Source organism: Xiphophorus couchianus, chromosome 23, assembly GCF_001444195.1.
Source record: "Xiphophorus couchianus chromosome 23, X_couchianus-1.0, whole genome shotgun sequence".
Classification (NCBI taxonomy): domain Eukaryota; kingdom Metazoa; phylum Chordata; class Actinopteri; order Cyprinodontiformes; family Poeciliidae; genus Xiphophorus; species Xiphophorus couchianus.
The window spans coordinates 5,116,555-5,260,733 of record NC_040250.1 but is presented as its reverse complement, the minus strand read 5'-3'; the positions used below and the strand labels follow the sequence as shown (position 1 = coordinate 5,260,733).

The 144,179-nt window shown below is 36.4% G+C and overlaps 4 protein-coding genes and 1 long non-coding RNA gene across 11 annotated transcripts; 2 read left to right on the top strand and 3 right to left on the bottom strand.

Moving 5' to 3' along the window:
* The first annotated feature begins 16,633 nt into the window (after positions 1-16,633).
* LOC114138669 (uncharacterized) lies at positions 16,634-21,109 on the top strand. Its single transcript, XR_003594267.1, has 3 exons — positions 16,634-18,229; positions 19,046-19,094; positions 20,585-21,109. It is a non-coding gene; the product is annotated as an uncharacterized LOC114138669 (long non-coding RNA).
* Positions 21,110-46,218: 25,109 nt separating this feature from the next.
* arhgef37 (Rho guanine nucleotide exchange factor (GEF) 37) lies at positions 46,219-76,464 on the bottom strand. Of its 5 annotated transcripts, XM_028009009.1 has the most exons (18): positions 76,349-76,453; positions 72,559-72,760; positions 72,160-72,253; positions 71,118-71,169; positions 69,326-69,816; positions 65,723-65,852; positions 65,056-65,203; positions 64,771-64,970; positions 64,064-64,194; positions 59,307-59,411; positions 58,230-58,343; positions 57,891-58,060; positions 56,458-56,605; positions 56,239-56,367; positions 54,776-54,971; positions 53,794-53,963; positions 48,409-49,331; positions 46,219-48,354 (listed from the first exon to the last, which is right to left on the bottom strand). In XM_028009009.1, exons 5-17 carry the CDS (start codon positions 69,803-69,805, stop codon positions 49,122-49,124), a joined length of 2,331 nt encoding a protein of 776 aa, XP_027864810.1. In that variant the 5' UTR covers positions 69,806-69,816; positions 71,118-71,169; positions 72,160-72,253; positions 72,559-72,760; positions 76,349-76,453; the 3' UTR covers positions 46,219-48,354; positions 48,409-49,121. The 5 variants fall into 5 exon arrangements, with proteins under 5 accessions (XP_027864810.1, XP_027864811.1, XP_027864809.1 ...); XM_028009010.1 differs by lacking the exon at positions 71,118-71,169 and having other exon boundaries at positions 72,559-72,642; positions 76,349-76,464; XM_028009008.1 differs by lacking the exon at positions 71,118-71,169.
* Positions 76,465-77,143: 679 nt separating this feature from the next.
* On the top strand, positions 77,144-93,134 carry elp1 (elongator acetyltransferase complex subunit 1). Its single transcript, XM_028009525.1, has 36 exons — positions 77,144-77,267; positions 78,158-78,323; positions 78,413-78,565; positions 78,667-78,748; positions 79,166-79,246; positions 79,456-79,541; positions 79,637-79,827; positions 79,943-80,066; positions 80,161-80,254; positions 80,868-81,098; positions 81,177-81,347; positions 81,798-81,876; positions 81,975-82,130; positions 82,233-82,339; positions 82,558-82,661; positions 83,255-83,308; positions 83,397-83,502; positions 83,590-83,705; positions 83,834-83,907; positions 84,159-84,237; positions 84,581-84,660; positions 84,747-84,884; positions 85,163-85,248; positions 85,355-85,503; positions 86,213-86,336; positions 86,434-86,531; positions 86,639-86,840; positions 88,696-88,757; positions 89,565-89,627; positions 89,717-89,777; positions 89,881-89,994; positions 90,090-90,189; positions 90,282-90,409; positions 91,124-91,275; positions 92,318-92,402; positions 92,963-93,134. Exons 2-36 carry the CDS (start codon positions 78,174-78,176, stop codon positions 93,028-93,030), a joined length of 3,948 nt encoding a protein of 1,315 aa, XP_027865326.1. The 5' UTR covers positions 77,144-77,267; positions 78,158-78,173; the 3' UTR covers positions 93,031-93,134.
* Positions 93,135-93,256: 122 nt separating this feature from the next.
* Positions 93,257-106,216, bottom strand: LOC114139537 (probable carboxypeptidase X1). 2 transcript variants are annotated; one of them, XM_028009527.1, is made up of 15 exons: positions 105,822-106,216; positions 104,823-104,981; positions 101,234-101,343; positions 101,025-101,164; positions 100,236-100,320; positions 99,982-100,141; positions 99,081-99,172; positions 98,097-98,220; positions 97,078-97,274; positions 96,813-96,992; positions 96,009-96,206; positions 95,836-95,932; positions 95,534-95,673; positions 94,324-94,426; positions 93,257-93,656 (listed from the first exon to the last, which is right to left on the bottom strand). In XM_028009527.1, exons 1-15 carry the CDS (start codon positions 106,135-106,137, stop codon positions 93,349-93,351), a joined length of 2,409 nt encoding a protein of 802 aa, XP_027865328.1. In that variant the 5' UTR covers positions 106,138-106,216; the 3' UTR covers positions 93,257-93,348. The 2 variants fall into 2 exon arrangements, with proteins under 2 accessions (XP_027865328.1, XP_027865327.1); XM_028009526.1 differs by lacking the exon at positions 104,823-104,981 and having other exon boundaries at positions 105,822-106,215.
* Positions 106,217-107,353: 1,137 nt separating this feature from the next.
* smu1a (SMU1 DNA replication regulator and spliceosomal factor a) lies at positions 107,354-113,578 on the bottom strand. Of its 2 annotated transcripts, XM_028009586.1 has the most exons (12): positions 113,467-113,578; positions 112,437-112,647; positions 112,086-112,238; positions 111,633-111,743; positions 111,423-111,551; positions 111,192-111,311; positions 110,771-110,887; positions 110,448-110,575; positions 110,179-110,305; positions 109,486-109,653; positions 109,250-109,402; positions 107,354-108,005 (listed from the first exon to the last, which is right to left on the bottom strand). In XM_028009586.1, the coding sequence occupies exons 1-12, from the start codon at positions 113,490-113,492 to the stop codon at positions 107,907-107,909; spliced, it is 1,542 nt and encodes a 513-aa protein (XP_027865387.1). In that variant the 5' UTR covers positions 113,493-113,578; the 3' UTR covers positions 107,354-107,906. The 2 variants fall into 2 exon arrangements, with proteins under 2 accessions (XP_027865387.1, XP_027865386.1); XM_028009585.1 differs by having other exon boundaries at positions 111,423-111,743.
* Positions 113,579-144,179: the final 30,601 nt, after the last annotated feature.

Here is a 144,179-nt window from a genome sequence, read left to right as displayed (position 1 = left end):
GCCGGAACGGACGGTGGGACCGAAGTTGGAGCGGTTTTATTGCCGTTCGGTTAAAACTGGTAATCCATGGTGGGGTGAGTAACCCAGTCCTCGTGGTTGTTCTGGGAGCCGCCATCATTGGAACTGCTATTCCGAGGACAAATGCTAACAGAGTCTCCTCAGGCCTGCAACGTTTGAAAAGCCAACGGACTGCTTTAATAACTCAAGAAACTGAATAGTGTGGTTGGTGCCAACAGTATTTGTATTTCCTACATTCAGCTTTATTGTTTTTGTTTATTGAATACCACTTGTTTAAAGGGGTTGTTTTGACAGTTCTAGTTCTGAGACAGCACAGTTGCACTAAGTGTGCTTAAAATCTGATTACTAATCTGTTGGGGTTGTAATATTGAGTGTAGCACTTCCTGCGATTAATATCTAATTAATGGGTGGGATACCTTCGGTGCTATTGTTCAATGGTACTGAAAGTTATCTGTGCTCTGTTAATGTGCATTGCCCTTGGTTTATTACTGACCAGTACGGTTTATTAAACTGGTACATATTCAACTTTACCATTTTCCTTCCTTATTTTAGTATAAGGTCACAGTCGCACTGCATTTAGATTTTACTTGTAGTTATCTTAGTCGTGCTCTTGTGCTCAGTTACGCACTCTATTCACTACATATATTGTTGCCAATTAACACATTATTTTCTCATTGTGAGGTAGTTGATAGAGTGTAGGTCAGAGAATCTGGGCGCTGTTCATAGGGGAAAACTAGAACAGTGGTTACACCTTCTTATATATCTTTCTGAAAGGTGACGGTAAGCATAGATTGTGTCCTATGTACAATAGTTAAGTGCATCTAAACACAAAAATTGCATTGTGAAGACATGCAAGGCTTAGGAAAAATGCTCTGTGAAAACAAGAGGAAAGCAACATTTTAGTGACTGTAGTTTCTGGAATAAGAGTAAGAAAATCATTAAGACAGGAAATCATTAAGATGTGAGCTCCATAAGAAACCAATGAATCACTGGAGTAAATAAAGAAAGAAAAAAATTAATGAAAGAAAATTACAGGGTGAGAAAAACAGGTTTTATGTCACACTAATCACTTATGGCATGAGAGTAATGCTCTTTGTAAAAAATGAAAGCAGAAAAATCATTATTTAGGGAAACAAATATCATAAATTTTAAATACTTTTAATGAAACAGAAGCGCAAGCTCGTATATTTTATAAATACAGGTGGTTGTTGATTATTAGAAGGTATGTTTGTCCATGAAAATATGACACTGTGCCGAGACAGACAGAGAACATCATGGACCCAGAGCTCTCAGTATACAGACCAGGTAAAAATATAATCACTTTGGGTTTTTATAAAAAGTAAGCATTGCTAAAGGTTATGCTCTAAACACAATGTTGTTTACATTATTAGTGATGGGTATTTTAAATGATAATTTGTTGCCTTTGCATGTTTGGCTAGCTGACACTCTTGTCCAATCAGACTGCCCCAGTAACGCAGCTAGTCATGTGAAGACACTGGTACATTTTCTACATGAAAATTGCTGCACAACACAGAAATAGAACATGACTCAAGAGAGAGAGCACAGGACATAGACACATACAGTTAGTAAAAATATCCACACATAATAATGTAAACATGCCCACAGAAACACAAGCAGGCCTCCTAAAATCACATATGCAGAATTTGCATCTATCTCTAATTTTTAAAAAATGATTGTGATAGTTCTTTTGATTTGTAAATGCAGGAATAAACATCCTGTTTTCACGTCAGCAGTAGATTCCCGCCCTTTAAGGACATTATGACATAATGAAGCTGAGACTACTGAGAAGTGTGTGGAGGTCAATTACCGGCTGATTTAACCAACCCAAGGCAGTGAAGGAAACTATTAGGCCGGTGGGTGGAGATGAGTATCTGTTTGACATAGAAAAAACTTGTACGTCGAACTGTGTAACCTACAGTATCAGCAACTGGCTCAATTGGACATTAGCTTGCCAAGGCTGGAAACTTGCCCAACAAAGCTGGCAGAAAATAGTACAGGGCTGAAAAGTCAGTTAATTATCAATTCTAATCTTCAGATAAACTCAGTGAAAATTTAACTGCTTATAAATCCAGTATTTTTGTGGACAAAGTGTCACAAATTGAGATTAGATTTCTTGACAATACATTTCCACTATTTAGTGAATGTTTAGTCTTACTTTCTAACTTGGAGCAATGGCAGATTAGTTAGAGGACAGGGAAAAATATGGAAAATTTGCTAAATCTAATGCATGCTTGTTTTTGTTTTTCTCTACTTGATAGATTAAAAAATGTAGGTTACAGTCTTCCTGTGTCAATACCAAACATTAAAACACTTCCAAGCTATTTATGAGTCATAATTACTCCTCATTATAAAGAACCCAAAATCAGAAATGTATGTTTAATCAAATTATTTGTTTGCATAAAAAGTGCTATTTCAGCTATCTACAGACTAGATAGAGAGCTTATGGACTCTTTTAGTGTAATCTGTAATATTTTTGCAAGCATTATTTTCTCTGCAATGCTAAAGGTAAAATGCAGGCTCATACACAATCACCCCCACCATGTGAATTTTATTTATTTTGGCTTAGCAATTCCTTCCCTGGATGGTACGGCACCACAGTTCTCTGTTCCCTTCGAGGTCCTGGGCTCAATCCCGCCCTCTGGTTTTATGCATGGAGCTTGTATGTTCTCTCAGTGCATCTGTGGGTTCTCCCCAGGTACTCCAACTTTCCCCTTCTTTCCAAAAATATAGATACTGGGAGGAATCTGTCCTATGGAGAGGTATCTCCATTAGGAGTTAGTGTGTGTGTGTGCACAAGGTTGTGTGTACTGTATGTTTATTTCTTTTTGTGCCCCCTCCCAACTGCCCACCGCATTTGTGACCCTGCAAGTGACACAAATGCGGATATGAACAAATGATGGATGGTTGGATCCTTTTCATTAGATTTCCTCAGTTGTTTCATTGGATGCACGTCATTCCTAGCTCCCCATCTGTCATCCATTGGTAATCAGCAAACACTCATGTAGTAATCACACTCCCCTGTACTTTTACTCCCCAATTTTCTCCAATCAGTGTCAGATCTTCCTTTTTTTACTACATGGTGCTATTTATTACTTTACTTCATATCCTTTACTGATCTTCTAACTGTTAGTACAGCATTTATGCAGATCATCTGAAGTAAATTAAATTTAAACCAATGTAAACCTGTTTCTGTCAGATTATCTATTAAATCTAAAAGCTGAGAGATACTAGTAAGGGAAAAACACAAACACAGATTAAGGCAGCTCATGATACCATCCTGTGAGCATGCAAATGAGTGTACAGTAGGAAAAGCACTACATGTGCAGCATGTAAATAGTCCTAGAGTATGTAAGTACAGATACAAACACAGCAGCCCTCCTCTCAGAGAGAAGCAGTGAGTGTGTGAGTCATGTAATGCAGAGTGACTGCAGGGAACTTGCTGTGCGGCGTGATGTTACACACTGTGATGCTGCTGCTGCATCAAGAAGATTTCACACATACTGCTGTTTACAGAAGCTCAAAATTTTCACCTCACTGTCATGTCCTGCAGTTTCTGAATGTGGGTGCTTTCCTCTTAAATATTGTTAGGATAGACAAATATTTTTTGTCCTCATCAATCATTTCTGCAAGTGGTGAGACCTTCTTCTATTGCCCCACAATCAATTTCACACCGGACTATCTCAAATCGAGATAGTCCGATTTGTTACATTTTCAGCTGGTGCAGTTTGCTTTCACACTGCATTGTGTCAAATGATCCAAAACATCAGTAAAACTGTTCCCTCCATCACTTGTGACGGTGCTGCACCAAGACCCCCTGAAGGAAATGACACAAAAACCTCAGAAGAAGACATGAGCGCAACTTTCTTCTTCACAAAATGAAAACAAAATTGGAGTAGTGTCAGATTTTAGCGGTTGGCGGATTTCTCTTCTGTCATTGATAAAAGACTACAACCCATTTCTCCCACTAGCGCTAGACTCTCAAGTTTGCTTTGTTTGTACTTTCCCAGAATGCACATACTATAGTCCACTTCTTGCTTTTGGAGAGGTCTCCAGTCTGCTTTGTATTCACATATCCAAATTAATCACACCGGAGTTCACTTCAACCAAACACAGACCCAGGTTTCTAGACGGACCAGATTTCGCTTTTTTGTTCCGCATCAGAGTCCAAAGGAACCAGACTTTAAAGGGAAACGAACTAGAGTTTAATTAAAGTGGACGAAATAGGGCAGGTGTGAATGTACCCTTGACTTGCATGAGACAATGTAAACTCTGTGGTGACATAAAATACTGTATAATCCTGTGTCAAGCAGTAAATAATGTGAGAATGAACACATATAAACTAGAAATGGTAAAGATTTTTAAGTTTGAGGTCAGAGAGATGCAAGCAGGAAAGAGAAAATGTCAAATGTGGAGGAGGAAATTCATGAAAAAAAACAACAACTGAGAACACAAAAAAACCCATAAACATCGGAGAATCTAGTGAAGAATGACAGAAAACTAAATGCTTAAATAGAGAGGAGTAATTACTGTAATTCTTCACAGGTGAGGTAATTGTCAGCTGTGTGGGGAACAGAACTGAAAGGCTGGCAGAAACTGGCAAACAAGGCAGAGCAATGAAAACAATTCAAGAAGTGACAGAGGAATAATTAAGCACAACAAAACACAGAAAAAAACAGGTAAATAAATGAGTAATCTGGATGCAGAACTCACAATCCCAAAATCCACGGGTTCATAACAAGGTTGGGTCCAGTAGTACCTCAAGAAATCAAAAAAAAACTTCTGATTTGATTTAAGATTTTGAACCTTTTTTTTTTTGCAGTTTTTATTTGTCCTAGTATCTGTTTTACTTGCTACCTTGCAGGCTCATATCATTCTTTCTGTTTTTTTTTGTGAAGGTTCACACTCTGACTAATACTGCAGCTCTTTGCCGTTCTTTTATTTCACTCTGTTTTTGCTTTACTCGCTCTCCTCCTCTTCTCTTTCAGCTTCTCTCACTCTCTCAGCTTTATTCTAGAGGAGAGAAATAATCCCTGAGTCACGTGTGGCTGATGGAGAGCATTTCTGAAATATATCACTGGATTCATGAGGTCCACACACATGCACACACATGCAACTCTGAGTCTCAGTTAGAGGCAGAGTGTGTATAAATTCTGCAGTGGTTACCGAGAAATCATGCATCTGAAGCCTGTTTGATCTGAAAGGAGATGGTGTGTCAGTGGATGAACAAATGAGAATCTGATTTGTAGAGTTAATGATCACACAGATACACATACACACACTCGCATACAAAACCTTTGCCAACCAACATAAACAGCTGTTGTTGGACAGTCACCAAAACATCCGCTTAGTCTGGCAGAGGACGAGGAAAGATAGATGGGAAAGAGGGAGAAGGAGGTAAAGAGGTGGAGGGAAGAGCAGAGAGCAAAAATGAGGGGCATACAAGAAAGGAGTTAAAGGATGAGAGTGAAGATACAAACAGAAAGAGTAGGGGGGTGGAAAACAGAGAGAGGGATGAGTCATCATTGAAAGGGACGAGTCCTGGGAAAATAAAGAATAAAGACAGCGTGCAAGAAGTTTAAATAAATTGGAATTAATCTGTTATAACAGCAAACCTCCCTTTTTGTATATTTTGTTTTATATGTCTGTTTTTTCAAACATAAATATGTGTTTTGGACTGTAGCTCTTTTGTTGCATAAAAAAGTCAACGTTTCACTGTAAAATTATATGTCATTCCTCTATTACATTTTCATTGCACATGCAACACACTTTGCCTTTTCACAACACATTTTAAGGTTTAACATGATACTTTGCAAAGTGCCTTGAGATTAGATTTGTTGTGAATTGCCATTATCTAAATAAATTGAATTAAATGTAATCAACCTAATCCCTAAGCCAATGTGCAAAAAAACACAAACTTTACTGTTTGTGTTTTTGATTCTAGTGAGAACATTAATTACAGAAACAACCAAAAAGCTTATGGTAACTTTTCAGGAGCCAGAAAGATAAACAGACAAACTGAACAACAATGAACAGTCATTTGTTGTGAGTTGTTGTACCAGACAATCATATTGGTGGCACAAACCAACATGTGGTTTGTTCAACCGTGCACGGTAGAACAATACGTACATACAATATGGTATGTACAGTGCTTAACACATGCATAGTACAGTGTTATGCATCGTACTAGATAAAAAAAAAACGTATTATATAGCAAGGAAGATGACATAAAATAGATTTAGTATTAACAGTCTAGTTTATGCATTTATGACAATTGACCCTTAGATTTTAGATTACGTGCATTTGTTCAGGAAATATTAACAAACTGATATGCTCTGACAGGAGCACTGTGTCAAACAAAACAAAGGGAGAAATAGAGTAGCAAAAAATAAAAGGTGAGTTGAGGAAAGAGGAGATAAAGTGAAAGAAACAAATGAGATGAGAGAGACTATTCCTTAGGCTCCTGCTTCTTATTCGCTCCATTGAGGAAGAAATCTCTGTGATTAGTTCAGTGCCCCACAAGACCACACACACATGCATGCAAACACACACAGAAAGGGTATTAAAATCCTCCAATAATCTGAGTAAATTCTTCCAAACATGCTGCAAAATCCCAGCTGCTCTGCCATTCAAGTACTTGCACTCACACATGTAAACACGTGGGAACCCGAAGAAAATGTTGAAGGCATAAAAAACAACATCTGAATTTAACGGGAGAAAGAACAAGCAAGATCAAGACAAGAAGAGAATCAGATCAGATGAGTAAGGAATAAATAAAATTCATATAAAATAAAGTATAAATAAAATAAAAAGATACATAATTTTGGTGTGTGCACATGATAAAAACTAAAAATTACGAGAAGACTGATTTGGAAATAAATCTTAAAAGATTGAATAGTAGAGAAACATTGCACTAGATTTGCTCCAGTCAGTAAAGTTGAGGTTAATTCAAAATATCTCCACTATATACTCAGAAAATCAATGCAATATAATAAATTCTAATCAATCTCAGAGTGTCACTTCATGCAGAACAGAAACACAGCAGAGAAAAGAAAGAAAAGAGACCAAGTTAAACACAGAAAACATGGCCACTCATCTATGGTAAGAAGACATTTTAGGTGACTGATAGCAATAGTTCTTCCAAAGGACTTCTTCAGGAAGACGGCACAGCTAAACAAAGAAAGACCAGGTCAGCTCCAGCTCACTAAAGAGGAGAAAACAGAGAAAGAAGGAATAACATTAATGGACACTATAACTGTTGATAATGCATAAATGCAGAGGAGAAAGCAGCAGAATGAGAAAAGTTGTCAATATTTCAACCAGAAGCATAAGCTTAAAAGTTTAGGGTATCTTTAGACTCTTTAAGCAAAACCATTATCAAAAAAGGAATGTTTTAGCCTCGTCTTGAAAGTAGGCCATGTGTCTTTCTCAAGGAGAAAATTAGGCTCAATTGTAATATAACTGCATTTAAAGCTGAATCCATATTTCTTTCAAATTTCAATGTCAGAATTGAAATTTATTATCCAAATCAAACATCATTTAGATTGTTTACATTTAGATTTGTCAAAACATAACTTTACATCACACCAGATAAAAGACATTCTGATTTAGTTTTTTTTTCTCCTTAATTATCAGCTTCCTCTCTTTTCAATGATACAGATTGTTCCAATGGCACAAATATGAATAAATGAATTAATTAATCCATAAATGAAACTGCTATTATCAGGCATGGTTTGTATAGACATTAATGGTATGGACTCCATATTATTTAATGGGGGTCAGTTTCAGTTCAGCTTCTGTGGATTTAATTTTCCTAGCCTGTGTTTTTCACTGAAATACCTGCAAACCAATTGATCAGAAAATAGATGGGCGTTATTAAATGATAATATATATATATATATATATATATATTCCTCCAAGTGTATTTTTGTTTTTTACCTTGCATTTACTGGTAGGTACCACATTTAAACTAGTGAATGACAAACACACACATGTGCAAAGAGGAAATTGTGTGCAATCCATGTGAAGAGAAAACGTTCTAAAGATTTCCAGAGAAGAAGACAGTGATCAATTTTTACAGTTAGACTATTAATCCAAACACTTAATTTAACAAAACCTGCATCACTAACATTAGAAACACAAGAATGTTGCACTGTAGAGTAACACCACATTGACATTTAGGGAGAACGTGTAGCCTGCAGTGTTCCTAACCTTCAACTTGTGAGTATTTTTGGAATAGATGTGTGGAAGCAGAAGCTCTGTCTGCTGCAGACTGAAGACAATAAGGAAGTGACTGTAAAGGTAAAATATGATGTGTATTGAATAAAGTTGGCTGCTGTTTCACAATTTCAGCTCCAGTTATTCTTGTCCTGGCTCATTTATCAGCTGCCTTGTCCCTTTGTACCGGAGACTTTAAAAGCAAAAGTCACTGAGTACAACTGGAGTACAAAAGAGATAACGTGTGTTTATGAGGAGCAGAGATAAGAAGAAAACACAAACCTTGATATCTCTTTGAAAGTTTAAAAATTCAAAGTGCTGTGAAAAAGTATTTGACCCTTTTCTTCTGTTTTTGATTTTCATCACATTCATTTTTCAGATGATCACAGTTTCATATGTGTATGTAAAACATCCCACGAGTATTCAGTTTCCAAGTTACAGTGGTGACTAATTACTCCCAGGCCTGTAGAATCAAGAAAAGACTTGATCTGAACCTATCTCACAACCTGAAGTAGGCAATTTCCCACATTTAAATAAATACAGTAACAAACTTGCTAGCATCTACAGTATCATGATGTGATAGGCTTCACTATGAAAATTCATTTGAGAATCTTCATTTGAAAATTGCATTTTGCATTTTAAACATTGATATCAAAATCTGATAGTCTAAAACATTTAAATTTAAATAATCTGATCTTTACTCAGCATTCTGTAGAGAACAGTCTGCCTTATTACATCGATTTCAACACACAGGAAAGCAACGACAGCTGGGAAATCCTGTAAAGCTGCACTTTTGTTTCCCACAATAGGGAAATAAAGTGGTTTGCTGCCTCTTTCAGCAAGACACAGCAGGTTTCATTATATATTTTACAGGATGACTTCCCAAAAGCTGTGAAGTTAAAATGCTAGACAAAAGGGATTTTTCTTTTCAGGTGATAGACACGAGAAGAAGCAGTTAAGATTTGTTGGTCCCAACAGAAGGTCAGATCATGGCAAACTCTTTTATATGCGGCGGAAAAAGAAAATATAAGATATCCAAGCTTTTGATGAAACACCATTTCTGATTTAATCTCCAATTATTTAACTGACAGGAATGAAGGGAGGGTTTCTTTTGAGTAGCAGATTACATTATTTTACAAACACAATATTTCACATATAATAGGGATTTTTAATGCATCATACACGATGTATTAAAACAAATAAAAATGCAAACGTTATCATGAAGAGAAAGGTATGTCATCATATATGATCTACATTTTTTTCGTGCCTTTGCTTTCAACACCTTTACTCTGTAACTCAAATTAAATCCAGTACAGTTAAGCTATTTAAATCAGTTTTGTTGGAGCACCTTAAATATACAGGACGCCCGCCCATGAAGACTGAATTTGGACAAGTCTTGAATATTAACACAGATATTTTTTCATTAATCTGAGTTTTACTTATTTTGTAAAAGAAAAATGAGAAATATTTCAGTCTCTTGATGTGCAAGACACGCACACACTCTGAGATACTGGAGCTGTAATTAAAGGAAGTCTGGTTCTACAAATCATTGGCTATGTGGAACTGATTATAAATGCAAGCCACGCTATCCAGATTATTTGTTACAAAATTAATAAATAAAAAATCACAATTATTATGCATTACATTGTGTTGGCTTAACAAATGAAAACCAATCTACAGTAAAGTTTGTGTTTTTAATGAGACAACATGTACAAAGGAGTTAGAGGAATTTGGAAGATATTGTATCAACGATTTGTAGAATCTGCAGAGGAAATTCATCAAGTAAGCTGGAAATTGAGACTGAAATCTATACACCGTTACTCTCTATCTTCAGAAAAAGGTGTAGCCCCAAGTAAAGAGATTAACTTTAAAACAATAATTAAAGCAATGTTCATGCACTGTAGCTTATTTAAAAAACCTATTTGGCCTCAAAAGATTCAATTAAGTTTGAAATGAACAGAAACAAGTTGGAAGCAAACAGCAGTTCTCAGCTGATGTGCACCAGCCCTTAGGCTTCCTGCTGTTTTTAGCAATAAAACATGTACAAGCATGTAGAGTAGTTTGAATACCACAGGGCAGTAAAATATGAAATCTGCAGTGACGTGCGGTGAGGTTCATAGCTGGTGAGGCACTGACGTCATCAGAATCAGATTTGCAAATAGATGCATAGATTGACAGCAGTTTACAGGTTATGTTTCACTTCTGCATCCTTACACATACAAACCTTTCAGCTCCGGCGTTGGTCTTCCTTTGGTTATTATCTCCTGCTTCGATTGAAAGTCCACTTGAGAAAACTTTTTTAGTGTTGTAATGTAGTCATCCATGTCGAAAGTCGGGATAAGCGAGAGGAAAAAAATCACTATCTCTATTATAATCTATCGCTGCACTTGACTTGCTTCCCGAATCGTTTAGCCTAGCTCGCTGTCACTTACTCGGCAGTTGAGGAGTGAACAAGACGAACGTCTGGGATCTTGAGCGCCCCCTGCCATGAGGCAAGAGAACTGCCTGCCTCACCTCGAACCTGTTCTCTGCCGTTTATAATCGCTCATTACACGAAACACGTTACACAAACACAGTTGGTGACAAAAAGCACTGTACATTATATACATAAGCTAAATTATTGGAAATAAGTTCACATATTAAATTTGTTTAAACCATTTTATTGACGCCGTACAGCAACATGCTCTCTCCGCTTAGCAGCCAGCGCAGAGCCAGGGGTTGCGCAATCCAAGGTGAGGCAGAGCTCGCTGCTGCCTCACCGGCATCGCTTCCAAGCATTTCAATGGGAAAATAAGAAAATTCAGCGATTTTGAACAAATAAAAATCGAAATTGGTGAAGCTACATGAAAAATAAATATTTTTTAGTACAAACCACCGGATGAATATAACAATTTAAATTACTTTATGATTATATATTTTCTTTCTTTCCATGATGGCTGGTGAGGCACTGCCTCACCTGCCTCCCCTGACCGCACGTCACTGGAAATCTGCAAAAAAAAAAAAAAGGGGCTACACTGTGTGTTTTGTTATGGTGCAGAGGCTCTGTAAATCACTATCAGATAAGTTGTGGATAAAACAAACATGTCAGTGTTTTATGTTTTTTTTTGCGTGCTGCCTGCAGCAGCAAACCCAAACGATTCAGCATGATGATGCAGTTTTCATACGTCTGATCATAAAACAGCATTATTATGAAGTCAGCTGACAATAAAGAAGATGCCTCAAAGTGATTTCTAACAGTCTGTTAGTTTAACAGTTTTTACATCAATCAACCTTTTTCTTTTATTCTGTACAGTAGAGTAAAAATACCATAAAGAGTATTTACGATATTTTACATTAATACTAGATAATATTTAATTGTACCTTATTAAAAAACATCTTTATTTTGTATGTGATATGTTAAATTGCAAAAACACCTGAGAAAGACCTTTGAGCTCAAAGACTGTTGCTGAAGACATAACTGCATTCAAAAAACAAAATTATTAAATCACTTATTTTTAAATCACTTTAAAAAAGTGGCACTCTTTTGAGGACACAATGGAATATGTCATACCAGTGAAACCAATCAGAGCCAAGAGGAGGGTTTTATCACTGTCTATCAGGCCAGTATGTGGACCGCCTACCAGCCTCCCCTCCTACATGTTCTCCCCGTCAACAGAGCTTGTATTGAATGCTAATGCTAGTTAGCATGGCCATCAATGATGGCAGATGAGCGGTTTTCCTGTAACAGTGACTTGTTTTTCTGCCATTAGCACATTTAGCAGCACAATCATATGGAGGATTGGCAGCACTAAGACATACCTCCTGGCTCTGGTTGGTTGTTTTTGGTCTGGAGTGATGCATTTCTTCAGATGGTAATAGCCGTTTTTTTGTTTTTATGATGTAAAGAACTTCGAACTGCATTGTTGTTGAAATGTGCCTGTGGCAATTCCTCCATCTTTTCCCCAGTGTAAGTATTTATTTAAATGTTTTTACATAATATATTTAGAATTTTTCAGACAATATATTTATAATTTCATTTTTTTGTGGTGGTTATGGCTTTAGGTTGTGTACTATTATGGGTGCACACATTTAGTAAACACCTTATGCTTATTTGACTTATTAACTATTTTGTTTTGCTGAGTTTGAAGGACTGGCTGAGGGAGAGGACTGGTTGAAAGGCAAACCAGGAAGTGGAACAAACCTTCAGGGTGATGGAAGCAGGGGACTTGATGTTGAAGATACTGACTCTCTCTCTAATAATAGCACAACTGCTAAAATATTTTTGGTGTTAGATTGTTTTGTTTTTACAGTTGTGTTGTAGTCGAAATGTTTTGGTTTGAATTGCTTATTTATGTTTATGCATTGTTTGTCTTTGTCTCCTTTTCCACCCCTCCTCGTTTGTGTAGGCTAGCCTTTGTGTATAAATTCCCCTGTGTGTTCATTGTGTGAGGTCAGTTCTGGTTAGTTATCTTGAGTTAGATATGTCTTAGTTGATTTCTTTTGGGCCCATTTTGCTATATTTTTGAGATTTGTTGTTTGAAACTTTTTGTGAAGAATTTTTGGAAAAATAAATAGAAAATATTTTTTTATATATGCCTTTGTCCTTGTGCTTTACTGGTCGGACCGTAACAGTGCCATACAAATAAACTTGATCTACTTATTGAATCATTACTGCACCCCAACAGCAGTTTCTTTGTTACCTGTAAGATTTTACCAAGTCAAAGATGCATACCAGAAAATATATAAAAACACATGTATTTGTTTGTTAGCAAATGTTCGAAAATCCAAAGCTTTTTTTTGCTTTTTGAAATTTGATCACACTGAATGGAAGATGACATATAGATTGTTTGAGGATGATCACATTTCCTTGGTTTCAGGTGAACGCCCTTTTGACATGAACTGGTGCAAAATAACATCACAGAAGTGACCAGAATCTGAATATCTGCACTTCATAAGAGTAAAAATACAGAGACCTGTGCTGCTGCTGTGAATGGGTGATTCAATATTGAAGGTAGGAGAATAAACAACCAAGAAAGCTGTATTGATTTTCTATCTTTCTGCGACTTTATAACAAGCTATTAAAGTGATATAAAACCACTGTGATGGTAACTAAAACTCAAAGCACAGAAGACTTAGACATTTAAAATCTGTACAAATCAACACAAGCAAAATCTCTCTCAAGCACAGCCTATTCATTCAGTTAAAATCTATACTGTTGTCAATGGCTGATTACTCAGATTATCTTGGATCAGCAAGTTTAGCTTAATCTGTTTGTTTCAATCTTGTACAAAATGTTTTATTTGACGGCTCTTATGAGCAACAAGGGAAATGAGGAGAAACTTATGCAGCTGCAGCTTTGTGCCTCCAAGCTAGAATAAAGAAAAGGAAGAGATCAATTAAAATGTGTGGAAATTAAAAAGTTGCGTTATTATGTTGAATCAGCAGCATGAAATTGTGTAAAGAAGGAGAAAGGAATTTAAAATCAGAGTGAGGTGGAAGGTGGTGGGAGAAGAATTTGAAGATGTATAAACTATAAAGATGTTCAGGGAAAAGAGGCAAAATAGATCAAATGAGAAAGAGCTGGAAAGAGGTTAGGGAAGAAAACATCCCTTTTGTTATTTAAATCTTTACTGAATTGCTTGATCAAACCTCAAGACAATCAGGAGTCAGAAACAGTGCAAAAATGATTTCTCAACAGATCCTCCTATATAGTTAGAGAAAAACATTTGGACTCTGCAATATTCTGTTCTTTATAGAGGACTGGTCACATATCATCTAATTATTTGATCTCAGGAGAAGAAAATGATTTAATTGCAGTTTATTGTATATCACATTTAATTAAACACCAAAGAACAAACAAACATTTTACTCAGCGAAGAGAATAAACAGTGTCTGCCAACTGAGGAGAAAGTATGAACACTCTAATCCCCATTAGTTAGTCTTGACGAGAAGTGAAAAGAGACCTGGTTCAAGACATTATAGAACATTTTTATATTTATGTATCTCAAAGTTTAGTTTTCTAACATAATCTATCATTGTTTTTATTCAGTGGGCTTTCTCTCACAACTTTGTAAGGTTTGATATCAGTTTTTGACAACAGATTAAGGTTGGCAAGAACTGATCAATCACTGTTATTACAAAAAAGAGTAAAATTTCTGCTACTTGAAAAAGTGTAAACATTGTGTTTTTCAGTTTGTAGTCTTTAAGCTATATTCATGTGCGAAAAATGGTGTTGCAGTAACATTTGACCTATACAGTCTATATGTCATACCAGTGAAACAGTCTTAAAGATTTTAGTCTAGTGCTGCAGTCGTTGTCTGAACAGGTGTGCAGGATTAAAACGCTCAGCAGGTTAGCTTTTACATCTACATGTAATGTAATTTTTAACTTCTCTCCAATCTGTTTCATGGGACTCAAGGACACGTATCAGTTGAAGGTCAAATGGTTCCACATGAGTGACCGGTGTTATACTGGAGCCCTCAGCTGTGGGTGTGTGTGTGTGTGTGTGTGTGTGTAGGTGTGTGTGGGTGTGTGTGTGTGTGTGTGTGCCTGAGTCAGGACCAGTTGACCTCCAGGCTACATTTACATTTTACAGCCCAAGCTGAAGGTCTTTTAGTCAGTAAATGTGTGTGTGCATATCATATTAAAAAGTGTGAATTTATATGTGTTCGCTTTGATCCTGTGGCTTGTCATGAGTTCCCATTAGATCAGATATTGATCAATGTTGTGTTTTTAGATGTCTGTCAGGGAGGATCTCTCCCTACCTTAGTCTATTCTTGTGCACTTGTGCAAATGTAGCCGCCCGCCAAGTTTTTACCATTTGTATGCATGCTGGACATGTGGTGTGTGTGTATGTGCAGTGGTTGGAGGGGGTTAAGATAATAAGCCTCCATCTAATTCTGCTGGTACCAAGGGCATCTCAAAGGCACATCAGCTTCCTCTGGAGTGTTTCCTGGTGGATCGATGCTCTCGCAGAAATCTGTGGTCACAGAAAGAGCTCAAATTATCTTAGCTAAGTTTACTGCAGCCGGGCGATGTGCGTGGTAATTGAGTGTTTGGAAAATTGCTTTCTCACATTCTTTAATTTTCAACCCATTTACCAATCCTTTCCAAATCTGCTGTATTCAGCAGGTATTCCTCAGCTTTTAACAGCAAGCAGGTTATTTTTATTCATGTCTGTGAAAAAGCAGAAAACAGTTAGAAATTGTTTTCTAACGATTTTCTGCTTTAGAAAACAGTGTACTGATATTACACTGCAAAAATGCATGCTATGCTGAATTAACCAAATAAAATAGTCATTTGAGTGAATTTGTTTCAAAGAAACTGAAAGTTTGATATTATTGGAACTGCTTTGAATTAACATGAGCCGACAGTATATATTTTACCACAACCTGATTAGTTCACAATTGATTTTATTTAATAAAGAAAAGCAACATTTCTTACAACTCCTGCTAAATCACATAACCTAATCTAATAATCTATAACATGGCTGCTTTACTGACTGTCTCTGCTGGCTGCCATGACTCTGCAGGATTATTATGACAAAAAAATATTATCAGTAACTTTTTTTGACCCTTTGTACCTAAACTCCAAAAGGCTTGAAGTATTGTGGAAAAAAAGGTCAAATAAATGGAAGATTTAATCACAAATAAGCTAAATGTGTGAAATTGTATTTAGCTGAAATAAAGAGAAGGAGGGACAGAGTTACTCTGACAGAAAAAAAGCTGAAAAGAAACTAAACTGACAGACCATTTCTGTTTGTGATTTACTAAATTGTCCTATCAGACTCATAATTGGACATCTAGTTATTTGACATTCATCTCATTTCAAGAAAAAAAAGAACTATACAAAACCGCCAAACCAAAATTGACCATTTTGTCATCAGTAATTAGGATGACATCAACATATCCTGTAACTCATAGTAGCTCAAACTATGACAAACAACAATTGAATACAGAAATAAAATTTAACCAGGCAACACTGTCACAAAGAGAAAATATTTCTACAAAAGAGGAAAACAGCTTTAACCCAATATTTTGATGTTAGAATTTAAAATCGGAGCCTCACTAGACTAGCTGGATGATCCAGTCTCTCGATATTTTAGCCTGTGCAGTTTTGGGGGCTTGATGTTCTTTTTTCAAAGGATGATTTTTACCATTTCTACAACATAATAAAAGTATTACTAGTTACATATATTCAAACAAACAGAACTTGAATACAGAGCAGTACAAGGACAAATCCCAATGGTAATATTTAAGTTAAAATGACAAGTCATCATCATCATTATTATTATTACCAAGTAAGAAACATCAATTTGTATAGTTTCTTTCCTTTGTGCATCCGACAGCACAATGGATTCCCCACAAACTGTTGATTCGCATTTTGACTTCTCTTTGACCTTTTGCTTGCAGAGGTGCATCACATGTAATTGGGTTGATATGAGGTTTTGGTTTTTATCGTATCATGCTTAACAGGGGTCACTGTGAGGCCAACATTCCCCTCAGAGGTTTCATATTATGAGTCAGTGTGCATGCCCACAACCAGCAGGGAATTTAATGATAGGGAATATAATTGCAAGAAAATTACACGAGTAATTGCAGTGAGGATAAAATGTGCAAAAAAATACATTTCTGCTGCATAACATTTTGGGAAACAGGTAAAAATCACTGTTATCCACACAGACAAGCTGTTTCAGCTTGAGGAGTCATTCATCTTTGCAACAAAAGTTTTGGGGGAAAGTGTGTAAAGATTTAAATTTAAGGTATGTCCCTTTATTAGCACTAAAATATGGAGCAAAACCCATGTTAAATGGGTTTTATTGTGTATTTTCCAGGCACATAGTGCCATTTTATAGCACAATCAAATAACTGTTACCATCAATTGTAAAAATGCTCTATTAAACATAACTTAAAAGAAAATTGACTTCACTATCCAACACCTGTAAATTTGCCTGTGTCTCTTTAAGAAGCTCCTGGTCTTTTGACATCTTTCAATACGTCATCACAACAATGTTCGTCTATTATAACATTTATAGCCATTCTTAGGAGTGTTGCACTGAAAATTTGTTTGTCCGATGAGCTCAGCTGAGTTCAGTTCCACCAGGTTTTCACTTATTACTGCTACCACCAGTCTGGAGGAGCTGTGTGGGGAAAGCACAGCTGGGGACTGCAGCTCCGAGGAAATTCAGAGATTCAACAATTTCTCAAATATGCACGAAAGAATCAACGCAACACTCCGGGTATTTTTGATGAGGCAATAAGATTATAACATAATATAAAGCTCAAAAAAGTCGATTTCACATAATATCACCCTGCTTCAAAATAGATAAAGCTAATCAGGAGAATATTATTTGCTCGGAAGGGATAGGTTTGGGCAGTGAAGGGCTAAAATGTAAGGAAGATACATTTTATTCAAAATGTTATTCAAGTGTTGCAGAGTGCACATAATTTTTCTTCAGGTTTGTGGGGTAGAAATCCCAAAATTCAATGACAAAGAAAAATGGCTGTATTGTTGTGATAGTTTTCCTCCCCTCACTTCTCAAACTTCTTCTATACAACTCTATTATGACAGTTGGCTTGAAGGAATTCAAAACAAGAGCGCCTCCAGTCTTCCCCATGGGCAGCCAACCTTCATAACACACACTCAAATTTGTGCCTGCATAAGCTCTTATATATACAGATGCACACACACACAGACATGCTATCGTCACATAGACCTGCAAAATAACAGGCACAAGCATAGCTTAGCCCCCACCTCTTGTGTTTTCATAACAGGGTATAAAGGTTAGGTTTGATTCCGCTTGTTTAAAGTGCACACATGCTCACGGACACTGCTGCCGAAGTGGAGAAAAATAAAAAAAGTTCTAATGCTTCCCTTAACTGCTGGCAGGTGCAAGAGGGTAGATGCTTGGATTCAGGGGCTGATTGGCTAGAAAACCCCCAGGCAAGGGCCAAACATCACCATGAAGATCAAATGGAGCTTGCTACTCAAAAAGAAAGTAAGATCAACCTAAAACTATTATTTTCTTCTGATGTTTTCATGTAATTGCATGTTCACAACTAAGAAAACTAAGATATTCACAGCAATACAATTAAAAGGGGCAGAGTTTGGCAGTAACTAGTTACATTTACTCAATTACTTTTATCTGTGTAACAAAGAAAAAAAAAACCTTTTTAATAATATTTTCACTACACCATATTTTTTTACTTTTGCTTTTATTATGAAGTCTCACTACTCTTACTTGAGTAAAATTTCTGGATACTCTTCCCACTGTGAGCAACTTTATTGAATGAAAAACAATTTTGTTTTCACACAAAGTTCACAAGATACAGACACATCTGCAGTTTCTGTTGAATTTTTATACAGAAAAAAATTGATTTGGAATAATGTCTATTTTTGCCTGATTTTGTAATTATGTTGTTTGAATTGTTTTCATTTTGATCTTTAAAATGCCAACATTTCCACATAATTTGAATACTAAATGACTGATGTTTTGATCAGTTGCTCAGTACTTGAGTAAACATTTTAACAAATAATTTTTACTCTTACTTGAGTAATATCTTTTTACTTAAGTAAAAATATGTTGAAGTAGTGCTACTATTTTCTTCAATACACTATTTGGGTCTCTACCCACCTCTGAAAAAGGATAATAATCTTATTTGTTCTTAAAATATATATTTTTTGGAATAGGGTATCCCTTCTTTTAGTATTTTCCTCATGACATGTTCGCCTATTTATATCTCATTCCCTTGTTTAATAGATGTGACATTTTCCTGGGTCTCTTGTGCCTTTTCTCCTTTTCTGTCTCTCACAGCATGTGGAGATGCCAGCCAGGTCTGATTCAGCCTGAAGCTAGCTCCCAGGTTGTACAACACACAAAAACCATACATACACACACTACATGCAGCATGGAGACAGAAAAAACTGTTTCAGCAATTAAACTCACATTAGTATTGGGTTTTATTCACTACTTTTCACTAAAAAGTTTAGAAATTACATCCAGAATATAGTGTCTTAGAATATCACTCACCATTTGCACATTTTGTTACATTGCAACCACAAATGCTGGCATATTTGTTTGGGATTTAATGCTTCAAAAAGTATTGAAACTCTGTATCAATAGGAACTTTTAAAGTTATTCTAAATACATAATATATTTCAGTGAAATTTGTGATCATACCATGGGAAAATGTGCAACAGTTCAAGAGGTGGGCATAGTTTTCCAAGGCGCTGCAGTTACAAAAATGAGATGAATGGATACAGTACAGGAAGCAGTTTGACATTGAATTACTGCAGCAGAGGTCAGGAGAACAGATGGGCAGAGAGATTTACCTCCCAGTTTTCCACCAGCACAGCTTTAACATAAAACTGCAGTGCTGCTGACTAAATATAAACAAATCCACCATTTGTCATGACATATCTTTACATTTAGAGTTAGAGCCGAGTTATCCATGTATAAATAAAACTGGTATCAAACTGATTTGAGTAAATTTTGATAAACGTCTTCCTGCCTAAAAAGAGAAATGTTAGGAATAATTTTTAAAAAGATGAGCAGAGTAGACTGGTGTGGGAGTGGTGAGTCCCACAGGACAAGACGCTGTTATGCATGCTGGTGGCATTTGTATACGGTTCAAACAATTTATGTGTGGACAAATGGGGGAGTGCTCTGAATACCTGCGTTTGTAACTGGAGCATGTAGTGTGTGTTTGACTGCATAAGTGTCTGCAAATTTCAGTGTCAGCATCTGTGTGTGTTCAACAGGGGAACTGTGTGTAAGCACGTGTGTGAAGGTCACTGTGCATGTGTGTGTGTGTATGTGTTTGCCATTGTGCTCATGTGATACACTCTGTAAATAGCAATGGACCGCAAAAGAGAGCGGACACCGCGGCTGTTCCCTGTGGTATGATAGTAATACAACACATGCACCCAATCACCTAGAGTAATATTGGAACAAACAGACAAAAGAAGGAGAACAAATACAAGATTGTGTTGGAACTATCTAGAGGATGAGAGAAACAAAAATAAAATATAAAAGAATGAATAAGAACCACAGCTTAGAATATATAAAGACAATAAAAGTGAAGACTTAGATTGATCAAGAGAAAGTGGAAGCCAAGAATAGATTTGCTCCCTGAATCATTTATCACCTTTATTAACTGCCAAACACAGGAAGAGAGCCAACAGCGTCTAAAGCCAAAGATGTCAACAGACATTTCACAATTTCACCAACAACATGGAACATGGAGAGTGTGTGTCTCCAAATATGATTCTGATGGTGAAAGCCACTGGCAGCTTCTAATGTTTGCTGTAACAGAAATTTATACAGTAAGTGACTGTGACCTTTCTTATCCAGCGGCCGAAGCGCTTCGTCAGCTTTGTACCGTGGGGATGCAGTGGCTTCAGCAGATGCACAAAGCACCAAGCTTATGTATTCAGTAAGTTCAGTCATATACATAACAGCCAGTTTTGAATTATACCTGTTGTTTAATTCTTCCAGATGCTGAAGGTGCAGCACTCAATATAAACGGCAAAAAAATGTCTGTAAATTATATGAAAGGTTTCTGCCACAGATCAAGGACTTTTGGTGTGAATTATGTGTACCAATCCCAAAATAAAGGCAAAAAATTCTGAGAAAGTGCTAGCTGAAGTTGGTAGGAGAGTGATTATCCACATGGGTTAAAAAAAGCAACATAAAAGAGAAAGAGGGTTTGGGCATGACAACAATTGTGACATTGAGAGGGAAAAGATGAAAACATGATGGCCTGGGAACACCATAACAGTTCTGAAGGGTGGCAGCATCCTGTTTGGTGGGTTATTTGCTGCAGGAGGGAGGAGCCATCTCAAATCACTGATTTCAACAGTGATTTTCAAACTGCAAACATGAAGCCTAGGCGCAAATTCAAACTGGAAGACTCTTTAGCCCCACCGGCATCATCCAATCGGCGCGTCCCGCTCATCACCGCCGACCTATCAACGCTGGACCAAGCCACGTCACGTCCAATCACCGACCAAGGCTCAGTTGATAAGGACCTCCATCCATGGCATCTTCCGCTTTCCAGCTGCGCCCAACCCTCCTCCACCCCTTCTCCACCTCCACTCTTCAGGCTCACATCCTTCACCGACCTCCACCACCAGTGTCGGGTCCCGGGGGATGACATTCCTAACCTACATCGGGAATGCTCATCCGAGCTTATCGCAATTCACAGCTCAATGTCCTCAGCCGGGGCCCGAGCGCCAAAGAACTTTAAATTCATGCATGTCAATAAACCTTTTTAATCGCTGTTTTTTTCCGTCTGAGTCTCTCCAGATTGAAATGACAGTTGCACTAATTCTGTCAGGAGGAATGGACAAAATTCCAGCAAACCAGCATTTTGTTGAGGGCTGCCCACAAATACCATGAAAATGTATAAAAACTTACAACTTTGAAGGAAATAAAACTTGTCTTATGTTTTGGTCTGGTACTTAGAGTATAAAATAATTTTGGTCACCCTAACTGACCTCAAACAGGAAAATGTCCAACAGTAAGAAATACAAAATAGTACCTTAATCAGGTCATTTTCTACTAGTAATAAATGAAGATCCTGGCCATGTTCTGTCAGATATAAGACTATTGTTCAGAGTTTTTTGCTTGACTGGAGGTTTAGTTTCCCTACGACAGACTAGCAGCCTGTCCAGAGTGAACCCCGCCTCTCGGCCGAAACGTTCGCTGCAGATAGCCACCAGCACCACTCCTGACCCTACTAGGGACAAGAGTGGACAGAAAATGGATGGATGGATGGATGAAGGTTTAGTTAATGCGACATCTGCAAACTAATGACTGCTGCACCTACATATTTTCTTAGTTTATATTGATGACATTATTTTTTCTTTTATTTATTTGACATAGTGTATATGATGTTTTTATTTAATAAAGTAAAAAAGATAAAGAAAAATAAAAAGGGATGTAGTATAAACATTTTCTTGCATATTTTCAGCTCCTTTCCAAACCACAAGTGGTTTGGTTGGCTCAAATAAGTTTACAACTAGGATAAAGAACTTAATTCAATTCATTTTCAGTTTGTTTCTATAGTGCCAATTAAGAGCAAATGTTATCCCAAGGAACATTACAAAAAAAGTCAATGCAGTCCAATCATATCACAACCAGATTCTAAGTCAATTTCAATTTGACTCTAGTTATCAAACAATTCAGTTAAGTTAATTTTGGTTTAAAAATACTCTCTGTCTGAGCTGAAAAACTGTGTCTGTATAGGCCCACCCTTTCCAGGCCATCCGCATTTTTCTGCTTTTAAGCTCAGTAAAAACATTCTTCACTGCAGTAATGTAGGTCTGTAGAAGGTTTGAATGTTTACTGCAGGGTTGTAGTTGTGACACTCCGTTTTTGGTAGTCTTTGGAAGAAAATGCTCTAATACTAATTAGTCCAGCTTCAGTCTGCATCACATGCAATCTTATGTTAAAGCATGTGCAGTGCATGTGTACAGAAACTAAACAGTAAAACCTTGAAAGATGTCTACAGAAAAAAAATACTTAAGGAGATTTTGACCCTGTTTAACTCCCTGCCACAGTTGTTGTGTTCTTGTAAATCTGCCTTAATTGGAAAACAAATAGGAATCCACACTCACAGCAAAGTTAGCCACATTTTGATTTGACATTTTCTATTTCTACTTCCCTAAAACATTTTACTGTGCACAGACCTTTTTTTTACCCCTCCAGGGGGTCTTTTTTGTGGGCTCTAGTGTCCCTTAAATGATAGTGGGCCGACAGAAAACAGGGAAGGAGAGGGGGGAAGACATGCGGCAAATATCGTCGGGTCCGGGAGTCGAACCCACGACGGCCGCGTCGAGGACTCAAGGCCTCCAAATACGGGTCGCGCTACGCCCTACGCCACCACGGCACGCCCTTTTTTTTTTTACAGACATGCCTGGTCGCACTAAAGTTAGCTGACCAGTTATTCCTGACTCTCCATTGAGCCTGAGCCAGATGTATCCAGATTTCTGGAATAGTTTGGGAGTAGATCAATCAGGAATAGCATAGCCACTAAAGTGAACTATGCTTTGTTTAAAAACATTTCACACACTCCTCCCACTTAGTGAACAAACTATGTCCTGTTTCTCACCTTATGCTCTTTGTGTGACCTTAGCTTTGACTGGCTGCTGAAAGCAAACCAACCTGTTTACCTAATGGAGGAGCACTATGTTTTGAAAGATGTGCAATTTCTATTTTTTGAGAAGAAATCAACACCTAAATGCTAAGTTTAATGTCAACTCTGACATTTGAGTGTTTCTTGAGTTGTTAGCTAATTTCTAATGATAATGTTGGGATTTTGATTCACTATCTTCTTATGCAAGTGACTGGAAACACTTTGTTTGTTCCTTATAAACTCTGTGTGAACTCTCCTTATTGTAGCACTCTTTGTGTTTTGCTGCAGTACCATGAGAATGCAGTACAGATACAGAAGCTGCTCTTCTGTTTTTCTGTTCTCCCTTGAGTTCATGTTTCAGAGACAAAAGCTTCAAGATTCCCAACTTGACCAGTTCAGTGAAACACACATAGAAGGACGGTAACTTCATCTGTTCTTGTAAAAAAAAATCTTTTGAAATGTTTGGCCTTACATTTCTGCTTTCAAATTCATTCTTTTTCATTAAAAATACATTTGTTTATTTATTTTTCCAGGTAAGTAATCCTTGGTTGAAAGTTGGAGGTAACTCTAGTATTAAAAGAGCCAGTGACCTGCATGTTTTAGATATTTCCCTGGTGCCACAAACCTGAATCAAATTAATGATTTATTAGTCAGCTCCTCCAGAACCTGATGACATGCTGAGGAAGTAATTTAGTCATTTGAATCACCTATGTTGAAGAAGACACATCTAAATCATGCAGGACAGTGGTTTTTGAGAACTGGAGATGAAAGCCCCCATTTTAATACTTTTTTTTTTCAAATTAATTAATGAAAACGTATTAAAATGCAACCCTCTCTCTGCAGCAGCAACTTACTATTAATGGAAAACTGCATGTTGCCTTGGGGTGGAAGACTGTTCAGGCATCTCCATGGCAGCATGAAGTTTTCACTGTGTGTGTACAGGTATATATAATGTGTTTGGGCATACATGTTTTGATCTATGCAGTTGGATGTTGTTTGCTGTAAAGTCAATCCTATACTCTGTGGTTTGGAGTGTGCTGTTATAATGTACAGGATAGAAAGCACTGGTACAGTTTAATATATTGGATTTAAGTGGTGATAAAGATGAACTCATGCAAAAAAAAATGAGAATTAGAGAATTAGGCAATAAATGATAGAAATTGTGACTTTTCTACCCTCTTATTTAAATGAAGGAGGCTGGCTTCATTCTGTAAATGGTTTCATTAAATTATGAGCTAATAAGTCAGACTATGTGCAATGTAAATTCATTCATGACCTGTTGAGTAATTTTATGATCTGAACTTTATTTTACATTTATGTTCATTGAATAGTAAAGATCAACATGAAACTGTGATGAAACATTCATATCAGTGATGATACAAGGGCAACATTAAGACAGGAAACACTCTTCTAAAGCACAAAGAGTTCCCTTATTATGCTATTGTCATTTAAAATGATACATAACAATCTGTTGAAGCTGTTGAAAATTCCTCATTCAAAAAATACATTTTCCAATAGGAATTAAACCCCAAAAGCTTAGAAAAAAAATCTATACACTTCTTTGAATGATTTTTAGTTCATCTAAACAAATCTACATCACTACAGACATATTTTTCATAACTGATATTGTAAAATGAAAGATGCAGTTTAAGTGAAAAATCTCTAAATTTGGTTAGCTGATAACTTATTATGAATCATAACTGCAGATAGAAACAATCATTGAGATACAACAGAATTTCACATTTAAGTTACTATACAATATTCAAAGAATTTTAATTTTTATGTTTTTAAAATCTTCAATACCTGTGCAGCATTTGTTGTATTGATGTTGACTTTTTTTCTTTAAAAACAAGATGGCAATGTTCATATGACAATATTTTTTATTGATTTTATTAAAGGAAATATTTTTGTTCTTATATACTTTTTTTATCTGCCTAAGTTTGTTCACAGAGTTACTGCATGACTCATATTATGGAGAACAGTTTGGGGATCACAACAAACGGCTGCAAGAAATTAGATTCATTTCCTGAGCTGAAAAGCATTTTTCTCTGAGAGGTGCTTCACTGTTTTCAGCCACCATGTCTAGGAAAATAAGGTGAAAAAAGGAAAGCATGTTGTTTGGTTAAATAACCACAAATTATAATGTGTTGCATGCAAATTACGAACAACCGCAGTGACATTCACACGTCCTTGAAATAAAAAATGGTTCCCCTCTCCAGGAGTCCAACAGTACTGCCTTGGCAGCTGAAGATATAATTTTTCCAGTAGGGTGCCCCAGGGTGTCCTCCCAGCTTGATGTGACTGCAATAAAGTAGCTCCTCAGAGATATCTCTAGAAGACAGACAGAGTCAATGCACAATATGCTTCACCCAATTCCTCTGTTTATCTACAGTGTCTGGCAAAAACATGAATACCGCTTGAATTTGAGGTAATAACAGAATAAGCAGAGATGTTCTGCGAAGGTGTCAGATGTTTGTTATTTATTCAGTATCATAAAGATCAAATACACATAAGACTGGTCAGAGATGATGATAGTCAAATAATACTTATGTCACTTTAACCCTGGCAAGTTCTATATGTTCAATGACTATTCTCTGTCATGCCAGATTTTTACCCATAACTTCATTTGTTGCTTTCATTTTTTTTTTCTATGTCTGAGTTCCTAGAGTTGTTATTGAAATCTGTTTTATGTCAGTCCTGTTGCAAACATTTAAACTCAAAGACATTGGCATGTTTTAAAAATCAACAGTAACAATAAGTAGCTTGATTGAGTTGGGTTTTGTAGTTCTCTCTTGGAATCTACTATCTGAGTCTTATGCGTGTATTGATCCACATCTCTCATTTTCTATTTACTACTCATCTTCCCTAATTTTCCTGGGATTCTCCCTCAATTGTTCTGCAACACTTTGTCTAGACTCACCTGGTTTCCATAATACTTCGTCATTATTTAAGCTCCACGCTTTTGTTAGTTTGCTGGATTCTCAAGTTACTGTCACTCTCGTTTCATGGCCTGTATTCTCTGTGCCTTGTCTGTAACCTCCCTCTTTCGATTTATTAAATAATCTCAGGCGTTTGCTGCTTTAACATTTGCATTTGGGTCCACAGTAACAGCACAGCATGACTATTATTTCTGCAGAATCAAACACTTAGCTGGTTAAATAACTGTTTGGCACTCAAACATCATCAACTACAGCAAATCAGAGTTCTTACTTTCAATCAGAGCACCATGTTTATCTGTATTCCCTTTTCTCCTGCTCATAATGACTTTGCTGTTTCCATAAACCGTTTTGTCCATGATGACTTCACTTTATTTTTTCATCTTTTCAGCTCCACCTAATCTCCTTACACATTAAGGTCCTGACAAATCCACCCTCTCCTGTGTCTCCTCTGTTATTCTGCACCCCTTGTAGAGAGAAAAACATGTAGATTCTTTATAGCAGTGGTAAATTCCCTCTGCATCTCTGTCATGCTGCAGATCCTGCAAAACTCGCAGGCAAACAGACATACAGAGACTCAAAGTAATTCTAGCTCACAAATGTGTTTCTAAAAGAGCTATATGTCAGTCATTTTCCCTGCTCTTGCGCGTTCATACAGACATGGGTTAACTTGGGCACTCATGCTCAGTTTTCCCTCATAGGAGCAGTACAATCTATAATTGAGTAGATGGCTGTTATTTTAAGGCCTCAAGGTCACGAGCATCAATAACTCTGCTGGACCACCACACATAATTCACACATACTCACATGCATCTGATCCAATGATGGAAATTCTGTTTGCTACCCCCCATCTAACTGAAACACAAAAATCAAATCTGTAGCATCAACCGGATTAATTTGGAGGAATTCGATTTTTCTTATAAATAAAAATTTAAAAGTGCATTTGTTTTCACCCATGTTCATTATTTATTCCAGCTAGATGTTATATGATCCACCCTGGAAAGAGAACCTTACAGAGCCCAGGAGTGTATGCAAACTGGTTGACTTTACAATGTCTTAGGAAGAATTTACAACTAAAAAAGGTGATTTGGTGCAAACCATGTAAGATACAGAATCTCTTTTAACTCCTTCTGTGTTACTACTTTCTGAAGCAGGAATCGGGTCAATTGGAGCTTCTTATAGTAAAGCATTTAATCTTCTATCAAAGCTGTTCATTTCTCTCTCTCTCTTTGTTTGTTGGGAATTTAGCAAGATGTAACATGGTTATTGGGAAACCACAGTGTCATACAGTGGTGATGGTGTTGCTGTTAATGGTTTGCCTTTGAGGAAGCAGAGGGGTGCAGTAAACATATCAGCAGCAGGATGGGCGAGAGATGCCACGGCAAAGGGCAAACAGGAGAGCTTTTACAGAGGTCAGTGGTGAGATGGACAGAGCCGGAGTTATTGGCTGATTTTACTCATCTGTCAAAACCAAACATCAATAAAAGAACATAAAATAATTCTTATTTCTTTTTTAGCAGGAATATTTGTATAGCTAGCTTCAGTTTCATTAACCATAAAATTGCACAACTTGAAATTGCAAAAAAAAATTTGTTTAATGGAAACATGCCAATTAAAAAAAAAAAAGACTTTTTGATAAAACGTTTTTGCGCTAGGACGAGGTGGTTTTTCAGCCAAATACATGTATTTCACAAAACTGCGATGGAAACACTTTTTTGCATCACATGGTTCATGTGATTGACAGCCGGATGTTACTACTGGAGAAAACCACAAAGAAGACAACAAAAATCTGAAGAGAGAACAATGACTGAGATCTCCTGCCTTTACTCCTCACCTCACAGGAGACTGATAGAAATCTCATATAGCTATACACAATTGAGTTTTTAAAGTAAAATGAATAAAGGCTGAAGGAGGAGAAAGAGCTAAACTTAATGTAATAATAGTATGTCAAGGGCCACAAGGATTATAAAATGAACTACTATGTGCATGTGCAGAAGAGTGTGTATTTGGACATCTACAATTGAGAGGTTGAGTAAGTAATGTGAATGAGAGAGAGAAGGAGAGAGATTACATTTGTCTTCATGTAGCTATTTTTTTAAACAAGCATCCAAAACGTTGTGTAGCTTTGTTGTGTGCTAGAGTAAAAAGACAAGAAATGCCAAATGTGAACAGAATTGTCCAAAAAGAGATATGTTCATAAATGCGTGCATGTGTGAGGGCAGGGCTGGGATTAAACTGTCATTATCCGGCTATAAAGGTCAGAAGGTTCAACATCAGACAGCTGCAGATTAACTGACTGACAGACTGTCTCCTTTGTTTGAATTTACTACAACCACCATTAATTTACCTCAGCTCAGTTTTATGTCTGCCTGCTGATCTGCTTCAGATTATTGTCTCTCTACACAACCCAACTATGCATAAGCTTAACGTCATGGACTGTTCATTGACCTCGTCAAAGGTTAGTGAGGTCTGAAATGCTTGAACTGTTTTTTTCCTGGTACTTCTTCGACCTCCTGGATAAGTCATTAATGTGTTTTTGGTGTATTTTTGGCAGAACAGCCATTTCTTGGAAGGTTCAACACTATTCCATGTTTTAAGGAATCACATGGTGTCTGTAAAGATTGCTCCTGTTATCATTCACTCACTTTCTATTTTGGTTCCGCTTACTATTTGTTTAGGTTGTGACAAGAAAGCCACTCAATTGAGTTTAGGAAAACGGAATGCTCTTATTGTAGCTTATTGTAAAATAAAAATGTTGGTTTTTGTTATGTTAGCCCTATAATTTGAAAAGCATCTGCAGAATTTAAAAATATTCTGTATGCCTGTTTCCCAGCTTCAGTGTAGTTTTTTGTTGCTCACCACTGTCATCGTTTTACTGTAAAAAGACAAATTTTTAGTATTTAATGGAACAAAAACAACTTTGTAGAAGTATTTTTGTTTCTACTTGAAGGAGGACTTGCCTAGAAATTACTGTCCCTTTTGCCAGAAATATGGTCTCCTGTCAAAAAATATTAGTTTAATAATCCTCTTGACTCATTGCTTTTGGCTTCGGGCTCTTTGCCCTCATGACTCTCATCTCACTTTCTCTATATCGGTGCTGCTTCAGTGACAGCTCAGTGGTATTCTTCCCCATATTATTTAAAACATAAGATAGATAGTTTGTCTTGAGGAAAAACTTGTTAGACATAATTTAATAGGACTCTTTTGATGAAGGCTATTGCATGGAGTAAGGATGGACTTCCCATGTATATCAGAAGTTTTGATCCAATTTACCTGGTTCTACCTGCAAATACACAAGTTTTACAAACTAATATGTTATCCGGCAATCTTGGATGAGCTGAGGGTAATGTGGAAATTTTGTTCTCTCAACATGTGATGCCGTGATATAGAAAATATGAGATACATACATTGAGCTTCAATTAGGATCTAACAGGAAAGTTTATTCTTCTTCTGTGTAATGAACATACTCCATATACAATACTTCACATGCAATACTTTATATCAAATACTTTATATCAAATATTTCAGGTATCACTTAGGAACTGCAAAATCTAGCCTTTAGATTCAGTAAATCACAAATGGTTATCAAACCCCTTTAAACGGAAAGAGAATTATTTTAACACGCTCCATTTAACATTATGAATTTTATCAAATGACAACTATTAAAGTAAAACTATGTTAATTAGCTTATAACTATCTTAATAGCTTTTACAACTTTTATTCTGCACATATAGAATATACTTTAATATTTAAGCATCTTAGCTTTTAACTGTATCCATTGTGTTAACAGAATAACAGTATTTTATCTCTTACACAAAAACTCAGCTCTACAAAACTGAAAAAAGATGTAATGCTCCTTTAATGCTGTGTCTCTTTACTGAGTTTCACACATAGGCTACCATTATTTACTCACTAAATGTCATAATAATATGGTTTCTCTGGTTTTATCAACAACGCATAAAGAAATGTCCATTTTACAAATAAAGATACCAAAGTATTGTCTTTTGTGTGAGAACCGTTTCAAAAAGTGCAAAATACAATAAGTTCAAAGTGGATTCAGTGGTCCTTCAGTTGTTTCTCAGCTAGCTCAAGACACATGTACAAAGTCCACTGATGCAAGGGCATTCAACAGGAGCTGTAGATTTCCATGGTTAAAAAAACATGAATATTTGGTTAATTGTTCATTCTATGTGCTTTATCTCTGTACTCTCTCTGAACTTTGATTAATAATTACTTTTAATGCGGTTAAGGGTGTTTCCTTCATAGATATCCTTAATTTATATTTAATGGCTAAATAGGGTGTGGTTTATTCGCAAGTACTACCTCCAAGCTCTTTGTCATGACCATGTTGGCAGAACAAGTCTAAACCACAGACCACTGCTTCCCAGTTTGTCAGTCTTTGATTTGCCTTGAGCCCACCAATCCTGCTTGTCTGTTATGGATGTCAGACCAGAGGCTGCCCAGACACTGGGCCAGAGCTGTCACTCACTGCCACCTTTGACCCTGAATGTGTCACCCATCATCAACTCTACACTTTTACTGTCAACAAGCTACACAAGACACACGCTTTCTAACCTTTTTTATTCTTTCTTTGATTTTATTTCCACTTCTTAGTCAGAAGCCTGGATAAGGCACAGTACTTCTGCATCCCAAAAGCAGTTTTAAAAATTTAAATATGGTATTTAACTGACCACAATTGAGGGATTAGCAAAAAACTCAGACTGGCTCAGACACACATTGAGCAGATCACTATAATAGATTATGTCACATTCAGCATGAAGTCTAATAACCAGCAGGATTATCATTAACAAAATCCAATTTTTATATGACAAATAACTTACAGGTGACGCATTTCCTTAAACGGACAAGGATAAGTATGCCAACAACAAAACAATTGTCCTTTCCAGCAGTTTTGTACAGCGCATTCAATGTTGAAACCAGCTAACCAGGCATGCTGGAGCTCTGCTAGGGCTGGGCTTCACTGCAGTTGCTAGGTAATGGAATAGTGCCTGTCAATTGTGGCTTAATAATCGAGAGGTTTTTGAAACAGCAAATTTTTCAGACACCTAAATACAATAACTTAGTGACAAAAATAACTGAAGTTGACTAAAGTGCTGAGCAACAACAACTTATGACAAACGTCCTCACCCTATTGCCAACGTTAAGTCCAGCCACTCTTCTGTGGAAGCTAATTTTTGAATCCAAAGTTTTATTTCTTCACTTACAGTGCACCACTCATGACTATAGATGAGTTGGAAGTTAGAAGTTGACTGAACAGTGTAGTTTTAAAAAAATATAGAAGAATGAATTTTGAATTTTTGTTTTTATCATCTCAAGTTCTCTCTCTGATGTGTTACATACTGAATTATCAGGCATATTGAATTCAGGTAAAATCAGATTGCTCTCTTGTTTGCAGTAAAAAGGGCGCATACGTTTTTTGACTACAACAACAGCAGCCTTTTCCCAACATTAAAAGACTTGCATAAAATCTGCCCCCGTTGGTCGTCTAGTTTTGCTTTAATAAGTCAGATAAAAAATGGTTTGAACTTGCTTGAACTGTAAACCTCCTCCTCTCCAAACAGAGCACATCCTCAGCTGTCAGCAGCTTGCTAGGCAGAGCCTCACGCGTATGTTTATCTTTCAAGAAGAGCAGCAGGATTTCAGTTGTACATGAGAGCTGTCAGCAAACACGCATGTTGACACATAAAACCATATGCTCTGATTGCATCTTATTGACTTTGGTATAAATTGGTAAACCAGGAGTTGTCCACACATACGAGATGCTTTGAAGAAAAACAAACACATTAAGACATACGAAAGCATCTTTTCTTGAACATAACATTTGGTTATGCATTAATTTAATTGGAGCAGTTTTATTCTGTCATCAAATATTATTTATTTTGTAGTCACAACAGTCCAGTCGCCCGTAAACTTCTGAAGTTCTGCTGCGGTATCTGACACCACGCTGTAAAGGACAGATCCTTCAGTTCCTGATATCTGAGATGTGGTGCCTGCAGAAATCTGGAACTGTTTGCAAAGCACATCCCACAAATGCCATTAGCGTGCTCCTAAAACATTATTTTTGGTGTGGATCAGGGTGTAATATTTTACAAAAAGGTAATTTAATGTGCACTGATGGTATGACGGCATCATCGTTCAGGCAGGTATTGCATGTCTGACAACTACAACACTGTCCAGAGAAAGCAATGATCAGTTTTAAGATAGATAAAGTGCTACATGCTGGTTTATCTGTTTCATAACTTTCACTGATTGTTTAACTAACCAGTCAACCAATGATAGAGATTTGTAAGTGTAAATTAACCCACTCTTTTATAAATATTTATGGGCTCATCAACACAATGGTCACTCTGAAATATATTTTCTAAACTTTTCAAAGAGGAATTTACCTTTATTCTGTGAGTGAGGCATTCTTTACAGGCATATGTGAGAGTTGTAACAACCGATCAGAAAATACTTATTAGAAGTCCATGTCAGGAGATTGGAACATCACACACTATTTCAGTTTCTCACATTCTTGACTGACAGTAAGTACAACATTCAGTGGCATGTGTCAATCTGCTGAGGACAGAAATACACAACTATACTCAACTCCCAAAATGGTGACAACTGGGCAAAACCAATAGAAAGAACAAACTTTAAAACACATACTTCCATCAAAATTGTAAAGACTTGCTTTTTTCTCAAGCTCCCAAGGTATGTGTAGCCCCAAACAGCCTCATCAGTCTTTGTCAGTGCCCGGCACGCACACTCACTCACAACTACACAAAGAAAGAGTAGAGAGAGGACACAGCAGCTCAGCTTGCCTGTGTAGAAGACCTACCAGGCAAGGAAATGTTTGTCTTGACTCTTTCTACCATAAAAGACTGGAGAGTAGTGTAAAATATTCCTGCTGTGTTGTTTTTTAAGAACACAAATAGCTCCTGGAACACAAAGCCACACATTTGACTCTGACTAAATAAAATGATATTTGCAGTAACAAAAGTAACTCTGAATGCATTTGAATTGAGATGTTCTGGTATATTTCAGTATGGTACGTCACATCAGAACAGTAAGGTCGACTTAATTGCCTTTTAAAAGTATTTCCCTTTTTCCATTAAACACATAATTCTTTGTTGCATTAAACACCTGGACTGCTTATTAAAATCTCCATCAAAGCTAAATGCCACTTAAGAGCTGTTCAACGTCTTGTTCAAAGCTACCAAAACTAGTAGCATTAAGAAATACGATTTCATGCACATGTCGTTACACTAATTGCCTGCCTTATTGCCTATGCAAAGTACATGATTTTCTTGAAATAAAAAAACAGAAAGAAAACCTTTACTGAACATTATGATTTCTTAATGATTCAGCATTCAGTAGGTGAAATGATGTGGGTATATAAATGTGTCCTCTTTTAAACCTGTAATGTTGAAACTAAGAATTGAAGTCAGGACATGAGAAACCATCTTGTTCATTTGACGATGGTAAAAAACAGCAATTACAAAGAGCGTGTCTTTGAAAAAAATTACTGAGCCATAAAGTTTTTTTAATTAATTGCCAAATGGAAAACAATAAAACGCTTTCCTTGCTGTGTTGCATTAATTACCTCTTTTGAAAAACAGATTGCACTTTGTTCCGTGTATTTTTTGTTTGTGATAATATATTATTATTATATAATATAATATATATATATATAATCAACTTTAATAACAGGCGTTGTGCACCATGCTCAAGCTATTATTCAAACACTGGCTATTTGTTATTCTGACTTTAAAACGTAATGTTATAATAAGTCTATTCTTCTATGTACACTTTTTGTGTAATTTGTGTTCTTGCTATTGAACATTATACACATTATACACATGTAAGAATACATCAATACCCCAACAAAACACCTACTTTTCAACCTTTTTTGATATTTCATAGACTGTTTCCTGTACATCCTAGCATCCTGTATGAATGAGGCTGATGATAAGGGTTGCATATAATTCTAAGGATCATTCAAAGGACTCTGTATGTACACATCACCTCCTGTAAAATAACAAAAGGAACATGGTTGTAAGATATAAAACACATGTGGACTGTATGGATACCCAAACTCTGATGGCCTCCCATTGAAGTTGTGCATGGATAAAGATTTGGTCCACAGGACAAAACCCACTCTGCTCCTCCTGGATCTAATCAGACCCTATGGTGCTGGATTCAACATCCAGCACCATAGGGTGAACTTTCCCAGAGAGGCTGAGAAGTGTGATCTCTCAACAGTTGAAACACTATTTCTAAAATAAATATTGGTTCAACATCACACTTCACTATTTTGGGAAATTGATAATCTGTGAACATTTTTCCTTTGTAAACAAGAGAAGGAAACTGTTCTACCAACATGAGATGTGTCAGTTAGTGTCACAATAAATCACTTTTTCCACTCCCATGTTTCAATGTAAACAATGAAGATGCAACATTAGTTAACATGACGTTAACCAGCTACCTTATGTGCACTTTAAGGAGCATTTTTGGGCTAACACACAATTTGTATTTTAGGTGTGAGAGAAAAATAAATGATTCAAGAACTATAAAGTTTGTACTTAAAAAAAAAAACAGCGTTCTCTCATGCAGCATGAGAGAAAGTGGAGAACAGTATCACTTGTAGTGTTTTACGTAATTTACAACAGGTAATAATATTATTTCTAAACCTTTGCTTTACACTTTCTCAAACAGCCTGCTACAAAAACTGTAAGCTGATTTATGTCCCCAATCAGTTTCAACCTGTTTTTTCAGACATGCAATTAAGAAGAAGGGAAACACAAAGCAACACAGCAAAAGAAATAGGACATGAGTGTGTTGTCTCGCACAACTATGCTGCAGAACAAGAACCCGCTTTGTGCTTCGTTCAAGTGTTTAAATCAATACAAAACAGTAATCCAAAGCTAGGAGACACAAAGTTTTGGCTAGATTCACATTGTATTAAACTTAAAATGTTTATATTTTTCAAAAAACATTCTAATTTCAGTGAAATGTGACATTTATATAAGCTATTTCACCTTTTTTTTTTTTTTTGCAAAACTCCTACAGAAGAAAAGATATTGTTCTGTGGTCTCTAAATCAAACTCACTCTTCATGTTGGGATTCAGCATTTATATTTTTAGGACATTTTTGTAGCTCAAAAAGCAAAGCTTGGCAAGTTTCCAGGGGCTTTGTTACTGATTTTGCTGATGCCAACATAAACAGACTTAGTCAGTACAACCGGGAGACGGGCTTATAAAAGGGTAAGAAGTGATGTGGAGTTCATGTTGGAGGGGTGAAGTCACAGATTTAACCGAGAGTAAAAAGAAAATCAGTTTCTCTGAAGAGGATGTTCAAGCAGAAGATAACTGCAGTACCACAAAGGCATTAAAATTAGGAAATAAACAGCTGGCTGCTAAGAATCAACTTTTTCTTCATTAAGACACCTGATGTTAGCAAGCAACACAATGTGATATGTATTTGTTTTGAATAGGTGTGTCAAAAAAACTCAGTAGTAAAAGGTTGAGTCAGTTTCATGGTGCTGCTTCCCATGCACTCTGATTAGATCACTGTTTCCCCTACCATGCTCTGCACTGTTTGGGTTTAGGTTCAAATCCTTTATGTTGGCTGCTTACACTGTCAACATGTTTAAATGTTTGTTGATGAAGAACAACTCTGTATCACTGTTGATATGTAAGCCTTATTATAACAGAGTATAAACAATGACTAAACAGAATATGTGTGTCATCACACATCCAGAAAGTTTAATTTTGAGGAATTCTTTCTGTCATACTTCCGCAGAGTTATTATTTCTGTTTGTATATGTGTCAAAATGCCTTAACGTCCTTGGATAAGTACTTGTGTCAACAGTCAACATTGTAGTATTGTCTGCTAGGGGTTGTACAGACAAATAGAAAAACCGGAACAATATAGCACACATGAGACTGTTTACCAGCACATTTTTAAAGTTAATTTAATTCAACCGGCTAAATTAGGAATATTTACTGCACAACAAGGATATACTATACTGTATATATATATATATATACAGTATATATATACTGTATATATATATATATATATATATATATATATATATATATATATATATATAGTTTTACAGTTAATGGAGAGTGCAGAAGAACAATATTCTAGCTGTATTTCTGAGTTCTTCCACAGTCTTTAGAGTCTAAAAAAGTCTTTAAAAGTTTGGAATTTTATAGATCTTGACAAGTACTGGAAAAGCAAATAAAGTTTGAAAAATAAATAGTATTTCCAGACTTTTTATTTCCTTTCTCTTTCCATACCTAATGAATATCTGAATTTCTGAAATCAAGTGTGATTTTTCTGATTGATTTTATATAAAACTGCACATAGATGTGTTGTATCCATATTCTGACATGTTTAAATTTTAACCCAATCCTTTCCATAATGTTTTGGTTACTGTCATAAAAGCATATGGAATACAAAGTATATGGAATACCTAAAGCTCCAGTATTAATACAAAAATATATTGATCATCCATTTCTACTGTGTAAATAAATATCTTGGGTCCTCAATCTTCAAAAGCCAGAAAGTAACAAGAAAAAGCTTTTACTTTAATTCTATAAGCCACTATTTTTTTCCTATGGTTTATAAATGAGTTTAGCTTAAATGGGTAGCCTGAAACACTATATCACTGAATAAGTGCCCAATCTATTGTTCAGCAGTCTGAAACCGATCTTTTAGAGTCTCACTTATATTATGATGAAATTAAGGTTTTATTAACAGAGACTACAGCATAAGAAAGTGCTACGTAAAAATATAATTTTGTTCAGCTAAGCAGCTCCTCCTGACTTGCTTCCTTTTTATTGTCAATAGTGTTGAATCAAACATTCATGTTTCTCCCTCTACGTCTGGGGCTTTTTTACTACCTAAAACCTGCACAAACATACATTTTAAACCAAAGAAAGTTATCCTGAGCTGTTAGCAGTTTTATAGTGTCTAGTTGTTGGCCATCCTAACAATAGATGGTGAGAAGGGAAGGAAACGTAAATCACTTCTGACCTTGGTGGTCCACCCAATAAACTCGCAATCATAAAAGTATTTCCTGATCTAGGAAGAAAAGAAGGATGTTCTAAGATAACCTGATGTTGGATCACAAAGATCTCACAAGAACAATCAGGGATTTCGTAACTAATCTGCAAAAAAGAGCCCCAATAAAACAAACAATGAGGAAGAAGTCATAAACAGCACAGGGATCCAATGCAGATGCAGTTCCTTTGGTTCCTTCTTCCCTACATGTACTTGTATTTTACCAGCATAGGTCAATATATGCAAAGTGTTTTATCCCCTGTGATCTTTACCTGTTTTTGTGCCATTTGCATTCTCAGTGTCTCAACTGTGTTACAAACAGAACCTTTATTTATTTATTTTTGTTCATCTGGAAATTATTTAGATCATTTTACCCCTAAAAACGTCCATATGTAATTCACAGACTAAAACTTAGCAAACAGTGTTTCCAAAGTTTGGATGGGAAGCTGCAGCTTGCAGGATGTTAGGCCCCTGATGTGAATGACTCACTGATTCTGTTGACAATTGGCTGTTTTTAGCTGCTTCTCCGTGTCTTGTTCCTTTAGGGATGGCAGCTATTTGTGCTTGACAGTAAGCTGGCTAATTGCTACATATATGTGATGGGCTGCTTTTCTAAGAAATGTGTTTGTCAACAAGATGTTAGCAGAGGTCTGCAGTTGGGGCTCATTTTCATGTTCTTCAAGCATGGCATTGTGGTGACTGATGTTTCTGCTGACCAGTTTCTATTCCTGTATGCATTGGATTGCATACAAGATTTGTAAAATAAAAAATTAATTCCTTTGAACTTTTCACATTTTATCATATTAGAACCACAAACTTTAATGAACAGTTGAATCCAGAAGTTTACATGCATATCAAAAGGCATATTCACCTTTTTTCTCAGTTTGAAGTTAAATCAAACCATACTTCTCTTGTTTTAAGTTAGTTTGAATTCCCTTTTTCTATTTGCTAAATGACAAAACTATATGAGAGATTCATTTATCGATTTATTCAAAATCAAGTTAACATTCAGGAAGAATACTATCTGTTTAAGGAATCTGATAAAGCACAGATGATTATGTCATCGCTTTTGAATCTTCTAATAGCTTAACGGAAATATTTGAGTTATTTTGAACCACACCTGTGGATGTATTTAATGCCACACCTTGAACTTGGCTTTCTTGTTTGACACAATGGGAAAGTCATAAGAAATCAGGAAGAGTGTTGTGGAGCCGCACCAGTGTGATTCATCCTTGAGAACAATTTCCAGAAGTTTGAAAGAGCCACATTCATTTCTGAGGCAAGGAGGAAGAAATTCCTAAAAATGTTTTTATCTTTTTGAAAGAGCAAGAGAAAAAAAGCAGAAGGCTTACGTTTGAGGTAGAGGTGTTTACCTTCCTGCAAGACAAAGACCCTAAATATACAGCCAGAGGTGTACAAAGAATCATTTAGATCAGTGGTGCCCAAAGTTGGTCCTCAAGGCCCTGTATCCTGCATGTCTTAGATCTCTCTCTGGTGGAAATAACAACCTTTTCAACATGTCAATATTCTTCTTAGGCCTTCTAATGAGCCATAATTTGATCCTGGTGCGTTAAACCAGGGAGAGAACTAAAACATGCAGGAATCCGGCCTACAAGGTCCAACTTTCGGCACCACTGATGTAGATAAAAGCATATTCGAGGCATAGAACATCACCTTAGACGTCCAGATCTAAATCCAATTGAGAATCTGTGGCAAGAGTTGAAAAGCATCATCTACATACAGTATGCTCACCATCCAATTTGACTGATCTTGAGTTATTTTGCAAATATGAATAAGCAAAAATGTCAGTCTTTAGATGTGTAAAGTTAGTGGAGACATTCTTGCACAAAATCATGATTCTAAAAGAATGACTACAAATGCAAGCCACACTTTTCAGGTAAATCATTTTCTTCCCACTTCACAATTATGAGCTATTTGTTGGTCTATCAACTAAAACCCCCAATAAAATAAATTAATAAATTTGCTGTCATTTTCCAAGAAAAAAAATTATTTGGACAGAAGTCCAGTGCAGATAACTGGAATATTGGAATTTACCTGAATTTATGGTGGCTGTTCTTACTTTTACAGCTCTGACAGGTTAATGGTGCATCCAGCTCATTATTAGCTTCATGGTATCTTAGTTACTGATTGTACTCCTTTGAACTGAACGTTACAAGAAATCCCTCCCGGCTGGCTAAGTGGTTAATGACTAGAAGTGAAATTTGATGAGGTTGTAGTTGGTTTGAAGCAGGTTGGTTGGATAAGCCTGGTAAGTTTATAATTGAAAGCTGTGGGCTGTCTGTCAGATGTTTGGGCAGTTTCTCATTGACCAGATGCTTGGTTTAATGGCTGCAGGACTCAACAGCTGGTTATGGTGCTGGAGTTACTCAGAGAAGTGATTAGTGACAGAGTGGAAGGTCATGATTCTTGGTATGTAGGTCTAGACATGTGGACACTGAAGATTACAGGTGCACTGTATTCATCTGTAATTTGGAAAAACCTCCATAAATATATACCTTAAACTGCATTTATACCTTAAACTGCAAACAAATAACATGTTTCTGACACATTTAAAAGATGGATAACCCACATTTAGAGTTGAAATAGATTAGATTTATTGCAATTTATGACAAAACATGTTGATTAAATTTTAACAATAAATAAAAAAGAATTTGTTTTTAACATTTATGAGTTACTGTTTCAAATTCAAATTTCAATTAATATAATTGGGTTTATGGGTATTTTGTAGGATATTAGTGATGCAGATATTGTGGAGTCTTAATTCTGTAAGAAATGGTTTACCTGCAACTTCCTGGTAAAATGCATTGCTCTGTCTGTGATTGGCTAGAAGATGAAGGTCATTCTTGGCTGTTGTGTCTCCAAACACTGTGTGAACTGTGTCCTTTAAATAGAAACAGGTACTTGCTACTCTATTTTTTGTTCTTATCCTTCAATCTGTTTTCGCCAATCCAGCAAAAATTGTAAACATTTTCACACAGAAGACAACTTTTAAGGTTAAGTGGCACATGTAACCTTTTCTTTCTCCTCTGTGATCTCGTTTTTATCTTCATCTGTTTATTTTGTTCTTCATCCAGTGAAGATCTGACTCATCTGCTTTCACACTTTCTCACTAATTCAGTTTTCTCCTCCAGTTAACATACATTTTCCTCTCTTCTTAAAATTTTCTTGCTCATCTTCTTGTTAAATGTCTTCGCCTTCTCATGTTTTACAGAAACTACTTTAATGATAATTTGATGATTAAATACGTTGGTAATCCTCTGTCGTAATTTATTTAAAATGTGTAGTTCTGAGAAACACACAAAACTGACTTTTGACATCCTAATTCATGCTCCCAGGAAAACACTTTACTCTGGACACAACTAGAAATATGTCTGCAGGTGACATTGTATTGAATAAAATATTTTAACTCATAGATTGTGCTTTTGAGAGTATCCAAATAACAATAACAATGAAGATTTAATAATGTTTTAAAGCTTTCTAAAAAAAATTAAAAGCAAGTGAATAAATGTCAAAAGCAATTATCATTAAGCTAATTGTGTTTTTTGTACTAAGAAAATACTGCTTCAGATGATAAAATTCTTACAGATTCTCCACATGTGAAAAGGCAAACAAAGGTTTTTCAGAAAATAAAATTGAAGAGTAAGTTTCCTTAAAAAGGTAATAAAATCAAGTACTATTAATTTTGAGACAGTTTTGGGGTTCACATTTTTTTAAGATTATGCTTGAGGGCTTTCAAAATATCAGGATGACTCAAGTTAATTATTGCAACGTTCCTAAACTAAGATACTATTTAGACTCTGTCATATATTCACTCGGCTGTCTTCCCTTTCTGAGGAATGTGAGATGCAGTGAGGCAGCTAATGAAGAACGACAGGTCAGGCTGTAAGTTGATAAGCGCATATGTTTGTAGATGAAAGGGAAACTGTATATATAAATCTGTGCAGATGCTTGCGTGAGTTAGGGAGAGTGTATCCGTTTACTGTCGGGAGACTTCAGATCTAATGGCAACAATCACATGATATGTGTGAGAACATGAGGGTCTTCTGTCTGAATATGGCCTGCACCGCATCATCATGCCAGCAGGAATGTGTCAGGAGTGTCTGCACAAAATGTATTGTGAATCAGTTTAATGAGAACGTGAGTGAGCTATTATTTGCTGATGTTTATTTATCATGATGGCAACAGTGTTATTATGAAACAAACATCATCTGATCTGCCCAGCACGCATTTTGAAATGGAAATTCATCTGTGAGGCTGCTGTGCAGGCAATTTACTGAGCCACAAAGAGGGAGCAGTTTTAACATGCAAAATAAAAGGGAATAAGTGATAGCACTTAAACAGTCATAAAGAAAGCAGAAACCATATTTTGGAGATCAGTTTTATGAGATGACTTTGAAGGAGCATGGCATCATCACGGAAACAGATTGTAAGAAACAAGACCCTGGCAATGACCACAAACGCTTTCAGAAAGCTTTTAGAGAGATTGTCACACATTCACACACAGACTTAATTAGACCAAATTGGCACCTCAGTGGCACCCAATGCTAAGAAGATGATAGCTGTTTATTTATTTTCAGCACTGAAGAGACACCACATTTGAATGAAGCTTCAACGATAAAATCCCAGGAGTGACTTTGTGTTTGTTTCTATTTTGGATTGTTTTCATGTGTATTCTTAAAGGAATTTTGAATACAACCATAAATAATAAAACTGATGTTATTTTGCCAATCTTAAAAATTTCATTAATATCAGCTCCTTTCCACCACAGCTCTTTGTTACTGTGGAAAATATTCCTGCATTTTCACAAATGAGATTCTGTAATTTGCCAAGTTTGACATTAGTAACTTGGTTGATATTTTGCTAATGTCAAGAAACACAATTTTGCAATTGCGGTGTTTTTTATTAAATAAGAAACCCAATTAAATTCACACATGAGTAAGCTTATTCATGCAATAAGTTATGAAAAAAACATGCCGGGCCTTCGTTCTCTTACCACTTTCTGTCTTCTTCTTTGTCTTTTCTGCCAGTAGTAACATCTTGATCACGTGACTTGTGTGATGCAAAAAAGTTAGTTTTGTCTTATTTTGAGTGTACTAAGATATTTGCACTACTAGAAGTTAGACAAAAAATACAGTCCCAGAAAATCAACACTATTTTAAAGTTCAGCTCTCAACATCAACAGTTGTTGAATACCAGCCCACAATTACAGTAAAAGATTGGAGTTGACCACAAAAATGTGGTTTCTCTGCAACTTGATCTCGAAATTTTACACAAGATTGTTGAGCCTATATGTTGAATTTTAGGCATGTGTGGATTATGAATATCCACAATAAATTACATATGTGAACATAATTCTTGTTTTGTAAAAATCCTCAGTAAACTATCAGCTCCCATCAAAAAAGAAAAATTCAAATAAAGCACTAAAAACTCAAAATGAGTACATATCTAAAAAAAAGGAAGATAATTCTAGCTTCGTTTCTTTTTTCATCCCTCTGAAACAAAATGAATAATAAATCTCATAAACGATACAACTATATAATAAACATTACATAATAAATCCAGCTCCAAAAGCCTGATCAAAACCAGAGGGCATTGCAGCAGTTCTGCTGTTGTCCTCTAGGTGCTGCAGTGAGCTGTAGATCTATTTTTAGCTCAGCCTCAGCTGGAGGACAGGGTATTTATAGCCGTGAATCTGTTCACTGCTGGGCTGTTGAGGTTCAGCCTCACACACAAGATACGCACGACATGATGTGCATCCTCCCACACACACTGCAAGGCACACTTTCCAGGACCAGGACTAATTCATTAATACACTCAAACATGCAGTCATTTAAAGGCTATCAAGTGCCTTGAGGGGCTTACGTGCATCAAATGGCTGCTGATGTAAGCATTAATGGGCATGACACACATCTTCACACTGAGTTTTAAGTGGGGGTGCACATCCTGAAACACATGCAGTATGTCTAGCAAGAATGCTAACAAATAAAATATAAAGTATGGTTGTTCAGAAATGTAAATGGACCAATAAAATAGCCATGCATGCAGGAGGCTTCAAAACACTTGTGCTAGCAGCATCCATACAGAAAGAGAGGCAGCTCTTGTTCTCTAAGTGCGCCCTTAAAAGCCACAGAACCAGCTCTTCAGTTCACACTCGAGCGGCTGCTGAAGCCTGTTAATGCTCTCTATGGAGGTGGTTGGTACACACATTCGTCTGCCCGGATTCCACTGGAAGCTCTGGCCTTACAGACAAAACAGTCAAATACAGCTGGAGCTCCTGTACAAGATGTGTTTTATGGTGTTAATATGAGGAGAAATTCCCAAACTGGCAAAATCACAAGTAGAGTTTGGAAAAACCTCAAACTAAGCGGTGAAAACAATGTTGAGCTGCAATATTTATCCATCCATCATCTATACACACTTGTTATTTGCCAAGACGCTGTAATCACCTTCTACCATCATCTTTTACCAGGTTCTGGTTTATTTCTTTTGTGCCATACACCTTAAAGGTGTCCAGCCCTGGTCGGCTTAAAAGTCACACAAATGCATTCAAAGATGCAGACAGAGACCAACATCAGCATCCTTCAAACACAAAGCGTCATCTTTTGAAGGTGCCAACCTTTTAAAACATACTGAGCTAACTGAAACACATGATGCTTAAATAAGTGCTGTAGTTTATCTTCATTTCATTTATAAATAAATTTCAGTCATGCCGTTCACCAATTGAAACCTTAAAGAGATTAATAACACAGATTTATGTTTTTCAAGCTTTTGTTTCTGTTAATTCTGATTATTTTTGGCTTGCAGGTAATGACTTTATTCTGACAAGCAAGTTTAATTCAACCACATTGACTTCAATATTTTAGCTACAAACTAATTGTATCCTGAAAAAGAAACGTCTGAAATCCAATGATTTTTTTCCTATTTTAGGTGTAATTACTGTCATATTTTTCTTCCTTGCTCAGCAGAAGTACATCCTTGTAGAATTTAAAAATATGATGAATAAATATTGCCGCTTTGCACCCTAAAAACAGTGACACTTTGACACAAACACTAAATCAGCCTGGATGTCCTGCTGTGGATTAAACAGCTACATGAGACTAATCATTGGTTTCAGCTCCAAGTCACACTTACACCCTTGGCATAAAAGCAAACTCATGTAATCATTGCCAATTCACTACTAAGCGATGATGAAAAGAAAAAAAAAGAAAATCACACTTTATGATTTATTTTTCAGTTTATCGTTATCATCAAACACATTAAGGAATCATCTTCAAGACAAAAGCATTTTTCCTGACCAACAACAAATGAATTATGTTGATAAACTTAATTACCAACATGACCAATGAGATTGCTGTATCTCATTGGTCATGTCAGAAAGTATCAGCAGTATGATCTTCTTGAATTAAGCTTTGGTTTTTCTCAGTTTTGTAAAAAAAAAAAAAAGTAACACAGTACCTGCAGTTTGTTTCCTGCATATGTACTTTGACTTCGTTAGCATGATTCATATTTCACCTTTCTGTTGGTTTGATCAGTTCGTTAATTCCTGCCAGCTCAAGCATTTCAGCGAAAATCAATCACATTATGTCTTTTTTTTACCTTCTATTATGTGCACCTCATCATGTTTTTTCCTCAGAGTTAGTTTTATTAAAAAAATCTACTCAGCTGATTTTCGAAAAACCCATTAGGACTCCTTGTGTTTTAACACAACAAAACATGAGAAAATGGCAACCTAGAATGACCATTCACTATCCTGTGGGTACCCAGTGTACTTTATGTATACAAACAGTAGGCAAAATAATCGTGAAACATTTCAGTGTATATATCTCTAATTCTTACAGCGACTTCAAATTCACACCAGATGTCGGTAACCAAACTAATCCACATAACACAATCAAAACAAAATTAGTCCACAAATGAAGTTGGACTAATTTATTTATTCATAATAACATTTGTTGTTTTCCCCATGTAAAACAATAAGTAATGCACTTAACCACAATTAACTTGATACAATCACTGCTCAAAACTCCACTGCTAAAAGAAAAATCATACTGGAGCTATAATTTTTCTTCAGTTTAACATTTGCTGAAGATTTAGAAAAGCCAGTGAAATACTGTGAGAACATTGTCTGGTGAGGTTGAGGTTGAAGTTGAACTAATGGATGTCTGTAGGGGAAAATGGTTCAGCACATCACCCCAAAAAATACCTAGCCAAAAGTAAAGTTTGCAGATGAGCGCATCATACTGTGGGCTATCTTACAACATACAATAGACTTCATATTCTTGAAGGAAGAATGAATTAGAAAATCTTCAGGACAGTATGAAATAAGAGAGAAAAGTGGATGAACATACTACTAAATAAGAAGTAAAGTAAATTGTCAGCACTGCAGGACTCCTTAGTCCATCTTGGAGATAAAGTTTTCTGAATCCAGAAAAATGCAATAAAACAGAAACTTAATAATACAAGTGTACCACAACATTTTCAATAAAGTTCAGAAGATGTAGAGACAGCTGCTGTGCAAACAGTCTTACCAGTGAGGACAACAGACCTCCTCACTTTGCAGACTCAGAAACTGTGTTTACTCTGAAAACATTTCCAGTTAGTAACAGACTGCCACAACTGGTTTCCAACAGAGATGAAAAATATTAAGAGAAGGACTGCAGGATTTGGTGTCTATCAGAAATGTGTGGAGACAGATTACCATGGAACCCAAAACAACTCAAAGACAAACCAGGTGTTACTTCATTCTGGTTTCCGATATTATCGCCTCAGTAATGTTTCTGATTTCGCGCTCATGTGAAATGACATAAGCACACAAAACAGGTTTCAGTGCTGTTTTATTGAAGCCTCAAAACCAGATCACAGCTGCCCTGACACAGTGCTGCTGCACTGCAGAGACTTCCATCTGCTGTGCAAATACATGTGTGAGTGAATGAGCTCAACAGCATAACGCCGGCAACACTTCCAAGGACTTCATGCTCCAGAATGGCCCTGCAGCAGCCAATAAGTTAAAATCACAACAGGGTTTAACATAATTACATTATAATAAATTACAAAGAGCACTGCAGTACAAATTAGAAAGCAACATTATCAGCAGGTTAATTTGTTACATTAATAGTATAAACAGAAATTACTTAATCTAGGTCATTATAGAGCTCAGGTCATGTCAGGATAAATACTGACAATGGTAATGATGTTGGTATTAAAAGCAAACAAAACTATATAACACAGTAACATGGTGTACTCAAAAAGATTAGGCACAAACAGTATCACACACTCCCTCTAGTGGTGGAAGTATGAAAAAACAACAGCCATTTCAGGTCAAAAATCTCTTTAACTCTGGTATTAACTAATCCAGTTTTTGGCAAGTGGTTTCAGATGTCAGCAGTAAATAACTTTAGGTTGCACAATGTACATGCAAAATATATGCAAAGACACAAAATACAATCTAAATTTAACACAACTTTTTTGTCATCTGCATGATTTACACAAATGTATCCAGTTTGAAGTCATTTTCTTAATAAGCATCCTTCCTCTTATGATAGCCTTTGATGAGTTAAAAGCAGCCAACATTCTCAGGGGTTGAGTGATTTCCATGTTCATCCTGCTAACCTTAGGGACATTTGCTACCGTGGCATTTTGCGGAGTACCATTGCAGCATGTCTTTCCTGAGCCTCCTGCTGCTCTGCTCCAATCTGACATTCAAACTGATGGAGAGAGATGAGATCCAGCTGAGCAGCTCGGACTCCGCCGAGGCTCCCTCTGCTACACAGCAGCAAATGCAACTTGTCAGAAGATTTTTATGAACACAAAGTCTGGTTACCATGTTGGCTACTGAAGGCCTGTGCAAATGTCTTTCTGAAAGAAAGAAACTGTTCCAGTTTAAAGGATTATCACTGCTTTTATGTCTTTTAAGATACAAGGTGGCAAAATCCACAAGCCTGACTGTTTCTAAATTTTGAATAATCAATCCACTCAGCAATTAATTATTTATCCACAATATCCGCACAAGTATATATTCATATTTAAATTAAAAAAGCTACATTTATCTATATTGTTTTTACTATTTATATAGAAAATAAAGGTGAATGTTATTGTAAAATCTTTCTTTAGTTGTTATAAATTCTTTCATTTTGAGAGATTGTAAGAATCTGCTGGAATTAAATCATCTTTGGCCTCAATACCTGACATACTATATCAAATGTAATCCTGCAATATCTCAACAACTTGAAAATAAACACTACAGAGACACATGATCTACTCTGATTAAACTGTATCCATAGCAACAACCATTATCAGGTGTGTTTGAACACAGAAGTAGGTCACCTCTGTCCTGCTTGGACTGTTTTATATCCATTACATAAACCTTGTTAAGTCAAATCAGTCCAAGAAATGACGATCTTTGCTGTAACGGGGGGTGAGGGAGTTTAAATAAAGATAACAAATCACCTCCTGAAACTTTTCCTGAGAATAAATCTCGTTTTCAGCTCCCTTCAACTCAGCCACTGAGATATTTTGCATTTACATCCCATTACAACGTGTGAGATGATGAGAACGTTGTGTACCTGCCAGTCTTGATACAATGCTGCTGCTGCTTCCAGGTGAGGAGGAGGGAGAGATTCCCACACACAATCACCTGTCAGCACACTTTCACATTAGACAGGACCGCACACATCAACTGTTTGCTCTCAATGTCTGGCTGTTGTAGTTCCCTCACTGAGACAGAGAGCCTCTAATGAGAACATGCTGTCTATCTTTTTCAATTGCTATGCTCTTCTTTCCTGCTGAGGATAATGGGAAATGAGTCAAGGTTAGTCCTAATATTCTTTATTTTTCTTCAGATCAGAAGAGCTTTCCAAACCGTCCTCTGGCACTAATAAAAACCACCAGAATTTACCAGAGTTCAAGATTGTACTTCATGCTACATTCACAGTAAGCCTCTACTCTTTTTAGTGCTAACCCTAACCCTATCCCTTACCCTATCCTTACCCCCTTACCCTAACCCTAACCCCTAACCCGAAACCAGTTAGCTAAGGAGAAGCAGCTTCCTTCATTTTTATCCAGTGTCATATCTGAAAACTTGAGAATCATAAAATAAACCAAAAAAAATCCACATTGAGGCATAACAAAAATCAAGATTTTCTATTGCACAAATTCTGGCTACTTGAGCCTGGACCTTTCTAGTTTGTTCACCCTCAAATGGCAGACTGTGAGGTTTAGCTACAGTGTATGAGATTTTGTGAGATGGCAATTTCTTAAAAAAAACAAAAAACAATAAAAAGAAAATATTTTGTACATATTAAAACAAAACAGAAAAAAGCTTAAATACTGAAAATAATAGAATCTGCAAGTTCTACAATCTGCTGCACTTCTGTTGGTTACAAAAAAGACACAAAATTATGTCTAACTTGTTTGAATTTGTTTTTGATACTGCATGTAGTTAACTTTAAATGTATCCACTTACCCAGACAGTGGATAAACAAAGCCATAAAACTTTCAATTTAAATGAAATTTTCTCCTGATGTTGAAGAAAAGTGTTTTCTTTATGGAAGGCTGTGAGGAAACACCTCAGTGGACATTCATTTAAACTAATGAAAGATGCAAGATGTACAGTAGTTTAAAATTATGTTTGACACAAAATAGACCTACTTAAAGTGTTTTTGAGGATGCAGCTGCAGGCTTATGACAAAATGTTGTAGTATTCACAGAACATGGTGTTTTCTTAGTGGAGTGGAGGGGCCAGTGACCCTGTGCCAACAGGCATCCTGGTGAGGTAATTGGAGGGCACATAGCCTCTCTGACCTCTGGCCTCCACCAGGCTCCACTCGGAGTTCCCTCGTTTGTCCTGCGACTCCAGGACCCGGACGTGTTCACCGGCACGGACCGATACTTCATGGTTTCCCCTCGCCATGAAGTCATAGGCAGCGACCACCTTAAAAAGAAAGTGAAATACATCAGTTTTCCAAGAATAGATGAGAAAATGTTCAATGTAACATGACTGTGTCATATTCAATTTATATTTGACCTTTTATGCTTCCTTGCTCAAACATTTTTACATTACATTTTTAAACAATATCATTCTTAGATTAGATTTTACTCTGCTCAGTTGTGTCTGTTGAGCTCAAAACAGGCTGTTTTAGGGCCTCTTGTCATTCTTGTCAACTATACATGTACACTTGCACATGAAAACGGCTGCACAACAAACAAGAATGCAGCAAGTGGTTTGTGGACGGTAAGTCAACAATAAAACACTTGTGATAGAAGACATTAAAATTCATGTCTTGCTTATTAAATTATTTTGTGTTAAGTAACTTTCAATTAGAAATTTGTGACTCTTCTTGGGAAGAGACATGCTGTGTCACAGATCCCTTTATTTTAGTCATTTTTTAAATTAATAAAGACAGGATACATTACTTGAAAAGTAAGGATGATACGTGCTAATGCTGATACATCAAGAGTTGGCTACAAGAAAATTGCTATTGGTCAATATTGACAGTTGGAGCAATAAGCTGGAACTGAACATGGACCCTAGTTCATTGTGTTACTAGAAAGCTCATTGTTAGAAAACAGAAACAGGTCACAGTTTCCATAAGTACCATTTGAAGTGATCTACATTCAAAATGTAGGCCGTGCTAGAAGAAAAGCTTTTTATCATGACATATAAAAACATGAGGAGTTTACAAAACACACTGCAAGTGTGTGCATTGTTCAAATGAAACGACAACTGTGTTTGTTGGCAATATACTTTCCAGGTGGTCAGGCATAACACAAATTATGACAATATGAAATGCACACAAAGCACGCTGTTCAGAATGGTGGACGATCTGTTATGCTTAAATAACCAGGTGGAGCCAGTAAGTGTGGAGGATGCTGTATATGTGAAAGAGATTTGAGTTTTTTAAACTGTGGAGCAAAATTTCCTGCATTTTTACACCTGTAAAAAGTTCAACTGGAATAGTTCCCTGTAAACAAAATATGGCGAGAACTGGATGGCTTGTACAGAACAGGGATATACAATAAATCAAAAACAATATGTATAATGACATGATCAATCTCAGCATACATCTGACAGAATATTCAATAATTTTACTTAACTCTGATCCAGAACTGCACAGCATTTTGGGGGATTTAGGCAGAGGAAAGACTTTAGCTGCTCAACCTCTCTGAGCAAGGTTGGTGGAATCAACTAACTTATTCGCTCTTTGGTTCCCTAGCAACTCACTCACTCTTTGGTTACCTAGCAACAACCTGCTGAGTAACTGGTAGCAGTTTCAGGTTTCACTACCATGCCTGAAAACTGACTAAAAATAAAGAAACAATACAATGGAGTGAAACCTGTGGATAATATAGGAAAATTCACAGTATTTCACATATTTAAAATAAAAACTAATCGATAATTATTGATATTGACTGGCATGAAATGCTTATACTGTGATACGTTTTTCACTCTAGCCCTAGAACAGAAATACTTTTTGCTGCTTTTTAAACATCTTTTTATGTTGTGATAATTTTGTACTAAGCAGTTCTTTGCTAATTCATTTAAAACACACCTTTTCAAGCAGCTGAAAAAAAAACAGTAAGCAGAAGAAAAACTGCACACTTTCTACAATTCATCATTGTGATATTCTCTGGAAAGGTTAAGCCCACTAGTTATGTCTTGACAAATCCCAGCTCATCACCCACGCTCACACATCCACAGACCGAAGGCTTCCTAATGAGCCTCGTGTTGGTATGACAGAGCGCCCCACCAGCACTAATAGCAGAGTTTAGGTGGCTGCTCGATGTCATTAACAAACCCTTCCCCACAGCTCACCTCTGGGCTACAACATCCGTTCTGTCCCGACAGTCCACACCAATTACCATTTGATTAGAATTTTGCCTTAAAGCAAAAGGAAGTAGAAAAAAAATGTGAAGGTACCATGTCTATGGACTGAAAAGATATTCACATTGAAGAGAGAGAGAGAGAGAGACAGATATCTTCTGCAGCTGAATTGCAGTACAAGAGAAAAAGTCAAGAGGATGATGGTAGGGCTAACATATACCGGTAAGTGTGGTAGTAACAAACTTGTCTCGGTTAGAAATGCCAAACATGTTGCTGCTTTTGAGTCATTTGGGATGTTTTGCAACAGTTTTTCTCTGAGATTTCTGAAATAAATTTGTAAATATAATAAATAATTGCTGTGAAGAAGTGAAGATTTGGTACTGGATCCATAACTTGATGCATGTTTATGAGACTGACATGCTAATCTCCTAATTTTCAAGACAGATTTCTTTAATAAAAGATCAAACAACACAAGGTGAATTTAAGAAGATCAGAACAAAATGTGTTGCTTTTTGAGCACTGGAAAAAATATTAAAATTTTCTGAGAATTATCTATACAGACTACTGCTGTGAATGTGTTTTAAACAGCTTCTGATATTAATGTATCCCACTAATGCTGGCTGATGCATATTTCACACATTCAGTAATAAGCATCAAACTGGATGCACTTTGTCAACATCTATAAAGGTCAATTATTACAATTTTGTCAATTTGCATTCTAAATACCTATTATTTCATCTATTTAAATATTCAACTTGGCAGCAAAACATTTCTTTTGTTTAAATCAGGCAGTCACTCCAGATTGTTTGAGAGGAAGAAGAGTAGAGAGACAGATCAGCTCACCGGGATGGTCAGAGAAGTTTCAGGATAATTTTTGTTGAGTAAAAATCCTCGATGTTGCCTTAAGCTAAACTGTAAATGTTCACAGTTTGCAACATTTTAGATCCTGAGAAGTTTGCCTTGAATGGACCCTGCTCTGAGTTGCTGAAATTTCTCCAGTATTTTCAAACTCAAAATTCTTCTGATTTCCATTTATTGCAAATAATAGGCTGGATGTTTATAAAATTTTCTTCCAACTCCAGTTTGAAACAAACTTTTGACACAAATAACATATTAGAACTCTCTAATGGAAGGCTGGAAATAAAATTGTTTCTCTTCTCTAACAAATTAAGCTGCAATGAACGTCAGTATTGTTGATGCATCTTGCTTTTCAGGACTCCCGTTTTGCCTCAGTTTCCATACAGCATAACATCACAATGCTGTGTGAAATCCTAAAGCTTGTGACCAGAAAACAGTGTCTGGGGATCTATAGCATGGTCAGGGTGGAGGTGTGAAGGTTGTGTGTTATGAGCAGATTCTGGTTTATGGAGGATGCAGGAAGGCAAAAACATCAACATACCGTAGGTCACTGGAGCAATTACTCATTTTTACCAGCATGACATATCTCTGTCACATGTGCATAACTCCCCATGTCCACACACGCACACACACCCCCACACACACGCCCACACCCCAACAGGAGTCAGTCATGTACACACTCCCATAAACCATCCCAAATGTAGTATCCTGACACTCCATCTCTCAGTAGTGCGGTCTCAAAAGTAAATCAATCGGACAACATGCACACATGAGGAGAGAGGAGCTTTATCTCCACCTGCAGTTCTGCGTCGCATAAATTAACTGGCAGCCGACTTGCAAGGTTAAACAGCTAATTATGGAAGCTTCCATTAATAACACACGTGCATTCAGACACCCACCCCTCTCTATGCAATCACTGACTTAATATCACTGATCAACTCTTAACTTAGCAGCCCTCTCTTCTGAAAAAGTGACTCAATTCTGAAGTAAAATACTAATGATAATAATAAAATATACTTAAGCTGATCCTCATTAAGAAGTATTTATAATGATCAGAGTGCACGTTTAATGACTGATGCTTTCATTGCAGAGAGCTGTCACAAGAGAAAGCAGAAGATCTGAGAGGATCGTTCATTTTACAAAATTAATGAAGCTTTCAAATTTTGGTGTCAGAAAATTTTAATCTCGTAGACGTGACCGGAGGTCTAAGCCATAAATATCTGAACCATTTTCTTTTCATGAGCTTAGAAATTTATATAATATACATAATAAAACCAGTGTCATCCTGCAGTTAGCATGTGGTTGCTGTTAGATTTCAGTCTATGAAATCGTGTTTGAAAACCAAATCCTGAGCAAATAAACACTGAGCTAATGGTTAATCCAAACATGAATTTATGTATTTGAAATTTAAGCTAAACCTGTTTGTCTTTAGTAGTACATAGGCAGCAATGGCAGGTAGAGTAACACACTTCTTTCACATTTTTTATAACTTCAGGCATGCTTCAGGCTGCACATCTAAACATCAAACATTTAGCTGTTTAGATGTGCAGCTAAATTTCCTGAAATATGCCTCTTAATATAGTAGTTATAAACAACTGAGCTATGTTATCCAAATAAAAAGTAAAGGAGCATCAGACACACAAAAACAGAAAAAAAAGCACTACAAATGAGGTAAATGTGTGGAATCGGTCAAAAAAGTAAAATTGTGAATTACCTGGAATAAAGGCTGACTTGTGACGTGGATGAGTTGGGGATCCGGGATGCAGGAGTGTCTCCTGAACGCCATCATGTTTCCCGACGTAGGAAGGAATGGCGAGGGGGGCGGGTCCTCTGCTGCTTGGTGATAGCGAATGAGCTTTGATGAAGGAACATAACCTCTCTTTGCTGAAAACACACAATTTAAAATTTCATAATATTAATAATTTCTTCTATAGAGGATCTAAAACATATGTTTTACATTTATTAAGGTCTAAAGACAGTCAGATTGAAATAAATAATCAGCATTTGAGTTAACTTATAATAATAATCTTAAAAACACATTTAAAAATATCAATTTTATTCAAAATTTAAAAAGCTGACATTCTCAAATTAACAAAAGATGGCCAAATTTAACTGTTTCTCTATGTCTCTTGTTGGTGAATTAAATTTTATACAGGAAATTTATCCAGCGCACTCTTTTAATTGCTAATAATAAGAAAAAAAATACATTTTACAAGCCAAATCCATTTTAATGCAAGGCTATTCATTGATGGGATGTGCTGTGGTGGTGCAGGGGTTAAGCTCAACCCACATATGGAGGCCTTAGTCCTTGACGCGGCTGTCGCAGGTTCAATTCCCAGCCTGGTGACCTTTGCCGCATGTCTTCCCTTTCTCTCATTACCCACTTTCCTGTCAATTAACTATCCAATAAAGGCCACTAGAGCCAATAAAACGTTAAAAAAAATAAAATTGTTTTGTGTCATAAAAGCAAACCATTACTGTAATGTGTAAAGTCAACCAAAAGGTGGCAGCAGAATACTAAAATAAAAACTATAAAAAATCCCAAACAACCCTTTAAAACTTGATCACAGCAAGAAATCACTTATGACCCACTGTGCTTCTTTTCTCAATTACTTTTTTTCATCAGCTTAATTGGTTAAATTTTCTCATTTTTAAGCCAGTCAAGTTTACAAGTTCCTGATAAAAATAGTTTTTACCTCCTGAATCAACCAGCCACCTGCGTTTGTCTCCGCGGGTGTCGAACTCGCTGATAAGGGCAACAAACTCCCCCTTGGTCAGGTTCAGGTCGAAGTCCCGGGTTCCCACCACCGTGTTTGTGACCTGGAAGATCTTACCGGAGCCGTGCTTATCTGTTAGATGCTTCAGGAGCCGCTGACATGAAGGGCTCAGAGGCTGAAAGAATAGAAAAATACACACATGAATAAAAAATAAAGCAAAACATAAATTAGAAATTAAATGAATAGACCAACTGAAATTGTTTCGGGCATTTTGAAAGATTTTAATACTACTGCATGTGGTTTTTACCTTTACTGAAACAGAGCAGTCTAAAAAAGTCTGAGCAGATCAGTGAGTAATGATCACACGAGAATGGCCTAAAGCCACAGGTATCATTGTTCTGACTGTCCTGTGACCCAAATTCATTCAGCAAAACCTGTTGGACAGCAAACACTTCTTTTTAAGGTATGCTTTGTAAGCTTCAAACAAAACATGATGTGTACATTCCACTCTCTTAAAAGGTATTTTTATGCAAGTTGTTTGACAAGTTTTAATTAGTATGATGAACAAGTAGAACAGCAGGAATTGCAGCCAGCTGTGACTAAGGAACAGTAAAGTATGTAATTACCACATATAAACGAGCAGTGATTTGGAGTTTTGAGCTTCCTTTGGTGCCAGATGCAAATAATCTGAAATTAAGCTTGCAGCTCCTTTTCCTGTCGCTCCATTCCCAATTATGGTCAATGTATAAAGGGAATAATTTATGCTAGCTTGGTAGCAAAAATGAAGCATCTGTCAAGTTGTGGTCAAAGGTCTGCACACATTCAGTTTGTAAAACAAGTTGCTCATCTTGGAAAAACTTATTATAACTGGTTACAATAAGTTGGTAACTAGGTGTTCAGTTTGGAAAAACTACATGGCTGGACAAAATGGCTAAAAAAACGTATCATCATATAAGCATTTCAGATCAGATCAATTCTGCCAAACTGGTGACTGGTTTTATTTTTAAACAGTTATGAGGCACAGTGACAAAACCTTCGGCTGCTGCTGCGCAAGTTACTCAACAGGTTGTTGCTAGGTAACCAAAGAGTGAGTGAGTTGCTAGGTAACCAAAGAGGAAGTACACCTAGCTTAGCTAGCCATGAGATTGGCTAACGTCTTTCCTCTGCCTGCATCCCCCAGAATGCTGAACGGTTCTGGATAGAAATTCAATGAATATTCTATCATATGTATTACCTATTGATACTGATCACATCTCTATTGTGATAAAGATATTGTTATGGATTTTTTTTTTTGCCAGTGCTAATTAGTGCAGTAAGTCCACAACATTTTATGTTTCAGCTACATTGGAAAAGTTATGTTGCTGAGCTGTATTAACATAAATATATTAGTCACCAAAAAATAAGAATTATTATCAATGAATAATAAAAAAATAGATTTCAACCTGGACAACTGGAGAATTAAGGGTTTCTTGCACACTTTGGCATAAAATGTCCAAATTTCTCGCTCCTTCAAGCACAGCAGTCTCTACCCACTCCTGGAATTCCTTTGGATGGCAGGAACTGTGAGGAAGCTGCAGATAAGAACATTTGTGTGAATAAGTGTTAAAGTATCAAATATTTGCCTAGTTAACAGCATTATCATTAAGTATAGAAGCTTCTACTTGTAGTGCAAAGCCTTGAAAGAGCTGCTCCATGTCTGCAGCGAGGTCTCTGTGCAAGCAGCTGAATGTCCCCAACATTCCCCAGATCATCTGCAGAGCGAGGCCATTAAAGCAAGGAAGCTCATTGAGGAGCAATGTGTTGATTGTCCTGGAAGTGAAGAGGGAAGGGGAAGAAATGTGGAATTCAAAACTGGAAAATGGCAACAAAAAAATACCATTCTGACAGTACAGCAGAAGAAAGTGGATATTTTGTATTCAGACCTACGTTTTTGTGGATGATGAAGTATTTTGCTATAATGTTACATTTCAAGAAAAAAGGTTGAACCTTTCAAACCTGCGAACATCATTCCAGTATAAGCAGAAACATGATGTTGTGTTGGTGTTTGCTGCAGAAAGAACTGGTGCACTTTACAAAACAAAAAGCTCCATGAGCAAAGACCATTACACTGAATTAAGCAACATCCAAAGAAATCACCCCAAAAAGATAACGTTTGGGGTAAAAATAGGTTGTACCTGTAGTGCAACTCCAAGCATAACATCACATTACTAACAGAGTGGCTCAAGCTCAATGACAACAAAATCTGTTTTTAAGTGGCTGTCGCAAAAATCTGATCTCAAATCAGTAGAAAATTTGAGAGAAGAGTTCAACTGTGTGTGAGAAAGTTGACAGGAAAAAAGTAACCTAAATCTAAAAACTGTGAGAATCTTGTAGAAGGATATCCAAATGGCATCCATTTTAAAAGGAAGGTAAATCAAGCAGTAAGGAAATGCATGTGGACTTCGGTATGTAAAGAAACTTAAAGGAAACTTTCTCAATCTTTATTCTGGCATTTAGCAAAAATAAATAATTCTTGTGATCCTAGCTCACTTAAAACAGCAAATGTTTTGCTTAATTTAAAGTCAAGCGGGGGCAAAAAAAAAAACAAAACTTTTTCCCCAATGTATGTAAATATCTGGTTTTAGCTGTATGTAAAGCAAAAATGACCAGCCAAAACTGGCTCCCCTCCAGGGGGTCTTTTTGTGGGCTCTAGTGTCCCCTTTTACAAAAGTAGGCTGACAGGAATGGGGAAGGAGAGGGGGAAGACATGCGGCAAATGTCGCCGGGTCCGGGAGTCGAACCCCTGACGGCCGCGTCGAGGACTCAAGGCCTCCAAATATGGATCGCGCTAACCACTATGCCACCACTGCACGCCCCAGGAATTTTGACATGAAACATTCTAATGGTGATTTAGATGTTTTAGACTGAATCCATAATCTGCAGATTTCCTTTCCACATTGTAGCAAAAAGGCTTCTGGACGCCATATTTCTGGGAGAAAAGGTGTTCCTGCCTTTTTGTCATTATTTACAGTTTAGCTAAAACTGAATTAACTTAGTTACAATATTTACAGCTATCAGCTGGTAAATTAACTCCATTTTATTTGTCTTTCATTACTTGTATGCATTGGCCACAGCCTGTTCCTCGTAGCTCAGTTTGGGTTTTCCCTCTATCACTTCATAGTCAAGCAGCTTGTGGAGTCTTTTTCTAATCAGGTTCTTCGGTCCCACCAGCATGTCCCGCAGTTCACAGAGTGGCTTGTGAATCAGGGTCCTCATCCGTTTTTCCTGAAAAAATTGGCAAGAGTAAAAGTTGATGTCAAACACTTCTTATATCATGTATCAAATATTGAGAACTTTCAGAATGGATTGTTTATTTATTTAATTTTTTTAATTTTTATTGAGGAATATTTTGAATTTTTTCTGTAGTTGCTCTAATTCCCTTGATATGACTTACAAACATTGGAAGGATCCACTGTCTGAGTGCAGTATGGATCTCCTTGTAGCAAATAGGGGCCTTTTCGCCATCCATGTCAAAGTCAAACTCTTCTGTCTTACATTCCAGGAGCCTCTGCAGACCAACATGTAAACATTTAAATCTCAATTAGTTTATTCAATTATGTTTCTGTGGAAAGAAACATTAAAAGTTTGAGTAGTTGCTGAAGCAACAAGCTGTAAAGGAATACATTTTTTAAAAAATCACTTTGAAAGTAATAATGGCCTTGTTATAAAATAATATTCCTGGTAAAATACATCCAAGACAGAGAATGGTGAAAAAACAGAAAAACGGATAGGAAGGAAATGTTAAACAAAAAAGACATAGGACAATAAGTAGAAAAAAAATCTACAGAGATAATAATTTTAGACTGTAAAACACTGGACTCTAGTGTTTGTCCTAAAATGAGCTCCAGGTTTTACTCAGTGTGACTCAAATGGCAGCAGGAAAATGTTTATTCATATTCAACTTCTCCAGCCACAGCTACTGGACTGGAAAGTTCCAGTATGTGAGTCGGTTGGTCCAGTTTGAGCTTCAGAAATGAACATGTGGTACTTTTTCACTTTTAACTGAAATTATTTAGATCAATGTGAATCACCTCAATCTGTTGCTGTGACATTTGACAAATTGAAGGAGCAGAAAATAGTTAAAATAGTTATAAGGAAAATGTATTTCTAAAATATTTTCAAATAATTCTCAAATGGCATGTCAGAAATTACACAAAGCAGCCTGGAGGAAGGTAAGTAGATTATGAGTTAGGAATGTGATGACCCATCAATGTGACTGTAAACAAAGAAACACGTGTTTTACATTCAGTTTCTGTCTTGCAGCTAGATTTGGTCAAGGGCAAACAACAGATAATAAGGGGTTATTATGCCCAGGATCCACTGCATGAAGGGCAAAGTGTATGTCTAATATATGTTAATCTTCATTCCTCCATGTCACGCATTATAATAATTAGCTTTACTCTTATGGAGGATATCTGATTAGAGCTGAAAATTACACATTCCTACTATTATTTGTCTACGGTAGAATTACCTGTAGGTGGAAAAGGTAAGTTTCCACATTCTCCAGAAGCACCAGGATCCCATATTCCAGAATGTTAAAGAAACCTTCGAGGGTATCAAACTCTTCATCCACCAGCTGCAAAATAACACAAGAAGAAAATACAGTAAAATGTGCATGAGTGCATGACAGCACAGTAATATTTGTTTACTGTTCATACAAGTCAAGGGTGCACAATCTTTAGAACTGAAAGACCCATTTTGTCCCCAGTCTTGCTAAATACAACTTGTTTAGAAATGCAAATGTAACACGATCTTTTGAAAAAAAATACTGCTTATAATTTTTTGTAAATATCTGCGAAAGAAAATTTGTATTCATACTTAAAGAAGAATAATTTTATTTATGTTTTTATGTTTTAAAGCACAGAAAGACAACATTTTTGCAGCAATGCAATCCAGGATGGATACATTTTCTTCTATGGGATGATGACATTCCTGAAAAATGCTATGAAAAAATCCTTATTTTATTTTCTCTGAAATGTATTTATATATATTTAGTGTCTGTGCAATGTGAGATCTCGAAATCAAAGTCACAATTTTTGCTTGGGCACACAATTTTGCCCTACATAAAGATTATTACTGATTTTGAAAGCATACAAATTTCAAACCTAATGACCAAGAAGTAGATTAAAAAAATAGTACTACCGTAGTTCCTTGTGGAAATTTGCTGCAATTATTCACAAATTATCTATCAAAAAACTAACAAATTGATCAAACCTGATATGAAGAGCCACTAGTGGCTCAAGAGCTACAGGTTTCAGATATGATGAACAGTTATTAAATCCACCTGTGTGCAATTCCATGCATAGATATTAAAACATTAAAACATGGTTGCAAAAGATAGCTGCTTGCTGTTTTGAAAAGAAGTAGTGTTGGAGTTGCAGCCAGTCTATCACTGTTGCAATACAGATGCTGAACATATTGGGGTTACTATAGCAACTGTGATTTTGCAGATGGAACTGAAAGGCCAATACGGTTTGTGGTGTCTTCCCCTGATGTAACCAGAGCTTTTTTCCACATTTTGTCATAAAGTAACATCACAGGATCCATCTACTTATGTTAATGGCAAGTACTCAAAAGAATTACTTTGGATGCATAAATTTAACTCAATATTGTAAGAAGTTGGACTTAAAATATGTACTAATCTTTCATTCTTATAACAGCATGGTCAAGCTTTTATTCACAATTATAAAAGGGAATTAAAGCTGCAAGCAGCCTCGGGCGGCCCTCGCAGCAAGCGCCGCTCCGGCCTATTAGCCACCGCGGGGGTTCCGGCCACCGCAGAAGCTCTCGCTCGGTTTCCAGAGCCGCAGCCCGCTCCCCACAGCGGAAGCTCCGCCGCAGTTTCCAGCACCGCCGCCCGCCGCAGAAGCTGTCGCGCATTTTCCCCGCCCGTCCACCGGGCGATACAACCCATGTATTAACTTAGGGGGCGCAGTGGAGCCAAATTACATTTCAAACCCGTTGGGCTCTTTAGAGGTGAACAAAGGTCATACATATACAGTTTGGCGCCAATCGGATGATCTATGCCTGAATAAGAGCCAAACGTATGCATATGGCGAGGGACTGATATTCGCCATTTGGCCACGCCCACACGGTTCAGCCAGCAGCGAGCATTGACAGAGTTTATCATCCGAATCATCTTGATTAGGTCAAAAGAGCCATAAACGGAGCTTTCCAAGTAAAAAAACGGCACTTCCTGTTCTGAGGGGGCGGGGCTTAGATGACGTAATAATATGATGACATAGGGTCGTCAAGGATCCCACCAGGGTCACTCGTGCAAAGTTTGGTGCAGAAGCTATCGACCGTTCACAGTAAAATACAAGACTTCCTGTTGTCAGAGGGCGTGGCCTACGTGATGTCATCATTTGACCATTGGATATTATTCTACACAAGAGGATGATCAATAACTCAAACTTTGGTGTCTCTGTGAGTTTTTGTGTTAGAATTACAAATTATTTAATTTTTTCCTCTTTAATTCAACATTGAACTGTCATTCCGTAGGGCAATGCTGCCCTCTGGTGTCGAATTACTGAAATAATGAAACTATTTCAGTGGACAGCAGAGGGCAGCATTGCCCTACAAACAACGAACATGGACTGTTTATTATGTAATTACACAGAAGATCTCTCTAATTCATTCTGAGGGGGCGGGGCTTAGATGATGTCATAATATGATGACATAGTATTGTCAGGCATCACACCAGGATGAGTCAGGCCAAGTTTGGTGCAGCTCGGTCGAAACATGTGGAATCTAGAAGCAAACGTATGGCATCGGCGTTACAGGTCACTTCGCCACGCCGCCACACCCAGCTGCTTCATCGCAGCCGGTCAGGGCTTGGATCCACAACACACCAACATGTCTTCTGTCTCTGGACACAGTTTCATGTTGATTAGGTCAAAGGGCTAAGATAGCGACCGTTCACAGTAAAACATGACACTTCCTGTTCTCAGGGGGCGTGGCCTAAGCGATGTCATAATTTCACCACAGGGTATTTTAGGACACCTATTGATGATCAATCACTGAACGTTTGGTGTCTCTGTGAGTTTCTGTGCAGGATATATAAGAGTTTCGTGTTTCATGGCGAGTAGGTGAACTTTGACCCCTGGTAACCCCCCTTCACCAAGCTCATACAGTCACCAATTTGATAACTTTAAATCAAACATGCCTTATGATCAGACTGACCGAGTTTGAAGCCGATCAATCGAAATCCCTAAGAGGAGTTCGATCAAATGCAAAGGCTGTAAACGGCCACAACAGGGCCCAAAATGGACCTTCAATCCAAAATGGCCGACTTCCTGTTGGGTTTAGAGCATGGCTCCAAGAGACTTTTTTGTACGTCCTGACAAGATACACATGTGTACCAAGTTTCGTAATTCTAAGTTAAAGCATCGCGTGGGGCTGATTTTTTAAAATATTCTAGGGGGCGATGTAGAGAAATTAGGCCACGCCCACCAAATATCGCTATGGATTTCTGTTGGCGGGTGGATAAGGATCCATCCTAGTGAGTTTGGAGCAGCTCACCCCGAAACTGTGGAATTCAGAGCCAAACGAAATTCGACGGCGTTCGCAACGCCGCCACACCCACCTGCTTCATCGCAGCCGGTCGGGGTTGGAATCCACAACACACCAATATGTTTTCTGTCTCTGGACACTGTTTCATGTTGATTAGGTCAAAGGGCTAAGATAGCGACCGTTCACAGTAAAACATGACACTTCCTGCTCTCAGGGGGCGTGGCCTACGTAAAAAAAAAATTTCACTGCAGGGTATTATAGGACACCCGATGACGATCAATCACTGAAAGTTTGGTCCCTCTATGTGTTTTTGTATAGGAAATATAAGAGGTTTTTGTTTCATGGCGTGTAGGTGAACTTTGACCCCTGGTAACCCCCCTTCAACATGCTCCAAAACTCACCAATTTGATAACTTTAAATCAGACATGCCTTATGATCAGACTGACCGAGTTTGAAGCCGATCAATCAAAATCCCTAGGAGGAGTTCGATCAAATACGAAGGCTGTAAACGTCAAAATCGAGGTAAAAAATGGACCTTCAATACAAAATGGCCGACTTCCTGCGATACTTGCACTATGACATTACTTGTAAATTCTGAGCGTCTTAGTGAGCTCTACAACTGTACCGAATTTCAAGTCTCTACGATGAAGTAAGTGAATAGCAATGGGTCTGTTGAAAATTGCTAGTTGCCGGCGTTGAGCAATTTTTTTTGCGATTTTTGCAACGACCTTAAAATTCAAAATTTTTAAACCGCCTAGACGCCTCCGCCAAGTTTGGTGAGTTTTTGAATATGATAAAGCCCCCAAAAAGGCACACGAAGAGGTGGGAAGAATAATAATAATAAACAGTACAGATACAATAGGCCTTCGCAGCGCTTTGCTGCTCGGGCCTAATAAAAGCAAGAGTGATTTTACAAATATGTTATGAATATTTGTGAAGTCTGTTTTTATTGTCCTTTATGTAGAACTTCTGCCCTGATAATCTTTTTCTTCCTCTGAGCAGAAATTATATTTTGATTATGCAGAGAAAAATCACACAAACAAGCCATATTTACATCTATTTATCTATTTAAGTGATGGGATGTCAAAAAGGGTCCAATATTGCTAAATCTGTGTTGAATTCCTATCCAGGAGTATACTTGTAACTCTGGTGTGGAAACATATTTCCCAACATAAGTTTCCACCTACAGGGTGTGTTTCTACAAATACTGTGCTGGTGGAAACTTAAACTACCACATCCAGGGTGTTTTTCATGTTCTTTCCCTTTAAGGCTGCTCTGCAAAGTGTTGCAAATAACTACAATCAAGCAATGCTCTGATGTGTTATGCTTTTTTTGTCCAAACAAACCTCAGAAACTTTATTATTATTTTAGATTCAAGTCCCATTCTGGTGGAGTAATCAGAAACTTCTTTTTCCAGATGAGAAATATTTATTTCAAAGCTTTGAACTCTGTTGGTAAAAGCTGGATTCCAGATGATTATCCAGACTTTTATTCTATAATGTTGGCTCAATAACAGGTCAGTTCATACCTTTCTCTTGTGGATCATTAACTAATGAGGCACAGCTAGAGATAAGGTGTGCACTGGTAAAGGTATTTTACTGCTTCAAGGCTATTTGTTTTGAAATTACCCTCTCATGTGTTGCTTCATTCATCCTTGTGGGTTGGGCTGCTCTGTCTAATACCTGATGTGGTACTGGAAGTCATCTTGGTTCCTACCTTTGGTGCCATTCCAGTCTCATGTTTGATGTACTGACTGAACCTTGCAGTCTTCTTTGCGATGCTGTGTGTGCTGAGCCGGTTGATCTTGTCCATGATGGTCAGGTTTTCAGTCTTCTTGTATTTATCGGCTGTAAAACATTAGAAACATTATCTCACAGCTTCTTTTATGAGTGTTTAAAATTAAACTAGATTAAATCTTTACTCTTCCCATTTCTAGAACATTACAAAAGTATCTAAAAGTACCTAGACCATCTGCATTTTGCAACATCTACAAATTTCAAAGCATTTTATTGGGATTTTATGTCATAGTCTAAAACAAATCAGTACATCATTATGAAGTGGAAATCATTCAGAAGATGTAGTTATCATTTGTATTCAGGCCTCTTTACTCAGATACCCCTAAATAAAATCTAAATATTTGTCTAGTTTCTAGTGAAAATATTTTAGTACACTTGAAATAAGACCAAACTGAACTTTAAGAGCTTGTTTTAAGTAAGAAATTCCTAAATATTGATGAAAACGTATTCATATATGTCTTTATCCACTCTCACTGAGCTTGAGCTGTTTTGTAAAGAAGAATGAGTTAAAACCTCATAATTATGAGCTACTTTCTTTCATATAAAATCCCAATAAAATACAGTAAAAATGTGGTAGTGACAAAATACATTGCAATACTCTGTATGTGTAAGCAAAAACTGTCTTACCAACTTCTCTGAACCGTTTGTACTCATTGATATTGCAGTTCAAGGCGATGGAGGTGTTAGCAGTCTGCTCCAGGAGGGCGTACGCTGGGTGAGAGGGGTCAGTGTGCTTCTGGATGGTCTGCAGTAGGAGAGGATATCGCGCAATCCGCTGCACTGGCATTACCAAGAAGAAACTCAGAGAGGTGGCATTGACTTCAGGTCTGGGGTGGGAAAAAAACAGTAAGACTATGTAACTTTAATGAAAAACAAGCTCTATTAAAGACCAGCTTGCTATTTGAAACTCACGCTGCTGACTTTACGACTTTAATAATGTCACTCCAAAGTGCCTCGTTCTGTTTGTAGTCATTCTCCACTAATGAGACATGATTGTAGTTCCACAAGTATTCTTTGTATGCTGCTTCGATTTCAGAGGAGAGGCTGAGGAATGATGCACCTGCCAGGAAAAACAAAATGCATAAGTACGCTACGATTTAACATACAAGAATCACATAGAGGGTAAAGATACAGCTAAGATACAGCTAAGGGTAATAAGGTAATTCAACTGTTATTAACTTTTTTTAATGGTTGAGAAAAAATACATCTCGTGGGTATATGTTAATTACAGCCCTCTATAATTACTCCCACTCCTCTGTATGCTCTGACCTTAGAAATGTTGTAAGAGAAGAGGTTGCATATTGAAAAAAAAGGATTGTACATATTAAATCACCAGCATAAAGTAAATTGTGGAAGATATTTAGTTGACAAACAGAAATACATGAAAACTATCACAGGAAGAACATTTTCAACTTTTCATCTTTCAACCTTTCAAAGTTTTATACAGTAAATCCTTGGGCACCATGTTCTCACTGAAACTGCAGTTAGTCTAGCACTTAGAATAGTCTCACTGTAATATGAACATATTTCTCTTTGAATGTTGCTTAATTGGGAACAACAAAAGGTTTGGGTGACTTACAGAGATTTTCTAGAAATTCTGGGTCTTGAGGCTTGAGCTGCTTCTGCTCCAACTTGCTGAGGAGGCGGCTTGACACATTCATCACCTCCTCTGTGTACAGAAACAGACTGTCCAGGTCTGGTGGAGGAGGCTTTGGAGAATATGAGATGAAAACAACTTTAAAAAACAAATAAAACCCTGATTAACTTTTCTATGCTGCAGAAAAAGATAAGTTTGCAAGATATATTGCATATACATATCTTGGGTGAAATATGCTAAACTATTAAAGTCATAAATTATCCTCCTTATTGTAGCATGGACACAATGTATATCTTGCACTTTTTCTTTATGCACTTTTTAAAAGCTGGCTAGCATTATATTTACATAGCCATATACTTATAAAACAGAGTTATTGGCTGTAGATGTGACAAATAGAGTTTTTCTTTGTATCCCCATTTTTTTACCTTTTGGCAGAAGCTCGTAACACACTTTTGCATTTAAGAAAACCCTCAGACTAACATTCTGACGCTGAAATTTATATCAAAGTCAAAATGTAATAACTTCATATGTCAAAGACCATCTTCTGCAACATGTCCACTGCATCTCATATATTGTAAACCGACAACAGGCTTTGTTTCAACTTGCTCAAACCTTTTCCCCAAGTCATGCAGTACATGACTAATGTGGATCTCTGCAGCTCCTCCACAACTAGACATTTTGGACACCACCTTGATTGATGCTCTTATTGTCTAACCAGACAGATGGGATGGTAGCTATGCCTTTGTAGGTTTGCAGTTGTGTGAAACTATTTTTGAATAGTGAACAATGAGAGCCTGATAAGTTGATAAGGTGATCTGTTAAGCTCCAAGCTTTCTCCACCTTACTGCTGTGTTCCTTGAACTATATAATACTGTTTTTCACAGCACAACTGTATGTATATAGAGTTTATATTGCAGAATAAAGAACTCCATCCAGTTGGTTCCACTTTTATTAGGTGATACAGTAAACGAGACTAAATAAGACGCATGCCACAATTTTAAGATTTTTATGTGAATAAAATCTTTCTAATTTGCTTCTATCTGTCTTAAGTCACTTTCTAAAACAGATGGAAGTAATTCAAGTAATTGTTCTTCCAAATAAGCAATTATAATTCTAAGTTTTGGTTTAGTTGTGTCTGCAGAAATCTAATTTGTCTACTTTGCTGTCCAGTTGTTGTCAAGATGAACATGACAAGTAAAGTGTACAGCAGCCACACTTCATTACACTTAATTCAGATTGTATTACTGCACAGTTTAAATCTGGTGATGTCACGCATGTTTTACAACTGTGAAGTCATATTCAGTTTTAAAAAATAGATAGATAGGAATTAATAGCAGAAGCTGAAAAAACATGTTGTCCCTCTCCATTTCAGTCAAATGAGAGCAGAGTGGGCACAAACCCTGGCGGCAAACAGAACAATGTGCACATTTCTAGAGAAAACAGGAGACTTGTCTGTCATACAATGGCTGTATTTATGTGGCTGTTTTCTGTTTTTCAGCACCCGTCATCTCTGCTGCCCCTGCAGCCCTCTCCATCCTTTGTCCATTGTCATCTAAATGTATTTTTATGCCTTTCTCATTTCTTTCATATTTTATTCCCATAAGAAAAATCTTCACTAAAACATAATGACTCCACCAGATAATTTCATTCCTTCACTAGCACTGCAAGGTCTTTTCATTTCCTGCTCATTCTCTTTCTTCATCTTCAGGCTCATCCATCACCATATAAACCTTAATATGATTATGTTTTATGAGGCTTCATTTCATTACTGCGGGAATAATAAATTATTATTTTGCTGTAATAAGCAATTCCTCAGCGGTAATGAAAAGCTGAAAATGGCAAGTCATTAGGAAGCTGCAGCAGACCTTTATGATTGTGCACAGCAACTTCAAAATAAAATTATTTTGGGGTTATTACAGCTTAAAATCAACTTTTTACCCACCCCGTTTGATATACTTGTACATTACTGGAATGCAAAAAATATAACTAGACTGCTGAGTCCTTAATACTCAGACACAGCATTTGCTAATCAAATAAAGTAATAAAATTAATGGATCAAGGGATAATAAAGCAGTTATGGAAAGTAATAATAAACAGTCAGTCATAAATGATCAGACCCTGGCATATCTAGTAAGGTAAATCTACATTAAAACTTCTATTTAATTTGAAAACCTTGAAAAACTTTGGCTTGGTGGTCTTTTCACTACAATAAACAAATAATGTTTCTAGATAAATAATTATTCAGATCTATAATTTTAAGGTCTGAATAAAAAGAGGAGAGTATAAATCACTAGATATCAGGTAATTTAAGATACTTACTGGGGATGAGTACCATAATTCAACTAATAGTTACAGAATGCAAATTCAAATTGTTTAGACAAATTGTTCACATTTGCCTGATTAGACCTATTTACAGCAAATGTTTTTGATAAATTTAAATTGTGGATTTGGAAAAATGGAATATGAGAGAAAATATTAGATCAGTGGGTGGTCCAAAGTGTCCCAAGATGGGTCGCTTTCCTCTCCAAATATCGCCATACGTAAGTCACCTTTTCATCTGTCTTTGGTGCTTTCCCAGTGTAATATGATCCCCAGGACAGATGTTAGTGCCAGATTTGAATATGATCTAAGAGTTTTTTTTTTTTCACATATACATTTACAATTACATAGAATGTCTAAATGTATCTAAAACTATAACACTTCCCATGACAAGAAGGAAACCTGATATAAACTGAAATAACATCTGACTGTCTTTTAACAAAGTTTTACAGGAAGAAAGTTTTAATGTCGCCAAAGTGTTTGTTGGGGCTTCTTGCTTTTCCAACTGTAAGTTGGTAATTATGTGAGTGGCTGGCAGTAAAATGTTCAGATTTTACAGCTTACAGAAAAAAAATTAATAGTATAAACAGAGGTGGGTAGATTACAAAAATTTTACTCAAGTAAGAATAGCACTACTTCCAGATATTTTTGCTCAATTAAAAGTACAAAGTAGCCAACCAACAAATTACTCAAGTAAGAGTAAAAAATAGTATTTGGTAAAACGTTACTCAAATACTGAGCAACAGATCAAAGGATCAATTATTTAGTATTTAAAAATGCCATCATCAGACAGACCAAAATACAAAGTTACGAGGAAATTTTGGTATTTTAAAGACCAAAAAGAAAACCACTTTATATAAATACCCTAAGCACAAAATAAAATCAGGCAAAAGAAACATTTTTCCAAATCAGTTTCTTTCAATAAAAAACTAATAAAACTTTAACGAAAGCTGCAGGTGTCTGTCTGTATCTGGTGAATTTTTGGTTAAAACACATTTGTTCTTCATTCAGTGAAGTTACTCACAAAGGTCAGAGTATCCAGAAATTTTACTCAAGTAAAAGCAATGATACTTCATAATAAAATTAGTAAAAATACTTCTGAAAGTACATTTTTTAAAAATAGTTACTCAAGTAAGTGTAATAAGTTACTTCCTAACTATGGCTGTAAACAACCCAAAAATGTGAATAATCTATATTCCCTAATCTTTTTGAGTATCTTTATTACTATATTTCATAAAAATGTAGTTACATGCTATTTATTCTTACCTGGAGGTTGTTTAAGCTGTTCCTGATATTTACAGTGCAGATCTGCAGCATTTTGAGGTAACTCTTCTCTGACTGGACAAGCTCTTCGATGGCCATCACCTGTCTCTGAGCTTGCCTCTCTTTTGCTGCTGCTTCCTCCTCTTCACTCTTCTTTTTGGCTTCCTCTGCCAACCTCTCCTCTGACACCAAGGTTTCCTCTGAGAAACTGTCCTCTGAGGGAAGTCTTAAACTTATTCGATGAGCACCTGCAACTGCAAGTTCTGAGGAATCAGTAGTTGGTTTAAGCACTAAATCTTCTGCTGTCTCCTCTTCAGAGCTAGCATTGTCATATTCAACTTGTTTGTCCTTCTCTTTATTTCCACTTTCCTTTGTTTGATTTTTCTTGGCAACCTTCTTCACTGCACCCGAATAGCGGAGAGGAGTAGACGCTGATTTGTGGAGTTTGAAGGGCGATGTGTTTGGTCTACCGGACACTTCCATGATGGAGATTGCTGTCAAGAAAAAACACCACAAGCTGTCTTAATCTATTTTATACACATTTTATTGTTGTCTTCAACATTTAAAAAAATAATAAAATACTTTTACTGGAGACTTCATAATCATTAAATAGATCCAAAAAGGTGCAACTTCAAAAAGTAAATCTCATCTTTAAACAGACTGTAAAAATACCCTAAATTTATTAACGATCAGAAACCTGGATGTTCATATTCAGAACTTTGCCATGTTTTCCTGAAATTAGCAGACTTACAGAAACCCAATAGTGTCCAAATATTCAAAGCTTTAGCACAATTAAAGAAAAAATAAAATACTACCTTTTACTAAATAAGTCACTGTAGATAGCAAGTCACTTCCAACTAATAATCAAGACCTGTATTGGAAGTTGAACCAATCCCAAGAATCAGTTCAGCGTAATAATCCAAGTCTTTTTTAAATGATGGGTATTATAGTTCAGAACTACACTCCTCTACCGATCACTGTTGTTGGTGTGCAGTGTTATGACCAGCTTACACAACACTGTATTATGACCATGCACATTATTTTGGTGAGCAAAAGAAAAGATTCTGAAGCTACCACTATGTATCAAGAAAGAACTTTGTTACCATTTCACAACTAGGAGCTTGTCATCATACCTATAAATATTAAATATTACAAAATTTAAAGTAACTATTTAGAGCAGAAGAACAGCATGTTCTATAGATTTTGTAGCCACACAATTAACTGCAACTAAACAGAAATATTTTAGAAGCCAATTTATAGAATGGTCAGATAATTCTTTGGAAGTAAAAGTTATATTGATACATTGTCACCAAGCTTTGCTGGAACAGCATATTAATGTTAATCTGCAGGAACAAACATTTATGTAGCAGAGGGAACAAAAGTATCTCAAATACATTCTTAATCAAGTAAGTGGGGCGCAATGACAGCATTAACAAGGAACACTGATGAAATGTAGCGTGTTATTTTAGTGAACTATAAACCTACTGCGTTTTTAATTACTTTTAGCTGAAAGGTTAAGCTATAGTCGTAGAACTGGATTTGGGCTTGTATTGCAATTGAAACAGGGATAAAAAATACTCAGGCAGCACCCCTCTATCCATATGCTTTATGCTTTAATAACTCTGAATTCAAGCTGTGTGCTCACAAAAAATCTTTTATTTTTGGAGAATAGAGTGAGAGAAAATAAATATGCCACCAGAAATCAGTCAATATATCTGTTGGACAAGAAGTCTGACTCCCAAAAGTACAGAGGACTGAATATTTCTCAGAAAATCACATATGAAAGCAGCCTCACATTCTCTTCTGTGTTTTCACAGCTGTGCCGTCTCAACAGCCCACATCAAAACCTGCATATTTACAACAAAATATGAAACAGCTGTATGCATGGTCTTCATCATTTTTGCAGAGAAGAAATATTGCAACACCAACAGATTTACAGATGGGGAGGATGGCTGGACTGTGGACTTATTTTGCATTACAACATCTGTTTCACATCTACTTAATATACCACTAAGGCAGCTCTTTAGTCATAATAAATCCACTTTCAATCATTTAGCTACTACCTTCTGAACGTGACAAAAGAAAGAAAAGTTAATGTAATTGTAACAATTATCTAATGATTTTTTTTGCAATACAATCACAACTTATATGGATAATAATAATTCATTTGAAACAGACATTTGTTACTCAGTAACACAGCAGATGGCAAGAGATAACGGGTCATTGTTTACTGGTGACTTCCCACAAGCATACAGACAGTGGGAAGGTATTGTCATGGTTACGCTTAACTTAAGCACCACTTGCTGTGCCACTAGGAGGCTGACGAGTTGCTTAAAGGGTGATAAATGCTGCCACCAGCGTCACAGAATAGCTATTATGTGGTTCAGCTGGATGATCTGTGGTTTTGAGGGGAAAACCTGAGAGAAAAATGAGTTGACAATTGACAATTTGTTTCCGCAAGCTCTAAAGAAATGTAAAGGAAGCATGAACTGCTTGATTCATATGTAGCCAAGCAACCAACTAACACTTTATTTAGTTTATTCTATGCTTTTGATATCATAAAGAACTCATTATTGAGTCTACAAAAATGTTTTAGAATTAAACAGGTATTTCTTTAAAAAATGTAATGTCATTCAATTTAAATCTTGAATATTGAAGTATAGGGAATTAACTATTTCTATGAAGTTACAATCTAACTCACAAGAACAAAACAGTAAATTATAAATAATAAAAAGGCCATAAGCTGCACCAATAAAAGTCACCACCATCACCTGACAATAGCATGCTGTATAACAGAGACTATTACAAATACTAATAGGTGAGGAGGCTATCATTACCTTCTGCAAAATCCTGAATCAGCTGCAGTGAACTGAGATCTCCTCTTTTTATCCCGCTGTCCTCAGAATGCTGAGCTGCAGAGGAGAGCCGCTGCTGCATGCAAAACACAGACACACCAGTGTAACTTTCTCCAGTGACTCACACACAGCAGGCTGCTGCTGGGCCTCATGTGGCAGGAGTGTGTGAGTGTGTATTTACGACAGGGTGGGAGTTAGGGGAAAAACCTCAGAGTGCAAAAAGAGGGGGATGGGAGTGGAAAGGAGGGTGGGATGTCTATTTTGTAGAGGAAATAGAGGGGAGGGTGGCCACGCAAACACAAACACACACTCACACACACCCCTGCTGCAGAATAAGCTAAGTGACTGCAGCAGCTGTTCAGAGGAGTAAACTGCACTCACCAAAACTAACAGCGATTGGCAGATCAGTCCTCACAGGGGTCTGAAGGTCCAATCAGATGACTCGGTGAGAAGCTTTGTGGGACACTAAAAGGGGCCAATGAAGACAGAGCAGAGAAGTGATTGAAGTTTTCTTCTCACAGGAAACAAAAGCACGGTGGGAAATCCCATCCTCTTCCAATTGCAAAGGGATTGTCTGGATTTTCTGGTGGATGGAAACAAAAGAAGATTTTAGTCACTCCTATTTTTTGTCAGTAAAAATAAATTATTCAAAATATTGTTTCTAATTTATATTAAAAAAAAAATGACGAAATTTTCAAGTAAATTTATTTCCATTAACAAGATTTCAAAAGCATAAACATAAAAAGGCTTTTCTGGGACTGATGCACATTTCTACAAGAAGAAACATATTCAACAGTTCATCATTTTGTTTTCAGCCACTGTGAAAGCTAAGCTGCATCACATTTTGTTTAAATTTTGGCATTTTAAAGTAAAACAAACTTTAAAGGCCATATCCTCATATGGATAACAAGATGCACAACTTTACAGACTATGCTTGTTTATCTTGTGCTTAAAACAAATCAATGTGTGGATGTGCCACAACTTTCTCCAGCTGGACAGAAACAAAACAGATTTATCTTTGGACCAGCAAACAGTTTCAGTGATTACGGCTAGAAACTAGCAATCAGGTCAAAAAAAAATGGTGAAGGACACGGACCTGAACCTTCAGAAACACATAAAGACAGTTACAAAGTCTGCTTTCTATCACCTGGACAACAGTTCTAGGACAACATTCTGTTTTTATACACCACAAATCTGAAACAAACTTCCAGAAAACTGCAGAACTGCTGAAATACTTGGTTCATTTAATCAAGGATAAAAACCTGCCTGTTTAGAACTTCCTTTGATTAATAACAACGGGAATGTTGATCAATACATTTGATGATCATCATTCTTAATTAATTTGATTAATTAATTAATTACCGTAATTCATTCATTTTATTCAACAAAATAAAAAGTTTATTGCTTGTTTTACAATTATTGACTGCATTACATTTCTATCATGTAAAACAAACTTGAAATGACAATTGATACAACGAGTCTATTAATTCTCTTGTCTTAAAATTTTGAAATAACCTTCAAAAATTACTGCAATGTTTAAGAAAAAAATAATCATAAAATAAACACAGTCAGTCAACACAAGTCAGTCATTCCATGTGTTGCTGAGCTTTTGGAAAAAACTGGAATGTAGCAGCTCAAGAAAGGTCAGACAGAAGTGAGGCGTTCACCACAGTCAGACGCTAAGGAATGAGGAAGAATGAAAGACAGAAACTGATCTTATTCATCAGGTCGGCATGTCTGGGAGGAATGTGGCATGACTGTATTCTCTCATGACATGACACCTGCTTATCTGGAGCAACCCAAGGTGTAGGTCCAACAAAAACTGGTTTGAAAGAAAAAAAAAAACATTCATCCTTGACTTCATAGAGACCAAACATCCTTTAGAGCCAAAACCTGCTCTTCCAAGAAAATACCTAGGAAGATAACGTTGTGCTTTAGAAACTTAAAGTCTAATCACTTTATCAGGTCCAGAAATGCAAAGTAAATATGTTGTTTTGGTTGCTGGTTTCAATATGTTTCAAACACAGTAAGTGACTCATACCATGACTAAAGTGGAAAGGTAATTACACATAATGATGAGTAAAGTTAGATGTGACTAATAATAAACCTCTAAACTTTTTATGTCAGAGCTGAGCAACCTGCTGTCATCAAGATTTACAGGACGCAGATCACAAGTTAAGTGATGGAGGAAACATGTTAGGGGTGGTGTGACACTCTAAATGTAGATCAACATTGAAAAACTGTGAACAGCTTTATTTATACCTGTTCACTACAGTGGCAAAGTGTTCAATCATTTAACAACAGTCAAACAAACTGCACATGCACAAGGTGAAAAATGCAAGATCAGATATTTTTTTGCTAAAACAATCTTTCATTTTGGATCACAGGTTTTTCTCCAGCTGAACTTGCTAAGCTTGCTGAATTCACATTGGACTGACTCAGCTAAAAATAGTAGTGGCAATAATTGCATCTTCTTTGCCAAGTTAGCTTAAACATTGATCCTGTCAAACTTCAGTGCTGCAGCAGCCTTACCGGCAGTGAGAAGATGATAATTTCACAACTTCCTTTACCCCACAGACAAGTGTTTCAACTTGAGTCATCAGCCAAATATCAGCGGTAAAGGTTTCAACCTCATAGGAAAGAATTTATTCTTATAAGTGTGTTCACAAACTACAAACTTGTTTAATTTACACTCTTTAGTTCCTCTTTATTTGTAGACTCAAATTCTGACACAATCTGTTGTTCAGCTTTCTTCCTCAAACTGCAATAAGAGTTTCACAAATCAAAACCAGTCTTATAGCTGGTCATTTAAGATGAAAAACTTTCTCTCCAAAACACACAAAGGCCCTTTAATATTAAGTTAATCAGCCTGAAGGTGAAAACTGTTTTTTATAACACAGAAGGAAATTGTTTGCACTCGCTGTGTTGTTTCCTGCTTAGCATTTCTGGATAATGACATCTGCCAGCATGTACTCATCATAACTCCAAATAAGGTTCTTCATAGGATAATATATTTCCTGAAAACAACATGAGAAATGTTCAAACTAAATGTGAAACTGAAGTGACTTGCAAACCTATTCGTACTCCTTGAAATACTTCATTTCTGTGAGATTCTGAAATGGTGACATGTGATTTATAAGACAGCTGATTGTTCTGAAATTTGCTTAGAGGTATCAAAATGAATGATTATGAATACAAATGTCACATACTAAAATAAATAATTTCCTTCTACTTCACTATATTTCACTATTTTGTGCTGCTTCATGACATTAATTCCCAACACAAATGACGATTGTGGACTTATGATGACAAAATGTGTAAAAGATTCAAGAGCAAAGCACTAAACAACTTACATAGCCCACATTTAGAGTTTAATTATAGACAACAGAATCCACAATGACAGTAGGCACTATAATAACAGATAATTACAAATATGTGTGATTAGCTTCAGATGACTATTTGTTTTTCTGTCATTTTTGTTTGGCCTTGAAAACCAAGAACAATAGAAGGAAGAACTTTAGCATTTAAAGGCCTGGAGAAGAGAAACAAAAATCACAAAGGCAAAACAAATCTAATGTTTTTGTCTACAACCTGAACAACCAGGAATTGTACATTTACGAAATAATGGTAAACTGTAAAAACGAACTCAGACCATTTACGAAAAAAAAAAGAAAAAACTCTATCAGAAAAAATATCAGTTGAAATAGCTTATAAGAAAATATGTTTCGGTAACCAGCCAAAATGTACATGTTATTTCATTAGATTGTAAAGCATGTGAGCAGAAATATATATATTAACAAATTTCTTACAACCTCCTCTTGTTTTTGTTCTTTTTTACTGTTATATTTCTACCACGCCGTTCACATGTCATGTATTTCACGATGCTAACCGTTCACTTACAATTATTTAAAAATAACTTCAAGTGAGAGAAGACACGAACAGGAACATTACAGTGTCGTAAAATGTCAAAGTTTTCCACTTCCACGGAGCACACACTTTTTAGTGGCCCTTCAAAAATCCCCACAATAACATTAAAGCAATGAGCAAAGAGCAATAAAAAGCTTAACGCTTCATTTCGATGAGGATTGAGGAACGCCACGATCCATCTGCTGCCTCACCTTCAAGTAAATAAATGCTGAAATAACAGAAAATGTGAAGAAATGAGTTTTACCATGTTGTTATCTTTCTGTCATCGCGTATTTACTCCAGCTCAGATGTCAGAGGCTCTCCACGTTCCACCTGTTGTCAGAAGCAGCTCGTCAAAACACTAAAAGAACTGGATAAAGCTACTTCCTTTTTTCCTTGCAAAATAAGAGTCCGCACAAACCTTCACATCCTTTGTAGTTTCAGAATAAGGCTCTTCTGAATTTTGTTTGTTTTTCCCAATCAATTTGGAAACACATCGACAAAACTAAACATCTATGATAATATTTCTCTCACTTTGCTTTAAAAATCTTCTATGAAGTTTAACGTATATTGATATTCATTATTCTCTCATTTTTAATTATGTAAAAGAAATTGGTGAAATTTTCTGAAGGTGTGTAAATCGTGTCTTCCATAAAATAAATCTTAATTCAGTTAATCAAAAAAGACAACACAACACTGCAGCATTGTGTTTTCTACAAGTCTCATTTATTTTAAATTTTCTCTTAAATAAGTCTAATCTTGTTTGAGAATAAACCCACAGTTAGACTACAGAGACCAGTATCAAATAGAAATCGTATTTGTCAAAAAACCATGAGCAAATTATGCATTACATATGATTTTTAGTTGATAATTTGAATCTGTTAAAACAGAGATTTTCTTATTTTCCTCTTATTTTCTCAGCTGAGGAGTATCTTGGGTGATTGTAAAATCAAAGCTTGTGTTTTTAAAGATTAAATTGCTATTTGAAACAATATTACAGAATATTATTTGTCCTGTGCCTCTCTGTGATGTAGTTTTACTCCAATCATTAGAGGGCGACATCACCGCAGCGTCATCAGAATGAGCCAGGGTGAAAGGGGAAGAGTTGGACAGAACCACATGTATGTTGTTGTGGTGTTGGCTGGATACCCCGGAACTTGGTTTCCTCAAGTTACATCATTTCGGTGAGATGCACACTCGTATTTCCATTTATTAAAATGCTAAAGATGTTAGTTTTTACTCGGCGAGGTTAAATTTTGTATCCAATTCTCAAGCTAACACACCAAGTTCCATTTTCGGACTCAAATTATTTTGCTTGTAAACTCAGTCGTTTCTGGACCCTAATACATCTTTGACATATCATTTAGCTTGTTATTGTATTTATTTTATTATCGGTGATTTATGACAAACCGCTGACAGAGCTCAGAGAGGTGTTCATTTGAAACTGCTGAGCGCTAAGCTGCTATGGGATCACTATGAGACAGAAATAAACTTTCCTCCAATCTTTTTGATTGTAGCAAATGTTTTTGTGGCTTCATTTTATGAGATTTCAGAGGCTTTCATTGAAAAAAGATTCAACATTTTCTGTGCTGTTACTGTACTGAGCTGTACTATATAACTTATATACTAGAAATCAACTTCTAGTCTTTAATCTGACTCTGATTGTAACCTTTTTACAATCTGACTTAATACGTTTAAACAGATTGTTAGATCAGTAATTGTGTTTTAACTAACTAATTAACTGCTTCTCATCATTTCAAACACATTACTTACGTTAAACAGATTGATGGAGAGATTTTAGAGCTCTTATTATTTCCAGATAAAACCTAATGAGATTCTATAACAATGTTTCCCAGGTAGTTTTCTTCCTATCTAGTGGTTCTTATAGGAAGAAGGTGAAGAACTTCATTATCAAAACTTTTGTTCATTTTTGTCATGTTCAACATATGAAATTATAAACTAATGGAACAAAATAGATTCACCAAATTTTTGGATTGATGGTGTGATCAGATAAAAGTAGGTTTGTCATGTCAAATGTTTCAGTTTTTAACATGTTTCACTGACGTTGTTTCAGGTTGTCTTGAGGTAAAATGAGGAATCTGAAGCTGCTGAAGAGCCTTTGTAGCTCAGAGCTGCAGGGTCCTGGTTCTCCTCAGTGTTTCTCTGTGAGGTCCGACACTGGCTCACTCCTCATCGCCTCTCAGTTCTCAGTCACAGAGTACGACCCACACACAGGCGAGGTGCGGTGCTCCTAATTTCTGTATATTTTAAGATGGGAGAATTTCTTTGATCAGATTGATTATTTTCCTCCCTTTTTTCTTTTTTGTAGGTTGTCAGAGAAACTTCGTTAACAGCTGATGGTTACCTGCCAGAGGATGGCAGCGGAGTGGTGGTGGGACTGCAGGACCTCGCTGAGCTTCAGTCCGCATGTTTGGCCACAGCAGGCGGAGACGTCGTTCTCTTCAACCTCAACACCAGCCAAGTGTGTTTTGTTTTTCCACCCATCTTTTTCAGACCACTACTTAATATGTTTTAGGATTATGGTTAAAGGGAAAGCAGATTAAACAGCAGTATGTTCCACAGTTGGAGTGTGTTGGCAGTGTGGACAGCGGTCTTACGTCTATGAGCTGGAGTCCTGATGAAGAACTCGTCATTCTTACAACTGGTCAGTATGTTACAGACACATCACATGTGAATAACATAGTTTAAAAGGAAATTAACACGTAGAACGATTAAAAGCTATAAAGGGACTTTCTGTCATGTAAAAGTTTGAGCTGCAAACAGGCATCTTCATTGGTTCTATGACTCTTCTATCTTTACAGGTTTTCAGTCTTAAATTTCAGTCAAGCTGGCATTTAAAGGTCTTAAAAAATCTTACATTTTACTGCTGAGACCAGCAGATATCTTGCAAGGGACTGGAATACTTGAAAGTTTGCATAAATTGGGAAAAAAATTTGTATTTTTAGATTCCATTGCTTATATCTAAAAGATTCATACTCACACATAAATACTTATCAGTGCTTTGAATAAATAAATAAACAAACAAACAAATAAATAAATAAACAACTGTCTTTGTCCACAGGACAGGAAACAATCATCATGATGACCAAAGATTTTGAGCCGGTTACTGAGGTTGGAATCCACCAAGATGATTTTGGTGAAGGTATCCTAGCTTCAGATTAACTCCTCTCTGAGTGTTCAGAGATTAACTGTGCTAAAAAACTGCCTGGATTTAAGTTAGTCTCATTAACCACTAGTGTGTATGATTTGTTTTCTTTTGTTTGTTTTTTTAGTGATGACTTGTCTTGTGTATTATGTTTGATTTGAATATTTCTAATTGAAAACTGTACATCTATATGGTTTGTTTTATAGGGAAGTTTATCACAGTGGGTTGGGGGAAGAAGGAGACTCAGTTTCATGGCTCAGAGGGAAAACAGGCAGCACAGAAGAAGATTCAGGTTGTTGATGATTCACTCAAACTTCAGACCTGCTTTAAAGATGAGATTTGATTGAACAAATGTTAAGTCTGTCCCATTTACATGTTTTATCGCAGGATGTGCAGCCAGCCGTGGCATGGGACGACCGCAGACCCAGAGTCACGTGGCGGGGAGATGGTCAGCTGTTTGCTGTCAGCGCTATCTGTCCCCAGACTGGAGCAAGGAAGGTCCGAGTCTGGAACAGAGAGGGCGTTCTGCAGGCCACCAGCGAGCCCATCAACGGCCTGGAGCAGGCACTCTGCTGGAAGTGAGAACTCCTTAAAATTCACAATCTACAGTTCTGTAAAAATAAAAAAACTGTATTTCTTCTCCTTGAATATCAAAGCTGTACATCAGTTTTACAGCTTCATGTGTCGTTTCAGACCTTCAGGTAGCCTGATTGCCAGCTCTCAGAGACATCCCAACAAACACAGCGTTGTGTTCATGGAGAAGAACGGACTGCTTCACGGAGACTTCACACTACCATTTAGCAAAGACCAAGCCAAGGCATGTTCTGATTAAGTAAATTAATAACTTTTGATTAATAAATATTTGAGCTGACAACATTATTAGATCATTATTATAATGTGTGTGTCTTTAGGTGAAGGAGCTGGTGTGGAACAGCGACTCCACCGTTTTGGCTGTTTGGTTGGAAGACTTGACTGCTGGAGAGGATGGAAAAGTCAAGAGTTACAGTAAGCACAACACAGACATAAAAAATGACATTTTTCAAATAACTACATATATCTCTACATTTAGTATTAAGAGAGATGGAATTAACCAATTGAGATTGATTGACTTCAGCCAGGCTGAGAAAAGGCTTTTAGATTGAAATCTTTCTATTGAGCAGAAAAAACAGGAGACTTTTGTCACATTCGAATGCAGCTGCCACTCGCTGTAATGTCACCAGATTTTTGTCTTTTGTAGATATCTCTCTTCACGGTGATATTTTTTTTTCTATTCTTCCCCTGAGTGATACCTTTACAATTAGTGCTTTGTGATGTTTTTGTAAACTATGGCTTTTAGGGCTGAAATGATTAAGTCTGCTGAATCGATTGTTGAAATAATTGTAACTAATTCAGTAATTGACTAATCAATAACTAGAGTATACAAACTAAAAGAGTCAATTTGCTGAAAGAACAACACACTCAGAGCAGTAATTACATCAAAATTGTACAAAAATATACACATTTTGTATTTGAGATTAAAAAATACTTTTGTCTGTAAATTTGTTTGATCTTGTGGTAGTTTTAGCTTCACCTACTTCAAATTCAATAAAACAAATCTCTCTGTTTCTTCTTGCTGCAGTCCAGCTGTGGACGGTGGGAAACTACCACTGGTACCTGAAGCAGAGCCTGGACTTCGATGGAGACCCTCAGAAAGCTCCTGTCTGCTTCTGCTGGGACCCAGAACGCCCCCTACGCCTCCATGTTGTGACCCACAGCTGGACGAGCATCGCCTACGACTGGGGCTGGACAACAGAGCGAAGCCGTGGACTCGACGTGACTGATGACGCCAGCGTGGCGGTGATCGATGGAGGTGAATATGAAGAAAAGATTTTATTCTTTACCTTGTTGTTTCTATAACACGAGTTTAATGTTCTATTCATTTTTTCAGAGAAAGTTCTGGTGACGACCTTCAGGCAGAGTGTGGTTCCTCCTCCCATGTGTTCGTTCGAGCTCCAGCTGAAGTCACCAGTGAACCAGGTGACTTTTCTCTGTCAGACTGAACGGACCAATCAGATTGCTGTGTTCACCTCCAATGGACAGATCTCGGTGTTTGGAAAAGGTAAGCTGCAAAACTGTGGACTACTTTACAGTTTTCATATCATCTTCAGTGTTTCATAAGTGGCTCTCTAATGAATTATGCTGTTTATTAAAATGCTCCAGCAACGTCTATCTGCAGCAGCAGACATTTCTGTAACTGCCAGCCTGAAACATGGAAAATTAAACAGAATTAAGAAAATAAAAGCGGATTTTAAATCTTAATCAACCTGTGAGCTCAAATAACTGATTATTAGAAAACATTTTTGTATCTTATGATAACGAGAAAATTAAATTATGATGAGATGATGACTTTATTCCACAACATGATATTCCCTTTTTCTTAAAAACCACAGAAAATATATTAATAGAATGACTTCTATACCGAAATACATTTTGTTTTAGTTGTTTATTTTTTAGGGGGTTTTTTTCAGCTGATGTTTTATATGTATGTCATGTTTTTATGTAAATCCAGTTTCAAAGGAAGATTTGGACAAAACTGCAGATGGGTTCAGCATTTTGTCCCGTCCTCTTGTCCTCCAGAAATCCTTCAGGTAATTAAAGAAACCCGATTGTTCTGACACATTTCTGCTCCTCATTCTTTCTTGAAAAAAAGAAGTCAACTCTTGTTTTGACTTGACATATCCTTCAGATTGACGGCTCCTCAGGACAATCCCCTTGCCCTGCGGCAGCTGCTGTGGCTACAGGAGGAACTGTTTTTTGTCGTCACTTCTGGTGTTGTGCCCAACACCTCCACCCTGTTGATGCTTCGTCCTGCGCAGGACGCCTCTGACACACTGGCTGTTCGGTCTGCAGACTTTGAATTCTCCTTCAATATTGTTTTAAAATATTCATAATGAATTTTCAAATTACTTTCTTTTTTCCTTTTCATGCTGGTTTTCATCCTCAGGTCTCAGGTGGAGGTTGAAGGTGTTGTGATCAGTACGGTTCACTGCTCTCAGACTGGGACTGTGGCTCTGCAGCTGGAGGACGGACAAATAAGGAAACTCCTCTGGGGTGAGAAAACCAAACATAATCTGCTTCTTCTGATTTTTATGCTTTTATTCCACTGATACTTATAGCTTATGGAGAAACTACATCTGTAACTTGTGTTTTCTTATCTATTCATTACTGTGGATTTTTATGAGATGCACTGAAACATGTATGGAAACATATATTAGAGACGCATAAAATGTATTTTCTGTAAAATATTTTCTTTTGTATTTTTTTTGCAGATTGTCCTGAGATGTCAGTGGAAGAGTGGCGTGACTCCAGCGGCTGCAGCATCAACTTTCCTGTTTCCTGCATCCAAACGGCTCTCTGCTGCATAAGTGGAACGGTACAAACATAACTACACAACACAGGCTGCTTTACTTTTTTAATATTCATTTAGGATTTATTAATATTTATCAATGATGGAATTCTTTGCAAGAATAAGTAAAGAGTATTTCTAATAAAACCTGGAAAATTCTTCAAGTTTTTGATATGTATGGAAAAATTAAATGGAAAATATTTTTAGACTTTTTTTTGTTTGTTTTTTTCCCATCCTATTTTACAAAAGTTACATTCAAAACGGACAAATACTAATTACTATTACTAATTAATATTTACTAATGAAAAACCTAAATATATTGTTAGTATATTTATATTTAAAAGCAATTGGTTATTTATGGCCTTAACCAAAGTTATAAAGACCCATTGTGGAGGATTCAGAGAGCCGCAGGTTGCAGACCCCTGATATATTCTCTTCCTTGTCTGTAATCACAATCTGAATAGTTTAGAAACATAAACACCATAAATTCACTGTAATGTGAATTTTTATTTCTCTTTCAAAACCTGGCTAGAATTGTGAGAAATTTGAAAAGTTTTGAACTTTGGTCTGAAAACTGTGCAGGTCTTAATGTTTCTGCTTTCTTTGCTTGATGTTTGTAGGAATACCTGCTTGGCCTCACAGACAGATCCCACCTGTACGCTGGAGACACAGAGGTGCAAAGTCAATGTGGTTTATTTGTGTTCAGTTACTGTTTTTTCTTTTTTAGCATTAACATTTTTATAAAATCTTCTTTGTCCTCAGCTTGCGTCCAACGTTAGCTCCTTTGCCGTTTGTGACGATTTCCTGCTCATCACCACTCACTCTCACACCTGCCGCTGCCTCCAGCTGAGCACACTCACCCTCAAAGGTGCGACAGAAACAAATAAAATGCTCTGAGACACCAGAAGTGATCGTCATCCACTAAATGGTGATTTTTTTAATCGTCTTCCTGCAGGTCTGCAGGTGGCTTTGTCCTCTGATGGAGGTCAGAACGATGAGACGCATCGGCGAGTGGAGCGAGGCTCCAGGATCGTGACTGTGGTCCCTCAGGACACCAGAGTGATTCTACAGGTCAGCTTAGTTTATATTTACAGAATACTCCGAATTTCCTCCAAATGCGCCTTTCTGAGAGGTTTTTCCAAAATCTCTAATTAAAAAAACTTTTAAAAATGTGATTCATGGGTTTATTGTGTTTTCAGATGCCTCGGGGAAATCTGGAGACCATTCATCACAGAGCGCTGGTTCTGGCTCAGTTAAGGAAGTGGTTAGATGGGTAAGTTTAATATCCTTCCAGTTACATTTACGTAGATTTGTTGCATATTGCTTAACTGAATCTTTTTGTAGACCAAAAGATTTCCACTCAAGGAACATTTTCCAGGATCAAGGATGCCCCTTGATGTTTAAAAACTAATAACATTGTTAAAATGTTGATTTCAACAGCGGGCACTCCCGTCCATCATCATTTTAGCATTTAATTTTCAAGAGTGACTTTTTTTATTAATCTAGCTGTTGTTTTTTTCACAGCTTCAGATTCAGAGAAGCATTTGAGTGTATGAGGAAGTTAAGGATCAACCTAAACCTTATTTATGACCACAATCCAAAGGTATGTATGGATGCTATAGAGAAGTGTCTCTAAAAATACTAGAGAAACAAAAGTTATGTATATTTTGTGGAACATCTTGAATTACATGAGAAATTAAAAGCTCTTTTGGGTGATTTTAATGGGATTATCCAGCTTCAGGCCAAAGATCTTTCAGTGGTTTCCTGTTTATAACAGTTTTACCCTGAACATCAATATATAGATATATAGAGACGAAAATTAAATGGTTTAAAGTTGCTGGCAGCTTTTGGTCATAATGGGGTATAACCTAAGAAGAAAATTAAAAGACGTATATTTTTAAAACTATTAATAATATGTCCTAATTTTTTGATTGTTTCTTCTCCAGGTTTTTTTGGAAAATGTCGAAACCTTCATTACACAACTCAACTCCATTAACCACATTAACCTCTTCCTCACTGAGCTCAAGTAAGATGTTTATAAAGAGAAGCTTGTCACTTTGAGGAAAAATCTTCTCTTTTATGATAGATATTTTTCTTTCCTGTTGTGCATAGAGAAGAAGATACGACCTGCACCATGTACCCCCGCCCAGAGAGCAGCCCACTGCAGAGCCAGGTTGTGTCAGGCCAGAAAAAGGTTGACGTTGTTTGTGATGCTTTACGGAAAGCCATGGAGGCAATGGATGCAAACAAGTCAGTGATGTTTCAGTTTTTTGGTAATTTGTTGACTGTTACTGTTAGAAGAGCTAACAGAAGGAGGGCAATTGAGCAAGTCAATATGGAAAGTAAAAAATATTAATTTATTATTAGTTGCTTTTCAACAAGTATGTTTTTAAAATGTGTCAGTATTGTAAAAATATTTCATATTTTCATGGTTAAAAAAGCAGATGTTACATTAAAGTAATTAGTATGTGTAAAGAAACGCATAAGATATATTTTTTGCTTCATGTTCAAATTTTTCCTCTTTAAAGGTTCTGTCTGTCCATATTGACTTCTCACGTGAAGAAGACCGTTCCTGAGCTCGAGATCGCTCTGCAGAAAGTGCATGAGCTGCGAGGTGAGCTGTACTTACTGATAATCTGCAGGATATGAGTTATGTGTAAATGTGCATTCGTTGTTTTTCGGTTATTTCACTATGAAAAGAAGTGTTTGTGTACTTTTAGAAAAGCCACCTGAAGCTCCGGGAGCTGTAAGCGCTGAAGAGGCCCTAAAGTACCTCCTCTTCCTCGTCAACGTCAACGATCTGTACGAACACTCACTCGGGACGTACGACTTTGACCTTGTTCTCATGGTGGCTGAAAAATCACAGAAGGTACGAGACGTCACTGGAAATATTATTCTTAATACAACTGAAAGATGATCCGTGTCCATATGAATCATAGTTGTTTTTCTAATATAGTTTATAATTAAGATAACTGACGTTTGTTGTGTTTTTTTAAGACAAGTAGCTTTCAAATATTTTCAAATAAACAACTTTGTTGTGAGAATTTATTTTAGATAATAATGATGCAGTAACTTAATAATCTCTTAAGTTCCCTTGAACAAGTTAGGATAGGGCTATGGGCTATACAAATCATGTCCGCTGCATTTTTTTGCATATATTCATTCTTAAATAATGAGATTTTAGTTGTTTGAAGGCCTCTTGTCACTTTAAATCCAAATAAGCTGCTAGGTGACACCACTAATCAGTGCCTACTGATTTGTGACGTTACATTGCAAATGTTTTTGAAACAGCTCGTTTTTCAGATGTCAAAATACAAGAACTTATTGCCAAAATCTGCCTGGATGTTTTTTTTAAAGCACTTTGTGTATTTTTAGAGAAACCAAATGAAGGTGCAAAAATGCTCATAATGTGAATTTTGCATAATAGGTCTCTTTTAATCTACTTCACCAGGCTAAGCAAAAACAAACATATTAATTAATCTAGAAAGTGTTTTTGTTTTTTTCACCAATAAAATAATGTAAAGAAAAACTTTTTAAGGTTCTTATTTGATAAAATCTTTTCTTCTCAATCTTTTCAGGACCCAAAAGAGTATCTTCCTTTCCTGAACATGCTGAAGAGCCTGGAGCCAAACTACCAACGCTATACCATCGACAAACACCTAAAACGCTACAGGAAGGCTTTGGTGCATCTCAGCAAGTCTGGTCAGTCAGCTTCTACTGGACAGTCTGATTTAATCTGGAAACATGTTTGGGGGTTATGATGGTTATTTCTGGCCTGGATATTGTTTGTTTTGCTCAGGAGAGGAACATTTCATTGAAGTTCTGCAGCTGGTGAAGGAGCAGAAACTCTACAGTGAAGCTCTGCGGTTGTACACAGCAGATAGTCCTCAGTACAAGGTGAGCTGTTATGAATTAAATCCCATCATTAGTCCACATTTCTCAACAGTTTTGATATCTAACTAGAGCAAGTCAATCCTGAGTGATTTGAGTCTTTTTGCCTTCAGCTTGTGAGCTCTGCATATGCTGAGCACCTGGTGGAGCAGCAACAGGCCGAGCAGGCCGGCTTGTTGCTGTGGCGATGCGGCGAGCCAGCCAGGGCGCTGCAGGCTTTCACCAGCTGCTCCAGTTGGAGAAACGCCATCTGTGTGGCACAGCAGATACCGCTACCGCCGGACCAGTTAGCTCTGCTGGCCAGAGACTTGGCAGGTAACCATGACAACATGTAGTCTGACTGATGGAGAGAAATGCAGTGCCACTCAGAAGTTGGTAAACAAATATAATAAAAATGAATTTCATGTGACTTATACTTTTAATGACTAGTTTGAAGTGTTCTTTTTTTCTGAACAGAATAATTATACAGCTTGCTTTTGAAAAGAAGAACTAGTCAAAATTATACATTCAGACCAAAATATGCTTTTATTTGGTTGCAGAGAAAACATACAATTGTTAATGACGTCACATCAACAAGCTTTTGTAATAATTCTGGCTGGATTTTTTGATTGCATAATTATTCTTGAGAATTGGGGATATTGTGTTATATTTTTGTAACTTTTATTCTTATTTTCCAACTCATAACTTCCACAGATTCTGTGCTGATGGACCGTGAGATTAAGATCACGGTCACTAGAATTCATGTCAGATCAGATAGAGAACCATGAAAGTTCTCTGTCTATTGACTATCAGAGTTTTCATTCATGGCACCTGAAACATTCTTAATAATGGATCCATGCAGTTGTTTGATGTTGTGTTCAGTTCTAGTTCCTTGGCACAAAATGGTTCTAGTGAAGGATTTGTTGTTAGACAGTGTTATCCATTCCAAAACCAGTTTTAATGTGTGTGTTGTAATTTTTCTTCTGCTGGGACAACTGGTTCTGTCCAAGTTTCAACCATCTCTGACAACCCAAACTCTGACTTTAAGAGGAAAAAAATGGTTAGCGTGACCAGAAACATATGGGGAAATGTCAGTATCACTTAGGGCTGTTGTAAACGAATATTTTAGTAATCGAGTAATCTATCGATTATTCTTACAATTAATCGAGTAATCGGATAAAAAAAATTATAAAATAAAATATTGGTAAATCTATCATAACACCAGTGTTACTATCAGATATCAATATCAGTCCAATTTTTCATTTTTGAGCTTCTCTACCAGTTACTTTTTTGTAGTTTAGAAAACTAACCTGTAACAATAATAGATCACTTTCTAAGTTAACCTGAAGAAATTATATTCAATTTAATAATAAAGAGGCAGGCTCACAAATACGCTTTTAAAAAATGTCTATGATCCAGCTTTTAGTTTATGTATTCATCTTCAGTTAGTTTAATAGATGAACTCTCACCTTGCCCCATACCTGTTAAGCTTTGGGTTTGAGAATACAGGAAATGTCGCCTGGAGTTTGGGGTGGTGGTGGTGGGGGTGGGGGCAGGCAGGCGAGCGAACGAACCTAAGTCCGGGGACCGGTAGAGCAGGGCACGAAAGTAAGAACGGGGGTCATTTTACCCTTAACCCTAACGCCAGTCATTTTAAGGATGTCTATTGGTCCCCAAAAGAACGATGCAAACCTGAGCATTATCATGAATCAATAAAATCCCCACTGGCCGAACTTGAAAATTGGACATTATTCCGCTAACACTTAGCTTTCGACAACAACTCAGAGGCAGAAGGCAGAGCTCCGCGCAACGCATATAATGTTCCGGCCGGAACACGGTGCACTAAATAATAAAACATAGATTAACTGAACTTCGAGGCAGGTAAATTTTCCTCGAGGAATTTTAATAATTGAGGTACTCCAATCATTCGAGGAATCGTTTCAGCCCTAGTATCACTGTACAGAATGATACAGGGTCTGTTTTACTGACAGTGGCTCTCCTGCATCATAGAAACTGAGTGAAAGAGTGAAGATGGAGTTCTACGTTCAAATTTCTCTTAAAACTAAAAACTAGGTGGTTGAAACTTGGACAATAATCCCAAACTTACATTCAGACTAGTTTGGTAATCTTTGAACCACAGAAATTTGGCTTCATGAAATTCTGATGAAGTTTTTTCTTCCTTCTGTCACAGAGAAGCTGACCGAGCAGAGGCGGTGCTCAGAAGCTGCTCTGCTTTTGGACCAGTACGCCAAAGTAAGATTTCACTTAACTAGGCTAGAAAAATGTGCATTTCCTGTGAAGATGCAGTGTCAATGCATCTTCACTAAAATATTTTTCATGCTTAATATTTTTAAGCATTTGAGGTCCACTGTAGAAGACTTACAGACATTTAAGAAATAGACAGAAGCAGCCAAATAAAGCATAATCTAAACTGAGCTAAAAAGCTGTAATACTAATTACAGCCTATAGGTTAGGACTAGCATCTTGACCTGCAGTATTATACTAAGGGTTGGATTAGGGTTAGATTGGGAACCTTCAGAGTTAGTGGGCCAGTGTTTTTTTTTTTTTGTTTTGTTTTGTTTTTCTGAAGACTCAGGATAATGCAAGCAAAATCTTGAAGAGGGATTTTATGAAACATATAAAAGACATGAAAAGCTCAAATAAACAAAAGTAGTTGAAGGATATGACTACATTCTAAACTTTGAAATTTGTTTCTAGCTGAAAATACGTGGAAGTAGTGAGCTGTGAAAGAGCACAAAGTTTTTAGCAGAACTTTTCATGTTGTATTAATTTCAATGGGGCCAAAAACGGTCACAAAAAGCTGAATATTTCCTAAACCGTAATAGATGTCAATACCAAAAGACATAACCGTAATGTCCCAAATGAGCAAAATATGGTATAAGTTGAATGGTTGAAGTAGCGGCACAATGTAGTTAAGTGGTGAAAAGTGAACGATAAACAGTGGAGGACTCTTCTAACAAAGTAAAATGACTTCTCAACCAGCAACAGAGGTTGCTTTATGGTCTCATTATAAACATTTTTATTTTTTGTTTCAAACAGGATTGTGAGGAAGCCATCTTGGCTCTAATCACTGGTGCAGTCTGGGAGGAGGCGCTCAGACTGGTCTGTAAACAAACTCATCTTCTTTGTCAAAGTGATTTTTTTTCTTTTTGAGTTGTGTGGCATTAAAATATATTTTTTTATTACTGAAGATTTATGTGCACAACAGACAGGATATTACTGAAACCAACCTGAAACCGGCTCTGTTAGAAGGTAAGATGAAAGACAGTACAGTGATTGTCTTGTGTTGTTTAAAAAGGTTTATGAACCATGCTGAGGATAGTTGGAGAAAATGTTTTATTTTTGTTCTCCACAGCTGTGAACTCTCAAACAGGGTTCTTGGAGGCTCAGGTTGTAACATTTACCCGGCACCGGAGCCGTTTGGCTGTGGTTCGAGAGCAGAAAGAAAAGGCCAGACTGGATATGCTTGGTGAGAAAAACTCTGATAAATCCATTTCATTCCATCAAAATGTGTTTAAACATTTGAATCTAGTTGTGTTTTAAACCATTTATGTTCCTTGTTAGATGAAGAAGGTCCAGACTGCCCTGATGCTGAGCTTTACTCTGAAGCTAGCAGTGTGTTGACCGCGTCTAAATACTCCCAGAGTAACTCCCGGATCTCCTCGTAAGGGGCACACACCTAAAAAAAAACATTACCGGTAAGTTAATATAATATTTATATTGTTTTTGGTTTCAGTGTTTGGATTTCTCTTGCAGACGGTCGTCAAAGAACCGCCGGAAAGCGGAGAGGAAGAAGCTGAGTCTGAAGGAAGGAAGCCCAATGGAGGACAGAGCCCTAATGCACGCCCTGAGTGAAATCATCACTACTGTAGACAAGATGAGAGGTACAAACAAGTCTTTATTTTACGTGTTGTCCTCCTTCAAATGCAGCCTGCTTAGGTGCAGATTTTTGTGTCTAATACAAAACCAGGGACAGTCATGCTGTCTAAAAGCTTTTGTACTGATCAGGCTTTTTAGGTCAGGATTAAACATAATTTTTTGTTTCAATGAAATGCCATACATATTTCTAATTAAAACAGTTGTGCTGTAGATTTCTCATTACAGGTTCCGAATCTAACAAAATATGTGGAGATTAAATGCATTAAAACATGAATGCTAATTTCAATGAAATTCAAACTAAAATGTATCAAACATACACTGCTCTGTTTTGGGTTTTGTTGTTTGATGCTTTTCCAGACCAAAACAAAAGTGTGAATCTTCCATTTTGATGCATTTTATAAATGAGGAAGAAAACAAATGTTTCATATTAGTGGCTTGGGGAAAAATTGGATGATTTTGGAGCTGAAAAACAACATCTTAAGTTTACAAAGTATAATTTAACTGGCTTGAGTTAATATTAAGTAAAGTAAAAAGGTAAGTAAGTTGATAGTATCCCTAAATTATATTTTTATAGGGTAAGTCTCAAATTTAACCTGCTGAAACATCGAGAAACTTGAAAAAGAAAGTAGTGGTGCTGCAGTCTGCATTGGACATGCTGCAGTAAATAAAGTAGTAAGAAGTTCTGGTGAAAGGTAAATCTGTCCCTCCATCTTCCACAGAGGAGATCCACAGCCTCCTTAAGGCCTTAGTGCTGTTCCAGTTTGATAAACAGGCTGGGAAACTGCAGCTGGCCTATGAAGAAGCCCTGCAGACGATGGAGAGAGCTGTTCCTGAGGTGTGGCCTGAAGGCCTGCTGACCGGCAACGCTCCGGTAAATATAACACCCTCTTCAAAATCCTTCACTCATAATATGTTCTTTTTATATTTCTGTTAGACACCAACATTGTAAAGTTTATTAAAGATTTTATCTAAATGACTGGATTCAAGATCCTAAATAATTTGCCTACAAAAGCAACAAAGATGGTTGTATTAAATTCTTCATCTCATCTGTTTTTTCCATTTGCATCCATGTCTACAAAATCTGTTAATCATGTATTAATTTGCTGCTGTGATACCTGAATTTCCACACTGTGGGACAATGTCAGGTCTAAATACCTATTAGAGACAATTTTAAACAAACACAGGAAAGACAAGAGAGTTAGATTCTTTGTTTCTCGCGAGGAGAACGGACAGAGATGTGCTTTCAGTTACAAATCTCCTACCGCTCTGAAAAACACATCTCCCGCTCCTCTGTTTTATTGATTTTAGGAACCCTATCACAGAGAGCACTGCAACTCTAAAAGGGTGGGGTCAAAGCATTTTAGTTGCAGTGCTAAATAACAATCACTAACTAAACACATGTTATCTACAATCTAAATCCTTCTTGCTCCAGGCACGGCGTCGAATGGGACACGTTGTATAGCTTCAAAGCAACGGCTTTGTAGCACAAAGAACAAAGCAGAGTTTCCTCTAGGGTTGTAAAACTCAGCCAGGAACAACTAACACCTCCATTTCACAGGGAGTCCTGCTGAGAATATCTGTCACCTCCCTCTTCCAAGGAGGGATTAGGAAGAAATCAGAATTAATGAACACACAGAAACATTATCTAAATGTAACTACAAGGCTACATAATACAACGAATATTTGATAATTACTAAAAATACAATTTATCCAACAGACAATAAGGGATATTTCTATTATATTTCTGTACTTATTTTTGATTAAAGGTAAAACATCAAAGCAGTTGATACTGCTAAAATGTGATGTTGATTGAGTGAACTATAATCAATATTAATGACAAATAAGAAGGCAGAACTGTCTGCACAAATTTTCTAAACATAAATTTTGCTTTTTGACATTTTTTAACTCTAAAGGTAACTGGTCCAAACTCCACAGCAAACAGCATCATGGCTTCTTTCCAGCAGCAGCAGCAGCAGAAACCTGCAGCATCACAACTAGGTCGGTACAGTTTGTGGTGTTAAGATTTGTGTTTTTTATTTTTTTATCTCCACCTCTTAACTCCTGTTGTCTTCAAAGTAATGCTCAAACCCCATTCCATATTTTATTTTTGTATTTGTTTAAGGATAGCATAGTCTGGAATTTAAATTTTTTAAATTTTAATGATGACCATTTATTTCTGGTTTGTCACATCAGAAGTTGATGTAAAAAACTTAAACTTAAAAACTAGGCCCAAAGTTCTTGGTTTAGCTTAGATGAGATGCCAAACAAAGTATTGAAATTCTTTCCTTTTGAATAATTAAAAATCATGGTTTAACTGATCATCTTGTGAAAAACTGCCAGAATATTCTCTAATCCAACTCTTGAGATATCTAGATATTGTTGAAATATAAACGGGACTTTGCTATGTGAGCAAACATTTAGAAACACTTTTTTTAGAAAGATGTGTGCCAGATCTGCAGATTGGAGAAGTGCTTATATACGTATACATATATATATATATATACATATATATATATATATATATATATATATTTTTTTTTTTTTTTTTTTTTTTGCAGATCCTGAGATCCCAACAGCACCAAAGATGAGAAACGGTGTCAAGTGGAAGCTCATTGTTCTTAAATAAACAAATAACGTACTATTGTTTGATTTTGTTTTTTTACTTTACAACAGCTGTTGTAAATTATACAGTTTCACTTGTATAATAAAGATTCATTTAACATCTTCTGATACTGAATCGGTTTTCTTTTTTTATAGAAATAAAACAAATATCAGTGATTTATCTCCATTCCTAGAGTTATAGATATGCTGCTCCACAGCAGATCATTAAAAAAAAGTAGATTGTTGCCCACCTGCTCTGCCCAGATAAATATATTTTCAAACATAGAATCTAATGCTAAATCCAGTGAGTTTTGGTGTCTCTGAACCAAGCCCTGCTTTGCTCTCAGACCCGTTTTGCTCGTTTGCCAGCGGCCGCAGCACGCCGCTGGTTGATGGCCTTGGTGGTGACGCGGAGTTTCCTCATTCGTAGCTGCCGCAGCCTCAGCTGCAGGTCTTTCGGAAGTTTCCCCCCCTTTGCCAGAATGTCCTTTGCTTTCCGTCTGGGTGTCTTGGTGAGGTTGAAGTCGCAGATTGTAGGGAAGTGGTCGTACATGACGTAACATGTACGGGAGGAAGGGAAGTAGCCTTCAGCGCTGACCGTCAGGCGGTACTCACCTGGATTCAGCAAGCGCCAGTAGTCGCCATCAACCACTGCAGCAGGGAAGACCAGGCATAAAGCTCAGAATGATAAAAGCAAAGAATAAAAAAACACTGCTGCAAGAGAAAAATATTATTTAAGCCTTAATCACTTCTGTATACACTAGAAAAGCACAATATTTTACTAAGTATTTGTATCTAGTTTCTAGTGCAAATATCTTAAAACACTTGAAATAAGACAAAACTAACTTACAAGTAACATTTCAGCAGAATAGGAGCTTGTTTCAAGTCAACAATTTCTTAATATTGATGAAAAGTACTTGTTGCACTGACGGATTATCTCAACATGGGAAAATGTCTTGTTATAAAGTAAGTAATGTCAGTGGAACTAGTTCTTCAGATTTATCTAATGAAGATATAAGATGAACATAAATGCCGACATTCTGCTTTTGGTCAAATACAGTAATTGTAACCCAACTCTAAAAATAATAAAGAAGTTGCAACACACACATAAAAAAAACAATAAGAAAAACAAAGTTATTTTGTTGAACAAAAATTAGAACCCAATAATCTGAGTCTGAAGTAGAGAGATCATCTCAAAATGGAAGGTAAAAGGTGCCTGTCTCTGTAAAGCTCCAGTTATGTTTAATGTCATTATTGACAGCAGGAGTACCAACTATTCTAACTCTAGAGGGCGCTGTGTATAAAAAATAAATTGAACCTGATCTGATGTGATGATCGATGTCCTCGACTTTGATGGTGGCGTCTGCTATTCCCACCCCAGTGTCTTTGTCCCGTATCACACCCTTAATTCCACGATGGATCTGAAATGAGAAATTTACAGTTTTCTGTAGGCTAAAGTCCTAAAGCATTGCACCGTTACACAGATTATGTTATACAGTCAATATACAAATCTCAAGAAGCCAGGAAGATGTGGAGAGCAAATCAGGTCAGAGCATTCTAGGTCAAGTCAAAAATTGCTGCTTTCAGTCTGGCTTGAAAAAGAAAAATCTTGATTTTTGTGAAGGAAAGTGGATTCTTGTCATTATTCTTAAAAAAAAAAGTTCTATCAGTGCCTTTTTTATGTTTACATCATAACTATTAAATCCAACTCATTAACTTCTTATTCTGAGTTTCTATTTGTTCCACATGACCAGATACAGATTAGTCAAAACCAATTGTTAAGATAAAAAAAGTGCAGTAACTATGTGTCCCATCAGCATGACCTGGTTTTACTGAGAAGACTCGTGAGGAAATTATGACTCATCAGCTGGATTATAAATAACTTCAGACATTTTTTGTTCCCTTTAAAAAGAAATGCCTTCTGTTTTCCTGAGACTTTAAGGTTTAGTCTATAAAAACAGATTTCAGTACCAAAAGTCTCTTAGGTACAGTATTAACAACCTTCATGAAGCTTCTTCTTCGAATAACTGCTGTTTTGTTTTTTTTAGAAATTATCTTAACAATTGATTAGGTAAGACGTACAGAGACATTTGACTATGGGCCACCACAACTACAGCTCAGTCATAAATGTTTGTTAGTGACATGTGAGTAAATATGTTGAGATGACCCAGGTATGGAGTCTGAGAAGGGCAAAAATTATGCTCAATTAAAAAAAATTAAAGGCCAATTTGATTTTATTTACATTTCTGAATTTGTATAAAGTTCCTTTACACCCATATACTGTATATATATATGCCTTTTTAAGTTTCAAATGAAAAAACTTTGCAGTTCTTAGGCTCCATATGAAAGTTATTGATACAAACATGCAGTAAAGTTATAAGACACTGTTGAACATGCAATGCAGGTTGTAGTGGCATTGTAATAACTCCCTTTTTAAATTTACAGTTTGCAGTTAAGGAATATCCTGGAAAAGACAAATAGGAAGAAAAATAATGACCAAAAGCAACAAAAATGACAAGACTTCTGACCTGCTCCATGTAAACCAGCAGAGACTCTCTGTTGTTCTCCCACTCGATGGGAAGTTCGCTGGCGTGAGGAAACTTATCGCAGGACAACTCCACGGTTACCTCGAAGCAGTTGGTGTGCAGGTAGCTGAAATCATTCATGCCTGCAAGAACAGAAAATATCATCTCCAAGTGTCAGAATAAGTTATTTCAGTTTCAGCTACAAAGAGATATATTGATAAGGATTTAGAATTATTGTCAAAATTATTGTTGCATTATATTAAATTGTATATTCAACTAAAATCCAACTAAACATGGGTTCTTACTTCCAGGTACGTTGTGCCAGTCGGCCCCATTGATGATGTTGTTGTATCTGAGGAAGTCCTTGTTGTGGCATGGCCTTCGGTCTGGGTTGGACATCACCTGGTTTGATCAGACAACAACTTTCCTCAGTCACTTCCCAGAGGGGGAAGTTTGAGCAGGGAAAAGTGAGAGAGACCTGATTGGTGCTGGCATAAGCTGCAGCCAGCCAGCGGAAGAAGCTCTCATCAGGGGTGGGGGTGTGTTCGCGCGGCGCCCAGTCCCGGGTCATGTCGTACGGGTAGGTGACGACCAGTTCTCCTCCATGGAGGTTTGCACCCAGAGCAAACGGGATGTTCTGCATCCAGTTGATCACAGCTCGAGTTTCAGGTGCAACCTATTAAAAAAAAAATATATCATTCATGCTAGCTAACTGTGCAAGCAAGAACTGCTGCTTTGCAACAACACATTCCTGAGTTCAAATACCTTTCTTCAATGGCGTACTTGATAGAAAAAACAAAAAAGAAGTAAATTACAGCCAAAATCTATCAGAAATTTTCTAAAACTTGGACATTTCTGAGCAAGAAAACTCAGAAATTTTTAGATTAATCACAGAATTATAAACTTGAAATTTTAAAAAAAGATTAATATAAACATTTCCTTGTTTTTTTTTTACTCAAAAGGTTTTTTGTCAGAAATGTACTCTTGTATTTTATTTTTTATTTTTTCTTTATCTAGAATCTATACGAATGTGAAGAAAAACTTTCGACAAATGGTATAATAGAAGCTTGACGGGTTGATGCTAAAACACCGCAGATTTATAGAAATGCTTTACATCAACAAGTTCTGAAGAAAGTTTTGAAGTTTTAAATTTAAGTCAAGACTTAATCTTACTCAGTTCATTTTCACATAAAATTGAAGTTGATGTACAAGTTTTGGCGAGTTTGTTCAGGCAAACTGGATGAAGTCTTTGAAACAAAAACAAGATGTCTACATTTCTTACAAAAGCCTCTTCAGAGGTGTATTGTTCAGGGATGGGGAAATAGTGGTTGATGAGTTTGGACTGGTCTGTCTCCAGCTCGATGGCGGTCCACATCACTGAGTTGAGATCAGCAAAGTTGTGGTTCATGTCGATGCCTTCGTAGCTGTAACGTCCCAGAGCCCAGCCGACCAGCTCGGAGCCCTGAGGACGAAAGGAGAAGGATTACGTTCTGTTTGAAGCTCTTTTTAAGCTCAGAGTGAGAACATTAAATCAGATTTTCTGGCACCTTCTTAAAGGCCATCTCGTATCCATCGGGGTTCATGGAGGGCAAAAGGTGAATGCGAGTCTCTTTGACCAGATGGACGATCCGCTGGTTTCCTCGTTTGTACTCTCGGCACATGTACTGCATCAGGTTGAGCAGAAGCTCCCGACCCAGCACCTCATTCCCATGCATCCCTGCAACGTACCGAAACTCTGGTTCTCCTGCAACGAGCGCCAAAACATTCATGCAAAATTAAGAACAATGCTCTTTGCTTTTCCCTTAAGAAACTGTAATCCACTGTGGCAATTTTTTTCCTCTATTTTCTGTCTGAGTATTTAATCAGCCTCCCTCAGCTCGACATTGATTGCTTCTCTGGTGTATTTTTTTAAATTTTTTTTTAATGGGAAAATCTCTCCCAACCTAAATGGGCCAAAGAAAACATTTGTACATCTCAGAGCAAACATAGAGAAACTCCAGGCAGAGCAGCTATAGGTTTACCACTGTGCTTGACTTGACTGTGGAGATACAACATCAGTATATTTTAAATGTTTGTCCATGATTAATTTAATCTGGTCAGAAAGGAGCTGCAGGGCTCTGACTTAAAAAAAAAACTTTCTGCAGGTTTCGCCAACTCAAATTTAAGGCTTTTTAAGACCAATGTCAAAGGTATATACAGTATATCTCCACAGACATCTATAAACTGTGTCCAGGCAAGCAGCAACAAGTTTGTACTTGGCCATGAAACAAAACAGTTAGCTAGCTAGCAACTGTATCTTAGCAGTGAGATTCTGTAGACTTGAGTCACAGAACGCAATTAAGATTTCTGCGAGCGTCTCGGAAAGACAGAAAAATCCCGAAAAAAACAATACAAAGCATTTACAAAATTAAATAGTCCTGCCAAGCCAAAATTTATGACCAATTTACTTTTTTAAATTAATCTGAAATCTGTTTGACTTTAGCCGACAAAATCCCCAACCAGGTTTGACTGATTTTAGAGAATCTGGACCATATTTTGGAAAAACTTTTGCAACCCATAAGCTCACCCAGTTCATGTTTTCCAGGATTGTCTGAGATCTCCATGACGTAAAGCTTCAGATCCTTGTAGCTTTTCCCGATGCTGTAAATACGTGTGATGTTGGGGCATTCGTCATGCACAGACTTCATCAACTGGAAAAGAAAATAATTGTACATTTAACCACATACTGTCTGAGAGAGACAGAAAATTTAATTATAAAAGCATGAAAAGGGCAGTAAGTCAGGAAAAAATACCTAAATGCAACATGGAAGTTGAAAAATGGGAAATTCTTGAAATAATTTCCCAAGGTCAGCTCCTTGAGGAAAAGTTTGGTCAGGTGGGTTAAAATGATGAATTAGAAAAAGTGGGATGTTGTAACGTGTTTGATAGGAAGTAATTTATAAAAAAAAAAATCATGCAGTGGACCTGGAGGTGTGTGGCCATTACCCCTGAACAAAGAGAGGCAGCATTTATAATAGAAGCAATCAATTTTTGTCCTCAGTCCTGCTAAATAAAACTTGGTTTTAGCTGCAAACCTTATGTGACCCTTTGAAACAAAAAGAGATAACAATTTTTGATAAATATCTACAATAGGACATCAATCTCTACACTATGTTTCTCTTAAAGGACTGCCAGACTAAAAGCTGCATCTAAACCCATTGTTTGAGTCTCGCTCCAAAAACTCTTTCAGAGCTTTGTTGTGCGTTTCTTCAACTTTATCCCTCTTGTTACTACAACTCTGTTCATCCTTTTTGTTCTTGAAAACCGGCAAGAGCACATTCCTCCTCCAAACATGTGGCAACTTCATATTTCAAAGATCTGATTTTGGTTTTTGTTTTTTTCGTTTCATAGAAACCCAAAAAATAAAAAGTATACATATGAAGCATTAAATGAGTAAAATGACCATCACTGAACAGGAAGAAAACACTTTCAAACAGCTGGACCCAATTTTCCTCACGCAATGTTTTTACTGTAAATATAATTTCTAGACAGATTTTTGTGTTCCATCTACCTTTCTCATCTCCTTATAGTTGTGGTGCTTGAAGTCCAGTTTGTCTCTGGACTCTGTTGGTTCTGTCTGCCATGCATAGACATTACTGGGATCTGTGGAAAAGGAAAGAAGACAGTTAATGTTTTTCAACCACTTTAGATTTTGTGAAATTACCTAACTGAAATAACCCAACTGTTTTCGGTTTTATATGGTGTCAACCTCCCCTCTTACTCAAATAGCCCAAAATAAAACCCAATACAACCATTGGCCGGAACATACAGTTTACCAGCTTAAATAAGATCTAGAAAATGCTATCAATAGTCATTTAATTTGTAAATAAAGTACACATTTTTGTAATTTATGATTAGCAGACAGATAAGGGATGAATTTCTGCAAAAATGTTTAACAGGTTTTTAGTTTATAAACAATATTAAAAGTTTTGAACGTCTCAGAGTTCTGCTCCACTCATTTGAAATTGGAAAAAGGAAGACTAGACTAAGTTGATGGAAAGATGTATGGAGATAAATACAGGATAATCCTGGAGAAAAACCTGCTGGAGGCTGCAAAATTAGAAAATGGCCTTGATGTAAATACGAGTGAGAATATTAGGGTTGTAAAAGATTTATTGGATTAATCATGATTAATTAATTATTAAAATAATTGTCAACTTATTCATTTATCAATCAGTTATTACTTGGCGTATACAGACTCAAAAATAGACAATATTCTGATGGATCAACATACTCAGGAAAATATTTTTTATAAAAATCATAAATCATTTTGAAATGCACTGACGTTTGACGCTGACATTGCTAAAGAGTTAGTACTTTTGAATACAAATGAATACTTTAGCATGCTACTGCTTTACAACCAAACAGGCATATAAAAAATAAAATGTTTCCTGCTGTTTCTTTTCTCGTACCAGGAAGTGTGCATCCCAACACTTCTGCCCTGAGGCAAATGTCTCCCTCTGTCCCGTTCTGATACCACGTCTGAGGGTTGATCCGAATGTAACGTGCCACTGTGGGACTGTCGAACAGGGAGAGGACGGGAGTTTCTGTGTCTTGGTTTCCTTCAAATATCTGCAGCAGAAGGAGGTGTGCTGAGTGTTGGTGATACTAATGGCACATGTAGAAGGTGGAAAAACGGTTTTCAGAAAATCAGATGCTAACTCACAGCCTCTTTGCTCCCGTTCATGCAGGGCTTCCAGAGCAGCGTGTCATTACTGAACTGAACCTTGTACGTTTGGACCATGTCCCAACTGCATGCAAGTGAAACAAATATGCAAAGAAAAGAAGAGAAAAAACAAAAGAAAAGAGCATGTGTGACAGATGCAGAAACTGCCTCTTCCATCCTCTTGGAGGGAACCTCCAAATATTTTCATACTTGGAGGTTCATATTTTATATACCGGTATGTATATTTGGAGGTTCCATCCAGTGTTATGAAAATATAAAATGCTTTGTTTTTTTTACAGAACTTTATGTTTTTAAAATGTTCAACATGTACCCCAACATAGCAGTCAAAACTCCCTTATTGCCACAAGTTAATGGAGTATTCAAAAATTGTATTCAAGTAAGAGTAGCACTACTTCAACATATTTTACCCAAGTAAAAGTAAAAAGTAGCTGTCTAAGAAATTACTCAAGTAAGACAAAAAAGTATTTGGCAAAACATCAGCACAAGCACTGAATAATTGATCAAAACATTAGCCATTTAATATTTAAAAATGACAAAATCAGATGGACCAAATTATAAAGTTATGTAGAAATTTTGTTATTTTAAAGATAAAACTGAAAATATTTTATATAAATAGCATAGTTTCAAAAAAGGAAAATTAGACAAAGGAAAGATTTTTCCAAACCAGCTTCTTTCAATATAATTTTTTTTACAAAAACTGCAGATGTGTGTCTAAGTCCGGTGAGTGTTTTGGTTTTAAACAAGTTTTTTGTTTCCACCAGCACTGACCTCCAGATGGAATTGCGCCCCTGCAGGATGACCCCAGTAAACCGGATCAGCCTTTGGGCATCAACTTCCAGCCATTGGTTCTTGTCTTTGTACCGAGCGCACCAGGCCCCATCATAGATATCCCCATCGTCTATTCCAGACTGTAGCAAAAGAACAGCGGTAAAATGTAAAGCAGGGTTGAATCTGTAGATAGAAGATGTGATGTGTACCTGGATGTTGAGTCGGCCGCGGTGAGGACCCAGGCCTCGTCGCTTGTAGGATGAAGCCCTCAGATGAGCGTCTTTCACCCTCAGTGACTCCAGACCGAGAGGAGGACATTCTGACAGTCAACAGATCTTTATGAATCATTTAAATATGAAATTTGTTTTCTTAGATCTAATTTTGCACAGGCAGTGTTTGGATATGTGCAAAGGCTTTAATAAAATTATTATAAAAGTTGTGTAAGGTATGACTACGCTGCAGAAACATAAAATATTACCAAGTATTTATTTAGTTTCTATTGCAAAGATATTAGTTCACTTGAAATAAAACAAAACTGACAAGTAACTGTTCAATACAATACAGGAGCTTGTTTTAAGTCTATAATTCCTTAATAGTGATGAAAATTTTAATAATTTGCCAGAGGAACAAGACGTTTAAACTTATAATATGGGAAAAATGTCTTGTTCCTCTGGCAGATTATTTAACTAATAACTAGTTCTTTTTTTAATACTTGGTAAGATTTTGTGTTTTTGCAGTGTAAGTAAAAGCAATATAATCATGTAGTGTTTACAAAATCTGAAATGGCAGCAGGTCAACTTTGGTTGGTAGTTTGAGTAGGATTACTTTTTTGAACATATTCTCTTTAAACAAACTGAATAGTTATTGTGTACTGTATTAATATCCAGTAAGACAGATTTGTTTCTTAAGCCTACAATAGAAAGTTGTGATATTGCACTGCTGCCTGATATCTGCCTGTAGTATCCATCACCATTCAGAACACACTGAAAACTCTAAGATAAAACCTGAATTAAAAATTTTGGAATATATACTTTATATAAATTGTATGAGCCAAACACTGACACATAACTATATTATAGAATATATAAACAAACACAGTAAATTGCTGAGAATCAGTGGATTAGCTCTGGAAAGCCTGCAAAATGCAAAAAGGATGGAAAGAAATTTGCTTAGATGGCTGAATTAGTAATAGTACAGCAAAAAGTACAGTACATGCTTTTTATACTCATAGTTTTATGTCGCATAGTACAAAAGAACAAATTAAACTTAAAAGAGCTTCTTCAACATGCTGACATACTGGAATTCACAAACAGAAAATGTTCAGCTGTTATTTTTCATATTGAATTCAGCCCAAAAATCTCCAATCTCCTGTGTCAAATAGACTCAAGAATAAATGCATCGCGTACATCTCAAGTTAAAATAAATGTTTTGGGAAATATATCTGTTGAGTTCATTTAATGAAGTCCAGATTAGGGAGGGAAAAAAGAAAGAAAGAAGAACAATCTCAGATCTGATTTTTATGCCATCCCAGCATCTTTTGCTGTTGCACTGAAGCCTCAGACTTAGACAGACATTTCATTGTCTGCAGTATTCAGACATTGCCTCTTCCTGCCAGGAAGATCCCCTAGCTGCTAAAAAGTGTCAGACTTTAGAGCTGAAACTGTGGAAGTGACTGCGAAAACCCTGTCTCCATTTTGCCCTGTAGTCCTGAGGGATCCCTCCAGTTTCTTGTGACTAAAAGTGGCTGTTTGGTGTTGCTGACCTCTGGAGTCCAGCCAAACCACAAATATCTCCTGAAACCACTGAGGCTGAGCTGGAGAAACTTGGCAGAAAACACAAGAATCCTCAGCTTAAGCAGCTGATTAACTCGATAAATATAGAAAAATCCAAAATAAATAAGCAATATTGTGTTTATAGTAAGATTGTTTGAATATCAGAAAGGAAGAAAATGTATTTCCCTTTTCCCTTAACATTTTTTATAGTAAAACAAATAGCATGATTGTCAACTTCCTAAACAACTGAAACAGATTTTGTCTTTCTCACATCGTAGTTTCACATTAAGGTCTTTCTTTCATTTATTAACACAAAATACAAAGGTGATATATGAAAGGGAAATCAGAACACATGCATCTAAAAAGTGATGCCAACTTTGGAAATAGAAAAACAGCAAAAATCTGGCACATGAAAGGGAGAAACATCGTTCAGCTGATTTATCTACTTTGTGCCAAGTTTTTATTCTGATAATCAGCTTTTAAGTTGATGTTTCTGCCAGAATAATACTAGTTAAACTAAACACAGCAGGTTTAGTCTAAACGATTATATGATCAGCTTACAATATACAGTATGTCTCACATCAGCTCTGCGGTAAGAGTGAAAGTCACTATTATTGTGTAAAGAGCAAATATCATCATATTTCAGAGTCGTTTAGAGCATTAAAGCAGATAAGTAATGTTAAATTTGCTTTTCTGATAAAAAAAAGCCCTTTTCTGTCACGCCTGTTAAAACTTAGCGGCTAATGGTAAAGTCTGGAAACCTTTCTCTGCAATGACAAGACTGATTGTTTTCATTACTAAAAATCTATATTTTTATTGGAGATATGCCAAGCAGAAGCCTGGCCGCTTATTGGCGACGCGGAAAAATGATGGAGCAGAGTCAACAGTCAGACCACCAAGGCGACTGTGAAAATTGTCTAATCTGTTCAATTCAGTTACATTTTTTTTAGATACCACCAATTCGAATGTCATCTCAAAAAATTTCACAAGAGAAACAGATCAAATTAATCTACAGAAACAATCGAATAAATCAAATCACATTGTCAATTTTTTTTCACAAAGTCATCATAAGTTCTTTACTTGAACAATAATTAGTTGTAGCAGCATTATTTTTTCCACGGTGTCTGAGCCAAATGGAGGCAAAAACGTTTCACTGCAGATGCCTCCTGACGAGACATTTTTCCATATTCCAGATCTGCCTTTTAACCCTCATTAGTAAAGCACAGACTAATTCTGTAGAGAAAGATAAATTATGCACAATAACTCCATGTTTCTAATGCAAAATATTCTGACGACAGTGGTTTGGAAAAATTTGAGTGTCGGCAGAAATTATAATGTCCATAATTTCATGACAGTTTTTGCTACTGGGAGTCCTTTGCTACTTTAGTGAATTACAAACAGACTGGACTCACCATACTCCCTGTATAGGGTGCCAGTTAGTTAGATCTCCACAGGTCTCCTGACTTTCTTTGTCTCCTTACTCATTAAAATCTTCACTCTACAAAACTGAAACGAAAAATTACTGGAAGTTTTCTTTGTGTACTTCTACTCTGTTTATATTATTTACTTTGGTTTTGGGGGATTGTTCTTTTATGCATGACTCAGGTTTTCAGCAATTTTCTGCAGTGTACTCAGCTGCCATTTTTTCTTTTGTGCTTTTATACATTCCTCAGTTTGAATGATGAATTGAATGAAGCAGAATATAAATAAGATATAAGCCTAAACATAGCTGGAAATAAGAGAAAATGATAATATATGCCCTTAAAGAAATTAGTCATTTCAGAATTTCTTCAACAAAAAGCTCATTTGCTGTTTTCTTGTTGGATTTGCTGATAATTTTGAGACCAGATCAGTTTGATGTTCAGTAGATACACACAGTTTTATTACATAAACTATCCATGACTTGATCTTAATTGACAACAAAGCAAAACCCATTTCAGAAAAGCAGCAAAACATAATCAGCATTAAAATTTGGTCCTTGTCTGATTGTCATACTGTATATTTCAGAGTCTTTCTAAATACATACGTGAGGCAGTTTTTGTGGCGGCTGACTGGTGATGAGTGACCTTTTTGATCTCTGGTTTTGGTGTTTTAGTGACCTTTGGCTTCCTAGGAATGACTTTTGGTTTCTTCAGGACATTTTTGAGCTTCTTTGCTACCATAAGGCTTCTTGTGGATCTTTTTGCTATAAAAAAGGCAAAACACCTTTTAACAAGACTTTATTAGATTACATTAGAATACAAGACCATACACCCTAGAAAGGATACACATGAAATGAGACTAAGATACAGATTTTTGAAAGGTCCTGTGGATAAACATATGGAGAAGCAGCTGCCCATCATTAAGCATGGATGGGCAGCAGATAATGGATGATCTGTGATGTTGTGGGCCTTTGAAATACTAACACTTTGTATTAAAATATGCTGTGCTCAGTCTGAAAATGGATCATCATTGGGTTTTGGGAAACATTTGACCAAATCAAAAGAGAAACTGTTCAGCAGACACTAGTTTTCTTTCATTTACATCTCAGACCCCAAAGACTGGGAGGAAAAGAGCAATTTTTCCCTGTTTACTTAGACTCAGTCATTACAAAGACCATCTGGGTTTCATCAGCATAAAACGTGACCTACCTCCAACACTCGGACACTGATTACAGAAATGCAAATAGGACCTGCTTTCCATACTCCTTTGCAGCTACTTAAGCTTTAAGTACAAATCAGTGACTCTATTTTTATAATGGATCTTTTTCCTGAATCTGTTCCGTTCTGAGCTTGTCTAAGATTGTTGCATCCAAGTTTAAGATTAAAAGCATGCTAAACTTTAGTTACTGTCATGCATTTTCTTCACATTCAGAGCAATAACATTTATTACCACAGTGGTATATACAATGCATGCATATTTAATATAGACATTTTGCAAAGAAATAATAAACACATGGACATTAGCAGTCACTTTAAATTTGAAGACTTGATTCGAATGCAATAAAAAAAGTTTCCTCAGATAAAATTGTCTGATAAGGCCTCACCCAATTCCATGGGTCCTTCATCTTCTTCTTTTTCCGTTTTCAGGACTTTCCTCACTGGTTTCTGACCTTTCTTCCCAGTCGGGCGCTCTGTAGTGGTTTCAGCTGTTGACTTTCTGTAACTGGTTGTGAATTCTGTGGTGGGAACCTCTGAAGCATTGGAAGTCCCTGCAGAAAAAAGACTCTTTGTGGCAAGATCTACACCTGAAACCACACTGGGGTTAACTGGTAATGTGAAATCTGTCAAGTGGCCACAAACAAAGACAAAGAATCCACAAGGTGAAAATAAAAGCAGAGAGATGGGAAGAAATGCTGCCATAGTAAGCCTTTCCAATGGAAACCCCTCACACACTGAAGACTCATTCAACCTCCCTGACCTGGAGTTCTGCCTCTCTGTCAAGCTGCTACCAGTGGAAACTGTTTCCTTTTACACACAAGCCAGAAAAATCCTCATGAGAGGGATATTAGTTGTAATAAAATTGCTTTCAAGGGAAATAAAGCAATGTGACCAACTTTGTTATTTTCTACCATAGTAAAAAATAAAATTTAAAAAATATATTTATTTTTGTAGGGAGAAAACACGTATTATCAGAAAGTAAAGCCTAGACTAGCTAAAAACTAGCCTAATACTCTGCGCTGTTTTTTTTTTTAACACAACGGATGCGCGCGCAACTTGACTGCGGAAACAACACTGGCCTTTAAACTGTCACTGGTTGCCGTGGTTACCCGCATTTATCTTGCTGTTTTAACATTAGCCAGCATGCTGCCAGCATACAACTAACGTGATAAAATAAGTTATGCTACCAAATTCCCTTTAGTGAATGCGATACGTCTTAATACATGTTGCATGCATGAATAAATGACGAGAAAAAATGGCTCAAACTTCAGTGGCCAGAAGACGTCACATACTTAGAATATTAAATAAGTTTTGTTAATGGTAATATTGTCAGCTCTCAATGAGAAGCGGTTGCTTTCTGGAGGTGTGGATTCTGTTGAAGTGTTACATATTACCTACTTGCTAACTTTTGGCCGTGACATTTGTAGTGCACCAGTAGGATGTTATGATGTTTACTGGAAATTGCCCGAGCTGTAAACAATTATGGAAACAAGCATCCCTTGTTCACCAAAAAGGATAGACATTCATAAACACAAATCATTAATGTTTCGATTTTAGTTATGATCAAGCTGACCGTAAAATATTAAATTTGGAAGAAAAACAGGTGTTCATGCAACACAGGCTTTTATTTTGAAGCTGCTGCTGAAAAGCCTGACACTTTTCTCTGCAGAGCAGCTGCTTTAAGAATCAGTGAACCAGTTTGTTTTGGGTTTAAATTCCACCAGGCCTCTCCTTCATGAAAAATGGCTGAATGTAGGCTCCTTCTTCCCCAGAAAGACTGGCTAAGAAAGTTGAGACATGTTTCACAACTCAAAACTTTAAAAAATCAAAACACAATTTGTTTGTTAAATACCTTACAACACTCTTCTCTTCCAGGTCTTTTGTTTGATTATACACCAAAATAATTCAGATTGCACTGTTCAGCTCAGAGGGCTTTAATGGCAGACAGAAAAATGTTACATGGCATTTATACTTCCATTAAATCTTCAAGTTTTCAAGTGATTTGCCAGAAATGTCCTCAATTCATATGAAAACATTCACATTTCTTTGCACTGAGCAAGTTTTCTTACTGTCATCTTTGGAGTTCTGTTTTGAACAAATGGAAAAATTTAAGGGATCAAAACCTTATTTTAAGATGAGGAGTTCCTGTCCAGCTGTTACAAAACATCTGTGACGAAAAACTGAAGCTAAAACATTTCTCTGTCTAATAAAGAACTTTAGTCCCACAGGATACATTAAAATGCCATAAGCTGTTAGATTTTAATGATACAAAAACTTTTAAAAAAAAACTGTACACTTTTTTTTTTTAAATGAACGACCTTTCTATTATTCTGAGTGTAAAAGGCTGGTGGTTCTCCTATACATCAAAGTCCATTTGATCCTGGGAAGGATTCACCAGAGTGAAAAAACAAAAAACAAACAAAAAGAATGAAAAAAAAAGAGAATGTCCAGGTTCCTCTCCTGAGGATGCTTCAGGGTCTCCAGAGTTTCAGCAAGCCATCCTCGCTGTAAGTGGCGATCAGGTTCTGGTGGGGGTGATGGGCGATGCCAATCACATCTTTCTCGTGAACCTGAAGAAGAAAGCAGCAGAACCAGTCACCTGGAGCAGAACTTCACTGTTGTGCTAAAGGTAAAACTGGGTTCCTACTCAGTTTTCATTTCAACTTAGCAGTGGTCAAAAGGAAGCTGCAAAAACTACAGACGTCAAAGAAGAACAGATTATGGTTGGTTTCTTTCCAGATCTGAGTTGCAGATCCTCTTCTTCCTAGAATTTTTTTCTTATTATCCAGTTCTAATGTTAAAGGTTGTTTACTAAATTAAAATTTACTGGTCTTTGAGTGGGTGATCTTGCATTATTAAGCTATTTTCAATATATTACTTGAAAATAGATTTAAAACAACATTATTGTTTATCACTATAATTACTGAGAATTTATCATCCAGTAAAATTTGTTACTGTGACAGGCCTAGATGGGGGAAGGTGTCTCCTTTTATTTGTCTATAGAGTTTTGGAAGCGCTGACTGGGTAAAATCCTTGTAATTTTGGCTTTGCTTCACCCTGAAGAAACAGCTTCAGTTTGTTGTAAATAAATTCTGAAGTAATTTCCGGATTTGATTTGAGGAAGAGGTCCGGATTTTATCTTTTTTTTAAATGCAGTTGGGTTACCTAGGTTGGCCATAATACAGGTGGATATAGATGGATAGAAGAACAACAGGATTGACACAAGACTTGAATAGACATGAAGACACAAAGAAAAGGCATAACTTTATGACTAGTAGCAGGTGAAGATAACTTCATTAATATATATACCCAAGAAACTTGTTTGAGAGAAAATCTGTTGCTTTTCAGTCAGTGTTGCAGAACAAAATAAAGTATCAATGTGGTAGATAAGAAAAAGCTGACACTACAGCAAATATCTGCACAGTTATTTAAAAAAATTAGGAAAAATGTTCTGATCAAAGCATTATAGTTTCAGTAAATTATACATTTTAAAAACAAAGCATGGATGTCAGGATTTCTGAACACAGTTAACTATATTATTAAAGCTACTTTTAAAAATAAAAGTAGAGCAGCAAAGCAAGTGGGGAAATTTGTTTAAAGGCAATCAATAAATAATAAGCTTAATTTAGAAAATCACTGATTAAGATGTAACCTTGAGTATTAATCAGTTTGTGTTTGCATCCTGTAGGTTTACGTTCTCACCATCAGTACCTGTGTGGATATTTGCCTGACAAATGCTGCACCACAAACGGTGCAGAGGGTGTGCTGTGATATTTTTGGACTCTTTGATCTGTGTTTGCGTGCAGCATCGTACCGTCAGTGTTCTCTCCAGTTTGCCTGTGACGGTGCTGAAGCAGTAGAGCACAAAGTCTTCACCTACGCAGTATATCCACTCGCCGCGGGGCGACAGAGTGCAGCACACAAAGTCACCGCCTTCCCTTTTACCGGAGCTGAAACTCCTCACAATCTGTATTCAACAAGAAAAGCACAAATGCTCACATAAAAAGAACATCTAAAAGCTTAAAATATATACTTAAAACTTAAACTTACCTGTCCCTGCATGTTCATGATGACCACTGTGTTGGAGCGGTTACACACTACGAAATGCTCAGGGTTCTTGGGCAGCAGGAGGACATTGTTGACGGTGATGTCTGTGCCAGCTGACGTACCAAGAGGCTTAAATGTGCTGCTGCACTCCGTAGTTTTCACGTTCCACACCTGAAAAGAAAACACAAGGAAAGAAGTCGGTATGCTGCAACTGGACTAGATGATTCATGTTAGGATCCCAATAAGTTAAAGAGAAAGTTTGCTGTACTTTTTCAGACTCAAGTTCTCTTTCATGTAGTATTTATTGAAGGAAAGAATATTAACTGTAGGTAAGGATTAATAAATTAATTGTGGTGACTAAACAAAAAAATTAATGGAGGGAAAGACACATGGATAGGGAGACAATAATAGGTGGATGGAAAATTAAAAGGAGGAGCAAAGTAATGAATAGATTGCTAGTGTCAAACAAACGTATAGCTGAATGGTTGAATACACATATTTGGATGAGCATCTTTTAAATAAAAAAAAAAAAAACATGATAAAAAGGTGTCCTAATGGAGCAGAAAACTGATCTGAAAATCTGGATGTACATAAATTCTCCCCATAAATATACAGACCTGGAAAAACAACTTAAATCACTCTTTTTTCTTTTCTTTTCTATAGTTTATAAAATCTTAACTTTTTTCAATATCTTACTTTGACTGTTCCATCTGAGGAAGCACTGATGATGTGATGGCCGTCTGGGGTAAATGTAGCTTCGTTGACAAACGAGGCGTGGCCACGGAACTCCTTCAGTGATTTACCGGATTTCAGTCCATGGATTCTTGTGCAAAACAAAAACATGAAAAATGAAAAGAGTTGAGCATGTGTGTTCAGCAAAGTCTACAAAGCCACTTGAGACTTTAAAAAGCTGCACTTACAAAAAACTCGGAGTGAAAGAGAGAAGTTAGTTTAGATGAGTTTACCTGATTGTCTGATCGAAGGAGGCGCTGAGCAGCTGGCTGGTGTCTTTACAGAAACTCACACAAGTTACTCCTTTGCTGTGGGCGCGCTCGAATCTCCTCAGACACTGACCACTCTGAATCTTCCACACCTACATGCAAGTATACAAAGTATTTAATGATGACTCAAGTCAGAGAGAACAGAAAATACTGCTCCATCATTTTATGTTTTTACAAAATAAATGTAGTTTACAACAATCAGGAATGAAATAAGAATGCTGAATGAAAACAGTAAGAGTTAAACTGTGTTTTAAAAACTTCAAAATACAACAGAAACAAAAAGTGACCTTAATCTTTCCATCCTGGGCTCCAGTTGCTAACATCTCAGTGTCTCGACTGAAGCACATACACAGCACAGCATCATCCATCATCATGAAGTTATCTTGAGCCTGATATTTCAGATCCTGAAAAACAGATAAATTAAGTCTTGTCAAACAAATACACAAGTTCACTGCAAAAGCACAACATCTTATCAAGTATTTTCTGTCTAGTTTCTAAGGCAAATATCTTAGTACATTTGAAATAAGACAAAACTAACTTACAAGAAACTTTTCAGCAAGATATAGGAGTTTGTTTTATGTAATTAATTCCTTAATATTAATTTAAAAGTACTCGTTCCACTGGCAGATTCTTTCAATTATAACTAGTACTTACACTAGAAGCGAGACCAAAAACAGTAAGATTTTGTGTTTTTTAAGTGTATTATACCTTCCTGATTTTTCCAGTGGTGAAGTTCCACACTTCAATGAATCCGTCCACAGACCCAGTAACCAGGTACTGACCATCAGGGGAGAATCTAGAACACTCCACATGAGATTTCTGTCCAAACTGCAGAGAGAGAAAATGACTTACACCCCAGCTCAGCTAAATGAACAGCTTTGATTAAAGAGTGGCCAAAATAACCCCCTCTGCAGGCCATATTTCTGACAGTGTGGGTACCTTTATGTGCCTGCTCAACTGAGTGGGGAAGCGCTCCTCCTCCACGTCTTTCACAGCTGCTTTACCTCTGAACAAGTCGATGGTCATACCAGGTGGCAGGAGACCTTGATGCTGCTGCCACTTCAGAGACTGAAGAAGAAAATTTAAGAGTTGTGAAATGTCAGCAACTTGTGTATATAATGCAAGTTTAAAGGTTTTAAGGTTACTAACCTGTCCTAGCAGAGCCATGAGACGGGAGGGCGGCACCACGCTGACCTCTCCTGCCAGGGCCTGAGCGATGGCGGCGCGCCGCTTCTCTTTACTGCTGCCATCTGGGTAAGCCTGTACAGAAACACATCCAAGTAAGTTATAAAGGGAAAACGCTGCAAAATTTCACATTGTGCATTAGTTCTTCAGTCAATTTTTAAAGTGCACATATAAAAGCTTTAACAAACTAGGGCTGGGCAATAAATAATTAATATACATCACAATCAATACCAGCAGAAAATGCATCCAACAGGATGTTCAATGATTTTACTGAACTCCTATCCAGAAGCAGAGACCTGACTCAACTTGGAAAACTAAAATCTCCCCCAGACCAGTAAATAGGATTTAACTAGGACACTAAACTAATACCGTAACGAAAAAACTGAGCACTGCATCTGCTGCACATGTTGGACTGACCTCTCTGGGATCGAAGTAGGAGCGAGCCAGCAGGTTCTCCAAGTGGATGTATCTCTCTGGCTGCGTCTGTTTGAGCATGATCATGGGATCGGTCTGTCTGAGGAGTGAACGAGCAGCACCGAGCTCTCTCAGCTCAATAAGCTCCAGGACAACCTGGTTAGGAAAAGGATACCCAGGTTAATAATAAGCTAATTTTATAAACACATCTAATAAAATAAATGAATTATAACTTGAAGCTAGTCTGCAATAGGTCAAAATGAGCTAGAATAACTATTAAAAAACAATATAGTTCTGAAAATGTTGATAGGTAGTAGGATTTAATGTAACAAAAATAACAAATCCAAAACTCACCTGTTCATAAAGATCTATCAAGGTTTTATCTGGTAGCTTGAGGGACTGGATGGCTTGCAGGACGGTATCCCAGTGGCCACTGTTGATGTCCGCCACAAAGCTTTCTATGCTGTCCACTGTGTTTAGAGACACTGTTGTCTCCTCCTGCAACGTGGCCAGGGTTCGGTGCAGATTATTTTCCTTCAAATACTGCATAATCAGACGCACCACGCTGGGAAGACAGAAATCATACTGGTGATACAGCTAATATGAATTCTGAATGTAATAGTTAGATACAATGTGTGCTGTCGCTGTTTTTCATGTTAACAATATAATATTTTACATGATTTATTGTGCACATTTCTTTTTTAATTAAGCCATTTTTTTGACATGCAACTTGTTTGGATATGTAGGTAGCATGCCCAATATTGCAAATCTATCAAATATATGGCGTCACTCATGTTCTTCATTTAATAGGTTCATAAAATCACCAAATATATACTAAAAAAAACGCTTTATTAACAAACCTCCTACGTTAAAACGTCTCCAGGAGGGAGACGTTTCAGGTCCTTACAAATTTCTATTTAACAGAATTATGAGGGAACTACGGAGCGCATCAAATTACAAAACAATATGTCTACATATTTAGGCAAAACAGTACATGTTGCATGATAATGTCTTAATTTGCCCAAGTTTGACAGTAATAGCTGAAGGAGCGGAATACTAACTCATGCTAACTTTAGCTTCATTTAGCCTTTTCAAATTAGTTGTGTGGGGGGTAGTATAACTATGAAACAAGTGAGCAGTTTAAAGCCCATTCCTGCACTACAATTAACTAAACATTCTAGTTAGGCAAGCTGATGAGCAGGATATACGTTTAAAGTGCTTGAAATAGTTAGCAAGCTAGCTTTGGATGCTAACATCGGTCGGTGTTCTGCAGCTGAGGATGAGCGAGGCCTCTCCTTAAATATAAATATTTGATATTCAGTTATTATTCCGCAAGTTTTCATCAAACACATGGAAGTTAACTGTTGTTTCAAAGACTACTTACTCTGCAGATTCCACTTCAATAGACATGGTTATTTATTTCGATGAAGCAGCCACAAAACACTCCTACCGCATGAAAAAACACGAAGAAGAGATACGGAAGTGATGGAACGAACTGTGGCTCTTCAAAATAAAAGCTGCAAGCAACGTCGTGTTTGTTTGTGTCAAAAAATTATTTAAAAAAACAAACTATAAAATATTTTTTTATAAACCTTAGGCTGAGATCGGGTGCCAAAAGAGAAATAGAATAATAATTATATTATAAAAAATATATATCGTTGTTGTATGCATTAGGTATGTATCAAATAAACAAATTAATTAAATAAACAAAACTATGTTCATAATTGTTTAAAGGTGCTAATCGTTACATAGATGACAATAGAAATAAACAGAACTAAATGAATTAAGTAATTACATGTGAATTAATTATCACTTTCATATTTTTTCATAAAATGTCCATCACTTGGTGACGTTAACCTTGGAATACATTACACTTTAGTTTGAAAAAATGTTTTTCAATCGTCGTCCTATTCAATTATTTGCACCCCATAGATCAATATGCATTCCTTACTTGAATGTCATGTTTATTTTGTCTTTCCCATTTGAAGAGTAGATAAGAGAGGTTGGCCTCTATGTCGGATCATGTCAGTATAAAATGGAATACGTAAATTTATAATATTGTCAACAATTACTGTGTTACTCAATAAATCTGAAATTAGTTTCGATCTTTCTAAAATGTTCAGTGTGAGACTATACTATTAAAATAAAAGTTGAATTTACAGTATTCTCAGCCTTTATATTGATATTTAGCAGAGTGCTATTATTTATGGAGCAATTTGGTCTCTGATTTCACTCTTTCTGGTAGCCTTCTAAATAACATCAAAAATTTTATGTATCTATTAAAATTACAGTAACATAGCTTCTATAAGAATACAACTAATTATGTAGCAGCACATTACTCCTGACTCACGTTTACTCAGATCATGAACAAGGTTATTAAACCTGCTGTTATTAGTAGACGATACATAAAATATATTTCCTTTAACCTAGAGTTGCTGTACTTTTAGCACGTGTAGCTGTTGTCTTTTTCTTTTATAAAGCACTTGTTTATTTCTCTGCATGATCAACAGGGGCTGCTGTCTGCACAGTTATGACACAAAGGCCCTCTTGACTCCCTTTTCTCTGCCAGTGAAGGTCTTTCAAGGTTATGATGATGCACCACTTCAATCTGCAGGGATTGATTGTTTTGGGCAATCATGACATAATCCTGCTGTGAGCCCCATCCACATTCGATGTGAATTTGGCAACAAGAACACAGCAGATCCCGCCTGGTTGTATTTGTCTTTGCAGATGGAGAAATATATTGGAAAGTGATGAGGAGCAACAGAGAGGATGGGGAGGGGAGGAGCAATGAGGAGCAGCAAAGTACCATAACACCCCAGTGCCTCAGAATACATTAACATGAAGGCAGAAAAAAATCCATCAATGTATTTTCTGCCCTATTCTCTCATGACAAAGCAGGAGCTGTTTAGAGAATGCTTTCCAATGAGGTAGCTGCCACCGCGCTGGAAGACTGACAGCAGAACAAACGGCTGTAATTTAATCGCTTCATCCTTTGTGGGAAAAAACAAAAGATGATTCTAAATTTATGGCCTTGCCAGTTTTTGACTATAATAAAATCAGATCTTTGCAACATATTTGAATATCATAAGCAGCACAATGAGGAAATGTTCTCACCTGACTGCTAAATTCATGAGTAAAGCAGTTTATAAATACATTTTATGTGATCTGAGGTGTTGTTGAGTTGACCGCGCGGAAACTTCCTCAACAACAAATCAAAGTGCAGCAGCTTCTTTGAAAGATGAACAGATGAATGAATCAATCGATGGCAGCGCTGCTGCCCGGGCCGGGCAGCAGGAGAGATGGATGAACCTGGGAAGAAGTGAAGGAAATAAAATACATCAACACAAGGTTGCATCTGTTTATAGGTTGTTCAGAATGCATGGAAAAAAATAGCTTTTATGGATTTTACAGATAGTCCTGATTATCAAGGTGAGATAATCAAATCATCTTGCAAATGTGCATCCAATCTTGGCTAACTGTCTTTGTGATTGTTCATTCATTAACTTTTTCCATATATTTTTATGTATTTTATGACTTATTAAAAACAGATTTATGATTTTTCAAAATAAACTGGCAGATACTACAAAAAAATGAAAACAAACCCACATGAGAACATGGGGAATCTTACTCCAAATCATGAATGAGTTTCAACAGAATTTATTATAATGGAGAAAACAGATTAGCACATTTTGCTCATAACAATAAATCTTTGAAGCTTCTTGTCAGATAAAGAGGGGATTACAAGTACAATACTGCTGAAGGAAGAGGATTTGGATATGAATGAGTTGGAACAGGGAAGAATGTTTGCATGTTATTTCATTTGAGCCTTTAATAATTGCTAGAAGTAGCAAGAGAACAACAAAATTTAATAATGAAAGTTGGATAAAGTATTAAAATACACCAGATTTTTGATCCAGAATGTTGATCGATGATTGTGTAATATAATACTGAGGCAAATAACAAGAATATTAGAACACTAATAAATATTGTGAAGTTAATTAAAGATTTCTGTAAGTAGGGACTATTAACAACCTAATACTGCATAAGTCATGGTTCTTTCATTTCTCTATACTGCTTCAAAGAATACAAACTTTATATATTTTCACAGCAGTGTTGATTTATTTTTTTATTTTGTTCAAAGATAATATCCTTGATTATGATGCAACTTTGAGATATTTTGTAAAATAATCTAAAATGTTTGTTCAAAGAATCCATTTAAAAAGGTTCTGTCATGACCTGTTAAGACATGTAGGTTGTTTCCAGTTATTTATTTTATTTAATAAAAAACTCAAACTATTACATATTGTGAGAGAAATGCATTCATCCTTTAGTGAAAACGCCCAAAGGATTTTCTGAAAGAAATATTGATCAGGACTCCTTTAAGACTCTTATCTCAGTCATGATTCAGATGGTTGAAATACAGATGGAGCAGTAAATCAAAATCTTTCCATTTAGCACTTTCTTTGCAGCTTCAGACTGTGCCACCATGTCTTATTCCATCCACTGGAGAACAAGACACCAAGATATTTGAATTTCTGTTTGAGGCAGAAACTGATTTCTCAGATCTAAAGAAAGAATAGCTCACATTTTCCAAACCAGTAAGCTTCTGTAAACCATTCGTTTGAAGACACCAACAGATCAAGAGGATACCAAATCAGATTCCCTCCTCTTCATGATTACCTCTTGAATTATGATAAAGAGTACCAATAGCAAAGTCAAGCCTTCCCTGGATTTAAGTTTGACTTTAGTTGAGAACTGCAGACATAGCTCTTCTTTGAGAACAATATTTCAGAATTTACAAGATGATTGCAAAATATCTTGTATCTCTTAGGTTGTGTCAGGTTGACTTTTCCCATTTCTGAAGAACTTGACTGTCTTCCACTTACACAGCTTTCTACATTTTTAAACACATCCTTTACAAGAGGGGTATTCAAATCCAGTTCTTGAGGGCCGGTGGTGCAGGACTCTGAACTTAACTACATACTGAAGATGGGATTCAGCCTTTTGATCTAAGCCTCAAGACTGAACCTTAAGGTCTAGATTTGAAAACTTTTCATCTACAATATGTTAAGTACAAGTTCTGACCAAAGTTTAATGAAAAGCAATAAAAAAACTACTGAAAAAAGTTTTTTCAGTAGTTTTTAGTAGATCTCTATAAATGTTTAAATGAAAGCCAACCTTGTTCAAAGTCAAAATTCAAGGAAATTCAGGACAGTTCAAAAGAAAAATAATGTTTCACACCAGATTAAACTCTTCAATCTGTTTTTCACATCAAAGTTTACTGTCACAATGTGAGGTGAGGCAGACGTTTGGAGACCAAGGTAAGATGAATAATGGTGGTTTTAATGATGAAATCCCAAATAAAACAAACAGTCCAAAACCCAGGCAGCACTGCTCAGCAGAAACCAGGGCTTAACACAGGTAGTGCTGGGTGAACAAATGGACATCCAGACAGAGACAGCACAATGACACCAAATGAGATGAGGACCCAACGAGGAACAAGGAACACAGGTGGGGTTAAATACACAGGGAGTAATCAAGGAAACGAGACACACCAGGGAGCAATCAAAGGGTAAGACAGGACAACAGGGAGACTCAGAGACAGAAACTCGAAATAAATACACAGAAAAACACAGAACATAACATTAACATTTTTGATCTGAGTTAAAAGTGCATCACATTACAAATCATAAATTCTTAATTATCTGTCTTCATGAATCCTAGCTCCTTTGTTTCATTTTATTAATGAAATGTGAGCTTTATGTGATCTTAATCTCAATAAAAGTGCACTTTGCTGCAAACATTACGAAGACTTCATTGTTTAAACAAGTAATCTTACAGGAATGTATCTCAAGAAAAAAGTTTTAAGCATCTCAGATTTAATTTTGTTATGCCAGATAAAGTTAGGAACAAATATCCTTCTGTAATAATAAAACTGGAGGTACATTTCATTGACATGCCCAGAAACTCGTCCGTAACATTTGTTTACATTATTGCATTTTGTTTCGTTGTGGTTCAGTGAAGTTTGAATTTTATTTTTATTGGCTTTTTCAAAAACATGTTTTTCTACTAGGGCATTTTCCAGATGGAAGGGCTACACAGAACTAGTTATAAAGAACAAAATACATAACCCACACTTTTTGTTTTTGTGCCACAGAAGGTCTCAGAGATAAAAAAAAGCCCATATTTGAGCTGCTGAAGGAAGATGCAAAAACAATGAAATCATGACTTGAGCTGCCGATTGAAAATTTGATTGGTTGGGCTTGAAGGCAGACATATACACCCTCTCCCATGATTTATTTATATTTTCATTTCTATCATGATTCTGTAATGTGAACTTATATAGTGCATACAAGTTAAATTTTTATGTCTTTTCAGTACTCATCCCAGAACTCAGAAACCAGCTCCTGCAGAAACCCACTGAAATCTGAATGAAAAATATATGCTTCTAATAACAAAGAATTGCTGCTTTTTTGAGGGTTTTGCTTGAGTCTTTTTGAGAGCTTTGCTCTTGAGTGTACCTGGAAAATACAAAGAGCATGAGTCCATTGATTTGTTGCTAAGCTTCTTGTAGCTACGTGCTAATGGCTGATTTCTGCTCCAGTCAGTCAGCCCTTGAGTCACAAGTGGCAGTTTGTAGAGGCGATCAGGCAGTTAGTGTACGAAAGACGTAGATCTATAAACATAGAGCCGGTGGAGGGACGAGTTGTAAATCTTGATTTTCCCACAGGGAGTTCTTCACCGAGGTTTAAGCATCTGTCATAATGACATCCATTATTCCCAGTGGATCAATAGGAAAGCCAAAATTAAACTCTAAGACAGGAATAGTTAAACTGTATGTTCAAAAATTCAAATCTGGATTGTGGATGAGGTAAAGACTGCAACTATGGAGGGATACAAGGGACACAATTTAAGAAATGTACCATCAAATATATTGAGCTAAATAAACAAGGTTAATTCTGCTTCTAGGATCTGTTTTAGGTGCTGTTTTGTCTATTTTTACAACAAAGTTGGATATTTTTGATAAGTTAGTATAAAGAACTATTTAAATCTTGAAATAGGACTACTAATTATTTTCAGTTAATGTTTTAAGGGTCTTCAACAATTCGGCTAAACTGCTTTTGACCCATTTGTTTATTTTTATGGTGTTTCTGACATTGTTTGAAATGCTAATATTTGGGGGGAATTGGTTCTGCCATTGGTATAATTTTGACTGTATGTAAATATTTGATCTTCATTTATTATTATAATTTATTTATTTATACAATTAATTTTTTACAACTTAAATCAAGTTTATTGTTCTGCCTGTTTATTCACAACAAGCTGACATAACTAATCTAATGCATGTAGACTCCACCATATAAGGGAAACATGTATGATTGGAATGTAAGAGCAGCACAAATAATTTCTTAATATTGATGGAAAAATTATTACTTCCTCTGGCAGTTTATCTAACTTATAACACTGGGAAAATACTTTGCCAATGGAAATAATAATAATTAAGGGAAATAATTTGCCATTGGAGTTTCAAAATCAATATTAAAGGAATTATTTACTTAAAACAAACTCCAATATCTTGCTGAGAAGTTACTTATAAGTTAGTTTTGTCTTATTTCAAGTGTACCAAGACATTTGCAGCAGAAACTTGACCAAAAATACTTGGCAAGATTTTGTGTTTTTACATTGTACACTTATCATCTAAATCCTCTGAAGCAGAGCCAGAAAAAGAAGCAATCCTGCATCTCAGGAATTCATTGGAATGAAGGCGAACAAACCCACACAAAGACGCTTAGCAGGGTTTTTTCATCCCACATGAAGCTTGCATTGAGGCGAGATAAATTGTAGGTCATCAAGGTGATAAAGCATGGAGCTTGAAATGGGATTGTGGCTGTAAGGCAGAGTACCAAGCAGCTCACATGTGAACTGATATATGTCAGTGCAGAGCAGTCTGGATAAGAGAGATATGCAGCAGCAGGGCATGTCTCCACCAGTGACAATGTAAACAGAAGCAAGCCACTCACTGAGTGAATGCTGCTGCCTCTGCTCAGCTGAATAGCTCCAGTGTCTGTTGTCTGCTGCTACAGAGGAAAAGCCGCTGACACAAGTGGATAGTTCTGAGAGGGCTAAGCTTTCTCTTTTAACTGACAGGCCTATCTTGTTCCACTTTTTACTCGTTCCAGTATCTGCTCTCATGTAAATCTACAACCTGAGGCCTCTTGTTTGTCAGCTCATTTAACTACCCACTGCAGAGCTTTTTGGAGGTTTCGGAAACATACAGGGCATTTGTGCAACCAATAAAGCAATTCAAAAGAGGGTTTTGAGGTTACTTTTGTAGGTTTTGGGTTGCAATGCTCATTTTGAGTTTTTCAATTGTTCAGTTACATCAAATCAAATTGCAAAGAGGAAAATGAACATAGAAGCTTTTTGAAAAGTAGAACTGCATTGCAAAAACAGAAAATTTTACCAGGTATCTTGGTCTAGTTTCTTGTGCAAATGTTAGTACATTAGAAATAAGACAAAACTAACTTACAAATAACTTCTCAGTAACCTATAGGAGCTTGTTTTAAGTCAATAATTCCTTATTTCACTTATGAGACATTTTTCCCATCATAAGTAAAATAAATGAATATTTATATTATATATTTTTATAATGAATATTAAAGAATTATTTCCTTAAAACAAGCTCCTATATATCTTGCTGAAAGGTTGCTTGTAAGTTAGTGTTGTCTTTTCTCGAGTACACTAAGATATTTGCACTAGAAATCAGAACAAAAATACTTGTTAAGATTTTCTGTTTTTGCAGCGTGGGACTCAGAAAAGCTTTGGATGTCTTAACAAATTATAATTACTTGGATAAATTGTTGAAAGTTATTTTGTAAGTTAAACATTTCAGGCATAAGAAAAGATTATGCAAAGAAACATTTTGTATTTCAGGAGAATTATTACTTTCTGCACCATGCTTTTGGCCCAGTAGAGAGGGATTAATTACCAGTAAGTTAGAAAACATAATATTGAGTATTTATTTCAGATACTTGGTTTTATCATCTTTTTTATGTTGTTTAAATCTTTTAACTCCATCCATCCACAAGGCAACACAGAGACACACAGAAAAATATACAAAAATGTTTCTAAAAAATGTAAAAAAAAAAAAAAAAACTCAAACTTTTCACATTTTTATTCTACATTTGTTTAAAAACCATGTTTCGTTTTTCTTCCACTTCAGAATTGTCACTACTTTGTATTTGACTGTTAGATGAAATCCTTATTAAAAACTGTATAGTTTGTCATTATAACAAATGCAAATTTGGAAAAGTTCAAAGGTGAATATTTTTTACACTGAGAATTATAAATTAATTAGTTTTTGTGACTTATTCAACTAATTAGTCTCATTCTGCTGGGTCAAGTGGGTCTGGATAATACACATGCATCTTTTGCATACTTTTAATTAAATGTATCCTGTTCAAAGACACAATCTTATGGGATTAACTTGCTTCAGAAGTTTCTTTTTTCAAATTCACATGTTAATTGTGGTAAACACAAACTGCACAATATTATCATGGTGAGAAACAAAGCTGCATATAAATCTAATGGAAAAAACAAAGGTGGAATAATTCTTTTCAAGACATACAGCAATTTTGGAAGAAAAACAATTTTCAACTGCAGCAATCCAGCCCACCTACTGTATTTCATGGATGAATTCATGCTTGTTGTTTTATTCCAAATAAATTGCATGGGTGTTGCTGACAAGCACTTTTATACTACATACATTAAAAAATCTTGTGAAGTGTAAAGCCAGAAAGGATTAGGACCATTCCTCAGAGGCCCACAATTAACGTCCGTTTGTTTTCAGAAACCCATTCATCAGAGCCCACAGTGGGCAAATCCAGCAGGTTGAAATGAGGTTATTATGCTAAATGCAGAAAACAAAGAGAGGCTATTTATGGGTAATTAACATGGTAATTTCTTAGCAACTCCAACTATTTGCACAACGGAAAAGATGCTGATTCTGAGGATTTCCTTGCCTACATTTTTCTTATTGCTTCATTTATAAGCTGACCTGACCTTTTAACATAGCAGCCATCACCCTTGTCCTGGGGACTTATTGATTGGCCTACGCAGACAAGTTAATAAGTAAATACATCTTCTTTCAGTTCCTGCTGAGCAGAATGCCATTCAGAGGAAATGAGACACATTCAGGTTTAACTTTCCTTTTTTTTAAGGATTACCTTCATATTGCACAACCTCCATCATGACAACACAGCATGAAGAGCAGAGGCACTCAAATAATTGTGAGAGGTTTGCTATGATAAAGAATATAAAAATGGAATCCAAAAGATGTCTTTTCAAACATACAAATACTGTATGAAACATTTTAATCTCAGAAACTTCTATTCCATATGGGATATATTCCTGCAAAACTAATGTGCTAAGGTTTGTCACAGTGATGTTGGTAAGTGGTCATGTAGAAACAGAACTGGATTCAATGGTTGTTCTTAAAATTTTAGATCAGGTGGAAAATCTCAATCTTTTTCATGAGAGCAGCTGCAGAAATAATATAAGAAATCTGAAATGTTTTTCTGCTCTATGCCCTTCGGTTTAAAATAGTACAAATGGGCCTGTGAGTTAAACTAAATAATAATAATAATAATAATAATAATAAAAATACACAATTGCTGCAATTGTTATAAGTAACACATTTCACATTTTCTGGCCAAATCACTAAAGCTACTTCAAAGTAGTTACGTTTTTCTTTCTCTTCTACATCAATGTATTCTATTTTGAAGAAAAACATGAAAACCTAAATCCTTCAACATTTTAGATAATTTTATTTCAGTTTAAAATGCAGGATAGACATGATGCATGATTCTCATCTCCTTACAGTGCTCCTCTGTATGAAAACAAGCGTAGAAATAGCGGTTGATTTTTACCAGGCTGCTGGTTAAAAGGAACTTCAAGGTGGAAGAGAAACAGCAGTGAAAAGAAAGAAAACAGAGTTGATCAGGGACATGACAAGATAGAAAAAGGAAGAAAAGAAAAACGTTAATGAGACTGTGGAGGACAGAGTGTGGAGGACAGGGGCGATCAGGGACAGGAGGAAGTGGAAGGACACAAAGAGTTAGAACAGCATTTAAATGATTGCGACCTTTTAGATAATAAAAAACTTATCGGAACAGGAAACTGTGCTTCAAAAGTGTAAATTGGACAGACATGAAAGAAATGTAGCACATATTTTAAAATGAAATTGTGAAATAGACTTATATTTGATATTTTAGTAGATTTTTATTTACCACAGAGCGACCAGCCAAGACTTTACCATAATTAACTCTGTCAGACAGAAGCCAAACTACCCAGTTAGTTAAATAAAATTTAAAAGGTTGCTTTTTTGTTGCTATTTAATTTCAAAGATCCTCAGCATAAACCTCACAAAACCTCTTGCGCCCACTCTTTATAATACATATGTTTCTAGATCTACTCATTGTTGTAATGAATTTTACTTAAGGGGTAACCGATTAAAGGAGGCTGAATACAAACATAATTAGCAAGACTCAAAAACTATAAAACTAAAACCATGAGTGAGACGTCCAAATTATCACTTCCTGGAGCGAAACCATTCAGGTAGGTGGGCAATACAAAATTTGATCCCCATTTAGGGTGATATACCCTACATTGTAACACATTTTGTGTCATTAACACATTTTGGGTATCAACATGGAGAAATTTAACACTTAGCTTCTGCTAAACACAATGTTAGTATGGTGTGTTAGCAGAACTGCGCTTTAGGGTTAGCGCAACTAGTGGTGCTGATTATTTTGGGAATAAAAGTAAAAACCATTTATCCATTTTCTTCTACTTTAAAAGTATTTTATGGTAGTCTATCATATCAAATCCAGTCAAAATCCTTTGTGATAGACTAGATTCAAAGCTATCATCATTAGAAAAAGCTACTGAATTAGCTTGCTATGAATCTGATGTATTAAAAGAAAGGGATTTAGAGATTAGCTGACACAAAAAAACAATAATTTATTAGAGAAAGACTGAGAAGGACTGGCATCTACTATTCTACAGCCAGATGGCATGTGAGAAAAGACCTTCCCTTTCTTCCGCAGGGAGAAATGGAAAATCAACACCTTTAGAAGAGAGGAGCTGAGAGGAATGACAGTACCTCCTCTGCTTCAGGCTGCTTCCTGGGCACCAGAACTGCTGACTGCCCAATGCTGGGGAACTCATATGCCTGTAACATGCAGCAAACCCCTTGCACACTGTAGAGTGACAGCGCTGGTTTCTGCAGTGGTTTCAAAGCTAATAGGACAAGACATATGTATGTTTGTGTGGGTTTGAAAATAACAACCCTTATATGCTGTCATGGTATTTTAGGAATCTGTCACAAACTGACTACTTAGCAGTTTTAAAAGGTGGACGAGTGAGAAAGCAAGAGGTTCTCATGGTGTGTGTGAGGAAGCACACACCCCCACTCACTTTGGATGTGAACTTTAACGTGCAGAACAACCTTTTCACCGGTCACTATAAAGTCAGTTCAGTTTAATTAAATAGCACAAATTCAGACGGAAACACTTGATAATGCCATTGATATGGATAAATATGTTCCCAATGGCATGCATTCCAAGTCAATCCTAGTTTTAAAATAAGTTACTTTTTTTTTTTCCAGTTATTAAACAGTTTCTATGAACTGAGTGGTTTTTTTCTGTATAAAAACAAAAAGCTGCGATGGATAACTTAGCTAAAGTAACCAATTTATTTGTAGATGTACCTCTTTTCTGTTTGAAAAAAAGTTACGGTTTTGTTCTTTTTTGTGGAGGTTCCTCCCTAGTTTTCCCAGTGTTAGTATTTATTTCAATGTTTTCACACAATACATTTATAATTTCACTCTTTTTGTGTTTATTGCATTAGGTTGTTTACTATTATGGGTGCACACATTTAGTAAACTCCTTTTGTTTATTTGAATTATTAACTACTTTGTTTTGCTGAGTTTGAAGGACTGGCTGAGTGAGAGGACTGGTTGAAAGGCAAACCAGGAAGTGGAACAAACCTTCAGGCTGCTGGAAACAGGGGACTTGATGTTAAAGGACCTGCCTCTCTCTCTATTAATATCATAAGTCCTTAAACAATTTTTGGTGTTAGATTGTTTTGTTTTTATAGTTGTTTTGTAGTCAAAATGTGTTGGTTTGAATTACTTATTTATGTTTATGCATTGTCTGTCTTTGTCTCATTTCCCACCCCTCCTCGTTTGTGTAGGCTAGCCTTTGTATATAATTTCCCCTGTGTGTCCATTATGTGAGGTCAGTTTTTGGTTTGTTATCCTGATTTAGGCATGCCTTAGTTGATTTTTGTTGGGCCCATTTTGTTATATTTTTTTAGATTTGCTATTGAATGGCTTTTGTTAAGTTTTTTCTTGAAAAATAAATAGAAAATATTTTTTCATATATGCCTTTGTCCTTGTGCCTTACTGGTCGGACCGTAACATTTCTGTTTCACAATATGAACAAACTCTAAGGTCAATGCTAGTGCATTGCATCACACATTACACTTATTTTGCCTGACATTTAACCAAAATATTTTTAACATACGTCTTTTTTACATTATTGATGCCGTTAGACTTCTACAAGTGTCAGGGTTTTTCATTCCTGAACTGACATCTTCATTCAAGACTGGAGTCAGTTTATTTCCCTCAGGAATCAATTATTCATGGCTGCTAGCTTTTTTTTTTTTTTTTTAATTTTTTAAGAGAAGGCAGACAAATTATATTTTTCTTTTTATCTGTAATTTGATCAAGCTTTGTCACAGTTTCGCAAGTCCGCAGCAGGGTTTATCCTAATGAAACCAATATCTGCTGAGGGTTGGCATGGCAGCCTCACTAAAGAGATGACACTTTGAATAAGAGAGCTTGGGATGCTGCTGTTAGTTTTAGCTTTTTCATCAGTCCTCTACAGTTCCCTGTTGTATGATAGTATGTGTAGACAGTCATTAACGTTTGTACAATCGAGGTCAAATGACTGAGTAAGCTAATTTAAATTCAGTTATTTTCAGGATTCCAGCCCAAACACAATGTAAAACTCTTAAAATAAAAAATAAACAAATTAAAAAAAAAATCTCAACCTCTACTGAAATTCATGTTAATTGTGCTAAATACATGACTTTTGAAACACAACACGTTTTTACACATTTCTTTGTGGCATTATGTCCTTTTATGTTCTGTTACATTGGGACTATTGATTAATCAATGACTGTTAATCATTGATGAAATCAGGTTTGATAGATTCCAGATAAGAATGAGTGCAATGACACTGCATCTTATTAAGATGTTCTGTGCTTTTCTGCCACACAATAACAAATATTTTGATAAAATTATCCTTTGAACATTTTATAAAAAACCTGCCAAATGTTGTCAAAAACAGTTCAAATTTTAACAACCCATTCAAAAAAGATTTACAAGCTCAATGTGTTTAAATATGGCAACACTGCTTCCTTTATCATTATGGCTATCAAGTGACGAGCATACAGGTGAATTGGAGCAAACCTACTTAGACCTGAAACAGGGAGGAACTAAAATTCACAAATTATTTCCAGTATCTGTTTGCTTAAAAGCATAGAGACTTTAAAAATCGTAGGACTGATCTGAATAGTCAGGTTTTTTTCAGATCCACAAATCAGGGAGGAGTTTCTTTATTTTGTCCTTCAATTTGGACAAAGCCCCATATCCTGTACAACCCACAAATCTGAAACATTCCTAGTTTATCTTAAAGAGTGGTTAGTTAATATTTTAAGACTTAGAAAGTATTTGAATATGCTAGTGTGAAAGTTATTACTTGGACTCAAATACATAGAAGCCTCAAAAGAAAGAAAGATGTTGAAATGACACAGAATGCGAGAAAACCCTGCAGCATCAGGTGACAAATTGCATAAAATTTCTCTATCTAAAAGATCTTATCTAACAGGACAAAATCTCATCATCTTGGTTCTTTTATGGATGACCAAACTCATTCCCGTTAAGGCAGCAGTCCTGCTGCTGGGTAGCAAAAACACGACAAACAAAATATGAATGACTCAGGGAGAAATATCAAATTCAGCATGATATTAAAGGTCATCTTATTTTCTTCAGATTATTTCCCTCCCTCCTCTTATTTTTGCTGGAAGGCAATGAATCTTTACTCCTTATTTTCCTGCAAGTTTAGTCTCAAACACATCAATCTCCTCTCCTGAGAATGTTATGGTTGGATGTACATGAATTACCTCGCCCTCAGTAGTGAAATAAAATTACTTTGAGTGAAAACAGGAAACCTCTCACAGCCCTGAAGAGCAATCAGTCCTGGATGCACTGCTTAGTTCACAACCTCAGCTCCATTAAAGCAAATGAAACACTCCTAATGTCCATCTTTTTGAAAGGTTCCTCATGATGGAAGCATGCATTTCACTCTACACTTCATCCCAAAGAGTCAATAAGACTTAAAGTAGTCCCTCAAATAAAAATCAAAGGGACTTTGAAAGTTGTAGTTCATGGTAAATTATGGAATAGCTAATGGTGTTCATCTTTACAGCAGAGCAAAAAGAAAAATCCAACAAATCAATATTAGGCTTATTTCAGAGAGTGAAATAAAAAACAATAATTTTGGATTAATTTTAGCCTTCAGATTTAACTCAGATTATTTCCTTTTCAGTGGGATCAAGACTTTATTAGAGAAAAATCTATAAGATTTATTCTAGTGTGAAGGTTTTACATTGAGAACAGGTAAAAGGTTGAAAGCATAAAAATGGTTAATTTAGACTGTTTGAAAATGGCAACATAATCTCATAGCCAACGAAGCAACTAGCCAAGTTCCAACTACAATGTGCACAAAACTTTGCTGATATTCCATTAAATATAAAACACAATTAAAATCACATGTGAATAAGTCTTTTCCACACAATAGATAATTAAAATGATGTCGTTCACATTATCCTCCACCCACTTCCTGTTGTCTTCCTGGTCTTTTCTGCTAGTCGTAACATCCAGTTGTTGATCACATGTGATGTAAAAAAGTGTTTCCATTGCAGTCTTATAAAATACAATTTCAATTTCAATACAGCTGAAAAAGCACTACATGTCCATAGCATAAATGGACATGGAAAACTCTTATCTGAGTTTATCTGTTATCTGTTATTATTACCGATTAGAAAGTCCATACACTATTTAAGCTAAACTTGCTACACAAACCATCAACAGCGACATTTTTTATGTAAAAAACTGAAATGTAATTTACCCAGCTTTACAGCTGCAGCTGACTCTGATGACAAATCCTTTCCTTCTAGGAAGTCACATTCACAGCTTAAAAGACTTGCTAGTTACCCACCAAGATCATTGTCATGACCAAACGAGTCCTTTGACGCCTCCAAATAAAACACGTCTGGAGCACATCAGTACCATCTGATAACTTGTCTGTTTTTATCATCTCATGTGTATAAAATCCTGGGCAAGTTGGTAAAGTCATAAAATTTCCAGAAACAAAACTCTCCAGTGGTCTGATCACTCACTTGGGATTCAACATGTTCTGAATCTGATTATTTCTGATTATTTCGTTATTATTTATTTGCCATTTTAACATTTTTCTTTGAGTTAGTCAATTTATACACATCATTTGTTTTTGACTTGTTTCCTTAGTTTTGTGCTCTTTTCTGTTCATTGTTTATGTGAGTCATTCTGGTTTCCATGTGTCTTCTTCTGGTTTTTATAAATATTTTTGGTTCCTCATTAAGGTCTTCATTATTATGTCTGCCTGTGTCCTGTTGCATTTGGGTCTTCAATTTAACTCATTGGAAGTTGATATTAATTTGACCAAATGACTTGCTCATTTTGTCTGCACAGATAGCTAGAAGCAGATTGTGAAAACCCAACAATAATGTCACATTTGTTCTTGAAAGAACGTCTGTGGCAAAATTTCATAGAAATAGTTCTAAAAGAACATGTTCAACACTCCTCAGTTTTATTTCTCTTTCTGGAACAACCATAAAGCCATTAGAGGCTGCTGTATTACCGTGTGGGTTGTTTATGTGTTCACGACAGAAACTACTTCTGTTGCTTTGCTAGTGAAATGCTCATGTTTCAAAATGCTGCAATGTTTTCTCAGCCACCGTTTTCTTCATGGCAGCGAGTCTTTCCCCAAGGTTCACCCGAACACCTCGGCATCTCCTCGTCTTATCTCCTTCCATGTCACACATAACAATGAAATCTGACTGTTGAACAGCAACCTGAAAGAGTGATCATATGCAGCTTGTCTCTGGTGAATGCCTCAGCTCAGCAGATAAGAGTTTTCCTCTCTGAAGGGTTGTCGGGAACCTGATTGTGCTCACTGTGTAAGTGCCACTTTATCTTGTTGCAAGGTGAAGAGCGATGCCATGAAATTCATTTGGCTTTTTGTTACAGTTTGATGAATTCTGTTCTCATGGAAATTTAAATCACTGAACATATAGTGAGACCGTGCAATTTCACAGTGAAAACTGAGCAGAAAACACTTTTAAAAGGGTCATGAGTTCACAGCTTTTCTGCACGCATGCTTTCATGTATTGATTCATCTGCAGAGGATTAAAAGCACCGTCTTAGTTCAGGCTTTCAGAGATACAAGGCATACGGAAGAGCTAAATGTGAGGCGAACATTAGCCTCAAGGACAAAAAAATATGGCGCTACTTCAATGTTTGTTAGGAAAATATATTCTGTTTTCAGGCTTGTTGTTCTTAATTTTGCCTAAAATGTTTTCTGAAGGAAACTGTAACAAAATTTGATTTTGAAATGTTTAAATCATTTTAGAGTTGGTTTGATATCTAAACAACAACTGAATGCAACATAGGAGACTATCAATTTCTGAACAATGATGATGATTAACTTCGGCTTGTAGTTTCACTTTGCCATTACTAAAAGGATTTATTTGGATGTACTCCATTGTATCACAAGAGTTTAAATATCCAGTCAGAATTATGCCAGAGGCAAACCGATGGTTGCAATAAAAGGTATGGTACAAAAAAATATTGCTGGAGGTATTTTCCTATATTTGAACCTGTATTTATAGTTTATAAATAATTTCCCACAGCTGTCATGCTTTTGAATGCCTCCTGACATAAAACATAAACTATAAGGACTGTACTCCCCTATCCTCTCATACAACAATAACACATGGACTATCCTCACACACACACACACACACACACACACACACACACACACACACACACACACACACACACACACACACACACACACACACACACACACACACATCACGGACTCTTTTCTTCACACACACATACAACCTGTAAATTTTATCTGCCGTTATTTCTCTATAATCCATTCCCTAACATTCTTGTATAATCTGTATAATCTGTGCATATAGCTCCCATATTTATATTTATACACAATATCTATATCTCTTGCTATAACCCCTTATAGTCCATACATACATAGTCTTGTACATCCGTAAATAAATATTTATATCTTGTAGAGCACTTCTGGATAGATGCAAACTACATCTTGTTGCTTGTACTTGTGACAGTGCAATGACAATAAAGTTGAATTCTATTCTATTCTATATTTAAACATGGCAGCTGTAAGTTGTCTTCTTGGGAACAAATATCAAAGTCACAGTCTCAGTCCTGGATTAAAAATAGAATATTTTGAGATTATTTAAATGAAAGTGGAAAACATGGATAAACAATACATTGTGTTACATAATCTAATTAAATCAATAGTTTCTATTTTGATTTACTTCTCATGGATTTATGAAAATTTTGCAGCTACAGCAAACCCTTACCAATATCAGTGCCCCATGAAAACTTAATTTTCCTGCAATGAATATGCTCTCTCAGGAAAAAATGGAAATTCATGTTTAATTCATCAAAATCTTAGTTAAATTGGGACAAGAGACTTAATTTCCTCATGCTTCACATGGTCATCTCCCCACAGCGTGAAACTTGACAGTTGCTTGGAGACACGGAGTTTCCCTTCATCACTTTAACAGCTCAGTTGTTTGTAAAAGAAATTACACTCACAAGACTTATTAAAGTGGAAAGACGGATCTTCACTTTGTGTGTATTACACAACTTCTCGCTTAAAAATATAAAGCAGCAAGCTGCTTCAAGAGTGCCAAAAGTATTTATTTTTTCATGTTTATTTTTTTTTTCTGATTATTTTCTATTTTTCACATTTTGCATTTTAATTTTCCATCCGGACATCTTAATTTGGGTTACTTAGAGTTAATTAGGTTTTGCAAACACATTACATGGACTGATTTGCTAATTAAAAATATAATAATGAACTAAAATAAGAGGTTTGTTGAAAAATAATGTGCTCTTGAATTCAAAAAATTCAAAAAATTCAAAAAAATTAAGATGGCAAGATCTTATTGCTTTGTTTGAGCGAGGATTATTGCAAGCATCCTGGATAGATGTGCACCCGAGGCACCCTGCATAAAATGTTTATAGACGCAAAGAAAGTCTCAAATGTTCAATAAAATGCTTATTTATGCAGCGTTATTATCTGAGGAATAGGGTATTTCAAATGGAAATGAAGAGCGCAGGATGGACTCAGATTTTACACTTTGTCCCAGAATCTTTGGTCATGTACACTTGGTGGCACAGCAGAAAAACATCAGTCTGTACTGGAGATTCATAGTACTGTAAAAATAGCATTTAGTCGCCGTTGGATCTTCATAAATGATCTAACAATGACTTTAAAACAAAATATAATTCAGTTAAGACAAAAAGGAAACAAGATGAAGTTCAAAAGTGACCCACTTTCGCTGTGGAGGAATTTAAAGATAAGTCTATCATCCTGTGACAAAAGACTTCAGCTCATTGAAACTGCAGCAGCAGCTCTATTGAGACAGATAGACATGTAACCTTTATACCAAGGTGAAACAAAATGATGAATGATAGAGCAGGGAAGATGGATCCATCCCCATTATCAATGTTGTCAGCTCAATCTCTCCCCATCAAAGACTTGCAGAGTCAGTCAGCTAGTATTAGTGTGCAATTTCCAGGTATGACCAGGCAACAGCTTTGCAGTTATTTGGCTCCAAGGTCACCTAAGAAAACTGGGATTTATTTTGTGTCATAAAGGGTCAAAATATTGGACACTTAATGTGGTTTTTGCTGTTGCTTTGTGGATTTGAGACTTTGTGGATCCTCAATTTGACACAAAGTAAAAGACAGAGACAATGAGGCACTTTTCCATCTGTTAAAGTTATCTCGAGTGAAATGATAAATAAATTTAAGATGTAGAGTGGATGATGCTGTTTGTTCACTAATGTTCAGAGTTATAATACTATTGAATTTTTTATTATTGTTTAGTTTTATTTCATTGTGTCTCTTTGTCTTATTCTGTTACCTTTAATCAGTTTTTGGAGTGGGTTTGCTAGTTTCTATTAGTTGTTATAAGTTAGATATTGTTCACTTTCAGTTTAGTTTTTGTTAGTTATAGTGGTACTTTTAGTTTTTTTATATACCTTAGGTAATTTTTATGGGCAGAGTTATGTGTGTATCATTGGTACACATATCATAAGTTTTTACATTTTTAAAAAACTAATAAATTTTAAAATAAATTTAGAAAAGTTTCTAAATTAAAAAATGTACTCAGTTATTGTTGAACAACTGTCTGGTGTTTTATCCCAACTTTTGCTGTGTCCATTTATGTTCTAGAGCCGTCAGGAGGAGTAAGGATTACCTAATTTGTTAACTGCTGCTGTAAACTGCTTATGTGGGGAAAGAAAAAGTTTATTGCTTTATACCCGATGAACATGTACATTTTTATGCATAACTAAGTGGACAATGTACAGTTCTGGAGGTCAGCTTTCAAAAATGACACCTAAACATTCAGAGAGGAAAACATTTTTATGCAGGTACAGTGGAGAAAGAAAGGTGTATTTATGTCAGCATTTCACAACAGGATTAATGTTTGATGCTTACTCGGCACTTAACTGAATTACTCACCTGAAACAACCCGGAGCTAAATGTAAACATCACAAGTACTGGAGAAAAGTCACCTGATGTCTTAATTGCTACCTGTAGTATCCAGTCAAACTAACCTCGTTGGATCATATCAAATGTGAGGCATATGAGGAGGGATTTTCTCAACAGCTGCGCATGCTGCATTCAGGTACAACTGGGACATTATACTGTCAAAATATCAATAGAGCTACACAGTAATGTAAATATGTTTTGTATAAAATATGGACACAGTGTTACCTAAAAACATTTAAACACTAACACTGACTCCTTTTAAGTGGCTATTTTTTGTGTAATATATCTACTGTATCTATCCAGGTATTGACAATGTCTGATTTATTCATAAAAGAAAAGTCAGTTTTATTTAATTTTCACCATTTAAAGTTTTATAATATAATAAAATGAAAATTTCTGAAAATTAAAAAACTGCTCAATGAAATATTATTGTATTTAATTTTACTATTTGAAGGATACTAGAAACATGACCATAAAACCTAAATATATATCAAACTGGAGGATTTATGTACCAGTACACCTTCATTCTTCTCACTATTTAGTGTGAATTACATAGTTCACACTAAACTAGGTTTCTCTAGACTCTAGAGAAACCTAACAAAAATCTGTTAAAATATGATGACCATAATCCTTAATTAAATTTTTGATGTATATAAGATGACATCATTTGGTACAAACCTTTTTTTTCAGTATGGTGATAGGGTTAGATAGCATTTGTTAAAAACAGAAACTTTGAGCCCTTTTGGTTTTGTATCATCAGTTATCACTGATACGCTGAAATCAGCTTTCTTGGCAGGGCTCACAAACATTTATAGTGCCTGTGTGGGCACAGTGACTACGTAGAGACAAGCACATTTTTCTGTCAAAATGCTTAGGTTGTGTAGAATGGCTTTCAGCTGGCAACTCACAGTTGGAAAATGTAAACAGCATAAAAAAAGCATAAAGTAATCTCTCTTTGTCTTACTGTGAGTGACAATAGAGAGCGTACAAATCAAATATAAAAAGAAAATGTGTTGTATTTGTGTTGAGGCTACATTATACCATAAGATAAGTTTTGTGCCTCTGTTGACCTAAAACATCGACCACTCCTGACAATTTGTCACCACAGTTAGGTCTCGTCTCCCTGACTTGATGGATGATTTGACCAAAAAACAATTTTCTTCTGCTGTTCCGAATCTGCTCCATGACACAAAGACAACGACGTCATCTCTTTTGATGCTCAGAGTTTATGTCACGACACTAAAAACCAATCTTTTTTTGTGATTTGCTGCAATCTTCCTCTATACGTTGCCAGCAGTGCATTGAGATAAGTCAATGTATGGGCTGTCACGTCCCTGCACAGCCACAACATACGACAGCATGAAAAACACTGTCACGCACAGCTGCAGTGTGGGCTTGCATCTCGTGTCAAAGAGCTCACACACTGTCGCCGCTTGCTGTGACATTTCTCTGTAGCACCACATGCCAGCTACCGAGGCGTCAAGTGGGAGGAAAATGTCAGGTATTTTCACCTCCATTTAGTCCGGAACAGGTGATTCAACTGCAATAACATGTTGCTTCAGATTCATGCCATGGAGCTGCCAGGTTAAAATGCAACCTTTGGAGCTTTCTGTGGATTCATCAAGAGCACTTCTATAGCAGCTGGGAGTTACCTCTGATTCGTGTTACCACTCCAAGCACTTCCAACCAGTTTTTAGTGTGAAGTCAAAAGGTGATATTTCTAAAATGTGATATAATTAGGGTTTAATGGTACACCAAAGTTATTATTTAGAGGCATTTTTCAAAGATCAGACTGACAGTTAAAGGGCATCTTTGCTGTACAGATGAAATATTTAATGCTTCTGTGTTGCAGTTTTGTTTCTGACTAGAGGCGCTCCCATATTTCACCTATGGCCCAAAAGACGACACACATTCACAAGGTTGTGGGGCGTTTGTGTTAGAACACACCTTTCATACACGGCAGAGCACCTGTGGACACCTCTCCTGTTACAGTGCGCGTCATTTGGGTCTCAACTGTTTTTAGAAGCAGTTGAGACCCAAATGGAAGTATAAAAATGTGCAAAAAGTGAATTTTGCACAATAGGTCCCTTTTAAATTATTTCTCCCTTTATGTCTGTGATCTCTAATGCAAATTGATAGACAAAAAACATTCTTCACATATAACTCACAATAAACATATGGTATGACATATACCTTATATACTTTAAATATAATTTAAAAATTTTAAATGATACATGAAAAGTGATGCTTCAACAAGTGAACTACACTGCTCAAAAAAATAAAGGGAACACTTAAACAGGTGTTTAACACTTAAAGTGTTCCCTTTATTTTTTTGAGCAGTATATTTGCCTTAAAAAATAGAAAAAATGAAAATATTAATGGTTTGTTTGAAAGACCAACAAAAAAGGTGAAAAACTGTAAAGGTGGAAGCAGGACACCAGAAAATAACATTTTAACTGAAACATATCTTTGTGTTTTTATGATGTAAAGCACTTTGAACTGTGAAATGTGTTTACAAATAAAATTTGATTTGATTTGATAACTCTGTTTAAGATGAAACTTTCTCCACCTGGACTTTGGCAGCGTCCACACAGACATCTGTACTCTCTCAACGCAGAATTTGGCTGAAAAAAACTAACAAGATCTCCTAAAAATTAAAGCTCCGTTACCTAAATAGCCACCACTATCAACTGAAACATGCTGAGTTGTTCTGTAGCTTTCATAGATACTTTCGTGCTCACATAATGACTGAGTGATTGTGTGCTGCATTAAGACCTTCGTAATGATGAGAAATGACATGAAATGAATGACACAGCATGCTACAAATGGCTCGTTCTTGTTATTGGCTCAACAGCCTGTGATTTCTCTAACAGCCTGTAATTTCTCATTGTGATTTGGGGTGGAGAGAAGAGGAAAAACACCCGGTTGGACAATTCACGCTGAGTATGTGTGTCTCTGTTTGGATATAATGAGTAAGTCTGTAGCGTAAGGCGCTACAACGGGGAAGAACTCCCTAATGCATTTGTGGAAAAAGGCAACTGTGAGGTAAAAATTATAAATTATTTACAGGCAGTGCAGTATAGTAAGCATCTAATCACATCACCCACACTTCTACACACATTATCACAGCCCAGTTGTATGGGATGTAGAGCAAAATTGCCTTTTTTAGAGTATGTTTTCTCTTTAGGTTTAGGAAACTCCAAGGCTGAACTGGCTTAGAGGCGTAAGTAGAAATATGTCATTCATCTCAGCAAGTGGTCACACGTCTCAGCTTTAATTAGATTCCTTGGAGAGATGAGAGTGATGCGTCCAACTCTCAGTGGCTCATCAAAGCCTACAGTCGATCGGACGGAGCATCATGCCTCTGGTGTTTGGGCCTAAATAAAAAATTCATGATGGTTTATTTTCTTGATTTTTTTTTCAGCAGGAGTTTGTTTTTCCATTTATTAAATAAAACTGATGTACGCTCTAATGGTTGTAGTCGGACAAATGAAATAAATCTAATAAAAATACATGAAAGCCAAGTTTATTTGTATAGCATGTCTGAAGTAAGCTACAATGTTGACTAAAGTGCAGTATGAAAATCCCAAAGTAACAGTATTTTACCATTTCTTCCCACCAACAGACTGGATTTGATTTTTCCTTAGATTTTAGTGGAGCAAACAGAAAAAGTGTAAAGATTACAGAGCAGGGAAAAAAAACAACATTTTCTTGTAAGTTTTTATTTTTGTGCGGTTAAAAGAAAGCATGCCTTTCAATTGAGTTTCATATATTGTCGCATAATAAAAATGATTTGGTCTTTTCTGGACACCGCCTGTCGCCCGTTTGACAGCTGGAGATAAACACCACCATGCACGGACGGACGGACTTTTCTGGGTTCTAATATGACTGTTAAGTAATACATAAAAATGGACTTTTAAGGCATCTTTGGAACTGGGAATTAGAAATGATGAAATGGAGTCTAGGTTCCTCATAACAACTGTGAACTTTCCCTTTAATTTAGCTTCAAATCAGAGTCTGATTTGTGAATGACCAGCCAGTAGCCGGTCATCATCATATTTCTTTTCTCTGCCAACACGGTCCTTACAGATGAAATATTAAACTCCCCAAGATTCACCTCTAAATCATGGCGCCCTGGGTAGAGAGCCATTTCGCTCATATCAAAAACACTCAACATGACTTCATGTGTAAAAGTATAGAAAATGAAAACCAAGTGATTTTAAATTCCTACTCAGGACCCAAAAGGATGAAGATGGTGGATTATTCGTATCAGTGTCTTTAGTGTTTGACAGACAGATGTAATTGCGTCCCACTGACATCATGTTTCATCAGACTAAAAAGAGAATCCCTTCTGCCTTTTCTGTCGATCCCCAGCTGATGAAATAAAGCTGATCAATAAAGAAGAAAGAACAAATTAAAAGTGGAAGCTAGTATTCTCCTTGAGAAGGTGGTAATTAATTCAGCTTTGCTCTCAGACTCTGTGGGAAAATGAATTAACATAGAAAAGCAGTTTAGGATCTGAGTAATTGTGCCAATTATTTTCAAATATATAATTTTAGGTGACAATTATCTACATATTGATCAGCAAGTTTGCTGGTGGGATGCAGGGAAATTAAAATGTATGGTGAAGTAATAAAATATAAACAGTGCATTACGACTTTTTTAAATTAGCTGCTTCCCACCAGCAACCAAATTAGCTCCACATATAGTGGAGCTAATTTATTTCTTAAAGTAAATCTGAGTGTTTTCCATTGGTGAGGGCAAAATATTTGAATAAGATGAAGAAAAAAAACAAGTATAAAGTATTCTGAACAAAAAAGACAAACATTTCTCTTAAAGAATGGCATTTACTGACTGATGATATTTTCCTGTGATTATCGATTCTTGCAGATCTTTAGAAATGAACCTGGTGAACCCACAAAGTTAACACAAGCTGTTTACATATTAAATGTCAATTTGACGCTATGCATTGCTTCTATTTATATAGCTTCTGCATGTTCAACCAATGCTTACATACTGATTTTTTTTTCTTTTCTTATTTTACCAATTCACCTCTGATGTGCAGCAATACTGCAGATAGGAAGCTTTGACTGGGCATCAAGGAAAAGGCAGAATGGGCCAAACGTTGCTTATTTTCTTTGACATATGAATTTATTTACTTTAAGTTGTGCTTCTTTATTAGTAACTTTAATAATAAGTTATCTATTAGTGTTGTTTGGTTTATTTTGTTCAGTAATATGTAACTACTGTGTTCCCATTTTGTGCCAAACTGCCCTCATCTGCTTCGTCTTTTGTTGGGTAGGTCTGTTGTTTTCTGTTTACCTGTTAGTTTACAGTTTTGGCTATCAAACCTAAACTTTATGTAGTTCATTTAATTTATTTTGTGCCCCTGTCATATAATTTGTTTTTTTGTATGTTCTTTTGAATTTTATGGTAAATAAACCCACCTTTCTAAAATAAGTACAGCTTTGTCCTCACGCTTTACTTGCTTGGTCCATTACACCAATAAAAGTGAGCTCAACATTGCTTCGAATGAAGATAAGCAGTCTACTGAATATAGGAATTTGAAGTAAGGTGTGAGTGTATCATTAGACACAGGTAATAAAAAAAATTGTGCTAAAATGTTAAAACTAAGGATTTAAAAAGCACCAACACTTAATTTATGTCACTTCAAGACATCACAAAAAAAGGCAAAGACTGCAGAGAGATATGGTCCCAATCGAAGGGTGAGTGGTTTAAAACTTGTTAAAGCCTTCAGACTTTGAGCCGACGCGCTTACAAAGGTCTTTGAATGAAACACGACTGGATGTGAGCTTTGAGCGCTGATCTCTGTCAGCAGCTGTCAGAAGCTGGGGCTTCCTATCACTATTTGCTTTTGACAGCAGTGTTGAAATGAGGGGTCCACTGAGGCATGGGGGCCTGCAATCTGCTGTGGCTTTGTGACAAAAAATCTTCCTTGCAAGACAATTTTCCTTAAAAAAACACAATTTATTTGACACCAAAGCCTGCTGGGGTCTTGTGACTATTAAGTTATCTTGTGAGAGATTTTCATATACTTACATTTATTTAAAAACCAGAATAGACTAAATGGACAGGTGCTTTGCAAAAGTTCTCTGAAACTCTTTGATTTCACTCCAACTTTTTCCAACAAAGAGGGTTGAACACGCAGCATACATGTGATTTTTTTTCCGATTTTCCACTGCTTTGTCTTACTCTATTGCATAAAATCTCAACAGATTACATTTAATTTTGTGATTGTTCAGTTGCAAGATGAAACATAAGTCTTTTTTGAGTAATTTCTATTGACACAGTGTTACTTCAAGATTTTCTATTAGGAAATAAAATAAATGTGCCCATCATTTAAATTTTTTTATTTGAAAGCGTTTTCTGCCAGATGAAAAAACAAAACATAAATGACATTCAACTTTGCAAATTATGCATAATTCAAATGTACTTTAGGTATCATTTTGTGCTTTTCCTGAACCAAACTATCTAATGAACAAAAGCTGCAGTGAAAAGATGACATGGTGATTCTTTCTGTCATTTTTATGTAAATAAGGTAACAATTAGTTAACTTTTGAGCTTTTATCTAAGCTGGATGTCATCTGTCTCCCAATGTAGAGTTATGTAAATTACATTTCCTTTTGTCTAATGCCACAAAGTTGCAACAAAAAGTCAAAGTTTATGGATCACATTATTCATCTAAGACTTAATTTGTCATGTGTTGCATAATGATTCTGTGCACACGTTTTGTTTCAGCAGAGTCGTAGGATGCCCCCTGTGATCTTTTTCCAAACTAGTTCCTACATGCTGCTTTCTTATTTGCATCAGTATTTGCAGAACATTTTTAGAGCTGGTGTGCAATTTCCAAATGTTTGTGTTTTGTTCAAAGCGTGTCCACCTGGCTGTGGTGGTGTTTAGTTTTTGACATGTGTGTCCGTTTAATGGTCCGATCAACATTTACTGACCTTTGGCTATCCACATGAACCCTTTGTCAGGAGGAGAGAAAGCTATTTTCACATTACTACTTATCTAGACAGTAATAGTAATATATTTTTATCAAATTGTATAATGTAAATATGTTGTGAGCATAAAGACACAGTATTTTTGGTGAGGAATCCCTGCCTTTGGACACCGGCAGTGATATTTTGCTCTAAAAGAGAAGCCTCTAAACGGTGTGGTCAGACTGACAAAAGCGGCTGCAGCCAAGAGACATTGTGATTCATCGTGACAACAAACTGCAATCTGCTGCAATGTCGGCTCTCTCAGGAGTCATCAACTGGGAAAGGTTGCAGCTCCTGTTCCTCTTCTCTTATCAGCCCCAATAACGTAGCAGATTTTAAAATTTTGATTTTAATGACAGAGTCCAGGGATTACTAAGTTTTCATTAAAGTTTATAAATGTGAAATGGATAAAAGTGATTCCAAACAAAACAAAATTTTATCAAATGTGTTGCTTTACATCCATCTGTTCATGACGAATGATTTGAGGATCAGCTAACATGTTATTGCTTTCATTTTGTTAGTAACTACAAAAGGAGAGAAACACCTAAGGCAGACTTTGTTATTTGTTCTTCAGTTAATATATCAGCCATCAGTATAATAATTTCTGAGTCAAGACTTTAACTATAATAATTATTTATGAAAGTCTTTGACTTTTTAATAAGACTAAACTCTCACAATTGATAGAGCCTTTTATCTTTGACACAGAACTGTTATCTAAATTTGCAAGTACTGCAAGCATCTTTGTGTCAGGGTTCCCTGATGCTGTAAAACCAGCAACCATTTCTCACATATGTATACATGCAGATTTATATCCATAAAAAGTAATGTTACTGTCTTAAGAAGACAGATTAGAGCAAATCTCAACTTTTGAACACTGTTGTCTCAATTTTCAGGATCCTTCTTATGATCACTTGGTAACAATAAAGCATAAGAGTGTTGTAATATATATTGTATCCAATAATATCCAACTTGTTGTTTTACTCGTGAGTCATCCTCATTACCGGGTGCCATTTCAGTAAAAAAAATGTTGGACTTAAAGCTGCAGTGTGTAACTTTTTTTTTTCATATTCGTTGAAACTATTGCTATGTATTGACAGCATAGTATGAGACAGATAATCTTTGAAAAAATGTTGAGCTTCCAATGCTCACTAGAAACAATCAATCAGAGCCAGGAGGCATGTCTTAGTGCTGTCAATCAACTTCTGTGTGGCGCTGCTCTTCCTTTTTCTCCTTCCCTCCTTTGTTATTGAGCCTGTTGCGAATCTTCAGGCTAGTTAGCATGGACACCAATGACAGTGGATAAACGGTTTTCTTGTAAAGGTGTTTCTCTGCCATTAGCACATTTAGCAGTGACTACATGAGGATGATTAAGAGCGCTACGACCCTCCTCCTGGCTCTGATTGGTTGTTTTTGGTTGGGAGTGGTTCATGTCTTCAAGCAGCAATAGTAGCTCAGAGAGGAGGTGGAGGAGATTAATCTTTTCACAGATTATCTACGTAAACATCTACGTAAATTATCTACGTAAATACGTAAAACAACATTTATTTTTTAAAAATATGCAGTTTTAAGCAGGAGCAGTGAAATAGAGACTGTGCTGGTCACTGGCGTCCTCTGTCCCTCTGTGTGATTTGATACGTTCATCTGAGCCTCGGGTTTCATTCACACAGCTTTCCGTGTGTGAGTCACGAGAACAGCGCAAAGGAAAAGTGTTACTTTCATTAAGAGGGAGAAACATCTTTCCTTAAGTCCAGTTATTAAGCGGAACAGCAAGGAAGCATACTGTGAGCTGAATTATAACTGACTCATACAAAAAAGCAGTGAACGCTGTCCTACAGAGGCTCTGTGGGGGAAAAATCACCAATCACTGTTATACCATAAGGCAGGAAAAATTGCAGAGTCATGAACAATATTGGTGAGTCAGTAAAGGACAATTATAGTAAAGTATGTAAAACTCAGAAAGTGCAGTGTGAATCTGTGTTAAAAGCTGAGTTAGTCGCACTTTTTAAAACCAGTTTTTATTTTCATATAAAACATAAGTTAATTAAATAAAAAAAGAGAAAACAGGCTATATAAATATTTTAAATGACTAACGGGGAGACCCATAATTCTGTCTTTACTGAACACTTATGATGCTCGGAAAGCTACTTTTCAAGTTTTTCCAAACAAGTTTGTGGCACTTTTACGGAAAAATACCTGCTAAGTTCATTACTGATACTGATTTTTTTCCTGGAACGTAATTAAATATTCACATTTAATGTTAGAGAGCAGGGAAATTAATAACAGCTGAATTTAGACTCAAACAGTTTGCTGATCAGCTGATAATTTTTTTTAGACAGTTTAGCCTTAACAATTGAAATATGCACATAAATCTGCCTTTTATGTGATTTTTTTCTTGATCTTACCGCATGATGGCAAAACCAAACAGCCATTTTTAAATCGCCTTCCTCAAGGCACCGGCGCCTTTCTTGCCAAGGTTTGGAACAGCAAGGCTGTGATTTAAATGTGAGGATTGTGAGAGAAAAAAAGTCAAGTTGTAGATTTAAAAGGTGTCCTCAAGCTGAACTGAGTGACCCTCAGTCAAAATTAAGGCTCTTATGAATGCTAATTGCAGTCCAATGATCATTAGCTCTGCATGAGAAGTGCAGGGCTAATGCCAGTGGTCCCTGCTCACCACAAGACCCCCATGTCTCCTCCCACATCGAAAACTTCACTGTTTAGACTTGGCAAAGGGAACAAATGGAGGAAGAAAGGTCTGGTTTCTGACATGAAAAAATGTTTAATTGTGGAGGTTCTGATGGCTTTAAACAGTGTTGTTACAACAGCAGAGCTACTTACTGCGATGTTCTTTCTTTGACATTTTTAGATCTGTTTTGGTATTTTTTGGGGATGAATGAAAAGCATATTTTACCTTGATATATTTAATCATTGGTCTACTCTACCTGTTTTGCCTTTTACTCCAATTTCTTATTTATGCATTTTTCAGATGAACTTAATTGAGTTGCTCGCCTGATCCAAATTGATTTGCTGACCAGTCCAAGATCAGTAGTTTGATTCCTTGCTCTAAGAGAGGATATTTGCTTTTCAAGGATAAGAAATGTCCTTGAAATGATCTACTGATCTTAAAGTAGATCAGGTGAATGATCTACTTTAAGACCAGGTGCTCAGAAAAAACAATTCTTTGCAGTTTCCATTTTTTCCAAAAAACAACCTGGCATAATGAATATGTAAATTTCAGGATGACTGTGTGTGCACAATGTTCAAAACTATGCAGAAGAAGCGCAAATACATCATGAGGAATCCCTTTACTGTGTCATAGTGAGGCATCTATATAAATAATCTGATATAAATAATCTAAATTGGAAGGTGTTTTCATGGCCAATAGCTGAATGTGTAAAAACAAAGCTATCGCTGCAGGTAATTAACATCAGCTAATGTTTTGACTAGAGCTAGCAGGTGGTCCCTGCTCGTCACAAGGTCCCACACAGAGGGATAAAGGCTAACATATGATCTTCAATGCCACTCATTAGATGACCTTTTAAACAATTGCTTTGATTAAGCTGCACATTAGCTTCCTGTAGAGCTGCTCGGTAAGCCCAATAAGCCAGGAAATCAACCTCAGGGACAGCACAGCAAGCCTGCAGATAAAATCTGCTTAGTTGATGAATCGCAAGAAAAAATGATAAAACTGTAAAATATCTCATTCATCTTTCTCAGGCAGTTTTTATTAATAATTTCCAAATCATTTTCTGCCTTCATGCATGTGGAAAAGTATATTTTTTATGCAAAATGTACTATATTTACAGGGATGTGATCTATAAAACTAACTTTTAAATAGATGGCAAGTTGTCTGGTTCAATTCTTGTTTCTTTTAGGTCTTCAGTGATGTACAATCCAGAAATGGTGACAAAATGTACAATAATTCAGGTTCTGGTTGATAACTTTTTACATTTTCCCACTCTTCATCATCTCACTTAAGCAGGTGTGTAACAAATCCCAAAAAGCACAAACTAGCTGCAATTGTTTTGATATATGTCTCAGAAAGTCCTCCCAGAAACTGAGCAAACGGCAACAGTCTGTCACCATTAGCCG

Excerpts from the sequence above, each read along its gene's own strand:
- arhgef37 (XM_028009006.1), bottom strand. The coding sequence starts at position 72,259 with ATGCAGCAGCGGCTCTCCTCTGCAGCTCAGCATTCTGAGGACAGCGGG. Across the intron at positions 69,817-72,159 it reads GATTCAGGATTTTGCAGAAG|CAATCTCCATCATGGAAGTG; the intron begins GTAATGATAGCC and ends TTTTCTTGACAG. Across the intron at positions 65,853-69,325 it reads ACAGCTTAAACAACCTCCAG|CCTCCTCCACCAGACCTGGA; the intron begins GTAAGAATAAAT and ends TATTCTCCAAAG.
- elp1 (XM_028009525.1), top strand. The coding sequence starts at position 78,174 with ATGAGGAATCTGAAGCTGCTGAAGAGCCTTTGTAGCTCAGAGCTGCAG. Across the intron at positions 84,238-84,580 it reads TTTATGACCACAATCCAAAG|GTTTTTTTGGAAAATGTCGA; the intron begins GTATGTATGGAT and ends TTTCTTCTCCAG. Across the intron at positions 90,410-91,123 it reads TACTGTAGACAAGATGAGAG|AGGAGATCCACAGCCTCCTT; the intron begins GTACAAACAAGT and ends CATCTTCCACAG.
- LOC114139537 (XM_028009527.1), bottom strand. The coding sequence starts at position 106,137 with ATGGCAGCATTTCTTCCCATCTCTCTGCTTTTATTTTCACCTTGTGGA. Across the intron at positions 100,321-101,024 it reads GGGCGCAATTCCATCTGGAG|TTGGGACATGGTCCAAACGT; the intron begins GTCAGTGCTGGT and ends ACTTGCATGCAG. Across the intron at positions 97,275-98,096 it reads TCCTGGAAAACATGAACTGG|GAGAACCAGAGTTTCGGTAC; the intron begins GTGAGCTTATGG and ends CGCTCGTTGCAG.
- smu1a (XM_028009585.1), bottom strand. The coding sequence starts at position 113,492 with ATGTCTATTGAAGTGGAATCTGCAGA. Across the intron at positions 111,744-112,085 it reads CCTACTTCGATCCCAGAGAG|GCTTACCCAGATGGCAGCAG; the intron begins GTCAGTCCAACA and ends GTTTCTGTACAG. Across the intron at positions 109,403-109,485 it reads TCATGAACATGCAGGGACAG|ATTGTGAGGAGTTTCAGCTC; the intron begins GTAAGTTTAAGT and ends TGTTGAATACAG.